Below are 121,834 nucleotides of genomic sequence, written 5' to 3'. Positions count from 1 at the left end.
AGCCTGGGAGAGTGGAAGGTATCCCTGCCCATGGATGGGCTTTGAGTCCCTTCCTGCCCAATCTGATTTGTGATCCATGAGTCTATGAACTGCCATTCACCAGCCACATCATGTCTAACAGGCCAAGTGCCAGCTTCTGCACCTGGGATAGATCAGCCCTGGATGTCTGGACAGGTTCTGGAATGACACTGGCAAAGGACCAGGGGGGTCCTGGCTGGTGGCAAATTGAATATGAGGCAGCAGCACCCCTAGAACACAGCACAGTTGGCTTTCCTTACTCAAGGACATCCTGGACATAACAAGCTTTAAGGATGTAGTAAATCAAGATGTTGATATATTACTTTGCTAATGTGGCAAAAAAACTGGAGGTTGGTGTATCCCACAGCTGAACTATCTTTACCTCAGGTGAAAGCAGCTCAGGTGTTGCCTCAGAGCCTTTTGCCATCAGTCCTAGCAGCAAATGAGAATTTCTCCAAATGATGTTTAACCAGTTTTACCAGGAAGTTACTTCTTTTCTAAGCAGATATTAAATTTATACTGAAAAACTCTGTGTTTTCTGAAATAGCAACACAGATATTTTTTTTTCCTTGCTTAAAGCAGTGATATCTCTAATTATGGAAATAATTTGAACTCTGCTGCTGCCTGTAAATGCATCTTTGTTTCAAGCTGGCATGTAACAACCCTACTTCACAGCGAGACAAAAGCTGTAATCAGAGCACAACAATAAAAGCTGAAGTCAGCCGCAAACAATGCTGCACCATCCCCATGGCAACTTTTCCCTATCAAACCCCGGGGAGGTCACACACTCTGCAGCTGCACCAGCCAGAAGCTGTCCAGTTTGGACTTCATTCACGATTATTCCTACATTTTTTGGGTCATTTTTCACTTAACAGTGTTTTACTGGAGTTAATACAAGACAATTAGCAGTGGGCAGCACTACGCCTCTCCCCCACTGAAGTTCCGAAATGACATTTCTCATCCTGACAGAGCTTTAGTAGCTATTAAATGACTGCAGGATGTGTCCCGCCATCACACTGCACATGGAAGAGCCTTTAACAAAATTGTACACAGTTTGTGCACTCAAAAATCCATGCAATCAAAAGCCATTCCACACCACATGGAGACTACAGCAGCCTGCAGTCTGGTATGCCTTAACTTGCAAATATTTTCTCCAGCCTCCCACACAAGGTTTGAATAACCATGGATTCTGACAGGAGGACTCAGGAAAGGCTAAAAAGATGGTTACATTTAAAAGAAGGAGTGTATTTTATTGGAATTTGGTAGCAAACCTCATGTTGTACCTTACCATAGTTTCTATCATGGAACGCTGCTGCAACCTGGCTTTTAGGGTGGCCTAATTCTCCCAATTTAGTGAGGAGACAATCAGGTATATAAGGAACTATTTTTACTTAATCTGAGACACAAACACTTTAAAATAGCCACATTCTGTCAGCTGTGCTGTTCACAAAAGTATTTTCCTGAAATTCGCATGTGGAGAACCAAAGGATGAAGAGTTGTGAATCTTTGATGTCCAAGACATAAATACAGTTATCCCCAATGCCCCAACTTAAAGCAAAACTTGCTTTCAGTAGAAAGCTTCTCTTATTCTGGTCTTATGAACTGTAGTGGTGCAGAGGCCACTTAAAGCTCAGCTGAGCTCCCTGGCTTTGAAACAACTCAGTAATTTCAGTATTCCTCTCTGTGGAATGTGCAAATGCAACAGTTGAAAGTGATTGTGATGACAAACAGGTAAACTTTGGGTGTGAAGTGAGTGAGTGGCCCAGGGACTCTCCTGTTCTGCACTACAAAGTAGGCACACAGAGATTACAAAGGACAGAATCTATATTTTACCCCCGTCTAAAAATATTCAAGCACAAGGTCTGCACTGGCTTCTTCTCCATGCAATGCCACTTGACTTCAGTGTAGAAATTGGTCCAGAGCCCAGGATATTCCAGCAGAACTATGAGACAGACACTTATTTCCTCTCCAGTTGTCTCTATTCATAGTTTTCAAATGCTGGCAGGTATCCCCACAAAAGTCTTCATGGCTGGCAAAAAAATGTTGGCAGAACCCTGCTGTGCCAGTCCTTTACTCAGAACCTGCTTGTGATTCTCCTCACTGAAACAGGTTTGGACATCAATTCCTGCTGAGATTTCAGTTACTCAGAATACAGATTATAATAAACAACATTTGGTGAGTGACCTGCAGCAATATGTACCATTAAGAACAAGTGTTTATTTCACAAGGTGTAGAAACTCCCAGAGGAACAGCATTACCTGAGGAGCAGCATGTATCTATCCATATAAATGCAAACACACAAATTGAAATATGCAAATCGCATACATATCTTGTAAATATAAATACACAACTTGCATGTCTTGGCAAAGAAGCAGAAATATCCAAAAATTCCAAAATACAACTTTCTAATTGTACTTTCATGATGGATAATTTTACCCAGCAGAGGAAGTTCAGCAACTTTATAGATATGCAGAAATAAAGAGCTATGAACAAAACCTCACTTCATGGCTCTAAAGAAATTAATTCGGTCTGGGACAAAAAGGTTTTGTGAAAACTAACAGTTATGTTGCCGTGGAAAACAGGAAAGAAAGCCTGGCCAGTGAATTACTGAGTGCAGAGCAAAATGCTGTCACTATACTCTGTTTTTATGGGTTCAATATTGCAAATTCCATCCACATGCAGTATGCCTCCTGTGCACTATTTTAAGAGGGGTGTTGCTGACCTCAATGGGGCTGCTTTTCATAGAGGCTGTGACCAGGCAAGGTCATTACTCTGCTGACACCTTCAGTGTTAGCATCCAAGGAAAGCTTTTCAGTCATTAAACTCCATCCCAGAGAATGAATGTCTGAGTTTACTGCAGTGGCATGGGGCTAATTAGGTAGTATTTATTACCTAATTAAATTATTTGCCATAATGGAGAGAGACACACCAAAAATTCTCCAAGGCTGCAGCCAGAGTGACCTGGGGAAGAACAACCCTTGCTCTTTCAGGGTTTCCAGTTCTGAGCAAGACAATCTCTGAGAAATGAGGTTGTCCTGTCCACCTCAGGAGTAAACCCTTGTGTATGGCCAGTTTCTGAATCTGGAGATGACACTGATTCCTGAGCCAGCCTAACAGGTAATGAAGGAAAAACATCCTCTCCAGGCCTGCAGGTAATCAGCTGAAGCACTGCAGAAGGTTTCCCTGCAGCCAGTGCCTTTCAGCAGAGCTCTGCATGTCGTGGGCACCTTGAGAGCAGCGCAGACAAAACCTCCCTGTGCCTCCCCCAGGAGCAAAGGAGCAGCAGCTTCAAAATCCCTGCACGTAGGAGCAGATAGTTTCATTCAAAAGCTGCTTTAAAGCACATTTCCAATATGCATTTTAAGGCTAAAACTTCATCTCTTCTGATGAAATGATGTTGACAGAGCTTGGGAATTTAATCTCACGTGGAGGTTGAATTCGTTCAGCTTCGGCTGGGTCTTGTTATTAATTTGATGTTGAAGTAGAAAAGCATCCTGATGTAGCTGCTGTGGATAAGCACTGGTACACAATGATGAAGTAATTTCCCAGCCTTTTAAGTACTCTGTTTTCCTGAAAGCCATATTTAAACACTTTGAGTTCGTTAGGAGTTTAATATTCTTATGTTGCAGTTGTTTTCCTCATTCCTATGTGCATAGCATTATACTAAAATACATATGGTGATTCCTCATTTTCCACCAAACAGTGAATTTTTATTTTGCTTCCATCATTCTAAATATAAAATTTATCAGCAAAAAAAGAAAAAAATGCCCTTTCCCCGTCTTTTGTCTATTTTTACCTAAAACCATGCCACATTACAAAAAAAAAAAGTGAATTGTCTTTAAAATACAGCGTCCCTGCAATAAAAGGATTGAAATGCTTTCATTTCGTTTCAAAGCTTAAAAGATGAGAGCTTAATCTTCTTCAGAAAAGGGCGTATTCTGCACTGCAATGTATGCAAAGTGCCCGGGGGGCTTTCAGCTCACCCTGCTGCTGCAGTCAGGTCAGGACAGTGCCTTGCTGCTGTCATGGGGCAGGATGGGAGGCAGAGGCTCGCTATTTTCTGTGTTTTATTTGTTTAATATTTCACTATGCACCGTGTTACAGAGGTAATTTACATTTATATTAGCCACTACAGTGCAGAGTAAAGCTGGGGGTTGAAGCTGCTCTCATTTGTGCTTTTACCAGGAGCTATAACATTAAACTTTGCTGCAAGTCCCAGTCCTCAAAGGGCTGGGGCTGGAGATAGTACTGGCTGTGCCTTTTAAATTGTTATAAGCCATGATTTGAGTTGTATTTCACAGGAACTACTACAGCAGGAACAACCTGAAGCAGGGGAAGAGAAGCAGTTGCAGGGCAGCAGTGGCCTGGCCTGAGCTGGCTTTGGGGCACAGGAGCTCCCTGCAGCCTCTCCTGTCCTCAGTGACCACCAGAAGGGATGGAGCCCCAAGTCCTGCCCTAAATCAATTCAACAGACATGTAAAAACATGGTTTTTTGGTCTGTTTTTACCCTTTGGATCCCCTCCCCTGTCTCTCTGATGGGGAGTGAGCTGTGTGGGGCTTGGTTGGTGGCTGGGGTTAAACCACGACAGAGTGAAAGGAAGAAAAGTTTTACTCAGTTATAGCAAGACTCCAAATATCCCAAAGATTCTTGCACACCCTTCTGGCTTAGCTGTGGCTGGTATTGCCCACGCTGGGGAATCCCTTGGTGATGGCACTCTGGGTTTCCCCCCCGGTCACAGCAGTGTCCCATATGGTGACAGTGCCGCTGCTGGTGCCACCAGCCCTCAACCCCTCCCTGGTACCCCCCTGTGGATGTTCCCCATGGGGATGCCCACACAGGTGGCCTGTTTTTCAGGGTTTTTCACAGGAGGAACAGCTCTGCAGGTGGAGATCCAAGCAGAAATGAGCTGTTTTACATCAGAGGAGGAATTACAGGGACTCTCAGTGCAAGGTAAAAACTGCCACAGGTCTGTAACACACAGGACAGCACCAGCACAACCTCAGCTGGTAATTTCAGATGGGGTTAACATTTTTCCCAGCCCACTCTTGCCCTGGCAGGTGCTGTGCCAGTTCAGGTATCACCTGGAACTCTGAGCTGGCACAGAGGCAGCGTTCAAACCCAAAACTGGCACAAGCTCCAGAGAAAACACCTTGGCTCATCCACTGGCATGTGGTTGTGTCACCCAGACAGCCATTAAAAAAATCTTCAAGAGCTGGAGTGTATGGAGGCTCTGGTTAACAGCTAGCATTGTAACTTTTAAGTTCATAAAACAAAGTAAGCTGTTAATAAAGGTTTATTTAAAAATAAGGATATCTCTATAAAATCCACCATATTACATTATACAACTTGAAGGAGATAGCAAAAAAAAAAAAAAACACCCAAACTCAAAACCCAACTCTGTGCCTACATTTAAAAAGGAAAATATAAATACTTGTAATAATTTCAGAGTATGTAGGGAATGTAGAAGGAATACAAAAACCTTTGAATATTTAGGTTTAGGAAATATGTGAAACAATGAGACTCTGGAGACATTCCCAAATGGCTTTTTAGCCTATTGGTGTCCCCTTCCCAGGTTGTTCCTTGAGTGCTGCTCTACATGTCCTTCAGAAAAATTATTTTGTGATCTCTTAGAGTGGTTTCTGAGCAGAAAAACTGAGCTCCCTTCAGCCCTAATAGTTCCTGTTTCTTGGGTGAAATGCCTGTCACCCTTTTTGGGCAATCACCATTTTTCCTATCTCGTGGTTTCTGAAGAGCTCCCAGGAACTCCCAGCATGATTTTCTTTTTCTACCTCCCTTTGTGCCATCCCAAAACCTCTGCTGCCTTCAGTAATGTTCCTTTTAATTTACATTGGAGGAAAGATTACAACTGATCATTGCAATTAAAACAGCTCAAATTTGATCCCACACTTGACCAAATTTTGGTGTTTGTATCTTCCAACTGCTCTGATTTGTAGTGTGGGAAGCCACAGCCTTTGCACATGGTGCTCATTGCACAGTGGGTTACTGCTTGTAAATCCATTGAGAATATTCTGTCATCAAAAGCTACCCAAATTGGGTCTTACCAATTCACAAACTTTTGTCTTTATTACATTCTCTCTTGTATTTGTACATTTTTAGTCAGTGTACGAATAAGGCTCTTTTGGTATGTTCTTAATAGATGCAGTAATGACATGATCTATAAAATCCTCTTCTGCCAACAGTTCCTATCCATAATCCACCCTGGATTTATCACTGATGGGGACAAACCTGGGGCCAGAACCAGGAAATTCCCAGGAAAATACAGAACCAGCTCCAGGCCTGCTGAGGTGGGGAGCAGGATTTTACATGGAGATAGCAGCCCCTGTGCCTGGGGCACAGTCAGGGCCTGCCCCAGGGCATGAAGGCAATCCTGGCCTCTCCTTTTGGTCCCCAAGGATGCTTTGGGAGACAAGAAGTTTCCTCTGGACCCCTTTCTCCAAGCCCTGTTGCCATCGAGGACTCAGAGCTGCCCATGGCTGAAATTGAACTGCTGCTGAAAATTATTTCACTGACAATGCACTGCAGATACTGCTCCAGCTTGTCTGGCTTTTCAGCATTTCCTTGCTCTCCACAGAGTTTCCACTCCTGCTAAAACCAGCTCCACAGGTTGTGGCAGCAGCTTGGAGGGGTTGTGTAAACAGCAGCCCTGCCAGGTCAGCTGCACCTCTGCTCAGCCGGTGACAGCGCTGGCTCTGCTCCCTGCCACCTGGCATCCCCAGGGACACAGATGTTGGCAGCTGTTCTCCTGCCAAATGCTGCCTTTGCCATCCAGCTACTGTGCCCATCCAGCCATAAAATTTATCTGTGTTAGCCTGGTGGCTTTATATTTCAAAGGGAGAGATATATATTATATCCATATGTTTACACAGTAAGGGGGTTGGATTTTTGTTTCTCCTGATATCTGGAATGACAACATTTCTGGAAGGTGCATTGGGTTTTTCTGTGGCATTTCGGGGTTATTACTATTCTGTAGATAGCTAAGTTATGAAATGCATAATTTTTCTTTTTTAGTGCAATTCTGATATTAATGATGAAAAGATTACTGCTTCTGTCAATCCTGCTTTGTCTTGGGAAAAAAACCCACAGAACTGACTTTTCTTTTAGATCATTCTGTAGGTTCATCACACCTTAGAAACCTTTACAAGTGCCTATAGTGGCATGAGGCATGTGCCTGACTGGGAATGACTTCACTTCTAGGAAAAATACCTCTGCAGATGTTAAATAATGTCTTATGGACCACTAACACAAGGATTAATTAAGTTTAGAAATAATAGACATAGAGCTGATGCAGTGTGAAAAAAATGAAATAAATATTTGATGCCAATTAAGAGGCATAGCTTCCTTTTTACAGGGATTAATTGAGCTACAGTTTTGTTAAAAGCATCCTTCAGTTTTGTTAAAAGCAATACAAACTCAATAGAAGTATCTCATGGTCCTGTTTTAATTAATTATTAAGGAGCAAGAGTAGTCAAAATCATCAAATAAATTAATCTCTCTCCATTAAAAGCATATCAGGGTGGTTTGCAGTGGCAAACCACAGCCAGATCTGACATTTCTAAGGGAAAAAAAGAGTGGCCAAAGAAGGACAAAAAAGAGCAGCTGTTTTTGTGGCTGGGAGAGAACAGAGGAGAACCTTTGCTGGGGAAAGCCCCAAGCTGTACTGGGCACAAAGCTGCCCTTTAGTGTAACAGTGGTCACAGGGGTTTTCAGGATGAGGGAAGAGATGTTGATCTGACTCCATATTTCAGAAGGCTTGATTTATTATTTTATGATATATATTACACTATAACAATACTAAAGAATAGAAGGGAAAATTTCATCTCAAAAGCCTAGGTAAGAATAGAATAGAACAGAATGATAACAAAAGGAGCTGTCTTGGACTCTGTCCGAGATAGCTCAGCTTTGATTGGCCATTAATTATAAACATCTAAGATGAGCCAATCAAAAATCTACCTGATGCATTCCACAGCAGCAGATAACCATTGCTTATATTTTGTTCCTGGAGCTTCTCAGCTTCTCAGGAAGAAAAAATCCTAAGAAAGGATTTTCATAAAAAGATGTCTGCGACATTTAGGGAAGAGCCCTGCAGGGTTCCCTCATGTAGTTGCAAGTTTATCTCTGGGTGCATACAGCTATTTTTTACAGCTTTAGGGATATATTTTGTTTTATTTGTAGCATACAGGTTTTGGATTAAAAAAACATCCCAAAATCTTAAAGCAAACGGTTCCCTTGGTTGGAGTTTGGAGTTAAACTATATATATATTTTTTTTCCCTTTTGCACCTTTTTCCTTTGAGAAGTCAGGAACTGTATTTTCTGGAATTTCAGCATTGCTTCTCCTGGGTGAGGGCTGGGAGCAGGAGGTGGCTCCTGGATCTGCAGGAGTGGTGGAACCCACAGTGAGGGGAACCCCCAGGAGCACTGCCTGTCTGCTGGGGAAGCATCTTCCTCCTGTAGGGTTAGGGAGCCAAGCAGCTCCTGACTCCTGTGTCCTTAATTTGAGTTCTTTAAATGAAGAGGCTCCTGTGAATGCTATAAAATTGCAGTTTGAGAAATCAAGGACCAGTGGGCCATGAGAGAAAGCCAATTCAGTCCACAAAATATGAGAGCCACGATAAGGAAGAACAAAGGACAAAAGGAAAAAAAAAGGCAGAAATCATGGCTAGCAATTCTATGAGTAACCCACTCACTCCTCTGCAATGATTAAACATTAAACTCCCACAAGCTAAGCAAACAAAAAAAAAAAATCTTCTGAATTCCCCCAAGGCTTTTGTCTTTGTAGCAAGGTTTGAACTTGAGGGTAAGTGCAGCTGCATCCTGAGATGAGTTGAGCTGTCTCTGCCCTGGAGGTGCTCTCTGGGTGAGGTGTCTGCACAGGGGTGTCTGCTCAGGGGTGTCTGCACAGGGGTGTCTGTTTTGGGGTGTCCCTGGCCAGGCTGGCCTCAGGTTGGGGTGATGAGCACTTGTTTCATAAAGCTCCTACACCATCCCTACAGATGCAGCAGTGTCAGACTTCCTGTCCCCCTGCTCCACCTTTCCTGTGTGAGTTCCACTCCAAGGAGGCAGAATTGCACCTCTTGACTTTCCCTACAGAGGAATAATCTGTGTTTGCCTCTCCTTTGCTGTTATAGCCCCAGCAGCTTGTCCTCCTTTAGCTTCACTTCATTCACCAGGCAGATCCAGGCACATGCAGACTGCCTGTAGCCCCAAATTTGCCTTTTGCTACTTATCGCCTCTCTGCAACTTTAATTGTCCCAACTAACTTCAAAAAGCAGAAGGAGATTTTAAAATCATCCCCGCTGACAAAGCAGGGAACTCAATTGACTTTTGCAGAGCCGCCTTGCCAAAACAAAGACTGCAAAAGCTGCGCTCTCCTAGGTGGACTCAACCACTCAACCACTCGACTTTATCAAAGACAGGAACGGAGCAGCAGCTTCCCACACGGCTCCCTGGAGCCCAGCTTCCCTGGGGAATGCAGCACAAGCCTGCACAGGCACGCCAGGGCGAGCAGCACACAAACAAATCTTCCTTTGCAGGGTCCCACAGCGCTCTTGCCCAACGCAAAGCTTGGCTTTCCACCTCCACTCTGCTGGAGGTAAACAGGGTCAGCAGAACCTGCTGAGGTGGGAATCAGGGGGATTTTTAGCCTGTGGATAGCACAGGATGGTAGGGGGTGAATTTGAGGTGGTGTTGTCCCAGGGGGCAGCTGGAGAAATGGGATTGAAATCCCCAGTTGCTGACAATGGGACTTTCCCACTGGAGCATCTCCCCCACTGCCTGGGCAGCAGTGAATGCCAGGAGGGTCTGTGAAGGAGCTATGATATGATTCCAAGAGCTACAACATGATTTTGGGTATGTAAAGTAGGCAAACAGAGGTGCCCTGGCTGCACACTTGCTCGCAAACACACCAGCTTTGTGAAAACACCAGGATTCATCCAGACACACCAAAGGTCAGAGGTGCAAAAAGGATCCCTGTTTGCTAAATTTGAAAACAGCCCTCTCCTGCAGCTCAACCCTGTACACCATCTCTTGGAAGGGAGTGAGGCATCTGAAATCCAAATTGGAAGTATGCTATCCTGGATGATTATTTATTCAAAGCTCTGGCCAAAACAATGAGACACTCACAGTCTATGCCTGGCTGAAATAAATGGGGCTGTATCCTGGTGGGGCTGTTCCTCAGCAGAACCAAAGGTAGGGCTGGGAAATTTCATCTGGTTTTGTTATCATGTCTAATAAGTTAATTCAGCCATGTGAGAGGCTGAAAGACTTAAAATGTTAGGGGATTTTTTGATCTTTGCAATAGGCTATGTTTGTAGCTGGGGAATATGATACAGTGAATGAGAGGTGACATATTAAACTCAGCTGCTTCAACAAATGCACGTGTAAATAACACTGGTGGATTAAAGACTTTGTTTTAAGGAGTACAGATGTAGAGCTCTAAGGGAGTTAAAGAGTTTAACAGAGAAAAACTAAATGAAAATGGTAAAATTGGAGAGGAAAGAAGGCGAAAGGAGAAGGAAAAACAAAAACAAAAAAAAAAAAGAAAGGAAATGATGGAGTAGACATAAAAACAGAGGAGATCACTAGGAAGAAAACAAAAACAGAGACTGGCCTGTCCCCTTTCAGATGGTGATTGTGAAATGAAAAAGCTTCACTGGAACCCAAAGCGGTCACTTGGGTTCATCTCCCCTGGAGAAGGCTGCAAAGGCAGCGCGGCGTACCCAGAGATAGGAAAATGGTGAGTGCTGCTGCTGCTGCTGGGTGACCTGTTTTCTTTCATCTGATGAAGGTCATGACTTTGATATTTTCCACCAGACTGGCCCGATTTGGGTGTCGGGCTGTTTGTTTGTTTACAGATGGAGAAATGTTTCCGACATCTGTCTGCATTCTCCCAGCAGCTACCTCATGTTTCTTGCAACTTCCCAGCCTTGCCCACGGCCTGTTCTTGGAAGGTTAGTTTAGTTTGTGTTGGTTAAAACACTTTTTAGCTGAACTCATTTAACACAACACCACACTGAGGACTGTCTTAGCCTTTATGTAATGTTTTGCTAATTTTAACAAACAGGCTGAGTGGTTGGAGCCGCTGGGGTTGCTGAAGAGCCATGAAGAGATTACTCAGTCAGATATTTCTGGAAACGTCTAGATTTCTAGAAATACAGATGAAATCATGCCGAGATCAGAGCACAGCTGTGCAGAGAAGAGGCAGCTCATTTATCACCCCCATTGTCAAGCCCAAATTAGTCCAGCACTGGTTGGAGAAGTGATGTGATCACTTGGTTTTACAGCAGCTTGAGCAGAGAGCTGTGAAATGGGCAAAAGCTGAAATCCCCTGGAGCTGGGGGTTAACGAGTCCCCTGAGCCCTTGGAGCAGCTCCTGTCTCATCCCTGTGTGCATCACACAGCAGGGTCAACCTGCATCTCATTTCCTGGGACATCCCTTGGGCTTACCTGGTGCAGGAAACCAAAACAGTTTGGGAAATACACAGAAACCACAAAGTCAAAGCCTCGAGTGGAAATCTTGTGAAAAGCCAAGCTGTTCTCGGCGTAGCCAAGTAATCAGGCTTACAGAGTTGTGTCTGGCCCTTATTCCCACCCCCTGTGGGGCTCCCAGCTCCTTCCCACGTCCTCCTGGCCATCCCCTGGGGTGAGCCAGGGCTGGGGTCAGCTGCCCAGTGGGCAGGACGGCAGCCAAGGGACCACGTGTCCTCTCCACCAGTGTCCCCACACACGTCCTTCCTTCCCTACCCCCGCTGATTTTTATCATATGGGCAGCCACATCCTTGGGTTTCTTAGGCTCTTTCAGATTTGATTTTAATGAGCCAGCAGGCTCTGAGTTCTGACAAAAAGTACTTTAGCCTTAACTCTGCTTTAAAATTGACTTCTGTGTAAGAAGATGTGACAAGCAATGTTTGTGAACTTGGAGCTTATTACCTGTGCAGTTTATCTACTAATGGCTATCCCTAAATGTTTTACACTTCCTACAGTATATCAATGTTATAATTGTGCAACTAATTGAACAGGGCTTTCATTGAATTATCCCTAGGAACAGTTTACAATTAAACACTCAACCAACCATTACCTAAAGCTTTTACAGAAACGATTACCATAAATTTCCCTTCAAAATGGTGATTTAGTGCAAGCATACTGCCATTTTTTTTAGCAAGAAGAAAAAATAAACTTTATGCTGTAGAAATGCGCACATGGTAGTTGGCAGACTGGCTCCTGACCTCAGAATTACTACGAAATATGTATTTTAAATACTGAGAAACTAGAGAGTAAATGTATGTACAGGAATGAAAGGCTGACCAGAATGATAAATGAATCAGGCTTAATCAGAAACAAACAGTGACCTATTCATAGCTCTTTCAAAAAGGCAAGAATTTTGCAGATGTTGTTGGGTCAAGTTATATAAAAAGACAGTTTATAACAAGCAGAATGTGTGTGCTGAAGTCAAGGGAAGTCTTCACAGACACATGTTTTTCCCATAGCTACGTGACTTTATTCCCCAGCGGCGTGGTTTCATTTTGATACATGCTCCTTTTCATCTCTGACCAGGGCTCCATCCCCATGGTAGAGGGATTGCTGGAGAGTGCACTGAGAGCTTGGAGAGACATGGGAAGCTGGAGTTTTAGGCTTAACTCCCTTGAGACATCCCAATCCATGTTGGTGGGAGCCGTGCCCAGTGCCCATCAAAACCTGTGCCGTGGGCAGCACGGGGGTGGTGCTGCAGTGCCCAGGTCTTGAGCAAGGTCAAACATTGCTGGGACGTATCCATCAGTGCCCCTGGAGTGCTCACAAGTGTGTGGGAAACGCTTTCTTGGACAGCAGCTCGGGCTCCCATGGGCAAGGCTTGTCCTGGCTGCGAGTGAGGTTTTGAGAGCCTTGTGTTTAGAGTCCAGCAGGGCTAAGGAGCTCATCAAGAGCTGGAGACCATTTTTCTCCTGTCTCAAGTGGTGGGAGAGTCAGGCAAAGGGCTGCAATCCAGCCGGCAGAGGAGCTGGGGAAGAGCCAAGATGAGCTTTTAAAGGGCTCATGAGTTGACACTGATTTGCCTTTGAAAACCCTGAGCATCTGCACTGAAGCCCAGAAGACCAGAACCCATTCACTGGCCTGGAGCCCAACACACGCTCCATTAAACCATATTTCATTTCTTCTAAATAAATAATCAGCCTCCTTTATGGCACCATAATATATCTGAGGTAGTGTCTCTGCTGCTATTGAAGTAGAAGAAGAGGGGAAGGAGATTGATAGCCAACGTTTCATGTGATGAAAGGCAGAATTAATCATAACCCAAGTACAGGATGGCACTGCTGCATCAGTTCTGGCCTGAGCCTGCCTCTCTGTGTATCACCTTGTTGCACAATGTTTCATAAAACACAGAAATGTTGAAATAGAGTCATCCTGGAGAGAACTGTTTATTCCCAAATTGTGGATCTGATGGCATTAAACAAGATCCCTTGCCTTGAATCAGGCTGTGTTTTGTCCACTGTGTGGCTGCAGAAGAAGTCAGACCCGCAGGGTCCAGAGGCTGCCAAGAGCTGTGCACTGAAATTTAAAGTGCAGGAGTGGGGTAGGACAAAGGAACATAGGCTGGAGGGTCAGAAAGGGCCCAGAGTAGTCTGTAAACCCAGAAGGATTTAAAAAAACATTTGCACAACTGATCTAAAATAAGCTCATTCATGGTTCATGTAAAATTAGAATCCTCTTGGAAAATATTATTCAATTGAACAGAAATTAGAAAACATGTGTGGATCTGCAGGAAATTTGAGAGGTGAACACCCCCAAACTTTCTCTTCCTGTAATCTAGAGCCAGGTTTTGCCATCTAAGCCCATGCCTTAATACAGTGGAAATTGCCAATTTTCAGCAAGAACCTGCAGGTAATGGAAACGAGCTGCTGATTGAATTTACCCTTCCAATGAGCATGACAGGAGGAGAGGCTGCAGTTGCTTATTTTCATTCTGTGACAAACATGATTAATGGGCTAAATGCATAAGTCCTGGTCCAGTTTCACCACCTCCACAAGGTGCTAAAGTCATTTCATTGAGAGAGGAAACACCAGGACTGACGCAAGGAAGAAGAAGAGCATGTGTGGCATAGCTTGGAAGGAGTGCAAGCCATGTTTCACCACCTACACCCAGACCTGAACCAGGATCCATATTGGAGGAGACAATCTGATTTTCAGTAATTTAAGATTCTCAGATGACTTCTGGCTGAGCATTTGGCTTGGAGAAACATCTGCAATTTCATGGCTGTGAACTTTTAGCAAAAAGGACATTTTCTTTTTAAATGAGGAAGGGGTAGCTCTAAGCACTTTGTTTTCCTGCTATGAAGCAGACAGTTTTTATCTCTACCTGCAATCTAAGCTTTGCAGACGGGGTGAAAAGAGACTCCTGTGTAACTATTCAAAAGTCCCAGACGCACAGAGAACCACAGACATCGTCTCTTAAATAACTTCTTGCAAAAGCTGTGCAGGCGATTCGCAGGTCTTCACAGGAACTCGGTGTTTTGCTGGGGAGCATAATCTTTTCTAATACTGTTAATTTTAATAAGCCCTTTCTTGTCTGGTGGTTAAACCACAGGCCTACAAGTCACAACAGAGGCATGTCGTTCCTGCTCTTCCTTGGCCTCGTGTCTCACCTCCAGCAAGACACAATTGCATTGTTACATTTTTCTGAATCTTGAGCCCTAAAACTGCGAGATATTTGCCCATCCGTGTTGCTTCGCTGAAATAACATTTGCAGAGCACTTTGGGTTGTCAGAGGACAGACATTATTTATTAATGTAATTTCTGATTTGGGCTACGCCCACGCAACCTGCTCGTTCATGTGGAACGGCGTCATTTCTCTGACTTCCTTTCTATGCAAAGGCTCGGTGTTATCTGCGTTAGGAAGTGTGATTAAGGAGAGAACTATGCTTCTTTTTAAAGGGTTTTTTTTTTAGATAGATCAACTTAACATGTGCTTTTCCCTTCACAGAAGTGATTTTAGTTTTTGTTCTCTGAGCTGAAAACCCTGCGACAGTGAGCTACAATCCTGAGATAACAATGAGAATTTTCTATGATGGCTTGAGTCCACGTGCCACTAACATTTTCCTTGAGGTGCTAAGCCTCTCCTTTCAACACCAGCATCAGTAAAATTCAAGGGAACTCCAGTAGTTCAGAACGAACCTTGGCTGGAACAATTCTTGTGGAGGCTATGCATGCTCGGGCATCACTTATAGGAAGGACTGGCACTGACGTACGAATATTTTATTTACAGAATCTGTGCTAATGAACTCTCTAGCTAGCTGTGACCCAGGAAACACTCTGCAGCTTCTAGAAAGTGCAAACCGAATTAATGCTCATGTGTGGACGTGAAGGTCAATGGGTAAAGGCTGAAGAAATCTAGCAAAACCCCATGTCAGCAGCCTGTTGAATCAGCTCTTTAAACAAGCTGCTGGATGTGGATGTAGGGTTTTGAAGTCTTATGTGCTGACAGGCCCTTGTATTTGCCTACTGATGGCAAAGGCATTATATTTCTCATCAGCTGCACAGCAATAATTGGAGACAGCATTTTTATCACAGGCTCAATAGATGTTGCAACAAGCCTGGTGTGTTGCCTCTGTGTCTGTCGCCACATTTTAAAATTCACGGACTATGCCTAATTTTTTTTCCTGATATGTCATATCAGAGTCCAAGCTGTTTTATGAGCAGTAAGCATTTACTTACCAGAAATACCACATCAGCATCCAGACATAGCAGGAATAACTGTGGTTGAGCTCATCCTTTCCTAAATGCCCATTGCAGGAGGACTGTGTCACTCCAGATTTTGGGTGAGCTGGTCAGCACCCATCTGTGTGTCTGATTCTCTGAAGAGATAAGTAACCAAATTCAGGCAAAAACCTGTGATGTGTGTGGGAAAACCAATGGCCAGATATTGCTTGTGTCAACTGGTAATTGCAATTAATCTTGGGAGTCTGTAGCCTCTGGTTATGTGCATCCTTTTTCGAGTATAAACAGAGATAAAGTTCTCTGAGATTTTCAGGAGGAGTGAAAATATTGAATCTCATGTCAAGGTTTGCACAAAACATTTGATTTCCCTCCCATTTTTGCTGTTAGTTCAAATGAATGGGATGCTCTGGAGTTTTGACCCAGAATCATGGAGTTCTGTGAAATTGCTTGATGCAGGTTAAAGCAGGATGTGTTTCTGTGAAAAGTAAAGGGATCCCATGTAGGGGTGGCCATCCCCATACCAGCAGTAGAACAAAGGCTGGAGAGGACCAGGCAAACACTTTCTCTGACATCCCAAATGAGAGATGCCCACTCCAAAGCTGGACCTGGTGGTTCCAGTGCTCACACCCCACCCAGGCTTGGTCCTGCAAATGCAAATTATTAAATGTTTGGATGAGAAGAAAGATCAATTCTGCTTCAAAATCTCCTCCACACTGCCTTGGTGTTCAGTTCTGAGGGCAACTTTCCAAGCTGCTCCTGGGCCAGCCCAGCCCTGGAAGCTCAGCTTTTGTCTGAGTGAGAGCTGAGGCTGAGCCTGGTGAAGCACCAGCAGTTCTGGAAACCCCCAAGCAGCAGCAGCAGCAGCAGCAGCTAGGCAGCACAACCTGTATGCTGCAAAAAAACCCCTATTCACCACCATCCCAAATATTATTAATCAGCCCACAGTTTGTTCAGACAGGAAATTGTTACCGACCACTTTAATTTTACTAAACAAATGAAACCACCCCATTACTCATTCAAATCTAATAAACCGCAGCACACAGAGGAGGAAGTGAGCACTTCAGAATGGCTTGGAGAAAAGTTCTCACTTTGTTTTGCCATTTAATTAAAGCCAGGCTCTTTACAGGAAAGGGCATAATTAAATGGCAGCATGTGTACCATGATAATCTCCTCCATTGGCATCTCAACATGCAGCTGGCTACTGAAGGCAGGCAGACTCTTTGTGCTGCTCTCTACACTCCCAGAGCCTCACCTGCTCCTCAGGAAGAAAATGCACTGGGTACCAGCACAGCTCTCCTCTTCACACCATGCTGGATGATGCAGGGCTTCATTAGCAAGGTGCCAATGAAATAAATTTCCTTATTGCTTAATGCCTGCAGATGTTCAGAAAGCAACTTCCTGAAGATGGGCCCTGCAAGTCACCTGGCAGCCGTCGATTTTATCAATGCCTTGGCATTTCCCGATCATCAGGTCTTTAAAACATAAACAAAATAGTCCAGCTTTAATATTTGCAGTCCTAGCATTAGTTCAATATGTGATGTGATTTGTGTGCATATGTAAATATTGTCTTTGCAGGCAGAATGCAGACAAAGCATGAATGTACTTGTACCACAGAGAGGGATTGCTGTAATTGTTTGCCTTTCTTCTCAACATCAAATTACTGCTTTAAATGAAGGGAATTTCTCAAACAGGCAGAAATGCCATTTTTGCTATGGGAATTCTACTTACTCCAGCTGCATGATGAAGTTTCACCTGAGAGAAGAGCTCATAAAGTGGAATTATCCTTTGTGGTGTTTTGGCTCCCAAAAGATGATTAAAGACAAAAAACACAGATAATCTCAATGAAGGGCAAATATCACAAAGAAACTTAACAGCCAACGTGTTTTTGTAGCACTGGAAAGGCCATGAAGGCGTTTTCAAGCACACACGAGTTTGTTCCTGTCTGTACAACACCCCCTCCTTGGGACTGTTTGCGTTTGGCACCTTTGCACTCAGGGGATGGACAGTGTTTGCTGGAAGGTCCTTGCCAATTCCTTTGGTGTCTCACCTGCTTTGCCCTAGACAATCCTTAATCCAATGCAAACAGGACTAAAGTCAACAGGAAGATGTATTAAAGAAGCCTGCATAGTTAATAAATCCCCTATTAGTCACCATCAGAATGAACTGGTGTGTGATAAATCCTTTTTGTTACCGTGCTCCAGTCCCATGCATGGACCATGTTATCCACATGAAACCAGCCCCTCTTCCCTTCCCCATCACAGATGTGCTGCAAAATCTGCAGCACTCAATCTGCTCTCCTTCCCATTCTTCAAAATGTTGTCCCTACCACTCTCATTAGTCTTACTTAATTTGTTTTGCTCTGTGGAAGGAATTACAGATTTGCCATCCTAGAGAACAGCTGACATTTTTACAGGAAAAGAAGTACGTGATTCATAATTTTCCAGAAATCTGCACATTACATACGAAGCACATTAGGACCTTCTGAGAAGCAGGAAAAATCCTGAAACTTGTATTGTTCCTGTTTGTCTGCTTTATGTACCTGTGCAAACAGCACAACAAATCTCACAGGCAGCAAGGAAAAATTGCTGTGCCCTCTTGTGCATCATCACTCAGCTGAAAGGAGAGTGGCTGCACTTTGAGGAGAAAATGATTTTAAACAGTGCCATTTTGCAATGGCATTTTCCAGTGGTGCAGAGGACTGTGGAAGATCCAAGGAGGTGGAATTTTGGGAGCTGTAGGATAGACCTTTTTTCTAAGCCAGAACATGCATGAGAAATTTATAATGCAGTTCTGATTCAGTGTTCGATTTCAGTCATCCCTTTCTGCTTGTTGGTTTGCTTTTGTGGGATTTTTTTTCTCTTTCCTTTTTAAAAGCAGCATCCTCAGCTTCTCTTATCAGGAGCCATGGGGGGAAATGCTGTGATGAAACCAGACTGTCACAACAAGGGTCCTGAGGAAAGCTGGCAAGAAATACTATGGAAAGGTGCCATGGTCAAGGGGACATTCAACTTCATCTTCTTGTCATTTTGAGAGGTGAACTTGAACATGATGTACAGAGCTCTGAGGTACTGGAAAAAATATTAATAATTCAATCTAGTGAGTGTTTTATGTCAGTGAACACAGTCTCAGGAGGAAGAGCTGGATGTTTTTAATAATGTACTCCTCAGAAATCCTCAGAAACTCAAGAAATTATTTATGAAGTGCATGTGAGGACAACAGTGGTCTATCCACTAAACTAAAAATGCCTTTCTTTCTGTCCTCTACTTTTTAGGATCACTCACAGGTACCTTATATCCCAAAAGATGCACCACAAAAACTATTTTATATGTGCAACAGGGAAGCAGAAGCTTTGCAGAGCAGAGATTGTTTCTCAATCCCTCTGGCCTTAATCAGAGCAGGACTTCAAGGCACTTTTTAGGATGCAATACCCTGCCTGGAGTGCTGCATCCAGCTCTGGGCCCTCACCACAGGCAGGTCCTGGACCTGTTGGGGCCAGTCCAGGAGAGGCCATGGAGGTGATCAGAGGGATGGAGCAGCTCTGCTGGGAGGAAAGGCTGAGAGAATTGGGATTGTTCAGCCTGGAGAAGAGGAGGCTCCAGGGAGATCTTAGAGCCTAAAGTGCTGAGAGGTGCTCCAAGAGAGCCTGAGAGGGACTTTGGACAAGGGCATAGAGCGACAGGACAAGGGAGAATGGCTTCCCACTGCCAGAGGGCAGGGTTGGATGGGATATTGGGAAGGAATTGTTCCCTGTGAGGGTGGGCAGGCCCTGGCACAGGTGCCCAGAGCCGCTGGGGCTGCCCCTGGATCCCTGGCAGTGCCCAAGGCCAGGCTGGATGGAGCCTGGAGCCACCTGGGACAGTGGAAGTTGTCCCTGCCTTGGCAGGGGGTGGTACTTTAATTAAAGTCCCTTCCAACCCAAACCATTTTGTGATTCCACGATTACAAAAAGCAGCAATCTGAGGTTCAAGGAACAGGCTCCCACATTTTCTGTGTCTGTTTTGGAAGTGATCCCTCCAGCCCCTGCAGGCTGAGGCACTGGCAGGATCCATCCTTCAGGCCCCTCCAGCTGCAGGAGCTCCTCCAGAGCCGCCGCTCCCGCCCGATGCCACCCTCAGCCCTGTCCCTACCCACAGCACTGCTGGGACGGTGGCATTTCCTGCTCTGGAGCTGCACATTCCCTTTGCTTCCTCTGGAAGAACAATCCAGAGTGAGCAAACAGCAGCCTTGGGAGGGAGGCTGCTCTGCAGGGCCCTCTCCCTTGGCTCGCCCCAGCTCTGGAAGTCCCCGGCCCGCGGTGTCACCGGGGCAGCTCCTCCCTGGTTTTTCCCTACAGATCCCGCTCCAGAGAGGTGGGACAGGGCCAGCCCTCCTCTCCAGGGCTAGTTTCCCTCCATGCAGGCTTTTGTGACATCCCTGGGCTGCAGGAGGCTTTGGAATCACAAATTCCCCGCAGGAGCTCCCCAGCAGCACAGGTAGCCACTTGCCAGTAAAGAATCCCTCTCATACAAGGGCTGAGGTTCCGCCTTCTCCCCCAGCACCTTCCCAGAAGTTATATAAAATGATGGTATAGCTTTGTTAAACAAAACAAAAAAAAACCCCAAAACACCGAGCCCTAACTTTCAGAGCATTTTTAGAATCCTTTCCAGTGTACCTCATCCTTCATGTTTGCTCCAGCCACTGTTTAAACAGTTTGTGTTTGCTCAGGCAAGGAGATTTATATCCCGGATCAGTAAATAAACCTGTCACTGTGTGCTTTCCTACAGATACTCCTACCTGATGATTGCAAAACACAGCAGGCAGGAGAAGATGACATGTGCAGAAAGAAAACCGGTGTCTTTAAGGAAAAAGAGCAGGAATTACAGCTCTGCTTTGGTGTGTGGAAGCAGACACACAGGCAGTCGTGGCTGCTTAGCCCCAGGATTTAGGTTTAGAAGTGTCTCTCTGAGCAAAAATGATGTCCAAGCTGGATGATAAAATATGAATCCAGAAAGTCTGTGGGTTAGATTTCACTGAGCTTTGGCTGGAGTTGCTGGATTGAGGAGCTCTGTCTCCTCTGGCTTAGACATTACATAGCAAAGCTTGTAATTTTTCATCTCCTCTGGAATGCAATTTTGCAAGAAATAACAATTCTAACTACTAGGTGCAAAGGAATTTTTTTTAAATAAACTTTTACCTTGTCCACCTGTGTTCAGAGTAGGTCAGAGAATGGAAGGAAGGTGCCCCCCTATTCAGGAGAGAGGAACTGAGGGGAGCTGGGCTGCACACAGACTTGGCTGTGGCATTTCAAATCCTTCCATCTGAAAACAGGGGCTGGTAAGGTTTAAATCACAAACACACAATAAAACCCACTTGAAATGAGTCCATGTAAACGAAGGGATTGAAAAACAGCTCTGTATCTCTGTCCTATTTCCCTTTCCAGGAAGGAACATCTCTTGGGTAACCTAAAAACAAAACAAAGTAGCAGAAAACTTTACTTAACCTCCAGCTAATTTCCTATCCTGACTAAATTTAGCAGGTTGGATTTTGTTTGGGGGATGTGCCTCCAGCACAGTAAATTCAGAGGGATGTTGCCATTCCCCTAAAGCAACTCTTGTAGTGCTCTGGTTAAAACTGGCTGAGTTAATTCCACATCACAGCATAAATTTTTAACATGAAATGTCACTTTTGGTTTAAACAGGGCAGCACAGGGGTCTGGTGGAGCTGTGGCTGAATTCTGCTCCCTGGAAAAGCCCAGCAGCAAACACACAGCAGCAAACCCACACAGCAAACAGCTGCTGGAGCTGCCTCGCAGCCACCTCTGCCTCTCAGAGAGCACGGGAGGACAAAAACTTTGTCATGAAAGCTCCTCCACGCGTGTTTTGAAACAGACAGTCCTTAATTGAAGGAAGATCAAGTCAGGGACCAGCCCAAAACACTTGGATTATTTTTCCATGAGTCAAGGGTTATACTCAAAACAAAAATTAGCCTACAAATACCATGGCCAGGCTGGTGCACTGAGCATTTCCCAGCACAGGTCACTGCTGCCAGCCTCCTGCTACAGAGAAAAAACCATCTGACAAACGACTTGGAAAGTTTCTGAAACTTTATTCACTCTGTCTGTCTTTGCCTTGCTAAAACCTTTCATTTCAGGGCCTGCAATTATTTGCACTGCTGTCAGCTTGAGGTGTAGAAATTGTGGAAGGAGCATAAAAGGACAACAAATACATTTAGAAACTCTCTGAAACTGGCAGCAAGAGTTTCTGCTGTGTGTGTGGGGAAGCTGGAGACCAGGACGAGGTGCTTCTCTTACCTAACTGAGAATTGCATCTTCTTTGCGGGGAGAATCTTTCCAGGGTATGGAGATACCAGGTTACCAAACTGTCACAAAAACCATGACTAAGAAGTGCCTGCTGCTCACCTCAATCCTGAGATACTGGAGGAAGAAGAGGAAAGGAATAAATAATTTTTAAGTAAGTGAATTAAAAAAAAAATCATAAGAACTTGTACAAATAAAAAGCAACACCTTTATTAAAGTAGTGCTTGAAGTTAATGTTTGAGCAGACAGTGTCTTTGATCCCATCAAAGTGAAATAATTGAAAGGGAATGACAAATGCACTGTCATGCTGGCTGGAAAAGGTGATTTCAGGACACTTCCCTGCACCACATCCCCCCAAGACCCACCAGAGCCCCTGTTCCAGCCCCTGCCCAGACTCAGCCCTGTGCATGCAGAGCTCCAGGGGCTGATTGGTTTTCCAGCCTGGCATCCAAGGTCCCTGTTTTGCTACAAGGCAGAATCTGAACGCTTGAAATGACATAAAAAACCTTTTTGTGCTCATAAATGCAGGGGCAGAGGCTGCAGCTGAGTTTTCCTGCTGTGCTGGGAGCAGCAGCACCTGGCACAGCTCTGGGAAGGGGCATCTTGCTCTTGACAGATCTGTGGTTTTTTATTTTCTTTTTTTTTTTCCTTGTTTCTGAGCAGAAAATAAAATTAAACTGCATAAACCACCCTTGTTAAACTGGACCCTTATTTTCTCCATGAACTAAAAGGTGCATTTGAGATTTTACTACTCACATTAATGAACTGGATGTAAATGAAAAGAAAGCTGTCTTACACATAATTTAGCATTCTGTAATCATTAACACTCTTTCCTAAGTCTATGGTTGATTCACTTTGACATTTTTTGTGGGATTTACAAACCCATTTAGCCTCTGTTGGACAAATGAGACCGTGCCAGATGCAAGCCAGGGCTGAAGATGATTTAAGATTGTTTCCACTCTTACAGCAGCAGTTTCTCCTTCTGTCTCTAGCATTAACAAATAAACACAATTACAGACAGAGGAAGAACAAAAAGTTGCTTGCTAGCATGAAAGAAAGCAGCAAACTTTTAGGAAGAAGAAAGGAAAAAATAGTTTTGCAGTAAGGGTTGTATTTTTCATCTGGTGACAGCTCTGGCAGGGATCTGTGAAAGCTGATTCAGGGCTGGTTTGCAGAGCCCAGTGCAGGTGGTGTCAATGCCTTTAACAAAAAAAAAAGCTATGAATAATGAATAATACATAACCAAGCTTTTGTTGAGTAATTATTAATAGGAAACATACCATTTGAGATAAAGGAGATTCGTAGCTGGCAGAAGGTGGTAGGGATCACCATAACACTGGAGCTGGCCATCCATGGGGTTTACTTGGCACTCAGCAGAAAAGGAAATGTATTTTCCCTGCTATCTCCCTGAATAGTTGAGAGTGGAGCAAATCACCATCAGCAGAAGGCAGGAGAAAAAAAAATCTGTTTCTGATGCAATTTCCCATGTTTTCAATCAACATTTTCCATAAGCTGCCTTTTGGTGATGCATTTAAAAGTGATGTAAATGCTGTGATTGCAAAGAGTATACATATATTAAACGAGCACAATAATAACATAAATAATAACAAACATAAAAATATATACATATATAGACACGTATATACATATACATATATATATATATTTATATATAAATGTATATATATATTTATGGGTTGGCTGAAGAGAGCCACTGCCATGGTTTCTGGAGGAAATGGGAGAGAAAAACAAATTATTTGCTTCTTCAAGCAGCTGTGCATTTGTGGGCCCTGGAAACACAGGTACTGTTTTGCAAAGGGGTCATTGCAAATGAGAAATGAGCTCCAGCTCCATCATATCTCCTCCCCCATGCTGTGAAAGGTCACAGTTGGCTGAGCTCCATTGTAGCTCCCCTCAGAAAGTGGGGAGGGAGTTCAGAAGTTGTTTTTCCCACCAGAAATAAAAAAGAAAAAAGAAAAAGAAAGAAAAGAACAATTGTACACCATTTCCATTTTCTGAAGAGGAAATGGTGATTTGTCTCAGCCATGCCATTGCCTGGGAATTCAGCAGCCTTTGGTACTAAAGGAGTTAAGCAGCAGGTTTGCCTTAAATCTTGAGGAAAACATGTTTGAATTGCTTTTTTTCCATGGTAAATAAGCATGAGTCCTTCCTAGCACCTTCTGTGTTTGAGGTGCACCCTGCCCCTGGCTTGGCTGCTTTTTGCTGAATCCCACCTCAGCTCTCACCCAAATCTCACCTGAAAGGTGCACCCACGCTGGAAAATCTCAGCTTAAGGAAAACAAGTAAGAAATGCACTGAAATGCTCTGAAATTCCATCTCCTGAGCAGACACGAGTTCCAAAGCACCAATTTATTGTGTTCTGTGGGCTCCCTCATCCTGTGGGTCAGGGTGGAAAACCAGATGAGGATCCAGCAAATGGATTTTTCACTGTGACCTTTTAAATCATCCCAACAGCATGGGTGCCACTGGAAAAGCCCCAGATCCTCTTTTGTTGTGAACCAAACCCTACTGCAAAATTTCTCTCTGGGTCTCGCGTCCAAACACAAACCTTTTCTGTCTCCTCAGCATGAAATTCTGTGTTCCAGCTGTGCTTTGGGTGAATCCTTCCCATATTTTCTATGTTTTCCTATGTGAAACTTGCTGGTTTCCCTCCCTGCAGAGGATAGAGCTTGTCTGGGCATGACCCAGGCAGATTAGGGAATGAGTCTGGGCTGCCTGTGCCACTTGGATGGTTTGAGATAATCAATTCCTCACACAGGCACCAGCTATTAATGGGCTGCTTTCTGGAGGCTTCTGATTCAGAGCTCCAGAGTTGTCAGTAACTCATTCTGATCATTTATTTTCATGTCAAATAAACAAAATGCTGCCTGCCTCTAATCCTCTGAAGGAACCCCAAGTGGAGGCAGCATCTGAGCAGAACAGGGGGGCACTTTTGAACTTTTGATGTTCATTTCCCTCTGTCCTTCTTCCCCTGTCTTCTGAGTAATTCAGAGGAGCTGAATCTTCACACCTCGAATTCATATAAAATCAGATTATTAATAAATTATGCTCACTGGGTGAGAGTGAGATGAGAATCATGGCAAACCCGATGGTGACATTTAGTATCATAACTTTAAAAAGCTGTTTTCAACAGCACATTGCAGGGTGCAGTTGCCAACAAGAAGACAGAACATGCAGACACCTCATTTTTGCAGGGTTTTCCACTCTGCATCAGCCATGTGATGACAGAAGTGGTTCTTATAACTATTTATTTAAGGCTTTATTATAATGCTCATGCCAGAGGGCCCTGGATTAAGATGAATTGCGAGTTTTAATCATGTCATTTCATTGTTTTTGTGGACCTGCCTTGGCGCTCGCTTGTGGGCAACTGCTGGCTTTGCAAAGAAAACTGTGTGAAAAGTCTGTCTTGTTCACTGCCCTAACAATGGACAAACCCCCAGCCCGCAGGAGCAGTGCACATCCACTGTTCTGCACATTGTTCATGCTCTGAAAAGGAAGAGGAACGGGGCTGGGCTCCTCCAGAAATGAGACAGAAATGCCATTGAGGTCTCATTTCCTGCGCGGGGCTGGCGAGAGCTGGGCTAGAGCTGTGTCGTGGTTTGTAGGAGCTGCTGCATCCTCCTGAAATCACTCACCCAGGGTGAAAAGGGCTGAGAAAGGGTCTGCTTTTAATCAGTTTAACATTCTGAGCTGGGGACAGTCCCTGTGAGGGGGGAGCAGAGATCCCCTCAGCTCCACCCAGTGAGGAGTGGGAGCGAAGCCCCAGGAACATCTCAGCATCCAGAGCAGCCCCAACGTGTCTGGGCATCCAGAGACCATCCCTGACCTGTCCAGTGATGGTCAGCAGGGCCCTGGCCACCAGCAGCCCCACATAATGCCCAGCTGGGCTTCAAACCCGCTGAAGTAATTGTTTAAAGTAGTCCCAGCCAAGCAGAGTGGAAAATGTTAGAGCTGTTTTAGGTGCTGCTTGTACACACTGCCACTCACATTCATTAATCAGACTCCAAAAATGATGGATGCCTTCAAATGTTGTTGCTTGTAAGTGAAAGTTTAGGGGCTCTGGTTGTTTGACACTGGTTTTGTGCCATTTGAGGGTTTTTTGGGTGGTACATGATGATCCAGCTGCTTCCAGGGTGTGGGGCTTTCAAACCCATTCTTCCTCCCTGCTAAAAATCATGGATTTGTGAAAAAAAATTGCAGTTTAGCAACACTGGGCATGTATTGGGTGGATTTTAAGGGACAAGAAATCATTGGTAGCTTCTCCTTTCCCCTGTGTGCTTGGATGGAGCATGGAGAGGCAGCTTCATCTCTTCATGGCTGCAAGAATATTCAATGAAATTGGCAACACTGCACTGCAAAACCCCTCTTCACTTCCAGGAGCTATCCTGGGAGAACAACATAATGTTCATTTCAACCAAAAGGAAACATTCTGAGCAATATTTTCGTTTATATGTGTATTTTAAATATATATTGTGTTTTTTTCTGGGAAATTAATTTCCTCATCTCATCTTCCTCCTCATTCTGTTTCACCTGAAGTGATGGACACCATGAAAGACATTTCTTGATCCCAGATGTGTTCCATTTCCTGCAGCTGAAATTGAAATCATTGCCTTCTTCATAAATACCTGCCAGGGATGGAGATGCACTACTTAAGAACTTTCTGCAACTGCTTTGGTTTGAAACAAATCAATCAGAAGGATTTGAGGAGGTAGCCAGCATTTTCTAATTTGTTTCTACTGGCAGAAGTGCTGCAGTGAGGTTACATCCAAACAAATTTGGTGGCAGCATCTGCTTTAACATGACCTAAACGTCTAAATCTAACTTTAGAAAGTGACTTGCAGCAGGTTCAAGCAAGGCTTTCAGAGTTTTTATTTCCACTGCTTTAAGTGAAGAGCTGGGCCATGGGGTTTGTGATTTTGGGATCTCTGGAGAGATCCTAAGCCCAGCAGAGTCCCCAGCATGTCCAGAGGAGCCCATCAGTGCTGTTTGTGCTGTTCCACAAAGGGTTGGACTCACCAAGGGATGGCTCTGGAGGCAGAGAGGGTCTGTTTCAATACCCCACCTGACAGCACTGGACTAAAATGGGCAAATGTGGGTGTTTAACAGAAAAATTTCAGCTGTTTTATGGTCCAGATCACGTCTCTGGACAGTGCTTTAGTGCACAGGACTCCTCTGTGTTTTATTTCTTTATACATATATATATATATATATATACATATATATATATATGTATATGATTTTTGCATCCAGGCTAAATAGACGTTGAAAAAAAAAAGCTTTATTATGTTGTATCAAACACACATTAAAAAATATAAATGTATAATGTATAAACAATGCCACATTTCTGAGCTGCATGAGAAAATAGGCTCTTTAGGGGTATTTTAAATATTTAAGATGCTATTCTGGAATGAAATTAGTCACATTAATAATCCTATTAAAATGTAAGATCAGTGTCCAGAGATGTAAGGGATTATTACTGTACATGATGTGAAGAAACAATTAAGTTGCATGTAAATGCCTCATGTCCTGTGTAGCTTTGGTCTTTAGGTATTTTATTGCAGGATTTTCTTTTCTCTAAAAGTTAGTGGTAAAAACACATCTCAGGTCAAAATAGTAAATAGTGAATCACCCACAAATTCAGCTCATTTCCTATCTCTCACTGAAAAAATGTTGATTCCAGGCATGGGAGCAGAGCTGTGAGCCAAACAGTAATTTCTTTATGGTGTGGATGACTCAGAGGAAAGAATGCCTCATGGGGATAGCAGGAGAAAAAAAACTAAAGAACAAGGAAAAAAGTAAACTTTCTTTAAAGAAACAGGCAATCAAGTAAAGGGCAAAAGGTCAGAAAAAGCCCTCAGCTGTTTCTGTGATGCTCCTGTGATCCTCTCAGTGCCCTGCAGCTGCTGCTCTGCCCTGGAACGCCAGGTTTGTCCCCAAGGTAGGGGACAGCCAGGGGCCAGCCCAGGGCCATGCTGAGCCCAGCCCCATCTCTGGGTTCAGAGCCCCAAATCCAATCCAAACCAAGACTGGGAACTCATTTCACACCATCCTGCCAGGCACTGGAACAGGAGTTTTCTTCCCAGCACTGCTCCTGGTGTGAAGCCCTGGGAGCTGATCCTGCACTGGATCTCTGCTGGGAGAATGATGCAGAGCCAGCACCTCTGTTTTGGGGAGGGGAATTTAATGTTTTTAATGTTTTTAATGTCCAATCCCTCTTCAGTAACTCTACTTAATATTTAGAGTTAGAGTTATTAACTCTACTCAAGGATTTTGGGACCTCCAGCAGCTCTTTTGTTTGTTACTGTTTCCTTGTTCACAAATGTGAATAAAAGCAGTTTAACCTCCTCCATAAGTTGCTTTGTGATCTCTTGATGGGCCTTTAATGATTACAAATATTCCTTGCCCTCCCTGGGAAATGTCTCCTCCCCCAGGCAGATTTATCCAGTGGGGTGAATTGATATTCATCAAGCACACTTCATGAAGGCTGATTGAGAAATGGAACAGAATTTCAGCTCAGCTTTCAGCAGCAATATCTCATCTCATTGCCATTCCTTTTTTTTTTTTCCACAGTGATAATGAATTATTAATTTCAACAAGCATTGCTATCTACATTTACATAATTATTTATGTGCAATTAAAACATCTTGCCTGCTGTTCCAGAGTCAATATCACGTGGCCAGGAGCACAAAACGAGATAAGGAGGCAACATTAAAATGTAGGGTAGCTCGTCCCTGTGGGGTAACCATGTGCTGCTTTAATGTCACATATTTAAAGCCATGCTCAGGACCAATTAATTTCAGTCTGTGAAGACTAAGAAAATTATTTGTGTTATCTCAGTACAGATCATTACCCTCTCCCACGCATTTTAGGAGCATTCCAAAAAATGTGATTCAGGTTCCAGCACGATATAATTTGAGGCCTGAGGCAAATTTCCTCTTCAGCACCTTCCCTTCACAGGGATGCTGCAGCAAATGGCCTGATCTTTATGTACAGTGATTGCTATAAGAAATAAAACAGATTTCTCTGATTTTCCATGAACACTTAAAATATGAAATAGAAACGTGCCTTTTGGAAGAATTCTTTAAGAGCTAATTCCTGGCGGTGTACGGAAAAGCATTGAAAAATTAAAGTTTCTATTTTTAAAAAAAGCTTGAATTGGAATTGACTTAACTTCTTTCCACTCAAATTCACTTCCTCACCTGCTAAAATATAGTAGAACTGTTTCAGGAGTTGGATTTATCCCTAGGAGTTGTTTCCAGAAGGTGAAATTCACAGAGTGTAAATAATCCGCAGGAAGAAAAGACTTGTTAACAACAGATTGGCATAAATTATTTATTCCCTGCCACCAGGCCAGGCAGAGCTGGGCCCTGTGACAGTTTCCAACCACAGCAGGTTGGGAAGCACTGGGTGGGGAGTCAGAGCTTCCACAAACATTGGGGAATAATGAGACTGTAAATCCGGAGTGACCTTTGCTGCTGGGGTGGGATGGAGATCAAAGGGCTGAGATTTCCCTCTGCTGCTCCCTGCTCAGGGCTGGGACATCTGAGCTCCACCTGGCCCTGAGCAGCTTCTGACAGAGCACAGGGGAGAGCCAAGTGCCTTCCCTGGCTCTGGGCTGTCCTGTTTTCATTTGGGTTTGGGGTGGTGATGGCCCACAAGGAGCAGGGTAGCAAAGCTGTCACTTCAGAGGGCACTGCAGCCGTGCCACTTGTGCCACCCCTTGGTGCCCCAGCAGCTCTGGCAGCTCACTGCCCCTCACTGTGCTGCATCAGAGCTTGCTGGAATGCTTGAGTTGAGTCCAGCAGGCTGCTTATCAAATGTCCTTATCAAAAGGATAAATGCAGTAGGTCCATGCTGGGCCTTCCTAACTGGAAACACACTGACCTCACTCACTTTTTGTGAGAAATAATTTCTCTTTGGTACAGATCTGCTTGATTAACAGGGAGAGAAATGGCAGGTTATTTACTCATTGGAAGGCAAACAGCTGGAGTAGGGATACCCACACCATGATTTCCCATGGGCTGTGAGGATTTTGGGGCCTCCAGCAGCTGGAGGATGAGTGCAGGCCTCGGCTCCTCCATTTGGGCATGGTAGGATGGAGGGAATTGTGGAACAGAGGTTCTGAAACAAGCTCAGGCTGCAGGAGATGGAGCACCAGGAGCCCTGTGCTCCACACCCAGCAGAGGCAGAGCCCAGGATCGCCCCTGAACCCCAACAGGTTCTCCCAGCCAGAGGGTGGAAATTGTCCCTGGCTGTCCATAGGGAAAAGCCCTGCCAGGGACAAGGTACACGTGGAGGAGGCTGCTCTGAAGGGGATCAAACATGTGGAGGGATCCACTGCCAGGGGCGTTTGTGATGACAGCTGGGGGAAGGAAAAGCTCCAGGTTTTCCAGTGGAAAAGGCGACGTCAGGCGGAGCGGCCTCAGGAGCTGGGAAAGCCCAGCAGGAACAGCTGAGATCTCCTGGTTCCACTCAACACTTGACATGGAAATTGGAAAACTTGGTTTGGGAAGGACAAGACGCTCAGTGTCAGTGGTAACCAACACATCAGGAGTCTGAGAGAAAGGGGAGCCCCTGCAGAGGAAGAGCAGGAGGTGCCCAGCAGGCTGAGGGTGATGGTGCAGATGTGTCCTGCTGAATTAAACATCTGCTCTGGGTTTGTCCGTGATTCCAGCAGCCCACACTCGGTGCCTTCAGCACAGCAGGGGATGGTGGGACACCCATAGCCCCAAAAACAGCAGGACAACAGCAAGGAGAGAGGGGATGAGTGAAGGAGCCAACTCTGCCTCAGCATCAGCCCTCGCTGAGGCACCACTGAGAGATCCATGAGCAGCTCCATTACAGTTAAAGTTTTGCAGGCTACTCTTTCATTTGGAGTTAATTAACAGTAATGAGAATATTACATGGATTAGGGGGTGGCTCTTGTTTAGCAGAGCATGGACTTTGTTTGTCTATCAGGACTATTCTCATTTTACTGACTCTCAGATCCTCATTAGATATTAAAACCAGGAACCTGCAGGGGAAAAGCCCTTCATCACATTTCTACTAAGTCAGTGTTTGTGTTGTGTAGGCTATGGTACTCTCTAATTATTTCTAACTTTCATTAAATTTGAGGTTTCTTTCTTATTAAAACATAATTAACTGGATGGGATTGGAGAGAAACTATGCTTAATATCAAGAAATTGAATGTGGCAGAGCTTAGGAACAAAAGCAGGGAGGTGAGACTGTCAATATTTTGAACCTTCTGACAAATCCCCAGACTGTTTCATTTTAAAAGGGCAGCAACAACAAACCTTCCAGAAAATCTGCTTTCATGTTTTCGTGCCCATGGTCATTTCTTTGCTGTTTGTTTGTTTTAAAATGCTCCACTCCACTGGTGGCCATGGTATGCTGGGTTACAACACAGTGTTTCCAGACATGGAAGAATGTTTATATATCTGTGGGGAAACATTTAGCTATCTTTTAAAAATAAGCTATTTATGTATCTGGGTGTAAAAGACTGATGTTCAGTTCAGAGCCTGGTCCCATCAGCCTTCCCTCTGCTCTGGGTCACTGTGGTCAGATTTACAGGCAAGATCTGCAGTTATTTTTTTATGGTTGTCCCTGTAGCTGGAAGACACCATCATGAACTTCAGAGCCTTCATAACAAGTAAACTCTTAACATAGAATATTTGCAGGAGTTTGAAATATATCTGGACAAAATAGCTAAACAAGAAGAGGCTTTAATATTTTTTTAGATTATTTTATTACAGTCTGTGTTCAGTGTTGGAGTTCTTACTCAGAGCACAATGCATTACACCAGTCTTACATATTGATTTTTATTTTTTGGCCATTTCACAGTGCATTTGCCTGGTTCTGCTTTCTGCACTGGCATAAAGGTGCAGCCATTCTGTGTGAGTGAAAAGCTGGAGCATAACTAGTCCAGACACCAGCCTGGTGTCTCTGCAGGAAGCAGAAATTCCAAAAGGGAGCGGGACAAAGCTCACAAGTCTGAACTCATCCCACGGGAAAGGCTGGTGTGTGCTCACAGGGCTGCTCCTGAGTGCATCCCAGGGAAACTCTGTCCTGCCTGTCCTGGGGCAGGGAATGGCAGAGCCAGGGTTTGCACACAGGGACAGCTGGCAGGGGAGCAGCTTCTACCTCTGCAGACACTGACAGGACAAGGGGGGATAATTTCAAACCAAAAGAGGAGAGGTTTAGGTTGGATGTTAGGAAGGAATTGTTCCCTGTGAGGGTGGGCAGGCCCTGGCACAGGTGCCCAGAGCAGCTGGGGCTGCCCCTGGATCCCTGGCAGTGCCCAAGGCCAGGTTTGGCTTGGAGCCACCTGGGACAGTGGGAGGTGTCCCTGCCCTTGTCAGGGGGCTGGAAAAAGACAATATTAATGTTCCTTCCAGCCCAAACTATTCTCTGATTCTATGAATAAAAACAAACCTGCGAGCCCATGGTTTGGGAGACAGATTTTTGGTTTAACTATTACAGGGGTGCTTTACAGGTAAGGTGACCCAAGGACAAGTTTGGCTGCTTTGTGATGTTATTTTCATTGCTAGTGTTATCACCACCCTCCTAAAGAGCATGAACCCCTACAAATGTATTTTAGGGTTTATTTTGTGTAGAAATGCAGCGTGCACGAGGCTTTATCTCCCTAATTCAGGGTTTGAAGTGGAGATTTTTCCCACAGGAACGGCCGGAGCTGATGGATGCAGCGGGAAGCACCTTTGGGAGGGCAGTAAAATAATGTCACCCCCAAAGAAGGGGACCTGCCATCCCGTCCCACCTGGGCACGGAGGCTCTGGGGAACGCGGGTGGGATGGAGGCGCCTTTGGAAGGGGCTGTTTGCTGCTGGAACACGGAGCGGAGCTGTTCCTAAATGCCGGGTACCATCTGCTGGCCAGCGGGAGCAGTGCGGGATGGAGCGGGGACAGGGATGGGAGAAGGGACAGGGACAGGGATGGAGCAGGGACAGGGATGGAGCGGGGACAGGGATAGGATGGAGCAGGGACAGGGATGGGAGACGGGACAGGGACAGGATGGAGCTGGGATAGGGATGGAGCGGGGACAGGGACAGGGATGGGGCGGGGACAGGGACAGGATGGAGCGGGGACAGGGATGGAGCGGGGACAGGGACAGGGATGGAGCGGGGACAGGGATGGAGCAAGGACAAGGATGAAACAGGGATGGAGAGAGGACAGGGATGGAACAGGGATGGAGAGGGGACAGGGATGAAAAAGGGACAGGGATGAAAAAGGGACAGAAATGGGAGCAGGGACAGGGAGCATCATCTGGGGCTGGGGACATTCTCAGAGCCTCTGAGGATGGAGGAGCATCACCCAGGTCTCAGGGCATTGCCCAGTGGGAGTTTAAGAGACAGAATCCTGGTTAGGATTAACAAACAGGCTGGGTTCAGCACATCATTCATGCCATACAATTCAAACCCCACAGAGAGTAAATTAATTGTCTGAAAAATTCTACAAGAGAGCTGGAGGACTTTTTGTAAGGGCGTGGAGTGACAGGACAAAAAGAAAGGCTTTAAAGTGCCAGAGGGCAGGGATGGATGGGATTTTGGGAAGGAATTGTTCCCTGGGAGGGTGGGCAGGCCCTGGCACAGGGTGCCCAGAGCAGCTGGGGCTGCCCCTGGATCCCTGGCAGTGCCCAAGGCCAGGCTGGACAGGGCTTGGGGCAGCCTGGGACAACGGGAGGTGTCCCTGGGGCTGGAATGAGATGAGTGTCAGGTCCCTTCCAACCCAAACCATTCTATCAGCTCATAAATTGACCTCAATCAATGGGCAAATTAATCAGCATCTCAGTTTTGTGTAGGTGCCAGAGTTCACCAATTTCAAGCCCAGTTTTTATCACCTAACACAATAAAAGCCAGGTACAGAGATGCTTTACTCAGCTCAATGCCTGCAGATGTTTTTTCTCAGAGCTCTGGGGTGTCCACCAGCAGTTTGGAAGTTCCTGAACCAGTGCTCAGCTCAGTCACTTTGAGACCTCCTACCCCTCTCCCCAGACCTCAGAGCTGCCTCCACCTCTGGCCAGCAGCTGCAGATGCAGCTTGGCAAACTCCAGATTTGTTGAAACCTGTGATGCAGAGAAAAAAATATATATATTTATAAATATAATATTTTTAAGCATATTGAAAGAAATATCTCGATATGGTAACCAGAAGTCAAAAGAATTGAGTCTAAAAGGCCATTTTAAAGGTTAAACTGGAGTGGGGGGAGGACTCTGGTTGCTAACAGCTGTTTGCCAACAGAACATTCTCTGGCATTTTCTTTGAGGAAAGCTCAAAAGATCTTTTCACATTAGCAGTCCCCAGAATGGGTGTTAAGTTTCCTATTATTGTAAGAACGGCCTGGGAATCTCGGTGCCCTGCGTGGGAGCCAAGCACAGGCAGCAGCTGGGGAACAGTGGAGAAGTGCCCAAGAACTGCTGCCAGTTGGGAGAAAGGAAAAATTCCCAAGGAAAAAGGAGTTTGCAGAAGGAGCTTGAAGTTGAGTTGGGGTGAGGAAACATGAATAAGTGATTATTTTAGTATATGGAGGGAGAAAAAAAAGGGGGAAAAATATGTTTTAGTGATTCTGAAGAGATCAGAGTGACCAGGGATACCAAGGAGGAGCTGGGGAGAGGGAAGAGCTACAGAGCTCCAGGACAGGACAGCTGCTCCTGCCCTCCATAATCCCTGGGAAAACAGGAGCTCTGAGCTGGGAGAGAGTCTGGATGGATTCCACACCCTCAGAGGAAAGGGACATTTGTTTTTGTATAGCCTTGTCTCTAAAATCACACTGATTTTGGTATCATCAGTGGTTACTGCCTCCATTCCATTTTTCTCAGCAAGAAGAGGCAGCACTCTCCAGGCCTGCTGCAGTTGGGTGGAATCAGTTTGGAGAACATCAGGCAGCTGTGGAGGAAATGAATGAGCCAAAAAAGGGACTCTGGTCCCCTGATCAGACAGTTCCCTATTGCTGTTTGAGATCTTGCTCCATCACAGGAACAAATCACAGGCACAAATTAAATGCAATTTAAGGACACTTAAATATTAACAGAAGGGGGCTGCAGATGAAATTGCAGTGGCTCTGAATCTTCATTTTCAGCATTCCTGTCAATCACTGTCATTGCTATCTTTACTTTGGATTTTAAACACAAATGATGAATAAATTGTACACAAACACAGGCGTAATCCTGTCTGTGAGAGAAGTTTGGTTGCTGCATGCCAAGAGGTTTTTGTGCTCTGAGAATTCAAGAGAAACGAAAAAGTTTAAATATTTCTACATTGCTTCAGTTTAAATTGCCAACCAAGAGGACTTTTATATTATTTATATCAAATATATTATAGATATATTCTATTTTTACTTTAATATGACTTATTTATAATATTTGCAGCAAGATAATAGAGACAATGTTTTGCTGTTCTCTCACTCTGGAGATGCTGTGGGTGAGAAAAGGAAAGGAAAAGGAAAGGAAAGGAAAGGAAAGGAAAGGAAAGGAAAGGAAAGGAAAGGAAAGGAAAGGAAAGGAAAGGAAAGGAAAGGAAAGGAAAGGAAAGGAAAGGAAAGGAAAGGAAAGGAAAGGAAAGGAAAGGAAAGGAAAGGAAAGGAAAGGAAAGGAAAGGAAAGGAAAGGAAAGGAAAGGAAAGGAAAGGAAAGGAAAGGAAAGGAAAGGAAAGGAAAGCCTATGGAGGGTCATGAGTGTGATGGTGACCAATTTGCAGCCTCCTGGCTGTATTTCAGTTGGAGGAGCTGTGACAACTCCAAAATCAGATAAATTCTGATCACACTCACTTGGATTTACGTGGTTATGATGAAAAGCACCTCCCCACTCCTGGGCCAGATTCCTCCCTCGATGGCCCTGCTGTTCCTCAGCCCAGCAAGGAGTTCTGCAGATGCTCTCATGATAAGCTATGCAAAAATAGGCTCAGTCTCAAACTAATTCAGGCATTAAGATAAGCTGAGAGTCAAAAGCTTTATCTGAATCTGCTCACTGGATTCAGAGTGCACAGGAGCAGTTTCCACTGATACCTGCACATTACAGATCAGCTCATCCCCTGCCCTGTGCTTGACATAATTACCTTAAATCAAATTACTGACAAGATGTAGATTCTCCTCCTAGTCCTGCCACTTATTATCAATTTTAAATTGTAATTACTTTTTTTTTTTTTTTAAATTCAGAAGGTCCCCAGCTTTCAGAAACAAGTTATTTCATCCCTACAATTCAGGAAATGATGTGCTGAGAGGAGCAGACACTGTGGCAGGGGTTTCTCTTCCTGCCTGTGATGTAGTTCTGTCACTGCTCCCATTCCTGGGATAGCTTAAACCACCCAGCAGAGCTGGGCTTTATCATGGTGTGTACAGAATTATCTGCTCCAGCTGTGTGCAGAGAGCAGCTTGGGTGCAGGACTCAGGCATTGCTGAGGAGCTGGGCCAGCCAAGGGCACTTCAGGGATGCTGAGCAGCACAGGAATGGCCTGCACAGCTCCTGCTGCCTGCCAGCCCCAGCACGGTGCAGGGAAAGTGAAAATTGCTTTATGCTGCCATCAGTGTCCCTCTGTGGCAGCTCTGGGGGTGTGTGTGCTGTTCCTGGCCTCCAGTGGGGTGATCTGACTTTTCCAGGGTTAACACCTGGCTTTGTGCAGGCTGCTGGCCTTGGAGGCAGTGAAAAAGCTGAGAGGTTGCCCAGCACTCTGCTGATCAAGGTGGTCACCCCCAGCTACCTGTGCCTGTTTTGGTTCCACTGAGAGAGGCAATTCCAGTTCAAGTGGGGGTGTTTGAACTATATTTTAGGGTAAAAAAAAAGCCACAAAACAAACAGCTGCTCCTGAGAACTCCCTGAGTGCACCAGAGCCAGTGTGGCTGAAAGTTGAATTCATTTTGTCCTGTCTGGAAGCCCTGGCCGTGTTCTGTGAGAGCTGCAGATTCTGAATCACTCCCTCCTTCCTGGGGGGGCTCACCTCGACAGGAGAAGGCTCCAGGGAGAGCTCAGAGCCCCTGGCAGGGCCTGAAAGGGCTCCAGGAGAGCTGGAGAGGGACTGGGGACAGGGGAGGGAGGGACAGGACACAGGGAATGGCTCCCAGTGCCAGAGGGCAGGGATGGATGGGATATTGGGAATTGGGAATTGTTCCCTGGCAGGGTGGGCAGGCCCTGGCACAGGTGCCCAGAGCAGCTGGGGCTGCCCCTGGATCCCTGGCAGTGCCCAAGGCCAGGCTGGACAGGGCTTGGGGCAGCCTGGGATGGTGGAAGGTGAAATTAGCAGCAAAGAAATGAAGGTGATTTTTCTGCAGAAGCAATAAAGAACAAGAGCCCCGATGCTCAATGCTCAACCTTAAATGAGCCCTGATTTGGCTCTGCAGCCTCTTCAGGCTTTTCATGCAGAACCAGGGGAGCCTAATCTGATTTAAAATGAATCCAAAAAATTCCCAGCATCAACCACAGGGAGTGGGACAGAGCTGACATCCAGACAGGCGGCCCTGGGAGGGAACCTGGAGCTGGGACAGGCTGGGACACCTGAGGGTCAGTGTCTGTCTCTCTGTCTGTCTGTCTGTCTGCAGGCACCTCACTCCAGCCAGGGCAGCCTTCCAGGGCCACCAGCATCACTGAACATTGTCCCACTTGCAGCCACTGGCCCCAATCCCAGCTCCTCTGCCTGACTGGGGCTCGTGGCCACCTTGATCTCAGGTATGGAAATTACAGGAATGGAAATGCTTCTGCAGGAGCTGGGCAAATCTAGAGCAAAAGCGGTTTAGACAAGAAAATAAAATTTAAAAAGAGAGCTATTTTAAGCCTGTGAGTGACTGTATTTCTTGGGACCAGTGCAGCCCACAGGCCATCTGTCTCCTGGAGAGCTGCTCTGTGAGACTGGGCACAGAGAGATCCTCCAGCACACCATGCCTTAGGAATCAGCCCCAAGACAGGCAGCAGTGTTTTATCTGCTGGCTCAGGACGCCCATCCATGGGCAGTAATCCCCTCCTCATCCTCCTGAGGAAGCAGCTGAAGGAGAGGTCACCAGGATTTGCCCCGAATAGCCTGGGCTCACAGTGCAGCCCAGAGCCAAGGCTTGGATCAGCATAAAAAGCTTTGGATAAGCCATATTAAAGCAAAGGTCAGATGAGATCACTCCACTCCTGATCACTCATGAGCAAAGTATTGTTCTCAGTTTCCACAAGGGAGCCTGGCTTTTGAGGAGCTGGGTTTTCCAGGGACTGCTTCGCTCTGATGTTAACAGGAGGTGTCAAATCAAAGCAGGATTTTTTTCTCTCCCCATGCTTGTCATCTTCCTCAGAAGAGTTCCATTGAGGCCAGCTCTGAAAAACTTTCTGGCTGGCACAGACCCTCATTTCTCCCTAATTTCTCTCTAATTTATTATTTATTTATGAAATCACTAGCAACTGATGAAACTCTGCAAACCCCTCCTCATTTAAAGAGCACCAGACATCCATGTGCTGGCATTCAGAAGAAAAATCTCCTAAATCTGGAAAAAAAAAATGGCTTGGAAGGTGTTGGGAAGATGCTTTAGGAGAAGCTCCTCCTGTCCTAAGCCTTGGGGTGAGTGAAACAAAGCAAACCAGGGACAAACCTCTCCTTTTCAGCTGCTGCACAAAGCACTGCAGAGGGGCCTGGTGGATCTCTCCTGCTCACAGCCCTGATTCCAGGAATGCTGATAAACCTCTGCCAGTGCCCCCAGGCACAGCCCAGCTCGGATGATTTCCCCAGGAACATTTTTCCCCGGCCCAGTTCACTGCCCCCACTCCTGGATTTGCTTCATCTCAGTCACTGATTTGCTCTTTGCAGAGCCCTAATCACTGCAACAGAATATTTAACAAAACCAGACGTGTTTATCCAATATGAGGAGTCATAGCTGGCTGGGAGAATGTGGAAACAAGAGATGGAGACTGCCAAGTGCTCATGAGCACTGTTCATGGTACAGTGCAAAAAGACAGCTCCAAAAAGTGAAACTTAACCCTTAAGGACTAAAGGAGAGGAGGGCAGAGCTTGTTCCTTGCTGCTCTGTCCCAGCCACACCTGTGGTGGTGTTCACAGAGGTCTCAGGATGAGGGAAGAGATGAGAATGTTGACTCCATGTTTCAGAAGGCTGATTTATTATTTTATGATATATATGATATTAAAACTATACTAAAAGAATAAAAGAAAGGATTTCATCAGAAGGCTGGCTAAGAATAGAAAAAGAATGATAATAAAATCTTGTGACTGACCAAGACAGTCCAGACAGCTGGGCTGTGATTGGCCATTAATGAGAAACAACCACATGAGACCAATCCCAGATTGCATGACCAATCACCTGTTGCATTCCACAGCAGCAGATAACCATTGCTTACATTTTGTTCCTGAGGCCTCTCAGCTTCTCAGGAGGAAAAATCCTAAGGAAAGGATTTTTCAGAAAATACCATGGCTACACACAGCCAGCTCTCAGGGATGCAGAGCATCAGAAGTGAGGCTCAAATCATCACTGGACACTGCAGGGTGCTCATTTCCCTTCTGTGACTGCAGATCTCTCCACAAGTGTGCCCTGACCCCAGCTCTGCAGCCCCAGCTGTGGTTTGATGGATCCTGTGCTACTCTCAGCTCCTGGCTGGCACCAGGGGGGCAGAACTTTGCTCTGGAGCTGCCTCATATGAGTTTTGGCCATTGGAACTTCAAATGCCCACAGAACAGCAAAATTAGAGCACAACTTACCCTGCTGATTAAGGCTGGTAATCAGCAGAGTGTGAGGAGGAAATTCAGAGGTTATCCTCCTATTAGAAATGTCATTCCAGTGACACATAAAGATGAGAGCTTGAATTTAATAACTGCACACTTGTGGAGATTTTGCTTGCATTGGAAAGCCCTCAAAAATTGTAAAAGGGTTAAAGAAAAGTTGCTAAAAGGAGATGAACACCCTCAGGATCTCAAGGATATGTTGCAAAAGCTCTCTTTAGGTTGGGAGAGCACAGGACCAAATCCACAAATCAAAAGTTTCTTAGGGAAAATCAGGCTGTGACCTGGCTGAAGAGAGAGCAGCCAGTCCCTCTGAGCTCCAGACACTGATTGTTTTTTCACTGAAAATCAGAAACTGAGAATGGCTGACATTAAAACATGACATTGAATGTCTCCAGTGAAGGCAGCAGCAATCAGTGATTTGGACACCAGTCTTATTTTTTGGCTGAGTCTCTGCCAGTATTCAAATACCTTCTCCCCTTGGGCATTTAAAGGAAAAAATTAAAACTATTTTGGTGAGGATGAAAGGCAGGAAGTCCTGAGAGAAGGGAAATTGCTTCAAGAGAGAAATTCCTCCTCACCTGTCAAACATTATCTCATACTTGCAAGTCTTTTGGGCTTGCAGCTAAGAGGGTTTTAAGAGGAGTATTGCCTGTGGGGCTAAGTCAGGCTGCTGTACAAGTTGCAAGGAATTTTAAGGAAAAGTGCACTCCTTAAGGGATTACTAGTGCTAAACATGGAAGAAAGGAAGGTTGGGTGGCTAAAGAAGAGGGCAGGGTTAGATGGAATTTGGGAATTGGGAATTCCTCCCTGTGAGGGTGGGCAGGCCCTGGCACAGGTGCCCAGAGCAGCTGTGGCTGCCCCTGGATCCCTGGCAGTGCCCAAGGCCAGGCTGGACACGGGCTGGGAGCACCTGGGACAGTGGAAGGTGTCCCTGCCATGGCAGGGGTGGCACTGGGTGGGATTTAAGGTCCCTCCCAACCCAAACCATCCTGTGATTCTGTGATAAAATGCTCAGCCCCATCCTCCCACCCTCATCCCTCTGCTTTAGTTTTGTTCCAGAAAAGTGCATCACCTGTCTCCCTTGGAAACCCATCCCTATGGCAACATGCAGGAATGTCTCCATGCAGACATGGCACAGCTTTGACAGCCCCTTCTTTTTGTCACACTTCTCATGGCACCGTCCCGAGGCTGTCGGGAGATGATGGGAGCTCGCCTCTCTCAAGACACCACTTGGAAGATTTTCCACTAAGAACTTGCTTTTTGCAGTCTTTCACTCTCCTGGCTCTTGAACTCTCAGTCTGTGTATCACAACTGTGATTTTGTATGAAAAGTGTTGCAAAAAACCCATGTATTTGCCTTTATCAGCAAAAAGCCCTAACCCCAAATGTGATGTTTTTGACAAGACCTACTTTCCACGGAGCCACCCTGCCAAGCACGAGCTGCTTCTGTGCTTTTTCCCAACTCAATCCCACACTGGCTTTTCACTTGTGGGGTTTTTTATTTTTTCTCAGATGCTAAGAAAGTTCACCTGCACCTACACTGCCAACACTGTGAATTTCTTGCTACACTCTTCATGGGATTAACATTGTTATAATTTTCCCCACTCTGTTGTGAGTAAATATGCCACCTCTGAGTATATCACAAATTTTCCAATTAAAAACACCCCCTGCACTGCTGGCTGTGGGTGATAAGAGGGCTCCAGGAATTGCACTCAGGAATTCTGATTGAGAAGCATGAAATCCTCCCCAAGGGTATGTTACCAACCACAGCCAGCAGCTCTGGGCTGTGTCCTGAACATCTGCAGGTCCAGAAAGGTTGAGACCCTTTGGAGTGATGCTCTCAGTGAAATCTGCCACAGTTGGGCTTTCTTTGCACACAAAAACATGCTAACACAGGCTGCAAGGGTGGTTTTTGTTTAATCCCTACTGCACAGAAATGCATGACTGAAATTTCACATGAGGAAAAAAGGTCAAAAAATAAACTGTGGTTTGTGACAAGCAAGATGTACTTGAAACTTTCATCAAATTGCACAGTCAGAATTGAGCTGATCTTGTCTGATCTAGATTTTCAAGGCCACAAGGATTGCTTAGAATTGCACCAAGAACAAGGGACAGCTTGGTACCTTGTGCTCACTGTGGAAAAGGCAGGTGTGGAGGAACAGACACAAATTAAATGGCAAATTCTCACTCTTATAGAGAGCTCAAGGCTCTCTGCTCAGCTGCCCCCTCCTGAGAAGTCCCAGAGGCAATGGATGCCCTTGACAAGACCAGGAAAACAAAGGAATGCTGTTTGTACAGCCAAAAACAAGAGGATAGAAAGAAATAGTGGAAGTAATGATTTGGGGCTGTAGTTACAACTGGGATTTTCTCTCACTTAGAAAGGAATTTTTTTGGAGATCCTTCCTGGAGGTGAAAGGGCAGAGTGACACTCACACCCAGCTCTTACCCAACTGAGCCATTACATAAATCCAGCTGATACAAGAGATGAAAAGGAAGTGCTGTCATTCTAAGTTGCAGCAGAAAGCATTTCAGCATCAGCCTCTCTGCTGCTGACATTAAAGGAGAAGGAGCCTGTGGCTGCAGCAGGAATTAACCTCAGAACAGCCAACTTTCTATTGCACCTGTGACTGGGAATAGCTTTGCACAGTCACGGCAACAAAAACATTAAAATATTTTCTGCAATTTAATGGAGTTTAAAAAAGATCCCTTCTATTTTGTTTTTGTTTCTTTTGCTTGTCTTCCTGTCAATTCTTGCCAAAAACCATCACGAAACCACTCTGAGAACACCAATCCACAAAAGTTGCTCATCCTTCCTAGAAATCCACATGCAGACACTTCAGGGTCATAATTGGGCAGGAAAAAATGTCTTTTCTTTTGCTGTAAAAAGCAAAGCAGGGCCCGTGATGAGCAGGGAGGCAGGAGTGGCTGGAGGCGTTGGGAGCTGCCTGAAGATCCCAGTCCTGGCTGCTGTCAGGAATGACAGATGGTGTTTGTCAAGAGGATAGAGATTTACCTTCTTACTTTACCATGGAAATATAGCAGCAAGAACACTACCAACATCCACTATTTTATCCAACAGATTTAAGAAATATATCCCACATTAAAAAAAAACAACAAAAAACAACAAAGCCCAACAGGATTCCTGCAGGGAAACAAAGCACCAGATGCAGCTGGAAATCCCAATTAAAAGAAGCAGTTGTGTTTACCAAGAGACAATGTCAGCCATTGCATGTAATTTATTTTCTCATTAAGGAAATGCACTGAGCACATACAGAGATTACATTCAATACAGATTTATCATCACAGAACCATACGAAGATAAAGATACAATCAATACCTGCTTCCTGTAGCAGAAGAGATTGAAGGAACTGCTTCAAGCTGAGAATGAAATGAAAAATACTTACACCAATTTAAATGATTTTTTATACAAATGAGACACTGGAGTCCAAATTAACATTCTCAGCCAAGATCTGCTGCATTGTTGCAATCTTCATATTTAACAGCTTTATCAGAGTGGTGCCTAGAGACTAAAAATAGACCAAGCTGCCTTGTCTGAGCCCACCTGAACAAAACCCAGGAGAATCCAGCCAGTCTGAAGCCACAACCTACATGAGATGATGGAAGGATCCACACTGGGAAAGAGCACAGAAAAACAAGGAGACAGCTCAGCCCCTGTGACAGCTACAAGGCAGGCAAGGGTTACACTCGGCAGGGAGGGCTCACTCATTGACCTTTGCAGCAGCTCTAGAGTTTGCAACCTGAATAAAATTTTGGTCAATGTGAAGAATTCTACTACACACTGCCCAGAACTGATTTTTCAAAGAATTGTACTGAAAAAAAGTCACAGCACAAAGCTAGAGGAAAAACTACTTTGCCACGTATTTTGTGAGTTCCATGAATTTCATTACCTAACCTTTTTCCTACTAGGCAACTAAAACTAGAACTGGAAGGACCACCTCTACTTCAGTTACACCAGCTGGACTTTCAGCCAGTCCTGTGCATGTTGTGTGCCAGGGGTTGGACCAGATCATCACAGCTGGACATTAAAATCTACAAATTTCACTCATCTGCTTGCCTGGTGCTCTGAGTTTTGGATCAAAGGAGGTTGTGATGCACAATGCCTTCTACTATGTGACCCCTTCTGGATCATTTACTTGGTAAAACTGCCATGAATGGGTTTATTAAAAATACTGATTTAGTCCCTCTTTACACCTCTAAAGACCTCCAAGTAATTTCATTCACTTTGTAAAATGAAAAGATAGATAAACCACCTCAACTCCACCACATCACTGAAGGAGGAGACCTGTACAGATATATACACTCTTACTCTCAAAGACTGCAGTTTAGGGCAGTGGAGAATTATTTACATAACTGAAACCTCAAGAATTATAAACTTAAGTTATAATTTGCCTACAAGACAGGGATTAATCACTTGTTTTTAAAACCAGCAGGGGAGATAGATTGAGCCAATCTTTGGATGGAGTACCAGTTCAAAAACAACTTCCAAACTCTTTTTTTCTTCTTCTTCTGAAGCTGTGGCAAAATTCTCAAAGGATCAGAAAAGAGAAGACTGGAAGGTGTTTTTTCCAAGGAAATACACACACAAGCATAGAACCATTGAATGGTTTGGGTTGGAAGGGACCTTAAAGACCATCCAGTCCCAGCCCCCCTGTCAGGAACATATCATATACAACAGAATATACCTCCATGCATTATTCTCTTAATCACCTTCTCTTACCAATTTGTATTAATACTAAATCATCTGTATTTCAAGTTTCCTTTTGTCCAGCATGCCAATATGCTCTGAAAGATTAACTAGCTTGCTAGAATTCTCAGTCACTTTGTGCTTGAAAATTTTAGCTTGCTTTTGAATATATGCCAACAGCAAAAAGCATTTGGCAGCCATTTGCCCTTGACCTTACTACCAGGTTGCCTGCAGCCAAGATTTCTCCTTATCCAAATTGCAGGAAAATAAGCAACAGGGCAGCATTCCTTACACAGAGATCAAGACCTATTTAGCAGATGAAACAATTTTTATCTAAACATCTGTCAGGTCTTCCTACAGCTTTTTGCCTAGTGAGATAAATGGTACATGGAGCAACATGATTAGCAAATATTATCACCCCTTGCTAAGAAGGCAGAGCTGTTGCTTGAGGATACTTTTTGTTTTCATTTTGCCCCTCATGTCAGCTTCAACAAGGGGTGCCAGAGCAGAGTGAGGATGAGGAGGGGGAGGCTGCAGGAGCTGGTGACCCTGGGAGCCAGGCTCCTGGCGTTGCAGTTGTTGGAGTAGCAGCAGTGCACGCTCACCCCGGGCGCCCTCGATCCGTCGCGCCTCGCCCGCTCGCAGAAGGACCTGAACGAGCAGGACTTCATGATGCCACCTGGAACAGAGCCACAGTGAGCCCAGAGGGGCTGCAAACGGCCCCCTGCTCCCACCTGCACCCCCCAGCACCAGCCTGACCCCCCAGCACTGAGCAACAGCCTCGGGTTTGGCTGCTCATCACAGGAAAATGAGTACGACCTCAACAAGGCAGCGCACCAACAGCTCCCACTAAAATAACTCTGATTTATCTCAGAGGCAACGGGTGCAGCTAAAATACCTTGGGATGTGCCCAAGTGCAGGGGCTCATTAGCTTCTGTTCCATCCTAATTTCCAGCTAAGTCACTTAAGCAAAAAGTGGGCAATAGTTAAAATGCTTCTTTTTAGCTTTCCCACAGAGTGGGTGCAGCTCATTGTGGCACGCTGACAAATCATTCCCTGTGGGATTTTGTGACAACAAAACTAGGACTGAGAATCATTAATGGGGTTTATTTTAAGAGGAGACATCTAATTTTGGTTTTCTCCTTAACTTACTCAGCACTCTTCTCTTTCCAACACTGATTATTTCTTTCTTTCTTTTGACAAATGCAACAGGTCTGACACATTTGTGACACTTACTTGCTTGTCCTCTAATGACTGCACAGGCGTCTGCGTGGCCTGGGCACTGCTGACTTCCTTGTCTGTTGCAGTCATCATCACTAGAACCTACACAGGTGTAACACTGCAGTGCTTCACCTGGGTGGAGGGAGAAGAGACCATTTAGAATTTACAAGAAGTATTTAAAAATATCAATCTTTCTAGTATGGTTTCGAGCACACATTAAAAAATGAAAAAAAAGTTTTGGAAAATCCAAAGAGTCTGCAAATCTTATCAATGTTTATTTTTTTGGAAATGGGTCAAATATTTATTAAAAAAAAATAAAAAACATCAACCACAGATTACTTAGTTGTTATAATCTGCATTTAAAATAATACAAGAAACATTTGATGTTCTGTAACTGCATCCATATCTTCTTGTAATGTTTTCAGAGCAGAGCCCAAATGTTGTTTTTTTCCCCCTCCATCATGATCTTTGGTCCACAGTACCATGAGAAAGCCCATTGTATACAGATAAAATCTTACAATGATCCAATTTTCCTCTTCTCCTGAAGTACCAATTCAGCTGGAAAGCACAGCAATGTATCTTGAGTTTTGCTCTTGTTTAAACACCACAACTATACCTCAATCCTCTTTCTTGCCTCAAACTACATGGCATTTTCAAAGGAAGGCAAGCATGAGTTATGAAGATATTTCAAACACCACATTTGAAGCTTGCAGAGCAGAAATCCCACCCTTGCTATCAGTGGGGACATTTGAATCTGTTAGCAAACACATTTATCTTTACAGAGGTGCAATTCTGTGCTGCTAACCACACACACAAAACGACCTGAAACCAACCCAGCCCAGGAGAGGAGCCCAGAACAGCAGAGAGGCTCAGCCATGCTTGAGGTAGGGAATGCAAATGAAGTAAAAAAAGGAAAGAAAAAGGAGCTGACTTACTTTTGAGGATCAAAAGGGAGCTGACAAGAAGCAGGCTGAAGACTGTCCACATCATGGAGATCCAAGAGATGCACCATTAGGCAAAGAAAGCAGTTTGTTTGCTATTAGAGCCTTAATGCTTCTCCTCCATCCCTAATCCTGTGCAGAGGATAACTTACAGGATAAAGAGGTGTTCAAGAGTGCTACTTATGGAGCCTATTCTGGTTGCACCTCTGATCACACCAACCTCAGCTCCACCAGCCCTGCAGGCAAATTCTTCCAGGAGCAGGAAATTATTCACGTTTCAGTGCCAGACATGCTTAAAAACCATCCTGTCACCACATGGCACAGCCTCTGACTCCTCCAACAGCCTCATTACATTTGCCCATGGGATTTGCTGGATCAGGGTCAGAGCATTAAATATTTTGGAGGATTAAGCCTATGCTTGAGACTTGAGTGGTCCAAATCCAACACATAGACACATATATATATATATATATTTAGAGAGACATTAAGATATAGACCTAGATATGTGCATATAAGCAGCAGACTCTTGTGACCCACAAAGTGCTCCAAGCAGTGACCCATGAAGTGCTTTCTGTGGAGGAATTAATTCCCAAGAGCATCTGGTGCTGAAATAAGCAAGTAGCAAGTGAAGGACACAAAAGAGAAGAGAGCCATACTTATCTTCAACTTTCAACGAAAAAATTTATTTACAATAGAGAATTTCATTTGTGACATGCATTTTCCTTTTTTTTTTTTTTTTTAGATTTTATTTTACAAATCAGCAAATGCAGATAAAGTTTACATTCCTTAAGGCAAGAGTCCCCATGCAAGTAATACATGTTTATATTAAATCCAAAAGACATCCAACATGGGAACTCATGTACAAAGGGAAGGCTAGGATCAGCAATTTGTATTTTCTTAGAGAACTTGACAATCTCCCTGATACAGGAACTTTGAGATCAACTTGCTATGAATTATACTATGAAAATGCAAACAATAGCAAGAAATTCTGATAGTCATCTTAGTACTGCATACAATTAAATCAACTTTATTTAGAAAGAAAATACAGTAGTGCATACGAAAAAGTGAAAATATAACCTGTCCACATAAATGTATGGACATCAGTGTGCCAATGGTCATATTGCACTCAGTATCGAAGTCCAGAAATTTGGTTAAAAGTTAGCTTTTCCCCATTTTGGCAATCAGTTCATCACAAATCTTTGTTAATTCTTCTATCTCTTTATTCTGGAAAATAAAATATGAAGTATTATGAAAAGGATTGTTGCCTTAAGATGAGGAGGTTTTTTGAATTTTAATGTTATCTAACTAGTGAGAAAGGTGTGGGAAAATTAACTTTTCTCCAATGCTGAGAACAGGAGATCTATACATACAGATATATGTGCATATATAGTACAACTAAGTGTTCATATTCATAGTACAGCTACATGCATTCAAACAAATGCTTCCTTTCTTCCAAAAACAGCTCCTCCAGTTTGAATAAATCAAATTTAGCACCAAAGCAGACAGCTTCACAGCAGTCATTCCCAGCACTCCACAACAATACAGAGTGGAAATTTGTTTCTAGGCTGCACTTTTCTATTTTTTTTCATTATTTTCACCCTGCCTTGCAGAGCTGCAAGCAAGGACGAGCTGTTCTGTGCCAAAGCAAGCTCCCTTGGCTGAGCTAGAGATATAAATAGGCATTTCCTACAGACACTTTGGAATTAGCATTGGAATTACAGCTAGCACTAAAAAGGGAAACAGAACCTGAGAGAAAAACCTGAGAACTGAAGCAAGCCAAGGCCTGGGCTGCAGAGGTGCACCCTGAGCTCTGCCCAAGGCTGAGCCAGCCCCAAACACTTGGGCTCAGACCAAACCTGGGTCCAGCTGGGGCACACAGGGATTTTGCCTTAAAATTTGGGGAGTGCTGCTGTCCCCAAGGCCAGTGGGCTGCAGGACAATCCTCAGGCAGAGCTTGGCTCCTGGTTTATTTACCTTTTGTTCCAGTGTTCTCTCCAAGGCATCCACTTTGAGCTGCTCCTTGCGAAGGCTGGCCTGGTACGCTGCCTGCTCCTGCTGGGCCTTGCCTCTCACTTGTGCAATTTCAGCATTGGCTCTGCAAAACACACAGGGTTTGGTCACATCAGGATCTCCACAGGAAAGGGAAGAGGGTGCCCCAGGGTGGACAGCACCTGAACAAAAGGGGGGAGAGGGCAGGGCTGCCTTCCTCACAACATCCTGGGTATGTTGTGAGACCTGTCCCTAAACACTTTTCACAAATCCCTCTCTTGCTCAGCAGGGGCTGCAGAGCCTTTTCTTACTGTCTGTGTTCCTCCCTTTGTGCTTCTCTCAGACATCTCTGCTGAGGTCACAAATATGACTCAGGTGGAAGTGTTTTATGGCAGTTTCCAAACCTAATCTCCAGTTCAGGGGACTGTACTATGAGTCCTGAACATGATCCCTAGAAAGGCTTAATTGGTCATTACGTGGAGATCTAGAAAAAAGGAACTGGCTAATGGCTTCTTTCTTGATCCTCCCATGAAAATACATTAACAAGTATAAAGAAGACATTACCTAAATATAGAAATTTTAAGGGGCTCTGTAGGGTCAGGAGCTGGAAGAAACACAAGCACATTGCAGGAATTCTCATTATTGCATTTCTTTCCACCTCTATCACAGAGCAGCCTGTGCTTTGCATATTGCAGGATCAGTTTGGGATGTGAGGTCCAGCCATGGGAATCTTTCTGCAGCATGAACTCCTGAAAAATGTGTACAGTCCATGCACCAGCCCTGGAAGTGTCCAAGGCCAGGATGGACAGGGTTTGGAGCAACTTGGTCCAGTGGAAGGTGTCCCTGCCCATGGGAGGGGGTGAAACAAGATGGTTTTAGGATTCCTTCTAACCCAAATCATTCTGTGAATCCATGACTTGATTACCTGTCCAGTTTTTCCTCAGCATGAATTTTGAGTGCCTGGTACCTCTGCTCCTCCTTCTTCACTCGTGACAAATATTCCTGCGCACATTTCTTCAACACTTCTTCATTCTTAAAAGAGAAGATGACATCAAATTTAAACCAAGAGGTAAAAATGCAGGACAGGCACCTGTTTGTGGGAGTCACACACAGCTGTTTGAAGGGCTGCAGTCCAACACTGACACCCCCTGAAAGAGAATATTACACAATGTAAAGAGATTTACAATTTTTCTGTTTGCATTTGATAGCTGGCTGCAATCCTTCACCTGAGGACTATGGTTTGGCATGCAGAACATCAGCATCAGCTGGAAACACAAGTCCTGCCTTCTGCTCAGCAGCACAGCACGCTCTGGTCCACAGAATCTGCTCAGCTCTGTTCTTTAAAGGAGATGTTAAGGTGACTGACCTTCCGAAACCCCTCCAGGACTTCTTTCATCTTCTCATATCTCCTGAAAAGATCTGCCAGGGATTTCTCCACTGAGTTCAGATCGGCCAGAGCTTGCTCCTTCTCCACTATGAGCTGCTGAACAGTGTGGTGGGAGACAGATTTCTCTCTCTGCTCATCCTCTGAAAGAAGAGAGGAGTAGAGAAAAGAGAGGTTTTCAGCAGGGTAACAGGAGTAAGTCCACTGAGTTCACTACCATCTACAGTTTCTACTGTACTCTGCCCTATTTGTGTATTAGTAAGTTTACAGGATCCAGAAAAGTCAGATTTATATAAAGACACAAATCTGTTTTGGCAAACAGTTGCTAAATACAGTGATATTTAGATAATTTGATGTTGGGGGAAAATGTGAATGTATCTCTGTACTGATGATTTCTTCACTCTGAACTCAGCTGTTCCCATGAAAAGGCAGGTGTTGGATTTCCCCTGAAGATGCACTAGCTGAAGGAAAGGACATTTATGCACATTCCTAGCACTGGCCACAAGTTATCTGCCACTGTTGATAAATGCCTGTCACCTCCTGGCACCTTCTAATCCTGCACAAACAAGGCACTTTGGTCAGTGCAATTCAATTCTTCCCTTGGAAAAGCAGTGTTTTACCAGCTCTCAGGATTGCTGGAGCAAGTAGCAGAAAGGAAATCTAACATCAGTCAGACTTCCTAAGTGTAAAAAAACTGCAAAAAACATCTGCCAAGCTCCTCCTGTGTATAGTTAAATTTGAGCCAGGGGTGGTGGGAAGAACATAACAGGAATACAAATCCATATGGAGGAGGAATTTTCAAGGGAATTGACCTCATAATAAGTTGGAATATCCACGTAACACTGGAAGAAAAGGTCTGGCATTGTCTTCCAAAATGCTGCATTGTTTCCTTCACATCCTAAACTATGATTCTTGTGCCCATGTTTTAAGGGGTACTTTGCATGATACTGAAAGGAAAACCCACCCACAAAACACAACAGTTTTATATTACCATTTTCCTTTGTTTATGACAGAAATTAAAATAAGGCAAAAAGTTCTGTGGAAAAAGCATGGGGCATTTCACAATGTACAACTTTTCCTTTGGGCCTTTATATTTGGAAACATAAAGAACTAAACAAGTTTGGTGTTTTTATTTGAATAGAAGATTTCATCTGAATTATTTATAGTGCTGGTCAGCTCCAAAATGCCAAAGCTGATACTGTCAATTCCCAAACTGAGATTCATCTCTTCCTCTTGCATACTCCATCCAAAAAATAAACATTTTTGTTGGCCTGACCAAGGCTAGAGCAGAGATGATGCCACACTGTGCAGCAGCTCCTGGGCTCCTCTGCTCACCTCTGACAGCACCTGGCTGGGGCAGAGCCTGACCTGAGCTTTTTTTGCTCTGTGTGATACAGAAGATGAAGGTTCTCAGGACCCGCTTGTAACACCTGTATTTTACTGGTGAACAAATGCCTTTGACATGGCAGAGAAGCCCAGTTGTGTAACACAACATCACTTGGATATATTTAACACTTCATTAAAAAGAAACATTATTTTCTATTTTGCTTTCTTAGAGACACCCTCTATTACTCTGCAATGTCAAAATTAATGTGTTCTCAATTAAAACAAACAAAATTGTTGTCTTTTGTTTATTTTTCTAAAGCTCAGAGGCTGTCTCCTTGTGTTCCAGCAATAGATTTGTTTAATTGTGCTGGAGAATACACCCTGCCCAGATAATTCCAAACCCTTTCCTGGCAGGATCCTGTTCTCTGGCAACACTTCTGTCACTGTAACTCCATGGGCAAGAGATCCATTTGCATCCTCATCCAAAATATTTTAATGTACTTAATATCACATCCCTACTTTTTCTGAGACTTTTGTCTGAGGTATTTTAGCCACTTCCTTACTTGTTTCCAGGGTGATCAGGAAGTTAATCATTCATGTCACACTCCCTCACAGCTACTGAGCTCCTCCTCTTCCTCCCTCCCCATCGTGGTCCCTCCTCTCTCCTCAGCTGGATCAGCTCCTCCAACACTCAACCCCCAGCACCATTTAAACTCACTCACGGGAAACCAGGGCAAATGTTACAGAATCCCAGAATGGTTTGGGCTAGAAGGTCCCTTAAAGCTCATTTAGTTCCACTCCCCTGCCATGGGCAGGGACACCTCCCACTGCACCAGGCTGCTCCAAGGAACATCCAAGTGATGCTCCCAAACCAAAGCGGTTAAATACAACAAAAGGCAGAAACCTGGCTGGAGGGAGACTAGAGTTTTATGTGATGTTTTCATAAAATCACAGGATGGTTTGGGTTGGAAAGGACCTTCTATTTTCTAAGACTGTGATTTAGTTTCAATAGAATGTGCTGGTAATAGTCTGCCAGTCAAATCTTAGACAATTCGCTACACATCCTTAATTCTAAATATGTTTACGAGGTTATGGGATAAAAATATTTGAATTAAATGACTTCCACATCTGCAACACACCCTGCCCAGGGCTCACCAACAATCACAGCAGTATGCTCAGGACTAACACTATCCAAATTGACAGAATCAGAGCAGCACCACGGCAGATCCGCTTTCAGGCTCAGCTCACTACTACTCACACGACTTAATGGGAATGCAGCAAACAGAGAACAAAAGCAAAAGAAACTAAAGATGCAAAATGCTGGTGTGAAAGTTGGTGTAAAGCTTTACTTACCAGGCTTGCCTGTTTTGTTTTTGCAAGCAAATAGCAAGAAGCAACGAAAACGGAAGCAAAATAGAAAAATCGGGAATTGTTAGGAAAGCAGCAAATAAGTAATGCAACAACCTGTAATGCACAAAGCATAACAACTGTTTGTTTTTCACACGGAGAATCTCATCATCTATTCAAATGTAAAGTAATAAAAAAAATCTCATAATGTAAAATCTCATAATGTAAAATCTCATAAATCTCATCATGTATTCAAATGTAAAAATAAGGATACATTTTTAACAGGAAAAAAAAAGAACAACAAATCAACATTAGAAAGCTGTCAGTGAAAAGGAATTGGGGTGGGGATTTTGGCTGTGAGCCAGGTGTGTGGAGGGTGCAGGAACATTGGGGTCACCCAGGCTCTGCTCCCTGGCTGTCAGAGCAAACAGCACCAAGCACAAAGCAGCAGCACAGCCTGGAAAGCCTGGTCTGTCCTCTCCCCACTCCTCAGAGTAAACTAAAATGTGTTAGGAGTTGAGGCAAGTGTAAGGAAAAAAAGGGAAAAAAAAATAAAAGCACAAGTAAAAAGATACACCAAGCGACACTAAACAGGGATCTCCACACTGGCAGCTTGCACAGTGTGGCATGAAGTAATCACAGCAGCTAAGCTGGGTAATTTTGAGTTCCATGTATGTGTGACAGCAAATACTGAACCTTCCACAGCCCTTGGAATCAAAGGCAATTGCTGTTTGCAATGCACATTTTTCAGTGCCTTTAGAAGCAAACATGGGCAGTCATATATTGTTAATACGGGACATTTTCAGTATTCATTATGCACACACCAGCCTACAAAAAGCTCAGCAGGACCTATCAACCTCACTGAATATTCATCAAAGGGATTGGTGAAATTGGTTTATGTGCAGTGCCCTTCTAACAGGGCTGTATAAATAGTTCAGAAGGGTTAAATGATGAACAGAAACAGCACAGGCATTTCTTTTGTTAAGATGCATATTCTGCTTCAGCACTGAGGCATCACTAACAGGTCACTGAAGTACATGCAAATAACAAACACACATTTTTCCTCCACATGTGGCATTCGGATGAGTGAATTCCTTTATCGGAAGGCACAGCAATTTACAAGAAATGGCATGACAAAGTGGGACAATTAGATCAAAAATTTACATTAAATGCAGGGAGAAGCCTCACATTTAACGTATTACCATGCTGTAGGATTTGCATACTGCTCTAATGAACACAGAAAGGATGTTTTCTGTGTAGCTGTGGTTGGTTCAGTTCCTTTGCAAACGGACAGCAAATTAAATTACTTATAGCCTTAGCCCTTAAATACTCACCACAGAGCATCTGAGAGGCTCTGATACTCTGAATCTGAAGTTTAAAGATCTATTTACTCATAGTCAATGGCCCAATACTTACTGAACCTTCACTTCTTTGCAACAAGAGGAAGTGGCAATGGTGGAATGCACCAAGGCTGTGCCTCTGCCCCAGGATTCCTATTCTGTATCTTACTGTTGCACTGCAGTCTCAAAATCTGATTTTTAAAAAAATCTGTTTCTCAAAAATAGAATGCAAATTTATCTATTGTTTACTGTATGCGTAACTTGGGGAAGAAAGGACAGGTCTTTTGTGTGTCTGTAGGACTGGCCAGGTTCAGAGTGGACGCCACACCAGGGTATGTAAACCAAAATGAAATAAGTTCTTTGCATACTCTGGTCACTCCTGCTTGAACAGTTGCATGATGACAATGACACACACCATGTCAGAAGGCAGCACACTGGCTCAGTTGTGCATACAAAAGGCAATGGAGGCATAATACCAGAGAGAATGAAGCCTGGCCTCTTATTAGTGGGTTTTATTCCTTATTATATATATTTCATTAATTTATTTATTATAGTTGTCATTCTCACAAAATTTATTTGCAGGTCCATTTTACCCTTCACTTGAAATGAGGCTGGGATGCCTCCCAATGGCCAAGAAATCCAGGAAGGCAGCAAAAGCACCAGACACTGGTGCTCTTCTGAGCAACTCTGGCCTTGGAGATCCCAAAATTCCCCTCAGCCATTTGCCTTTCTGGGAAACAGCTGGAGCTGAAGCAGTACAAGGCAGCACAAGCCACTGGTGCTTGTGCCTGCTATAGCCAGACTAATAAAAAGAGCTTTGGAAATCTTAGAGGAGGCTTTAAAATCACATCCCAGGGGCAAGACCTCACGTGGTGAGGAACCACACAAGCCCTGCAACCTTAGGGTTTGAAGTGCTACTGAGGATAGAGGTTTTTATCTGTGAGACATGCTGTTAGCAAAGGTGTTTTTTAATTACTGAGAGGCAAAGCTTGTCACAATTTAGACTTGAAAGGAGACCCCTGTGTCAGTAAGTAACTGGGGGGGTGGAGGATTGGGCACTTGTAAAGTCCCAGCTGGGATTGGAGTTAATCTTGGTTTTCGTCTGATCGATGCACTTAGCACAGATAATCCCTGTTGCTGTGAAGAGCTAACTTTGGGATCTGCCTTTAAACAGCTGTGAGCTGATGCCTAAGGGGTTTTTAGGTCACTGAAAGTCTCTCCTGGAGAAACCCATGAATTTGAACCTGTTTCCTATGGGCTCTGCTGCAGAAGGGAAAGCCCTGAGCTTTCTGTGTTACCTGAACTGCCTGGGGGCTGCTGGCTGTGAGATGGGGCCCTGACTTTTCCTTTTCTGGTGTCCTCAGATGCATTCACAATTCCCTGCAGCATCAGCAGATGCAGCCAGCATCAAAATGAAGCCCACAGACTTCAACCAGGGAGCACCTTTCACAGCAGGAACACCTACCTATCATCTGAGCAATCGTCTTCTCATATTCCGAAACTATTTTTCTGTAAGAGGGAAAACAAAAAAAGAAAAACTTTTGTCAAACAACATCATTGCTCATGCTTACTTAGCAAATAACACTATCATAAACTGAACTGTGGTGCTTTTAAGAGATACAGAACCCCAACACATTTTTATATGTTCTTTATTGCCCAAATAACAAATAAAACTGAGAATTTTAACACTGCACCTGATTTTTAACTCTCCATGGGAATCAATAAAGGTGAGGGGAGGAAGAAGAGATTGCTTTGAAACAGATTCTGTTTTTTGAAACATCACCCATCATGATTATAAACATAATCACACTGGCCTAACTCAAGTATTACGAAGACCCTGGTTTTTCCATTGCTTTCTCCCCTCTTCTCCAAATTTGTGTTGGTTTCTTTTTAATATAAACTTCAAGTAAACTTATAATTGGCATCAAGTAAACCTAACAGTAGTGTTGGCTATCATCCAAACTGTATCTTATCTTCTAAATGAATCTTTTCATGATTAAATGATTCACTACCACTTAAAAGAACAAGATCAAATTATTCAACTATGTAGCACAAAATCCATCATGTCCCATTTCCCAAATCTGTTTTTGAAGCAGAGGTGGCAAAATTCTACTTTTAAGACCGTTTTATTCGTACACTCACGGCAGGCTTTGAATTTCCTTCTTGAAAAGAGGTTAGCCAAAATAAGCAGATTAAATGTGATTTAGAAAGATGATCCATCCCTTCCCAGAGCCAAATAAAGCTAATGAAATGAGACTAGCTTGATCTGTGCTTTGATTCATGAGCCACGCAGGACCGTCTACAAAAAACAAAATTACCCCACACTTCATCAGAAGTGGATATTCCAAACAGCTCACTGGAGTTGGAATACACCTCTTTTGAAACTCACTTTCACTTGCTCCATTTTCAGAGCTCTGCTGCAGTTGGTGAGGTTACAGAAAGGATGTGGGAATAAAAGTCAGTAAGGAAAGGAGAAACTTGCAGAGCTCCCAAAAAACTACTACAATAACTCCAGAACTGCCTCAAATCTGAATCACAGACAGAGCCCAGAGCCCTGAGAAGGCCACCTGGCCCTAAAGTCAGCAGCATCTCCCCTGCCCTGGTCCTGCAGAGCACTCAGAGAGCAGGGGCTCTAACCCCAGCACTGGGATTTTTCCTTTCAACCATAAACGAAGCTTTGGAGAGCAAAGATAACAGCAAGGATTTTGCCCTAAAAGGAAGGGTTTGGTATCATGTCCAAAGCAGATTACCTCAAAAGCCTGCTGTAAGCAAGGAGGATTCTAAAGCTTTGTCATGTCCTTGTGACAGAAGGCACCTTTGGGAAGTTTTATCATCCAAGAAGCGGAAGCCAAGGACTCAGGGTACTCAGGGTAAGGAACACAACATTACAACACTGCAGCACTTCCCAGGGAAGGATTTGCTCCAGATTCATGTCCAAGGCCTCTTTCAGTGCAGCAGCCTAACTAATGGTCATTACAGCTGGGGAACCAAAGGATGCTGCCACATCATCCCTCTTGGGGAGGGCACATCTTAACCCCAGGCTGACACATTACACAGGCTTAAATGCTGCTATTTGAGACACTCAGTCTATTCACTGACTGCACATTTGTAAGGCATAAAACCACCAGAATCTAAGGCTACAAAGGGCCTCAGAGGTCATCTGCTTGACTCCCCTTACAGAGTCATAATCAATCAGACCTCCAAAAAACCATAATTAAGTATTTCTTGCCTGCCTCCAGTTAGACTCTTGGATCATGGTATAGCCCACTGTGGTTCAGCTCTTTGATAGCTACTGCATTATTAAACCTCTCATTCTGGCTTCTGTTCTCTGGAGTGGAATTTCCTCCAAATGATCTTTTCCTGGTAATTTAGATGAATTCAGGATGTTCCAGCTACACTATGCAGGACATGGGTACAGGAGCATTGCTTCTCCTTCTCTGCGAAGTGATGCTTTTGTGCTTGCAGCTCTAAATAATCCCTTCACTCCCTGCTTATCATTATGTCATATCTCATTGCTGCATCTCTAATTTACCACACATGGACTGCTTGAACATTTCAACTTCCAAGAGAAATCTTATCTTGGTGCACATATGTGTATTTATCATTTTGTGACAATATTAGCCAGATTTTTTTCCTTTCATCCACACGTTCCAGGCATGTGCCTGTGGGAAATCTGGCTTGGTTATTGTGGTTTTTTTTTTTTTTTTAAATCAGATTTTCTGGAGGGTGGAGACACACACAAGCAAATTACTGTGTGGAAGATGAAGGTGCAGAACTACAGCGTGCCAGCTGCTCTGTGTCACCCCTGGCTCTCCCTCCATCAGGGAAAAGGCTGGCAGTGCCCACTGGCAGCCAGCAGACACGTGCACCCCGACACAGAACAGACCAAGCACCACACTTGAGTGTGAGCTGCACACTGAGACATTCCTCACAATCCCTCATTTTGTTCCCTCCTTGTTTGGCTCCCTGGGTTTGACTGCTCACAGCCACTCTGTTCTGTTGCTCCTCATTAAGCATTTCAGGGCTATGCCAGGGCTTTGTTCCCCATCCCAGCAGAGCACAAGGGAGGTGAGAGAACTCAGCTGGGCACTGGGAGGTGGCAAAAAAGAAATAAAGAGGCTGCCCTTGCCTTTTGCAGATGCTTCTCTTAAGATGCTTTGGCTCAGAGCCCCGTGCTGCTGCTATTCCAATCTGCCATGTGCAATTCCTGGCATCCATGCAAGTGTTTGTGGAGCTCTGCACTGCAGCTCCCTTCTACTCTCCCTCCCTAAGCACAGTTTTCCTGGATATAAGTGATTGCTTATGTAGGTCATCACTAGATAGAGAGTTTAGCTTTAAATCACCGAAACTCTTCATTTTGGGAAGAAGCTGGTGCTAGAACAGAGGGAATTTTAAAGAAAATACAGTCTCAGAAGCTATTTGTATAAATTATTACTTAAAGGAGGGATGCTAAAATAACGTGACAGTCTCCTTTTCTTTATGAGTTAAGAGGGGGGACCATTTTTTCTGGTTTTTGAAGGTAGAAAATAATAAGCTTTAAAGACTCCATGAAGTATTTTATACACTCTCTTTTGCAATTGATGGCTTTCTCAGATTCAGATCAATGAGCAAGCCAAGCTCATTGTTTTGTCCTCCTTATGGTCCTACCAACTGAAAAAAAAAAAAAAAAAAGCTGAAAGCTTGAAAGGTTTTTCAGCTGACTGAATGGAAGGCATCAGTGCTTCTTTGAGCAGCATTGCTCACATCATCCACTACAGGGAATTTGTTGTCATCCTCGCAAGAGGAAGGACCTGGGCCGGAAAGGGGGGTCAAACCATGTTCCAGTGTACAGATATTTAATGTACCAGAGGCAGGATGGAACAGAAATAGAACAGATACAACCAGAACAAACTGAAAACTCCGGGTCCTTCTGTCAGCTCTCAAAGGGAACAAGAGAGCAAAAGCCAAGAGAACTATTGCTTAACTAAAATCAACCTTAGTGTGTGCAGCAATTAAAAAATCATCTTAGTTCAAAGAAAAGGGTGTAGAATCTCCCTAAAAGCCAACATTGATAGTCCAGAGTGGTTCCTTTACAAGAAATGCTTTTCTACTGACACTGGCTTGATTTCTATTGTTGAACAACCTTACAGTGATGTCCTGGAGGCAGCCTGTACTACTGCAAACCTGCATGTTCTTCCCTACATCCCCTCCTTTTTCCAAGCAGAACTACTTATGGAGAGTGAATTTAATGTGCATTTAAGGTGCAACCCCCTGCCAGCTCTGCAGGTAACTCATCCTGTCTGCAACAAGAACCTCACCATGCAATCCTAGTGAGAATTCACACACCAACCAGAAGAAATCCTTCCATGGCACTAACCTGGAGTAAAACCTCCCTTATATCTCAGTATTCTGAGGGTGTGAATGAGATTAGTAACACAGAAGTTTTTAATGATTACCCTGAACAGTGGTGCCCACCATACAGAGAAAAGACAAAGGATCAGTTCAGGATCAGTGCAAAGCCTTAAGTTAAAAATAAAGCTAAGCAAAACAATTGTATGAGCATGGTACTCTGTTGTCAGGCTGAGATGAGGCTCTCTGACAGAGTAATCAAGTTAAAAACCCACCTCATTTCCATCACTTCCCTTCTGCTTTCTTCATATTTCTCTTTCCACTCAGATACTTCCCTTTCCTTGGCCACAATCTGAAACAGAAAACAAAGGGAATGAACCCCACTGGCTTATATCCATTTATTCATTGCTACTGTTAGCCACACTAATATGATACATAGCTTTGTAAAATACATCATTTTATTCCTGTTTTAAGCAGCTTACCCTTTTTATATAATTATATAGCAATGTCAAGATGCACAGTGTACACCTGAGGTTTAATACCACAAAGATTTATTTTCATATCATATCTGCTTTTCACATCTGTAAAACAAATAAAACTTGCAGTGTAGCACCTTTTGCTTTAGCGTGGCTGAGGATGGTTCCAAGAACAGAATGACATAAAACAGAACAACATAAACAAGAACAGAACAACATAAAGCATTTGGGAGAAAACAGGCAAGAAGGGAACAACAAGGGGCAGGTTTTTCCTTTCCCAAGTTGTGGAAACAGTTACCTCTGCTCTGGCCAGCCGTAGCGCAGAGTCCAGGTCCTGCTGGGGGTAGAGCAGAGCCGTGGTGCTTTCTGCATCTGAGGCGCCGATGCGGGAGTACAGAGCACTTTTGGAGATGGAAACATCTGCTGGGATAGCAGGCTCTCTCTGTGGGTTTGTTTTTTAAATACAAAGAAACAAACCATTAAACAGTTGTTTAGCTCATGGGTTTTCTGGGTGTGGTGCTAGGACTAGAGTTCTGTGCACCTTTAAATTACAACACAAACAAGGAGCTCTGAATTCAGCAATCATAAAATATACATTTGAGATCCATAAGAAGCACCAGGAGAGTCATATTACCTCTACAGAGGGAAAATAAAGACAGCACTTTGTTATCAATATTTTAAAGTCTTATCCTAGAAAATGTACTGCTTTTCACCACAACATCCACAAGAAATGCACATCAGCAGAAAGAATCAGATTTGAAGGCAGAAAGCTTGTTATGGTCCATAAAAATAAATCAAGAAACCAGAAGCAAGAGGACAGCTCACTTTCTTAGGTCTGGCCTGTCAATACATGGCATCTATCATAAAGAATACCACAGAAAAAGTGTGACTATGCAGGTGACACTGCTGTGCCACTGGTGTCCAGCATGCGATTAGTCAGTTAAATGAGGCTTTTTTTGCAGCTGTCAATTTTGCTCATATCAGCAGCCCAGATTAAATAAGGGAGAGCAGCATGTGAAATGAGGAGAGCAAAGAACAGGAACATGACACTGAGATGCAGGAGATGTTTCACAAACAACTCTCGATGCAAACAACCCAAGCTACAGCACATTAAAACTGAGGAGATTCCAAAGGATGGTCCACAGAACCCGGAATGGTTTGGGATGGAAGAGACCTTAAATCCCACCCAGTGCCACCCCTGCCACGGCAGGGACACCTTCCACCATCCCAGGCTGCTCCAAGCCCTGTCCAGCCTGGCCTTGGGCACTGCCAGGGATCCAGGGGCAGCCACAGCTGCTCTGGGCACTGCCAAGCCCCCACCACAAGGGCTGGACCATGAGTGGGGAGGAAAGTCAGGTTGATCAATGCCTTTTTCGATTCAGTGATGGAAATGGATATTCAAATCCTGTTTTCCTTGCTGCTGAAAAGGGGATAATGTATTTTCCCAGTTTACCTGTTAACTTTGTGCATAAAACAATGTATTCTGTTCATTCAGGTTCACTAATGCTGTAGCTAAGTCTTTAGGCTTTATCTGCAATAATTAAGACTAGTAATCAAGAGTATTTCAATTATTTTTTACATAAAAGAGAAAATAATTATTTTATTGTATTTTATTGTCAAAGAGAGTGATGTGGTTTTGTTTAAGTTGTTTTGTTTGTATTTTTTAGAAGAAAATAGCAGAGTCACGCTCTAGTGACTGAAGCACAGGGATGTGAAAGGAGTAGATAATGTCTGGATTAAGGTTCAGTCCTCTTTAATTTCAACATCACATATTCTTGTCTCAACATTGGTAAAGGAAACTGCCAGATGCTATTCCATAAAACAGTTATGCTATTCCTCACAGTTCTTCTCACACTGCCCAGCATCACAGAAAGCATCCAAACCCACTGCTCATGTTGTTGTAATCCCTTGTGAGTTCTTGTATCACACCTGACTGAAGAAGCTGTATTAAAAATTGTACACAATGCACACAGGATCAGATGTTCTGGATATCACATCTGTAAAGAACATGAAGAAACACTAACAACATTAAAAGACTAGGCAAGAAAATTTAATTAGAACAAGAATAACCTAAACAGTACTTACAGAACACCTCACTGCATCTTCATTTACAGGAGACTCTCACTAATTTACTTGGTATTTTTTGTTTTTACACCTAGGAGTCAATTGACTCTTCTGGGATTTATGGAGCAGGCTATCCCTTCTCTGTTTTTGCTACCTTTAACATGAACATCCAAAATAAGGATCAATTCTAGCAGAATTAGGAGGTGCAATCTCAAACTCGGTGGATTTTCCTACCAGAAGAAAAACCATTCCAAGATCTGTCAAAACTGCACAGTCTGTGCTCTTAAAAGTATCTTCCAATATAAAACAACTACATAGGAAAAAAATTCACCTGGAATACAAGCTCAGACGCCTCTGTAAATGCAGAAATACAAAAAAAAAAAAAGTACTTTACTCCCTCCTTAATCACAAAGTAGGAATAACTGAGAGATAAGAGAGAGCCATTAGTTCATCAAAGCTGTCCCCTAAAGAAAGGCCACCCCTCAGATTGATCTGCTGAACTGCATCTGTCACATTTCAAAAGCCTCCTGCAGCTTAATTTGCTGGATCTCATAAAGAGATTGCTGGAAAATATTCATTGTGCCAAGAAGAAACACAAACGTTTTTCAAGCTCATATAAAAACATGTCCAAGTAACTGCTGGGAGGATGACAATTTTTAAAGAAAAAGATGTTTAGAGCATTTAATATGTACTTACAGGTATTTTTATGTAGTGCACAACAGATCATTAATACAGTTATGTTTTCTCTAGCTCTCTTTGCATTTGATGAAATTGTACAAAACAATAGCAATAATGACATGCAGAATAGCTTGAAATGTCCAAAAAATGACCATAAAAACTCTTGGAATTTAACCACTGAGCAGAAATGCTTGTAGCAGTGGTCCAGCCAGTGTTGCCCTAACTCTGGAAACATCCTGCACAAGTCACAGCTGGGCTCTCTGGCAGGAGTAACCAGTAAAAGTCATCATGGTTTTACTGCAAAAGTCAATTTTACATAGCTCCTAACTGATGCATAACTCAGTAAATGTTATTTGCTGCCTGCAAAATATTCCTACCCTGAGATAATAACAGCACCTGACCAACAGGATGATGGTATTACCCAAAATAACCCAATAATAATGCTTTAACATCTAATTGCTGAGAAGGTAAGCAGTTAATTGGGGTAATAATCATCACAGGGATTTGTAAGTCACTAAACCTCGCACAGAAAGATTAGAGTCTTCAGGGGAATTACTACAAAATGTAGGTCACTGCAATCTCAGTGTAAATATTTGAGAGCTCAACACACTTCTCTTCCCAGCACCTTTCACAGAGACCAGATATCTGACCAGAAGGGAAACAAATGCACATCTATTAACCAGCTGCAGTTATCTCACTTCCAGGAGGTCAGAGAGGAAGAAAATAGAGAAATGGAAGGAAAATGAAAACTAGTTTTTATCACAGCAGTTAGAGAAATGTGTGTTTAGCCCTGCTGAAAATGAGGCTTTCCAAGCCCCTGAAATGCTGCCTGGGTGTGCATGGAATGATGGACTCTTCTGACTGATGTATGAGCAGACAGGTCAGTGCAGGCAAAGTGAGAGCTACTTGTGCTTGCAAATACATGGAAAGCCAAGGAAAACCCAAGCAGAAGTTTTCTGCCTGTAAAGTTTTGCTAAAATCAATGGCATTGCTGCTTGAAGGAAATAATCCTTCTCCACTACCATGAGAGGCCCACAAAGCTGTAATGCACTAATCCCATTTTTGCCCATGCCCTTCCTTTCAGTTTCTATTTTCCTCGGATCCTATCTCAGCACCCACAGGTGCTGGACTTAAAAAATTACCTCACAACATCCAAATGGAGACTGTTCAACAGAAAAGAGCTAATTCACCTCAACACTGGAAGACAGAAATACTTGGCAATGTAAAAGTAGATGACTGGTCCTGCTGTTGTTTAAGTCTGTGACAAGAAATTTGGGAGTGGCCAAATAACTCCCCTCTGCCTGAGAACAGCACATCCTTATTCTCACTCCTAGTGCTAGCACAAAGTGCTAATATTTAATCTTTATTTTAGGTGATTTAATTTGTCATAACAAGTGCTTCTGTCTTTATTTATCATCCTATTCTTGTTACCCATCCAGTCATCATTTAGCAAATGTTAAATGCAATTATATAGCATTCAAAAAATAACAGAGGCCAGCCATCCAGAAGGGAATTCTGCCAGGAGCATCCAAATTTAAGTCACTGCAGTCATCTGCTGGTTTCTGTTCTACTTAATCCAGGCCATCAGTCACTGTAGGTCACAAGGGGTGTCATCACAGGCTAATTTAACACTGAAATAGCAAAGCTACACAAGGACAAAAGTCCTTCCCAGCCTAACATGACACCCATGGTGTTGGGCTACAAGCATTGCTGGGCCTGGACCAACATGGGGCACTGTCATCTTCAAAAACTGCTGCCAGTTCTCTGTCAGAGGGGGGAGTTTTGCCTGTTTTTCTCTCCTCACCTCTGCTTATCATTTTGTTTTCTTTGTTACACACATTAATGACATCTTCTAAAAAGTCACATGAAGTCTGTTCCCCATTTCTAAGTTCTAAGGAGTTCAAAACTTGTCTCAACAAAACAAGGTGCTGTGATGACGCTGAACAGCATCTTTAAAATGTAACCCCACATTCTGTAAAACTTCTGCACAATCTCCCCTGGGTAACTCACAAGTATTCACAAACACACAAATGCATTCTCTTCAGTCTAAAATAGTACAATTTGTGAGTTTCTGAACAGCTGGCTGGTTGCAGAAATGCAGATTTTAAGCAGAAGTTTTCTGTAAAGCCCATGAAGAACATCTATGTAATATTATGTGTTTCATCTCAGGTGTTTCCTGATGCTGGAGGTCCTGAATCCTTCATGTTCCAGCAAAGTGTTGGGAGGACAAGGAATTTGAGAGAGAATAAGGAGGTAGAGAGCATCTAGAGAGGATCTCACCTCATTCTCTTCCAATACCTGACACTCAGGACAGTAAAGCAAGGGGACAAAGTCACATAGAGGAAAATTATTTTTGTTTTTCCTCCTTTGCTCTTTATATTCCTCATTACAGTTTCAGCTTGGTTAGTCCTTCTAATGAAGACAACAGCATGTTTTTCTTAATTAAATAGAAGATTGTAACAACATACTCTAAAATAGTTTTAAATCTGTGAGGAATGTGTTTACCTTAGTAAATATATGTGCACAGGAGAAACAAGGTGGCTCCTGGGCTATTTAAGGTATGTGAAATAAATCAAAAATGATCATTGTTTTTCCAGAGGAGCACAGTTAACCTGAAAAAAAAAAATCTTTACTTTTATGAAGTAGCTACTTAATAGCTGATCTTTAAAGCACCAAGAAATTCTACCCTGAAACCAGCCCAAATGCTCCAAATGCTGTTGTGATGCAATGAACTCCAGATCATTTAGGACTAGGCAAAGACTTTGGGCTGACCTATTAATGGACAGTACAAGAGGAAGGTTACTGGAGAAGGGCATGTCAGTAGCACATTCTCCTCAACTGGAATGAGATGTCTCACTGCAGCAGGACACTGCCATCCCATTCAGCTGATAGCCTTTTCCAAGAAAGCCACCAACATTTATGGAATGACTATTTTGGCTTTCCAAACACAGTGAGTTCCACGTGCATCCCTACAGCAGAGCAAAGCATCACTGTGAGGCACAACCAGCCAGCAGGACTTGGAAGTAGCAATGAAAAAAAATAAGATTTAGATCTTTATGAATAAAGACACATTGTGATGTGAGGCCTTTTTTCCTTGCGAGTTCTGCAGCCCTTCCAACCCTGCTGCAGTCCCTTTCTTCAGATGCCTGAGGGCAAGGTCGACTGATTTCTTCACTTCCAAACATTGAGGGTCAAAGGTGCCTGACTTCAAGCTGAAAATGCTATCAGAAGACAGAATGTCCTTATGGCCAAAGCAGGCCTGGTATTCTTCACCATCAAACATTTTAGGACAAATCTTGCTTCAGAGAAATGACAAACACCACCTGGGCCGCAGAATCCACCTCCTGCTGAAGGAACGCTGCTGCTTCTTGCCTGTTGTTAATTGGGGTGTGAGTGGGGTGACAGCATTTCTGTGTCAGCTCTGCTGCCAGCATGCTCCTGGTGTCCCCCCAGGACAAGCAGCACTCGGGCTGTGCACACTCACACACACAGGGCAGGCACAAAGCAGGTACCTTGGAGCGCAGGGAGGAGAGGGCAATCTGCCTGGCTAACTTCAGAGCTTCTATCCTCATGGCAGCAAACTCTAGCTCCTCCTGTCCAAGGGTTTGGTGGGGGAGTCCCCCACAGGGAAAAAAATGTGGTAAGAACATGGTAAGAAATGTCTGACACGCTCAAAAATGGGGTTGTTAAATTTTAACGTGTAACTCAGATAATTCCTGGGTGACAAACACCCCAAATTCCTCTCATGGTCAGGGCAGTGATGCAAAAATCCAGGGCTTGGTTAGTTTTGAGGTAGCTGTGCAGAAAAATATTATTTATTAGGTGATCAGTACAAACAACACTTCATGTAAAAGAAATGATTTCTGAAGCTAAATCTTTATCACAGATTTCTCTCCTTTCATTTCCATTTTATGTGAATTTATGCCACATGTCAATCTTAGTTCAACCTTTGCCTTTTTTACAATTTCACTGTAAATATTCCAGAAAATATGTCCTGACATACAGAACCGCTCTGCAGATCCATTTGCTTTTCCTAGAAGAAACCATGCCAAATTTTGCATTAGAGAAATTACAAGAAAAACAAAGCCTGATTTTCATTTCAGCAGAATTATGTCCTGAATCTCAAAAAATTAATCTATATACAGACTTACTAAGGCCAGATGACAAGACAACTCTCCACACATCAAGTCCTGTGCTCAAGCTTAAAAAAAATTTGCTTTGAAAAGACTTCTGGAAAATACATACATTAGAGGTACATAGGAAAGGTGTTGATGAAATTTAAGGTTATGGATGATATGAATTACATGAGTTAAAGTTCCTCAAGTCTTTGAAAGGGAAGAGTTACTTTGGAAAGAATTAAATAATTATTTTAATTCTTTTCCACATCCCCTCCAAGCCTCCTTCTACCCCTTTTAGATGAGGCAAAGCATTCCTTTGCCTGTGTATGGACAAACAGAAACAAAAGGACATTTATCTTTCTGCTACAAACCTGAAGTTTCTGAGCAAATACTGGGGGGTTCTTTTCTGCCAGGTCAGGATCTAGGTATTCAGGCTGATCACATATTGAGGCTTTCTTAGATATCCTATTGAGAAGAGCATCAGCAGAGACAAAGGAGTCTTCAGGAGAAGCCTGAAGGGTAAAGAGGAGGCTGAATAAGCAACAGAGATTTTGCCCAAGTTGTTCGGGACAAAAGCAAAATGCAAAATTTCTGGAGGAAAATGATCCCCAAACTCTTATATCATACAGGACTCACGATTTCAATGGCCTCTGGAGTTGTTCCCAGAGTCATGGGCTCCAGGTCCTTCTGCTTGGCCTTGTCAGGGGGCTGTAAATGTGCCTCTTGGCTGGCAGCGAGGACTCGGGAAGCTGGGTGTGGGATTTTCATGCCAGAGGACTGCTGGCCTTCAGGGTCTTCAAAACTTGACCTGGAAAAAGATTGTGCACATGTTTTCAGGCTTCACAATTCTGCTTCTGGTAACAGCTGAGCGAGTCCTCTTCATCACTTTCATGTGTATATATATTAAACATATATTTATACACACATTGTTCCAACTCAATTTTACATCATTATATCTCGTAACACTTTGCAATATCCTTTCAAAGCACTGCACTGGAGACATCAAAATAAAACCAGTTCCATCAGAAATGTCACATTTCTTCAGTATTTCTCACTTGCCTTTTTACCCCTTTCTCACTACCTCTCTCCCAAAACACAACTCTTACTCACAAGAACAGATGTCCTTGATAAGCAAAATTATTGGAAGTAAACACAACTCCCTTATCCTGGTCTTATGAACAAGAGCCCTTGTTCAGAAAGTGTATCCAGGGAAAACCAAGTGAAAAACTGCAATTAACAGATTTCTACATTAATGTGAAAATTACCTGAGTATTTGAGGAAAAAGCTTTAAGTAGGAGGCCACTGCCCAGTAAAACAATTGCTACACTGGCTATTTAGTTAAAATGTGAAGGAGAAATCCATGTCCTTATTCCCTCCTGAAACTTGTATCTCTTTGCCCTCTGTTCTCTATCATATGTGTACACAGATGGGGATCTATTTTTAAACAAATAACTTGGCAGCACAGAGGCACAGAGAGGAAGAAGTTCCTGTGTATGTGCTCTGAGGGTAACCCACTCCCCCGACAGGCTCTGCTCTGCTCACTGTGACCTACCCTGAGCAGGGAGTTGTGGAGTCAGACAATCTGATGGGAGGTGATTTCACTGGGCTCTCCTGCTGTGCATCAAACATTAGGTACAAGGACTGCTTCTTCTGGGTGCTGTCATCCTGCTGGCCACAGGGAAAGAGAAACTCATTAAGCAATTCAACCATTCTCCATTAAAGATAATTCAGGTCACTGAAGCCTTTAGTGAGCAAATGAGTTGACAGAAAACTAATAATACAGGGTTGTAATGCTGATACTGAGATGGATCCTCCCAGGAAGAAACTATTAAAGGACAGAACCTGAACAGTTCACTCTTTGTAGTGCCTCTTCTTCTCCCAATTTGGGGTTAATCAGATTTCTGGTTCTGTGAGGCAGGAGGCACCTCTTGGCTGAGGGTGTTGCTAAAATGTCCACTGAATATTCTCATTGCTTTAAGCACCACCTGAGTGATTTTCCTAATGTCCCCAGTGGATATCCCCTCATTGGATCCAGTCCAGCTATCACATCCATGATTAAAAAGAAGGTGAAAAAAGGGATAATGTACAGAGCAGCATTCCAGACCTCACACTCATTATGTTTCTCTCCTGATTCCCTCCAGCTTCTTCAAACTTTTACTCCCAGTTTCTAAAAGAGTTCTGCAGTTGGTGTAGACAGCTCTGCACTCTGCACTGCTGGAAATACTGATTGGCTTTGAATCTCCAGAGAGAACTACTGTGATGCTAGCTTAGAAATAAAATCATGAAATGGAACAAGCTTTACAGGACACAGGACAACAAAGCACAGGCAATTTACCCCAGTTATGCCAATTTCAAGGAACTGGTTTTGCAAATCTGCTGCAGGCACATTATAATTAATTTAAAGGGTGGTGAGGCTGAGGGCATTACCAGGATAGTATATTCTGACAGGGGAATGCAAATGAATGGAAATGGAGGTGAGAACTTACAGGCACAGAGGAGCCTATTTTCTCCATATATTCTATTTCATATGAGTTGCCATATTCCAATTCTGCAACAGAAATAAAAAAAGAGGTGTTAATACAAGCCATGACACGATTTTTTCAGAAGTAAATGAGAGCTCTTCTCATTGACAAGGGCCACTCCCACTCTGCTCAATACTTTCCAATGACATATTAAAAATAGATTATACAGAGAGAAAGTAAAAGGTGCTAATATTCACTCATTTTCAACAATGAACCTGACACTTTTCAGGCAAATCAGCTTGCCAGAAAAAAATTCAGCTTTTTAATTTGCCCCAGGGACCAGAATATTGAGAAGGTTTCAGAGTAGTTTCAGAGTACAGGCAACTTTCCCCTATCATGTTATCTTATCACAGAAAACACATTTTTTCAATAAATGGCAATGCTGATGCCAATTTCTTTTAAACGTATTTTAACAGCTGTTGAGAAAAAATAATTTCTATTTCTTCATGTTTATCACACTCCTAATTCAGAAAAACTACTGGGCTATCACTGAAGAAAAAGGTACCTAAAATGCTCATGAACCAGGAGTGAGGCACCAGCCCAGCTTATGGGGCTGTTCTCACATTTTGTTTTCAGAGAAAGAGTCTAAAGCAGGAATATTTACAAAGAACCCTAAGTCTAAAATGTAATAAAAATGCAAATCTTTACTGCTTCTCTGCTTCTAATCTCCCAGTTACACTGGGGGGAATAACCAGCATTTCTCCCCAGTCTTTGGTCACCCAGTAGTTGATACAGAAGCAGACAAATCTAACACAGGAAAAGAGATTATACCTTCCTGCACTCAAATAAAAGCCAACTCCCTACAATGACAACTTAATTTAAAATTAAAAGCGTAATTAATTTGTGCAAATGCTGTACTTTGTTCTGTTTCCATGACTTAATTCAATAAACCACTTGCATAATTTGATTCTGACTCTAAATAAATCCTAAGGAAATGCATGCTACCATTTGCATTATGATAAAATCATGTGCTAAAATCCTTCTAGATTTGGGCAGCTTTTGAAAAGTAGAGCTTGCATTAAGAAGATGATAACCACCATTAAAACTTTTTATGTTTAAAAACAAACAACCCTGAAGAGAATCTCTAGTCTGATTTGTTGATTTAGAAAGTTTTTGAGGGTTCAATGTGATTTTACAATGCTTGAATTTTTTTTTTTTTTTATTTAGTAATAAAAAGCACTGCACAAGGACTGTAATTCCACAAGCTATGTATTTTGTCAAACAACCACTGAAGAGGAGGAGCCACAAACCCTCAGTACTGGTTGGGGATATTCACAGTAAAACCTGTAAGTGAAGAGAAAGCTGTAATAGCAGGCTCCTCACGTTGAAATTCCTAGCACCATATGTTTTTAATGGTAATAGGGAGCCAGGCAAGATGGATAACCTCCTGGTGTCAGATACCAGCAACAGCCTTTTTCATTCACTTCTCTTCCCAGTGAAAGCAAAACCCAAATTGGAAGGGTGAATTCAAACCCTCTATGAGGGGCTGAACTTTAGGAGAAAGCCTGAAACCCCAGGTAACAGCAGCAAGTGCTTAGAAACTGCCTCTCTGTATCCCATTTATGCACAGACAGCCCAGTCAGGTGCATCAGGAGCATTTATGGAGCAGCTTTTTGCTCCAGAGAGCAAGCCCTGAGTGCCCAGGCAGCCTCAGGGGCAGCAGACGTTCCAGCACTGTCCTCTGCTGGCACAGCCACGGGGATCCTCCACCTGCCTGCAGCACTGCCAGCAGCTCTGCAATCCCAATCCAAACTGACTGCTGGGACAACACGCATTTAACTTCACTGCTGACAAAAAAAAAAAAAAAAACAAAACCAAAAACCAGGCAGGACACAGATGGAAATAGTCCAAGTAGAAACAAAAGGAGTAACGCGGCTGGCTAAACGCAGTTTGTTTCGTCTCACTGCTCTCAGGAGTCTCCAGCACAATTCCTCTCTCTCCTCTCCTCTCAGACATCATCTCCCCTCCAAAATCTTAGGCTCCAGTTATCTCTATGCATTCAAAATCAGAAAAGCCCAGGATATCCCACGAAGCAAGACAATTATCTTTTATAAACACGTACAACAGACTTACTAAGTGATGTCCTCCAACTCCTCCTACAAATAGCTGCAAGATTACATCAGAATTTTCTGCTAATAATTACAGCTTATTTCGGGTCTGTGCAACAGGAAAATGGCAGCAGCTACAGGCAGTGCCTGACACAGATAAGGGCTGGATGCAATGGCTGGCTCAGGAGCTGGGCTGTATCTGTACAGAAGCAGTGTTAGGTTACAGGGTAAAACAGGGGCGTCTGGGAGAGGTAAAAATATCTACACTGAGAAATGGCCCTCAAATTACTCAGAAATTTCTCAAAGCTGCAGGAGCAAGACTGACAAGGAGAAAAAATTATTATTTTTAAGAGATATGAAAAGCAGAAGCATTGTTGATTATAATGAGTGTGTAATCTGAAACCCCGACTGTACCATGCAGCACACATGACACAAGACAATTACCATTTAATTAGGAGCTTTGCTCACTTTCCTCTACCCACTTTGAAAGCTAAAATGATTGTTTCAGAGTGTCTCTTACTATTCCTTTGTTCCATTTTCTTCCATATAGTTTCCATCTTCCCAGATTTAGGGGGGCTTATTTTATAAAAAGTGTTTTTTAAGTTATTTTTAAAAATTCAAATACAGGGAAGTCAATGTCTAAAATTTATGATTTCACAATAAAGACAAATGAATTCTTCCAGACTGAAATGCTTACCTGTTTAGAATACTCAAAAGATTTCAGAAAAGCCCAGGGCACACAAGCATGTGAATATCAACAAAAGCACTGTGACTGTTGTTGCTTTTTGATGTCAAACACCTTGACCTAAAAGTTTTTAATCAGGCATAAATTTAGACCCAGCCTAAAATGGCAGAAAGTAGATTTAATGGTAGATTGGGACAGGGACTGAAAGGATGGGGGGAAAAAATGAATTCTAATCAAGAAGAAAAAGTTGAAGCCAAGTTAAACTCAAACATGCTTCCCACCCACAAAGCTGAACATCTGCCTTTGGAGCAGATGTTGCAAAGCAGAATTCCCTCTGGTAGCCCCAAGGAAGGCCACACACAAATTTTCTTAATTCTGTCCCTTCCAAATTTCACAGACCTGGAATGACAGCTCTCTAAACAGAAACTTCCAGCTTTAGCTCCCAGCTGCTCATAGGAAAGTATGGCAGGAAAAGACTTTTATAGTTGATCTAGTAGGGAATTTTATCTGGAAATATGAATGGTAACTCTCTTACAGAGGGAATATCCTGGACACTTTCATGCATGAAAATAATAAAAATATTTAGAGCCCAAGAAGCTGCAAGAGAGATGGCATGGTATGGGTGTTACTGCAATACAGAAAATCTGAGCAGAATTTTAACATGGGACCTTTCCCCATGCAGGTTAAGGAACAGGCTCAGGCAGAATCAGTAGTTCAGTGACTCTGGAGCAGTATCAGACCCCATTCTCCTGTGAAGGCACTGACAGAACACACTGCTCACAGAGAAGAACAATTAATCACACAAAGAAAGCAAAAGCCTTTTTCTGAAGGGCCCTCTCATTTCCCTTTAAGCACCTTTTCTTTCCTGAAAACTCAAGGCTGGACTGTTGGGGTCTTACATTCAGCTCCCCAGAATGGCCCAGAGAGCACCATTTTTAGGGTTCCCTAATAAGAGTCTGCATTCAGCAGAGCACAGACCAACACCCCTGGCCAAACCAAGCCCTGTCTCTCAGCAAAAGCCCCTGGCTGGAGCAGTACCCTCAGTGGGAGAGCTGAACTTGGTCTCATTGACAAAGGTGGACAGGTCAGAGGGCTGAGGGTAGTCCTGCTTGTCCGTGTTCAGGTCCACAGTCATGCAGGTCCACTTCTGCCCCGTCACGGAGGACGCCAGCTTCTCCTCATCCGTGGCGTGAACCACCGTGGAGATGACAGGAGGTGTTTCTGGAGTTGGCAGTGGAGTGGGATCCTGCAGCAAACAAGAGCCACTTAATTCCATTATCTTTCACTAACACATGGAGCAGCTCCATCTCTGAATTCCCCTGCACCAGCAGAGCCATCTCTTTAATTCCATAATCTCTGCTGCAGCGCTGTATGAAATACTTAATGGAAAATACTAACTCTACCAGCAGCAAGTTTTCCCAGTATAACTCAGCTCTTTGATGATAAACACTTGCATTGCAAAGCTGCTTTGATAACAGGGAAGAAAGAAGATCCAGAGCTGTTAAAATCTGTTATGCACTTGACACAAGTGGCACCCACCACTGAAGTCCCTGACTACCAAAACTGACTTTTCAGGCTTCCCTCATAGGAGCAAACCCTTGTAGGACCATGAGGTCATGAACCCTTTCCCCTTTCTTCACTTCTATGCTGTCAAGCAGCACAAATAAAAGGGCAGGATGGAGAACAGGAAGAGGAGCAGCAGCATGGAAGGAGCTGTGCCACATCAAAGCAGTCAGGCCTTTGTGGAAGAGCAGCTTTTGTCAACTTCTCTTCCAAGAAAACCACCTGCCAGCAGTTTACAACATGGAATCAAGCTATCCAAGCACATGCTCCTGGGAGATCAGCCCACTTGGTTTATTTCTATTTCCCTTCCAACCCACCAATTTGGCACATTTAGTTTCTTACTTCCTAATCTAAAAATTCCAGGGTGGATAGTGATAGTCTTGTTTTTCAGACTGAAGTTATTTACTCATATCCTTGTTTCATCTTAACACAGGGCTTTCCAAAGTACATTAGCTAATACTCTAGCTGGAATTCCCAGAGAAAATACAAGAACTGCTATATATTGTGTATACACTTTATAGGACAAAAGGTTAATGCTTTATGGTAAGACCCCAATGCATATAAAGAATATATTTTGTAAAGAATATATGCATACTTGGACTTATGCATATATTCTTTACAAAAATCTCCTTTATTATTGGAAGAACAAGTCGAAAACAAAAATATCTTGTGTTATTAAACATTCAATTCCAATTAAATTAATAAAATTTCCTTCTTTTTACCCCTTCAAGGACACAAATTACATGCATCAAAATAAGGCAGCACTTTACCTGAGAAGGAGGATCTGATAGTGGGGATCTTTTTGGTGATTTTTTCACCCTAAATGTATCACTGAAAATAAAGTTCAAACTGTTAATATGGTAACAGCAGCAAGAATCAGGTCATTTCACACTTAGCAAGAGACAGCCACAGACAATGCAACCTCTGTAAGCCCTTCTGCATTAAAATCCCATCCATTAGGAAGCAGCACCACAGAGAACCATGCCATGGGTACATATTTTGTCATGCACTTGGAACAGGCCTCCCTCCCTCCAAAGCTGAGAGCAGCAGGATTGCCATATTTTTCATGCGAGCTCCTGACACATTCACAGAGCAGAGTGCATTTCAAATTCAGCTGCAATTCACATCCCTGCTCCACCACAGGCTCCCTCCAGGGCCCTGTGGAAATGATTCAGCTTCTGTCTGCTTCAGTTTCACATCCCAAAATAGGTCTAACCCACACCTTCACCTGAGAATTCAAACTGTGATAAACTTAGGCTCCAATGACCCCAAAAACCAGGAAGAAAAAACCTGGTTTACTTTAGATGAACTATATAAAACCATCTGAGGCAGATGCTGCTCCCCAGATGCAAGAATGAGCTGTGTCATTACAAATGGGCAGAAGAGACCTTTTTAAAAACAAATAAAACAAGAAATATGGCAATTCTGCTTCCACTTCCCCTGACACCTCACAGTGCAGACTGGGAGCACGGACACTGTAGCCCTCCAAAATCCCACAGGTTTCAGTCAAGCAAAATGAATGAAGAATATAAATTGTGTCATGACAGTATATAATTATTACTGTTGCCTTTATTCACAATTGGCTAAAAATATTTTCTAACCAGGAATAAACTAATTATCTGTCTGCTCTCTTGATGCACATTGCCAGAGTTATTCAAAACCATTGATGTTACTAGCTACAAAAGGGAGAAAAATACTCTAGCAAACTCACTGATAAAGACTTTATGTTTGAACAGAGATGCAGCAGCAAAAATTACTGAGCCCACCAGCTCATCCCCGATCAACGAAGGCAAGGCTGACACCAGAAATTCTAATGGTGGGTTTCTAATTCTAATTAATGGTGGGCAGAGGTAAATCAATACCACATCTAGAGGGGAAAATAAATTGGGCAGTTGAATATTGGTGTGTTCAATGCCATTAATTATCCAGTTATGATGGCAGAATTAATTAGGATAACTTTTTCCTTCAAGAAAGACCAGCATTTTATGCAGTATTTACAAAGAATTGATTGTACAATGTTGTTCAGGGGTAGAAATAAAACTTCCATATTTTAGCTGAAGAATACAAAATTTCTATAGGTTTTAAAGGAGGATCTTCTTTGATAGGCAACAGATAATGAGGCAAACTCAATCACAGTCAGGCATCTTACTTAAAATAGCTTTCATGTGTGCAAGTGAAATGAAATCATTAACATAAAAGCTGCATGCTGAATAATAACTGATCATGCTGCAAAATAAATAAGTAAAATTAAAAAGCCCATAAATCAAAGAGGAAATTTGAATTGTTAGCTTAGAATTACTTACAACAGAGAACATACAGACATCACATCTTCTACCATCCTAAGACAAATAAGACAAAGAAAAGAGAGACAGACAGAAGGAACTGACAAAAAAGATTAACCTACAAATACTCTGTTAATGTTAATGTGTTAAGGCAATCTGATCATGCATATTTTCTACCTGTATAATCTTAACCCCTACTTTTTATTTTGATATACACAAGGAGAAAATAAAAATATTCATCAAGTCCTTCAATGTTTTCTAGTTCAATGTTACACTTTTAAAACGCTTTCATCTTACAAAACACATTTTTCAAAGCTGACACCTTCAAGTTAATTCCTCTCAGCACACTAACTGTCCTTGCCTGCCCTGATGGAGGCCACCTGCTTGCTTTTCAGAACACAGTATTTGTCATTATATGAGATGCAAAACTGTTCCTGAATGGCAGCTAAGCTTAAGGAGAGGGCACAGTTATTCCAGGTTTTGTCATGTTTGCTGATGTGTTGTGACAGCACAGAAAATGCTACTTGACCATTTCAAGCCATTTACCCAGGTCAGGATAGAAAATGACATTTCTTTAAATCTCAGCTGGTTTGGCTCTCTCCAAAACCTAACCTGGTGTTCCAACAGAGCAAACTGGTTACCCCCAAAGCAGAACCAAACCTTGCCAAACATCTTGAACTAAGAGAAATTTTCATTTACTTATAAGCTTGGCAGCTTCTGTTCATCTCTCCTCACGTGCAATGCCCGTGACAGCTGGCACCTTCCATTTCCAAACAGCCTCCAGCCATCCAAGGGCTTCCACAGCAATGCCTGCACAAGCAATATCTCTAGAAACCACTTATTTTTGCTCATCACTGTGAGCTGGCTCTGGGGAGGCATCAGCTGCTCTTTGCTCAGCATCACCTGAGCAGTGTGATTGTCTCCAAGCAGCTCAGCACTCAGGGAGATGAGCAGGGAGCGGTTTGTGTCGAGCTCACACCTCTTGTAAAATCATTTTTCACAGGGAGGTCAATGCTTAAATTCTTGCAGTTTCATTCAAGAACAAAAATGGCTTATTTTTATTGATTTAGCACATGTTAGACTGAGCACATGGCTCAGATTCAAGGTAGTACAAGCTCAGCACAGGCTTAAACTCATGCCTGGCTTCTTCACCTCTAATCTAGAACTCACTGCCTTTCCACATGAGGAACTCATTTCCAAACAGGGTTTGATTTCTGCACCCCTCAACAGCGCTAATAAAACCTGCTGCCACTGCCTACCCTGGCATCCCCTCTCAAGCCTGAAGGTGATTTTCTTCTAGAAAGTACCACAGCTGCAGGCTGCAATGGGTTATTAACATTCAGTCTCATCTTTGTAAAAAAAAAAAAAACAAAAAAACCCACTTGCAAAAGTAGGTTACAGGGCTGCAGTGAGCAACACACAACACAACCCAGGGAAAGCAATGGCAAGCATGGGCTGGGAATTCCTGCAGCCTTTCTGACCCAAGAACTTGTGAGCCCTGAGCTGGGGGAAGCTTCACCTCCCCACCCTGATAAACACCAGCACTGAACTTTGTGATTTCAAGACAGAATTTTCCTGTGATGGATTTTCTCAAGGACAAACATGGCTTTGTAAACTCTCTGTAAACTCATTTTCCCCCTAAATTAATAACTTTGGAATTCTTTCCAGTATTCAAAGCAGATGGAGAACCCAAGAGGCCCACTCTGGGGATCTGTCAACTCCAGCTACTGGAAGACACAAGGAGACTCTGGCTGGCTGCAAAAACTTAAAGATCTGGTGACATTAAAATTCTCCTCTGCACATCCCCAGTAAGATTCAAATTGTTCCTCTCTTGCTGTCAGACTTTTAAATCTTCTTGGTTTGGACCAAATCAGTTTGGACTGCAGGCTTGGAAAAATGTCATTTGCCACAAAGTTTCAGGTGAACCTCAAAAAGTAGCAACACCAGGAAAAAAAAAGGCTTCTCCCCCAAAGAAAACAACTCAACTACACAACTAAACTATCAGTAAGTCAGAAACGCCCCTAGAAAGAAAATAAAATAAAGTCACAAGCTTCCTCAAATCTGACAAGGGACTTGAATTAGAAGCTTAGAAGGTAGGAGGCTATTCAGAAAAATCTGAATAATCTCCATTTCACCCTGTACAGGAGATCAGCTTTTGTACTGCTTTACATTAACCATGTTATCTTCTTATCTTAAATTGGCATTTTAAAAATTTGCTCCCATTTTTGTTAGTCAGCTGGAACATTTAAACCATAAAGGAACCTGAACTGAGATACTTTCTTACAGATATACACAGGAGATAAATTTCAGATATATGGGACACTTAAACTTAGGGATCAACAACTCAAAATAACCATATCTAAGCAGATAAAGCAACATGCAAATCAGCAACCAGCTAGAGAGGTTTTTAACCAAATATCTAAGAGCAAATTTATCCTGGAATTTGTCACCCATGTCTAAAAGCTGGATATTTCCCTACCATATAGTAGTTTTGGATATTTTAAACTTTCTGCACAGTTGTAAGCTCTTTCATAAAAAGGAATTTTTTCTTAATTGTGTATATATATAAATATATATAAAAATGTATTTCCATACTGCACTCTTCTGTTCTAGGTTATTTTCTTTTAAAAACCATAAGTCACTGGATGAAACCATCTTCCTGCTGTTTGCAATATGAGATTTGTCACTGCCTTTCACTGTCACTATTTCACATCCCACACTCAAAACCAATGATTCATAAAATAGTTGTGCTGGTGGAATTACTTTGGTCATCTTAAACAGCATCAACTTCCCAGAACGAGGCCACAGAAAATTGGGTACATAACTGATAAAATTGGGTACGTAACCTATAAAATTGGGTATGTAACTGATAAAATTGGGTATGTAACTGATTAAATTTAACCAGGTTCAGAACTACGCTGAGCCCAAAGACTTGAAAAATGCAGTTGCCTAACGTGGCTTGGTAGTTCTGGAAATATCAAATTATTGAGGAAACAGGTTGAGAGCAGGAACAGGTCAGCATGACTCCAATTGTGGCCACCAACACCCAAAGTCACCTCCCTCTCCCTACTGAGCTATAAATCCTGTGTAACTGTGCTAAGGGATGTGCTGCTTCTATTCTAGAAACGTCTCTGCCCTTTAACTTACGTTTTTAGTGGCGTCTTCTTCTTCTTGGCAGGTTTGTTCAGGCTGTCTCCTTCCATCCCGTTTGTTTCGTTGGCACTGGCTGGTATCTCAAAGGAAGCTGGAGATTTGGAAGGCGAGCTGGCAATCTTAGAAGAAGACTTGAAAGGGTCAATGGAGTCCTCACACATGTCGGGCTCAAAGCTGTACGTTTGTTGAGGCAGTTTGGGCGATTCCTGCATTTTTGTACTGGATGAGAAGGGGTTAAAATTGGGATCGTCCCACTTGTCGATATCAAAAGTGTAAGAGCCTTTAGTGATGGGGATTTCGTTTGGATCAGTGGGCGACTTGGTCGGGGTGGTTGGAGCATTGTCAAGCTTCTCCACCGGCTTTTTAGTCTTTGGCCTCCGGAGCGGCATTTTAGCACCAGGCTTTTTCCCTGCTTTTTTGGGAGGAGGAGCGCTCTCCTGCTGCTCTTCGCTCCCCCCTTTCTCCTCAGAATAATCAAACTCCAGCCTCACCGCTTTGATGGGAGGGTCCTCCTGTCCCCCAGTGTCTGGTGGAGTCACCTCCACGGCCTCGGGGGCCGTGGTTAGAGGCAGCGTTTTCCTGCTGCCAGGGGGGGAGTTCTGCACCTTGCTGCCCCCGGAGCTAAATGCACTAATCCCTTCCAAACGGTCCGGATCCGAAGGCTCAGATCCCTCAGGCACAGATGGGGCCTCCTCTTTCTCAGCAGAGATTTTGGAAGGTTCAGTACATTCAGGCTTTGCTGAGTCAGCCTTCACCTCAGGTGCTTTGTCCTCACAAGCTGCTTGGCCAAGCTCAGGCGGTTCTTGTGGGGTTTCCTTCACCAGTGGAGCATCCAGAGGTTTTTTGGCTGACTGCTTCTTTTTTACGGAAGCTGGTCTGGGTTTTTTTGTTCTCTTGAGGGTACTGGAAGCGCTGCTGGAACCAGTACTGTAGGCATCTGCTGAGGGTGCTAATGTCTCACTGTTGCCAAGGTAAGATGCTCCATCAAAATCACTGGCCTGCAGGCTGAGAGACCGGGACAACGTGGATTTGGACACTGGGACCGAATCCGTGGATTTTCTCCGGACATTTGCTTTGGGGTCACGATTCTTGGGCTCTGCAGAGCTCGGTCCTAAGGCATGGAGAGAATCAACCAGCTCAATGTTATCAAAATCCAAGTTGTAGGTTCCACTGCTGGCTATGGGCTTGTCCTCGTCGAAGACAGCGGAGAAGGAATGGCAGGGGGGACGGAAGGGGCTCTCCTGAACTGGCTCGCTGTGTGACACATCGGTTACGGGGTCAGCTTCTGAACACAGCCCTGTGGGAGCAAACAGAGAACTCAGTGCACTTCAAACACCTTTCCTGAACTGGGGCTTACGAGGTTTTATTACAATCTAATATTGCTACAAGTAAAAGGTGTTAAAATCATACAAATTGACTAAGCAAACCAAAGTGACTTTTTCAATAGCTGAACCAGATTAGGAAAAAAACAGATCTGTTCTCCCCAGAACAGGATTCAAGGCAAGTTTCACAAAAAGACAAAATATGTACTTGCAGTACCTCTAAAGCACCTCTTCTAAACTATCACTTACAGAGATGGATATTACCATAATATGCTAAATATTGCCAATACCTGAAAAACTGCACATAAAGCACTTTCTTACTCCCATTTTCTACTACTATAAAGAATTCACACAATTGTGTCAGAGCTTTTATGAAGTAAATCTCCTGTAAATTGACTGGTGCTTCAGTAACTACATGTTGACCTTAAGTTTTGTTTCCCATGTGCTATTTTTACCAATTTACCCAGAGGAAAATGGTTTCCTCTCCACAACCCATCAAGGCTGCTCCTCTGTCTGCCCCAAGCAGTCAATAATTACAAGTTTATAAAAAGACATGAATAATTGAGAACTTAATATGAAATAAATTATGGTAAAGGTAAAAGAAACTAAACAAGGTCATTTAGAGAACTCCACAAATATTTTCAGTTGAAGAATCTTCTTTTAAAAAGCTAAAAGCTCCCTACTGATTATTTAAACCAGGTTTTTCCAAGTGTAGTTCTAACTTGTTGATGAAAAGAAAATTTTGTAGAGAGATTTATGTCAAAACTCTTAATCCAAGCAGCTTTCCGCTGCAATTAAAGGTTTTCTTATTGAATAGAATCCTAAAATGATTTATAGGAGTCTCTTCACTTGGGATAAAACAACTATTGGACAAAGTAGAAAAAGAGTGAATAACAAAAAATCAGAAAATAGAGAGGTAGAAAAGCAGGAAGTTGATGGTCCTTGCTGCCTTCCAGCTCATTAAGTTGATTATGCAAATGTTTTACAAATCCTGCATATGGTTTGCTCCTGCTGTGACTGTTCTACTCTGACCTGAATGAACCAGGGACGCCTCTGGCCCTGTGTGTCCCTATGGGGTACCCCAGACCTGGGACCGCTCTCTCCAGCCCCCAGCTCAGGCTGGGCTGAGCCAGCTGCTCACAGCTCTCACAGAGGAGCAAAATGCCCCCGTGTTTCCTGTTGGAGCAACACAGCCTTCTTCACACTGTCATATTTTTTTAATTATGCAATTATAAAGAAAAACAGTCAAACAAAAATGAGTCTTTTGCTCAGCCCTAAACGATTTTAGAGACATTTCTGCTCATCCTTTTCATTCCAATCCTGACATGTTTTGCAGAAAAACTCTCATTTTGCTCTGCTACATTCATTAACACTGTTCATAAAAGCCATACAGACAATCAATTATTATTTTAGTGAGAAGCTATGAATGGATTAAGAAAAGGGAAAAAAAAGATTTCCTTTGTTTCAGAAGAAATGGTGTGTCTGCAAGGATTATTATTTATGGGTGTAGAGCACAGAAAAGGATTTTTAAGGGAATTGGACACATTTCCCAAAGTGGCACCATGTACTTCCAGAGACTGTCAAAGGGATGACAGCTACGCAGTTTCTCTTTTAAGACTGTGGAAGTTCACTAGGATACATCAATTAAAATAATATTCTAATGTGGTTTTTTTTTTTGCTAAATGAATGCTAATAGCGTGGCAGTACTTCAGAACAGTTTATTTTTCTCCTTAATCCCCACTGGTTTGGGCTTGGTTTCAGCCTGGCTGAGGGGTCATTAATTAGGCTGGTGCCCACTTCACACACACATCACTTGGTGACACTGATGGGACTCCTTCAAAGGGCACTCAGAGAGTGACACAGACCTCCAGCATCAGCCTCATCTGTCCCTTTCACCCCGAAAGGAGACTGGAAGGCACTTCAGGGGAACACATCACAATAAACACTGGGATGCCAGTGGAGTACAAATGTAGGTCAGCATGAAATCAAAGTGGGATCTGAACGAGGAGTCATCTGCAGTTATGCACTGTTTGCATTCCTGCCTACGTCAAAGCCCTCAGCAGCATCGAGGCCCTTGCTCCAAGTAGTTATATACATGCACTAAAACAAAGTAAAATAAAATAAAATAAAATAAAATAAAATAAAATAAACCATTGCCCTGCAGGACTTGGACTGTAAATAAGAGGCTGAGGTTTGGGATGCATCATACAAAAGGAGTGCAAGGCTTTGCATCTACTCCCAACAAAGCAACATTTCAATTCTGTGGGCTCCACACAGTGCAAGGCTTTAATCTTCTTTAACTGCTTATTTCATGACTTCCTCCTCATCAAATCCTTTCTACTCAAGAGTACGGATTTCTGCAGAGCGCTGCTCGATATTTTTATTGTTTCTTTATGAAACAAGATGTGAAACTGTCTCAGCAAACAGCTCTTGGCAGTAGAGAAATGCTGCTGTCAGTCTCTTTTGGCTCGCTCCTGGTAGCAGCAGAATTGCTGGGGCAGGAGGCATAAATGGTACTCAAGGCTTTATTACTACAAAGTCATGAAGACCACACTTTCCTGACATTAACAGCCTATTCAGAGAGCAGAGACATTTGTCCTTTCACAACACAAAATCAAGCCAATCAGTATCACTACAGTATTTTATTAAAATGCAGTTTGAGCACAAAGGAACATACTACAACACCAGCTATGGGATTTAAGGCAGGATTTACCTGCCCTAGAGAGAGAGCAGCACAACATTTTAAACCAGGTTTACACCTTTTATTAGCACTGAGTCACCCACAATTTATACTGGTAGGAGCTGCCCACAAGAAGATATTAAATTTTATAAAGCTCTCCAAGAACCTGGAGGATAGCTGGGGAACTTACACTGCAATAAAAAAACCAGGCAAGTTCCTCAAACCCCCAATTTCATTAATTAAAAAAGAAGGTCCAAGTTCTGCTCCTTCCACTGGGAAATTCCTCTGATTCCAACCACATTTTCACTGGATCAACTATAAAAAAAATTCCCAAACCCAAACTCAACAATATAAATCTCAGATTTCTTGTATCCAGGTGATGAGACCTAAATATTAAGAGTTACCTGGCGTATTTAATACTTGGCATTTTCACCTGGCACCTGCTATGGAAGAACCAGAAGTTGCTAGAAAGTCACAGAATCACAGAATATCCTGAGTTGGAAGGAACCCACAAAGATCACTGAAGTCCAACTCCTGGCCCTGCACAGGACAGATCCAGGAATCCCACCCCGTGCCTGAGAACATGAATAAAATATTGTAACACTGTGTGCATTAATAAACAAAACAAATTCCTGTTGCTTTTTTACAGAAGTAGCCAAGGCAAGGGGCTACTTTGCTGAAGCATCTCTAAAGCAGAAATAAACTGGAAATAGGCCTCAAGACTGCTGATCTGGAAACAAAATGAAACACTCTTCTGACAGGCTTAGCAATAACGTTTAAACAGATGTAATAAGCAAATAGAGAAGAAATTGAATATCAGTTCTGTTTTCTAGAGAAAAAGCAAACAAAGGCAAACCTCTGGAAAATGCATACACCATGCATCCAGTTACTATGTTATGAGGAAAAAATGCCAAAAGCATATAGGAATTGGAATTGCCTTACACTAGAAATTTTGAAACATGGTTTACTTCAAGTTCCTTCTTCTTATGGAAACCCTTTGATGTCAGAAAATCAATTAGTACCACTTGTTTAAAGTTCTGTAAAAATACTTTTGTCATTTATTCTAAGATGTATTCTAACATTGTATAGAAAAGTTTCTTTTCAAATTTTCCATATCAGGCTTCAAGAAGAAAAACTCTGAAGAAGAATGCTGTCCATACCAAAAATTTAATTTGTTTTTGTCTGGACCATAATGTGTCTATTGGAAAGCCTGACCTTGAATTTCCCTGGCACCAGAAGGACTCAAAAATAGGTACCCCATATCCTGATTGTTGGGCTGTAAGGCACAGAGGGGACTCCAGATCTCACTTTCCCCTGAATAAAATCTGAATTCAGTAATCACCTGGGGAAGGCAGTGGGGGTGACAGAAAGTTCCTAGGCAGGAATTCCTGGCCAAAACCAGAGTACTTGGGAGAATGGGCTTGGGGGACATTCTGGTGCTCAGATGGATGAAACAAGGGACAAGAGGACACTGCTATGGGAAGCTGAGGAGACAAGTAACAATAATTTAAAATAATGGCAATAATAACTGCAACTTCAAACACTCCAATGTGAGATTATAACCCGTGTTTCCCAGAATTATTTAGGGAGGAATGGAAGGGCTCATTGGTGGCAAGTCCTGGGGCTCAGGGGTAGTTTCCATCCTTGCTCTGTTGCTCCTCTTCCCCTCCAGACTGGCCCTCAGACTGACTCCCCTCCTCTGCTCTGCTGCTGATGGACCAGAGCCATGCAGCAGGTTTTACCCCACCAGGAGCTGCCACAAGCCCAGCACCAGTCCAGCTTAGTTCACTTTCATCATATTTACTAAAGGACCACTGAAGTCAACCTAATTAAAACCTCTGCTCTTGCCTTTCCAGCAGTGGGGGGGTCCAGCTGCTGTGCTAATGATATCATGCAACACAACTGCAGCCATCTGCATAAGTAATTATTGTCAGCTAGAGATGAAAGAATCCTTTAAACACTTGCTGTGCTCCCTCCTTCCTCCCAAACACGCTCTGTCACCCATCCCAAGTGAAGACAAAGCCATGTGGCTGCTGGACCAGGAGCCCAGCAGGACACTGCTGCCTCTCCCTGTGCCAGGCTCTCCAGCTGCCCATATTCCTCACTCCTCCTCTAGTGAAACCTGGGTTTTAGCTGCATGGTGCCACCCAAGAACTCTGCTTTAATGCCCCTGAGCCCTGAGGAAGGGACCACAATTCTCTTTGTGTGCAGCCACATGCATAACTTATGAAATAAATAAACTAGAAGACACTCAAGGGGTTTATACAGTACAAAATGTTTAACTTTTCTCATTTCTAAACACCTAAACTATAGTCTTATTATTATTTACTTCTTCTAAAGATTTCCAAAACAAATGAATTGCTTTCTGCTGCCCTCCTACATTTGGATTTTTTCTGCATTATGCATCTTCTTCCCCTCCAATCAATTCCCCTGTTGTCTAATTGTATTTTGCATCATTTTGGATCACTGAACACATCTCTGTCATTTTGCTGTAACTTGCCTCCCATGGACAATCTGATTTGCAAATGAACTGGTTTCCCCTCTGCCATCCAATGGCCTCCAATAAAGTTCACACTGGCTGTGAATAGCTAAATTCAGTTTCCCACTTTTCTTCAGAAAAATCTGAAAAAAAAAAAAGGAGGGGGGAAACTGGGATGGAAGGAGACAAGAATCACATGTGCTAGGGAAGCACATGTGTAACCAGGGGCTTGAAGATAATCTACTGCAGTAATTAAAAGCACACTCCAACCCTGTTCAGCATGTGTGTTCTTTTGTTCTCTGAGTACTTATTTTGTAATCATTGGATTGCCAAAGATTTAAAAAAAGGAAAAAATATGCAAAATGAGTCACTTTTGCTACAATGATGAGGGAACTCTAACAGCAGAAAGGAAAAAGCATCAGGGTGCCTCAGTATTTACTTTTTATTTTGTGAAATCAGTTAGTAGAAAATCCTTGAAGCTTCTTAAAAACCTATCATAAATCAAGATCCTAAACAGCATTGCTTAATGAGTAACTCCCTTTGGTGGGATGCTACAACTCTTTCCAAACACAAGTGTTTAGCAGCTTTAGACTGCTGGGAAAAATATTATCTGCATACAATTTAGCCAGGTGATCAAGATGACTTGACTTTCAGATGGAAAAAAAGACAGCACAATGGGGAATTCAGTCTCAAGCTGTTGAGCTGTCATCTGACAGCCCAAACAAAGCTATTTTGGGCTAATAGCATGCTTTCTACTCCCTCATATTCCATTACTCAATCTGGAGAACAAAGAACACTTTTTGGGGGAAAGAATTTCTTTGGGTTTTAAACACAATTCTCCCTTTTTAAAGATTTTATTTTCCCAGTATGAACCAATTTTCACATATGTATACCATACATACATTCATATGTAGCTCCATGTTCCTCCTATAAAATCAGTAATTCTGTTTTTTGACTACCTCCTGTTCCAGTAACACATTTGCAAGTGGCATTTTGTTAATTGTCACAGTTAACAGTGCTCACACATGTATCTGCATCTGCAAACCACATCTCTTTTTTCTACTCAATGGACTCTGTAAAAATCCTAGAAAAAGAAGCCTGGTTCAAAAGGAAGAAAGTTTTTTTCTAGAGAGCACCTCTTTCTTTAATATTCTTCAAATGTTATGAACAGATTCTCCATTACTTTATTCCAGGAGGCAACAGGGTTTTTTCCCTCTCTGCATGGGTAATTAATTAATATTCCAGAAGCCAACTGATTAGCATTAATTCCTTGCCAGTGCTTAGAGAAACACCTCCCTGCACATTCACCTCCCCCAGTAACGTGTCCCACTCATTACCTGTATCTTCCACGGGCAGCTGAGGTTTTATTTCTTGCTCTGCTACGTCTGCAACAACTTCTGCTGCTGCTGCTGCTTCAGGGGGAGGTGGTGGAGGTGAAGGTGGTGCCTTGACAGGTGTAGTGGACTCCGGGGTCTCAAATGCTTCTTCGGAGTCAGAGCTCCTGGGGAGAATCAAAACAGAAACTGGTGAGCACAGTGAGAATTCATGTTTGCAGGTCAGGCTTGGCAGCACTGGGATTCCTGAGCTGGTGGCACAGACCTCAGCTCTCAGGCTACCTCTGTGCTTCCCAAAGGAGACCTGACATTCCAGGATGGCTTCCAGAGCAGGATGTCATGGCTGTGGTTTTCTCCCTAGACAAGGATTCATGTAATTTGAATTACAGAAGTGAACACACACTTGGAAATGAATCCATCCTGCAAATCCTGCTTTGCAGTGTGAGGGTGGCTCACCCACAAAGACCAATACCCCTGTGCTACTCCCTTGCATAAGCACACCTAAATTAACTAAAAAATACAAATAAAAAGACTCTTCTGAAGAGAATTTCCTAGCTTCATTTAAAAACCCCAAACATCTAAAACAACACCAAATTTCTTTGTGTGCCCTCAAGGGTGAGAGAGCAGACATGAAGGTGAGGTGCAGCCAACTCCTGTGCATCCTCCTCCCATGGCAATACTACATTCTATTTTCAGCAGAATTTTACCAGAGCCCTTTTCAAACAGACCTTGTGACACAAGGGAAGACAGCCTGTAAAATGCATGGAAACCTAGTATTAGAAATAATCCTTTTGTGGCACCATGTGCTCACAGGGACACAAAAACACAGAGACCACCATGGGTTGATGCCAGCCCAGGAACGAGACAGCAGCACTCAAAATGGAGTAATTCAAGTGAAACACAAGCTTGAAAGGGAGCAACTCTACAAAATGATGAGGAACACAAACATTAATTAAAGATATAAACCATTCAAGGACACACCACTTGCTCTTAGAGGTATATAGCCATAAGAAACTGTCCTTCTAGGTCTGGAAACTATAGATCATACTTAAACTGAGCCCAAATGATAAACATTTCATCCTTTGTTTGGGAGCAAGGAATGCAGTAACAATGGTGTCATATTCAATATGCACTGAACATATGTTCAGTATACATTCAGTAAGAGTTTCTGTTAGTCAGATGCAGTTTTGGACTGTTGGTCTGTAATGAAGTAAATTGAACACAGCAGTTTGCTGAAGGACAGGACAGATTTGCCTCTTCCCAGTGGTTCTGTGTTGCCATAAAATGAGAAGCCATTTCATCCAGAAGCACTCCACAGGCCAGCCCAAATCAAGGGCTCCTCTCATTTTGCTTGAGTGAGAAGGTAGCTCTGAGCTGCCAGACTGTTTGGTTTCCTGAGACCCCTGATTATTTTAAGCAGCCCCATGTCAGGAGAAATACAAACACAGGATTTACATTCGTTTGCCTAATTCTATCACAGTATAAAGCCTTGGGAGAGTTGGGGAAGAAGAGACCCCAGTGTCACCTCAAGGAGCACAGTGGTCCCAATTTTCCCTCTCCCTCTTCTCTGCAGAATCCCAGAGACAGCTCCCACCCCACTGGGATGCACACCATGACCCTGTGCCAACCAAATCCTGGCTCATCACCCCTGAAGCAAAAAGAGTTCTACTAGGTTATAACTTCAGGTGTTTGGAGATTTCTTTTTTTCTCCCCAAACCACACAGCTCAAAACCACTGTGTCTGGCTTTCCATTATATCTGCTCCTCAAAAACCCTTTGTGCCACTTCTTTAACCATCCTCATTCCTCAGGCCACAGAACAGTCAGACTGGAACAGGCACACTGCATCATTTCAAATCATAGCCCTCCAAAGATGCACCATGTTTTAAGTTCTACATATTTTAAGCTTAAAGAACATCTGCAAACAAAGGGCTTCTATAAATAAAGCTTCACAATAGGTATTCAACAACAACAACAAATAAGCTTTCTCCTCCCTCCATGGAGCTGGTTCAGGAAACTTTAAAGTTGAAGAATCAAAGAGAAACAGAGTTGTGTGATATTTTCCCAGTGTCATAAAAATAAACCCAGGAAGTTATCATCTAAACCAACAAAATGAGAAGTAATTCATATCTCTCAGGCTTTCATGTAGTTTTTCATTGTGCTGCACTTAATTAATGTTTCACCCTTTACAATTTGAACTCAAAGTCTAGCTCTGAAACACTCAAACAATAATGTTTAGACTCCTTTTTCCCAAACTGTCTGTACAGGACTCATAACATATACAGAAACTGGAATGGAAAAACCTCTATTTTCATATCCTACTCAAAGAATGATTTGTTAAACTGCCTTGATGGAGCAGTTCTGTGTCCTCCTTAGTTAAATTATGGAGAGAATCGGTGCCTGTTTATCTACCTTTTAAAGGAGGCCCCTCTGTTTATTTGGTCTCCTCCTTGGATGAATTGGGCAAAACCATTTGAAGTAAATAGAAATACTTGCTCTTTTTTGTTCACTGCATGAGTTTCCACTCTGGGAAACCTCTTGAGTCTGTGGACAGACAGTTGAGGTGCCTGAGGTCCAGAAAAAGGCTTTGTTTTGCCAATATTTAATAATTCCCAAAAGATTCTGATGCAACACTCCTGATTTTCAGCTAGTACAATCAAGTAAGAACTGTCTTAACCATAACTCAAATCCTTGTTATGAGAAGCAGTTGTGCTCACAAAGAAAATTCTATTTAACAAAGAAACATGAAGGGAAGCTTAATACCAGAAAAACCTTCTTTATCATGGCCTGGGATCTGGGCAAGGGCATAAAGCCTGGAAGCACATTCCAGTACTATGCTCCAAAGTCAACATGCATCCTGGAAATATTAAATCTTGTGTTCAGTTTTCCTTAGTGAAAATACAGATGATCTCTCTTACACGAGGTATTTTTTAAGACCACAGTCCTACGTTCAAATGGTAAGAAAAGATTTTCCCAGAAAAACAGGATTTTCTGTGAAAAGGAAATTATGTATTTCAGCCAGTTCAATTCACAATGCCTTTTCTCTGAGAAACTCAGGGAATACATGGGACAAAAAGAAATAATGCTGCTGCTGTACAGTTCTTGGTGCAAAGCAAGATTGCCAAATTGTGATACATCCTGAGAGCCGGCACCAACTCAAAGCTGCACAAGGAGCAGCCACCACAGGTCCAGCTGTGGGAAGGTTGTCAGCAAAGGAAGAGTTTTGTGCCTTCTAGAATATGATTCTGAAGCTCCAGCCAAGGATGAAGCAGAGTGTGAGGCTGCAGGACTTGTTTGTGGGGCAGTGATGAAGTGGGAACTACAGGAAGGAGCCTGGGACATTAGTGGGAGCTTACCCTCATAGCATGTCATACAACTCTTTCCACCTGTATCCTCTGGATTATATACATAACAACTGAAAAAATACAGATCACAGAAGTCACAAAACATTCTTTCAGTCTGTCTCTTTCATGTCCCTTCTTGAAAGACACCAGTAAACAGTAAATCTAGCACATACAGATAGGGTCCCACAGCAGGGGAGAACAGGGAAATCCAAGAATCAGACCAGACCAATGAAATCTGGCATCAACTTGAGGAGCCTGAGCACTCCCACTCTCATATGGGAAGTCTGAGCTCTTGCCCAGCCTGTTACATAAATCTCTGGAGGAAATACTGAAGGCAGAACCAGGATTGACCTCTTTTCCTCACCTCTGGCCATGTGGAAACCCAGCCTCATAAGTTACATTACCTTTTTTATAAACCACAGGTTCTTACAATTGAAATCCTCCCTGATTTCCATAAGGAAAAATTGCCTTTTTTCAGTGTAGCTGGAAAGTAAGAATGAGATTTCTTCATTCCCCAGCCTCTCCTCCCTGCCTGCCCTTGCCAGGCAGACACAGCTCTGAAGTGAGTGAGGTCACCCCAGTTGCCACCAGAAAACTCAATTCATTAAAAAGTGGCTTTCAACAGAGCTGTGGCCTTGGGCTGTGGTGGGAATGCTGCCATCTGCCTTGGGTTCCTCCAATATTGACACTGCAGCAGCACAGCCAGTGCCACCCTGCTCCCTGCTCTCGTTCCATAGCAGGGAAAGAGAATATAAAAGAAATTTAAAAGCAGGACTTTGACATGAGGACTGAGCTCAGGAGCATCACCTCCTACGGAGATGCTCAAGGGAGCAAAACTGGAACTGGGATGTGTCAAGGGAGCTCCACAGCTTTTGTAGGGTTACTTCATTTAATGCTAAATCGATATAGAATTTCTATTTAGCGTATAGCCTGCTTCAGGAAAAAAGACAAACATGCCTGACTACTTTATGGAGTACTGATCTATTGATGTGCAATATGAACAATCTGGAGAGGAAATAGGGGGTGATATTATGAATTTCTGAAGCCAGGAGTTGGAGCTGCATTACTGAGGAGTGCTGCCTGTGCTGGGAGTGAGGAGAGGGAGATGGAGCCAAAGGAGCTGCTCTCCATCAGCCAGGGTTGTGGATTCACAGCTAACAAGAAGACTGGCTTCAGGAGGATCTGCTCCACAAAAACAAAGGTGAACAGACTCTATTTCAATTTGCACATTTTCTTCCAAACTTTGCACTTAGGAAAAAGTATGGTTTATTTCCTTAATTAGTGGAATGTGACCTGGATTAATTGAGGTCTCTCCTACCTGTCAGCAATATCACTGATGCCCTTCCAGCACTCCACAAACTCAACCTTCTCCCTGCTACTCAAAAAACTCTGTTCACCAATTGTTTTTCCCCTATATTTTATTGTCATGACAATTTTGTTCTCAGGGTGTATTTAGAAATAGGACACATTGGGAGGAAATAAACCAGGCAATCTTACAACACACACACAACAAAACCAAACTGTGCTCCACTGCCACCCAAGAGTGCTCAGAGGGAGATGCAATGAAAGCAAGGACTGCAAAGGTTTATTTGGATGTTTGCAGATTGCCCTCTGATTGTAGTGTGAGTGACATTTGGAGGTGTACAGAGAGACTGAGGACTCAGAAGATGAGCAATTCCTCCCTGACCAGTTTTAGCTGGTAGTAACTCCTGCAGTCTTTTCCTGAGGTACAGCTGGACTCCTTGAGGGAGAGGAGACAGAAATGGGTATTTTGTCTTTTTTTTTCCCATCTCATCTTTAGATCCCCATGTTCTTTACAACTGGCTAGAGCTGCAGCTCAAGGGGAAAATGTCTGTCCAAGTACATCCATCGCCTCCAGGAAATGTAAACCTCACTAAAGCTCTCTGCAGACCTATTCCCTGAGCCTCAGGACTCAAACAAGGAATCTGACACCAGGGGATCCTCTCAGCTCTCAGCACCAGGTACTGGCAGGGACCTGAGGCAAACAGAGTCCAAGGCCATGGCATGAAGGACCCAGATGAGCAAAGACTGCAGTGCTAATGCAAAAGCACCATCTGTGGCAGGACCTGAAGGAAACAGATTCCATCAGGCCTGGCCCTGCAAAGCATTTGCAGCTGTTATATCATAAATTTAAGGTATAAATTTCACATGAATATTTACTGAACAATTTATCATGCACCATGAGAGGAAACTCAATCAGAGAGAAAAGGAGAAAAAAAAAAAAACCAACCAACTTTTTAGATTGTTCAATTTAGTATTGAAGATTAATTTTGGCTTTCATTCTGGGTATCTCCCACTGGGAGATGAGCTGGAAATAAAAAGGAAGAATGAGTTCTATAGTTTCACCTCCATCGATAATTTTCAGAGATGATCCTCATAAAGCCAGCATGAATAATTCAGGTGTGGTTTACTGATGAGCCCAGAACCAAGGGTGCAGGAGTGGCTGCATCCTTCTGAGGTCAATCTGGTTGTGTGTTACTTAAGCAGGCACTTTTACTGCAGTGGCAAGGCCCACACAGGCTGATAGATCTGGAAAGACACTCAGTAACTCCAAGCTTTAGAGTTTCTAAAGCCAGAGAGACAAGGCAGACAGAAATATGCATTCATTTCAGTCAAAGCTCATTCACTGCAAAAATCTGATAGAACTCTTTCAGATTTCCAGGTGTCATTTTCAATGGTTAAAATGATCTTCTCTTAAAAATCTCTCAAACCCAAGTAAGCTACAACACAAAAAGAACACCAAGGCAGGATGTTCCAGCAATACATCTCTCCAGATGAAGATCAGTCCTGCTCTCAGCTCTGCCTCTGAACTGCTGCACATACACAGAATCATAAAACAAGTTTGGGTTGGAAGGGACCTTTGAAATTCATCAAGTTCAGTGCTCTTGGGGAGCTCAGTTCAAGTCTGCCTTACCCAGCCAGGCTGGGGCCTTTAAACAGCATGGACAGATTCTTGTAAATGCATGCAGAGTCCAGAGGGGGAAAATGACTGCTCATTACATTTTATATTTGAGGGCTTTTCCCTTTTGTTTATATAAAATTAAATAACTGGCAATCTGTCATAATTCATCTTGTGGCATCATTTGTGGTTCAGTTACACAAACCCAATATAGAGACATACACTGTCTTTTAGTCTTTTTTTTTTTTAGACTGTAACAAACACAGCTCTGCATCATAATTCAAGAACATCAGGAGAGCCCAAATGGTAATTCCTTTCCTGGAGATCAAATTACCACTTCAGGTCAGCAGCCATTAGCTGACCCAAGGGCCTACTCAAGAGGACCAAGAAATGTTCTACAGCTACAACAAAAGGTCATTTTCTTAATCCCAGCACTAGGCTGGGATAATACCAAAGATGTGCCAACTTTCTATGTTGTGATTTTTACACAATCTTTGGCTATTCAGTGACTTCCAGCTAACATGACATTCCCCAATAATTAGCTTCTTTTAACATGATTGTTAGCTATTTCATGTTTTGAATATGAAACATCCCTACAGATTTAAATTTTGATATTAAATTTGTACAGCACCGCACAGAAAACAGAGATGCAATGGTGGAATTATCTGGTTATTTTAAGTATTAATATTTGGTGTCTACCAAATTGGAATTAGTCTACCTATCAAATCTAGCACCCACAGATCTGCTGAATACATGGTTTTAGAAAACAATGCAAATATATGTGGTGAGCGGCATAAACCTCACAAACTTTCTATTACGCTCTAGAGGCATAAACCTTACAAACTGTTTTCCCTTTCTCTAATAAAACATACCTTTGGAATTATAGGATGTCTCAAAAGAATTCAGGGCCCCCTCTGGGGTTTGGAGCAGATGATCTCCAGAGGTCCCTCCCAACTCCAACCACTCTGATTCTGTGAGAACCTTTGGCCCAGAGCAGAGCACAGCCTGCAACCTCAGCCCAGCCTGCTGGATGGGTGACACTTCATGGACCACGGAAAGCCATCTGTCCTGCTGCCTCTGCCCCCTGGGAATGCTCCCAGTGCTGGATCTGATGCTTGTATCAAATCAGGAGCTGGGGGAGGTACCAGCACGTCACTTAGTGTCACCATTTACAGGACAGCTCCCTCAGGGACACATCTCTGACCATTAACTACTAATGGACCTCTCTCACACTACTCCAGGGAAAAGTGACAAGATCACCCATCCTAGGATTGAATAAATTCACAACAAACCCATACTGTGAGGAGACCAGCCACAAAGGAAGATGATGTTGGGAAGGAAACAGATCACCAAGCTTTCCTTCAGCTCACATCCTGCTCCCACAGACACCATCATCCCACAGGAACATTATTACTGATGTGCACACACAGGATGAGGATAAAGCCTTGAGAATGTAATAAAATGATGTTTAGTACCTGCAAGGTGGACACAGGAAAACCACAGGGTACTGGTCTCTGAGGGTCTGCTCCAGTGATGTGCACAATGCCCCAGACCTCTGACCAGAAGTCAGTGGAAATTCAGATTTCTAGTGCTGAGAAAAGTGCATCACCTTACAGGGGAATCCTTCAGACTGCTGGCTGGTGTGTATGGCACACGTACAGAATCTATATATCATATAATATGTGCACAGAAAAGGCAATCACACCTTGTGCTACTCACCTGCAACACTCCTGCCACATTCTACAGATTCCTGACTTGCAAAGTCTGACCATCAAAACAAAGCCAGAATTTCACCACAGGATTATTTCAGTTTAAACAATAATGCTGGAAAATAATTCTAGTCCTACCTTACAGCAAGAAGTTCCCCATACTGCTTTAAATCATGTTAAATATTTCATTTTCATTTTATAACAGTCACCACTGCTGAGTTACCAGATCTCTTTTATTTTTACTTTAAAACAGGATATGGCTCAATGGAAAGTATGACTCCAGCTTCTTTTATCACAGCAATTTCAAATCATTTTATAGAAGAAATCCATGAACTGGGATGAGGTTCATTTTCTTGGTATCTTCATTGTTTATCCTGTTGTCTTTCTGATGCATTAAAACACTAATTAAAAACAATACTGTAGGACAGAGAAAGTGAGGGCCATTTTTTTAAAAAAAGCTTTTTGTAAAAGAATGCAATCAAAACTGGAAGGTTTAAACAGAAATCATGTTTTGCATTCAGAGTAATATTCCACAAAATCATCTGCAGTTCCTTCCTCAGCAGAGAATTTCTGCTCAACCCAAGAGCAGGATAACATCACGTGTTCATTTTATGGCCTGAGCTATGAAGCAGCAGAGAAGCATCCTTTGCAATTCTCACTGAAAATGAGAATCCAATTCTCACTTAAAATGTCAAATAAATTCCATTCCATCGAAATGACACAAGAGCTCATATTGACAGGGATGTGTGCAGAAAGCAGGGCAGCAGCTCCTCTCCAGAGGAAGATTTTAATATTATTTCAGCTTAAAATTCCTACAGAAAACACAGCTCCCCAGAAAAACAACCACTATTACAACAAAGATGACCCTTTTCAGCCCACAAGGATGTGTGGTGAGAGGCACAAGGCTGAATTTTGGGACACAAGCAGGAGGGTGATCCTGCAGCCAGAGCCAGGTGAGAGATGCAAGTTTGAATTTTGGGACACAAGGAGGAGGGTGATCCTGCAGCCAGAGCCAGGTGAGAGATGCAAGTTTGAATTTTGGGACACAAGGAGGAGGGTGATCCTGCAGCCAGAGCCAGGTGAGAGATGCAAAGCTGAATTTTGGGACACAAGCAGGAGGGTGATCCTGCAGCCAGAGCCAGGTGAGAGGCACAAGGCTGAATTTTGGGACACAAGCAGGAGGGTGATCCTGCAGCCAGAGGCATCCCCTGCCTTGAGCAGTTCTGTGCCTCTCCTCACCCTGAGCCCAGAGGGTGTCAAACCCTCTGAAGCTGCCCCAGAGGATCTCAGCTGAGGTGTCAGTGATGGACAGCAGGGTGGATTTGCTGTGAAGGGGTGAATATGGTCACACACTGCTGCTCTGATGCCACTGAGTCACTTCTCAGCTCTTCCAGGAAGGGGGGTTCCAAGCTGAAGTGCTGGGATAACTCAGTGTCTGAGCTCAGAGACAAGAATCTGCATTTTCTTTTCTAACATAGGGGAGATAACAGAAATAAAATGCTATGGCTTCCCCTTTCAGATCATTATGTGGGACTTCAGCAATGGAAAGGAGTACCTTGTGTGTTATCCAAGCCACACAGATCAGTTTGGAAATGTGTCTGCTGCAATAGATTGCAAAAAGAAAACTAGGAATACCTTAAACATTAATCACTTGCTATAAAAAGGCCCATTTTTCCTCACAGGATGGCTATATTTAGAGAACAGGATTAGAACTGCAGTGGAGGAGAACTAAAAGGGCATAAGCATCTTAAAAATAATGTTGAATTTTGGGTTTTAGCCTATTGTCTTATAAGCAGTCTTCCTACCATAACTGAAATGGGAAGAAGGAATTATTTTTTCCTGCTTTTTCTCCTTGTTTATTCAGCAATTTTGAGCACATTTTGTGCAGAAGCCAAATTCCCACTCCCCCAACAAAAGCCATTTCCTGCTTGCACACAGCAATGCTAGAGAAATGTCTCAAGCTGTGGGAAACCACATCTGAAGGAAAAAAGACTGCGGGATATAACATGGCACACTTACAGCAGCACTTCAATCTACTTAAATCATTTTTCTAACTGATTAGCAAGAAGTTCCCCACATTTTGCTTTAAATCATGTTACATTTTTCCTTTTTATTGCTTTTCCTGAGATCTGGCAGGGTATGTTTTTCAACACCACTGATATAAATGAATAATAAAACAATCCTCCATCCTTTCTGGCCAGCCTGCTTTCTCTTTTACTGGCTTCAGCCTGAATAATGAAAATATCTACGCCACAGAAACGGGACTCAGAATTGAAATTGTTTTTTAAATCCCCACGCTCTTCTCAGGCAGATGCTTTATTCTCTGAGGTACAACAGGAAAAAGCAATTTAATTAAAGGCACTCTTCTTCAGACATCACAACTGCAAATATACTAATGTGTCCCTAAATCACCAGAGGCTGCTGAATATTCGACCACAGAAATCTTTTAAGAAAGATGCAGGCTACCCCAATATCAAAGGTGGAAAATGCTTAAAACAAATATAACCAGTTAATACACAATAATCCCAGCCAGTGATGCACTTTGCTCACCCTAGTGGGTTAGGGCTTGGGGTTTCAATCAGTGGTTGATGTTGAAATATTTAATACCCCTGGCAGGTATCTTTCCTCTTCTTTTAGTCCCAAGGTCTAAAATTTTAATCCAGGAATCATCATCATGTGAACTGTGCCCCCATGAAGAAGCATCCTGTGCTCCTGCTACACAGCATCACCAATGGGAAACAGATCAATAATTCATCAGGAGCCAGAGCCACAGGTTGGGAATTGCTTTGTTTACTGCAGCCACCTTTTAAATGCAACAATGTGGCTTTGCAGAGCCACCTCTCAGCCCTGCCACGCAGCTCCAAACAGAACCAGGGGACAGAACAGCACGGGTGGATGTGTGACACCCGCCATTCCTGGGGTCTGGTTAATCCTGGGAGCACGGAGATGCTGAAAACAGCGGGGTGTGGAACGGGCTGTGCCCCTGCAGTGCCTGTGGACGGCCCTTCCTTTCAGAAAGGAGACAAGGATTACACGGGGGTGGAGAAGAGACACGTGGAGAACCTTTACTGAAAAGGAAACAGAGGAGGAGAGACCCTCTGCTCCATATTCCGCCTTTTTTGGCCCCTGCACAGCCTCCCTAAAGAACTCTGCAAGATCCTCTCTAACCCTTACTCCTCTATTTCAACACCTAAAGCAGCTGCATGGACAGACACGTGGCCAGCAAGCAGTAAGAAAAAAGAACAAAAAATATATATCTTGACCTCTTAACAACAACAACAAAATCTCTGCTTGGTCTCTGCTCATTCCATCTCCTGCCTCGGGTGGGTGAGACCCAGCTGCTGCTCCAGCCCAGTGCAGCTCTGGAGGGCTTCCCACTGCCTTCATTCACCTCTCCCATGGGCACACTCGGTGATGCTGCAACTCTCAGGGAAACATTCCCTTCCCTTCCCTTCCCTTCCCTTCCCTTCCCTTCCCTTCCCTTCCCTTCCCTTCCCTTCCCTTCCCTTCCCTTCCCTTCCCTTCCCTTCCCTTCCCTTCCCTTCCCTTCCCTTCCCTTCCCTTCCCTTCCCTTCCCTTCCCTTCCCTTCCCTAGCTCAGGAAGCACCAACTCAGCTCCACAGTGTGATGGAAAGAGCAAATCCCTGATCTCCAGAGGCATTTATTTCACCAGCTGGGCTGCCCTCAGCTCAGCCAGGTGAGGAGCAGCCTGAACCTTCCCTTCCCAGGCTCCCATTTTGCTCCTGCACTTGGCAACTTAAACAAAGGGATCTGAATTCCCTGCTCATCTTTCCTCTCCTTTAGCAACCAAACCCTTTTCCCAGCACAGTGCTGGACTCATTTCTAAGGAGAGCAATGGGCTGTTATTAACAAGACCAATAAATGCAGGTTTTTATGCTGAGGGGAAATCAAAGCTCTGAAGGAGCAGGAGCTTATGTGATTGTAATTGTACCCTGTGTCAGATACAACCTGGTTTACATTAAGCCCTACAAAAAAAGCTGCTTTTGTTTAGGAAAACTGTACCGTGTAAATATGGACATAACTCTAAGGATTCCGATTAATCAAAATCAAATAAGCTTAAAATGGAAAGACACAGATTTTCTCCAAGTTTACATATTTGCCCCAACAGAACCAACAGCCCCAGTTCTTCTTCTCAAAGAGGTTTCCCAAGCATCCATTCATCCCCTGAATCACTCCTTGCAGCAGAGGGAGAGGAGCTATAGCAAACAATACTGCAGGGCAGCAACAAGCAAGAAACAGAGCTCTACAGTTGTCCTGAGGTCTGTCTCAAACACATCCACAGTTGCTTCAACCAAAATCAGTTCACATGCAAACTCCAATTAGGTTTCCAGAGCCAAGGAAGGATCCCACTGTCTTATCTAGTGTCACCATCAATGAGGGCTCTCAGGCCAAAGCCTGCCTTACAAGAAAATTTAAGACTGTAGCGGAAAAAGGAAACTAATTCAATTTTTTCCCCATTAAACTGGTTCTAATGGGAATACAAAACATGATATCCATAGCCTGCTGCTAAATTCAGATGGTTGCTTAAGAGCATTTAAGGATCTGAAGAGAAATTACACTTTTCCTTTCTTTGCTTTTTCCAAAGTAAAAATACATTTGCTTGTTTGCTTCTTACAGCAAACCCGCCCACTTTCTCTAAGAGAATGCAAACTGCATTGAATTTCTAGCTGTAATTACAACTCTGCCTCTTGCCACTCAAAATCCTGTTTACCTGGGCTACATAAGAAGCTTGGTACATAGCTAAATCCTCACAAATCATCAGAGGTGGATAAGGAAACAGTACCCAAAAGACATGAGCAAATACAAAAATGATAGGTGTACGGTTTTAAAACAAAGGAAATGTGCTTGTAAGAGACAGAACTGCTTTTCTGGATGCTGTAATCATGTTAGAGAAACATTCAAAGCACCCAGACTATTACCTCTTGAAACACACAGTGCTGAAGAGCATCTTTGATTTAAATCTAACAATCAGTTCCTCTGAGTGCTGGGTCAAGGCAAGCAAAAAGCAAAAAAGCCTTTTGCAGCCAGGGAAGCAGCTCTGCTGGTAAATGACAGCCACAATGCATGTGCAGGAAATGCCTTTCCATTCATGTTTTTACCACCTCACATCAGTTTTTATTTTCCAATTTGCCTGCATGTCATAATCCATAATAGATGACAGCAGCTCCATTACACATGGCATAGGGCACCCCACTCCGTATGGAGAGCTTTAGAGCACACATGGGTTTGCCAGACGTGTGCTGTGCCTTGTTAACAGAGGGCTGAGGGAGGCTGGGGCCTTTTCATTTTATTTTCAAGGCTAAACGTGACCTGCCTACTTCCAGTGACAGAAGAAGTGGTTGATGTAACCACCTCTCATATCAAAGGGAGCGCTGTCATTGACTTCAGAGATGAGATCCTTTGGGCTCAAATAAGGGAGGCTGGAATGAAAGACAGGGAAGCTTGACAGAAGAATCTCCTTGTTACTCCTGGTACATCTTAAGTAAAACATCCCCATGGCTTCCAGCAATTCACCCTGTTTAGCAGACAAGCCCAGCAGATAGAGCATCCTCTAATTACTGATGGGGGATGCTCACTGAAGGCTGTCAGTAAGGGGAAGAAGAAAACAAATTTATGTTTCTACATAATAAGCTGACAATAGGCAGAACTGTCTGTCAAGGGATTAACTCAGACTAAATATCAATTCGGTAACATCAGCTTCCCTTCCTCCCAAGATCCAAATTCCTTCAATATTTTTAAATTTTATCTATATATATATATATATATCCCACTCTTCCATGTATATATATTTATTTGGACCATTTTCCTATGTATGAGCATAGAGTACTGTGCAAATATTTCACCAGACTGATTTCTTTCAAACTTTTAAGAGCCACACAATGGATTCTTCCATGTTTGGAAGACAGACAAGCAAGGGCTGTTTTTTTTACAAATATGGAGCGATAACTTTTATAAATACATGTGTATACAGACTCTTACACAAAGAACACTGCTCACATCTCCTGTGCAGAAGGCTGAGACAATCCAGTTTAATTTTTTCTGAGTCTCTCCTGTAACCAACAGACAAAAGACCACACAGCAGAAGAAATATTGAAAAACAACCCACTGGGACACCAGCATCTTGGCCTGCTACCAATGATCAGTGACATTCAATTTCTTTCTTGGAGCCTGCTCCAGCTCCCACTGAAGTCAGTGGGCATTTCACTATCAACTTCAGTGGGAGCTGGCCCAGGCTTCAGTCATTTTCCTCTTGGATTGGCAAGGGATGCAAACGTTAGAGACGCAGCACATAAAGCTCCTGATGGGAGGAAATAACACATCAGCACCCCTTTGGCTGATCAAGAAATGGGCACTGAATGTAAATCCTGCCAGTTGCTGCAAGGACAGCAACCATAATGCAACCAGAAAAGCAAGGTGTGGTTTGTGCTCAGGAGAAAGAAACCCTTTCCCCTTAAAAAAATACATTTCAGGGATGACAAATGCCTAAGGGCTCCCAGCATTTAAAACCCTAGCAACGTTTCCAGTTTGCTAATACTTAAAAACGTTGCCAAGAGATAGAAATACACTGCTCTTACAAATAAAAGCACTGAAGATGAAGGTGGCAGCACTTGGCAAGCTGATTTGTGCTCGCACCCTGAGCAGGGCAGCACTGGCATGTCAGACAGAGCACACAAGGATGACATCTCCAGCTGTGTGTGCACCCAACAGACCCGTGCACACTGAACATCATCTCACTGTCGCCAGCTCTTATTTCAGCAGAGCCCACTCCTATTATCTGATGGAAACGTGCCCCTGACTGAGCTCAATCTGTGACCACCAGGGTGCCTGCTGCGATTTGCAAAGCACACGACAGAGCTCATAGCGTCAGCAGCGAGGTCTGAGCCACCCCACTTTCATCTGCAGTTAACTTTTATTGTCAGGGGCTTCCCTTGGGCTCTCCCTTTTTTATCATTCCAAATTGACTTTTCTTTTTTCTTTAAATAAAAGGGCAATTGTCTGCTGCCAGCGAGTGCTAACAATCCACAATGAGCAACAGAACACCCCGGGCTGTCAGTAGCAATAGTGGGTTTATTGCAAATACTTTTATCCTGGCTGAAACAAATTTACATTAAAATTGGGAATTTGGCATATGCATGCAAAAAGGGCATATTTAATCATAGTTAAAATCTTAACCTAGACCCCTTTTCAGCATGGGTTCTAACACCAATTTATTTCTACAACTTTCCCTAGTGTTTAATCAAGAAGTCCATCATAGGATACTTTGGAGGAACTCAGCAGTTATTTAAGGAATTTGCCTCTGTAGTTTTTTTGATGCTATTCTAGTCCAGTAATGATTCCTGACTGACACCCCCCTACTCTAATGAACTCAGGGCAGGCAAAGCCAACCCTGCTCTCCCTTTGTGGAGCAGCTCTCCTCAGGGCAATCAGCCTCTGCTGATGGCAGAAGTGATGGCTTCAGGGATGCTGGAACTGCGTGGGCAGCTGCCCAACTTGCCTGGGACATGGCCAGATGTTTCTGCCTCTAAACCATCACTGCCATTAAGGAATTTGCTTATGTGTGCAAAGCAAGCCAAATGCAACCTCATTTAAAAAGCACTGGTAAAAGTTACAGTGATAAGGGAAGAAAGTTAAAACCTCCCACCAGAACTGATGACCATGACCTGCTACAAGGATGTTCTTGTTTCATAAAACAGGCCCATGATAAAGAAACACCACCATTCTTATCTCATTTTGAAGAGTATTTAGTTGAGGAAAGCAGCACGACCTCTTGGTGATTTTTTTAATACAAGATTAGCAATACCTTCCACAAACTCTTCCCAATGACATCAACAGTTACTGAATGATGCCTGTGCTAAAAGTGCATCTGTTGATTATGTCAGCCCTTAAAAGATCATCTTGAAACCCCACAGGAATGACTAAATGCAAAACATGAGTAGGTTTGTATACGAAAGGAGTCATTGAGAGAGATGACAATGTAATTTACTCAAGTACCCCTCAAAGGTACAAATATATATACCTTCATTTATATATATATAAGTATATATATACACACACCTTGATCTTGCTCATCCAACAGAATGCATTCTTAAAAGGCTGTGAAAATTGAAGACAAAAAGCCTGAACACTGTTTTAGCAACACGTCTTTTATTGCCCAGTCCTTGGACCGCTGTTAATAATCAACAGCAGTGTGTGCAGATGAAAATGTCATTTATAGTGCTTTAAAGACAATGAGGCATCCATTTATTCCACCATATTATTAAAATAGATGATTTTTATAGGAATGTCAGATGGAACTATAGGGGGGAAAAATGTTAATTGCTGAAGCTACGCATCAAAAGAACAAAGGATGCAGAAATGCTGTTAGGCCTCTATCTTACAAATATAACAAGACACTGTCAAGCAAAGCTATCTGCTGATATACTGGAATATGACAATAGGGAGCAGATACCCACTTGTAAGGCCTATTACAGAGGCAAAACTATCAGTTACTGCTCTATCATTCCCCAATGGCTCTGAAGCACTTACCTCAAACACACAAATGATGTTTCAACCATAATCAGAGCTACCTTAACAAGCATACATTAAATTGAAAAAAAAATTTAAAGAGACCTGTATGAGGTTCATTTGTAGACCAGCCCTAATGGATAAATACCTAAAACTTACCAAAATACATATTCAGTAATGGACACAGTAGTCAGACATGTTAAGATCAATGTGATTTATATAACTGTAATGACAAAAGGACACAAGGCAGTCCTTCTAAAACCTGTTCAGAGGTAAGGTCCATGCTCTGGCATTCCAGCTTACCAGCCTGGGGTGGAGGGTTAAGGAGAAAAGACTGTTGGCTAAGTAAACTGACAAACCCCCTAGCAATAAACTACAAAATCTATTTACAAATGGGAAACAATGCTGCTATTCCTGCATGCACATGCACATTTCTGCACTTTTATACGTGATTTAGCCACCCAGAAAAGTGCCAACTCTCTCTGAACAAGCACAAATTGTCTCCTTTTTCCACCCTCCCCCAGCAAATCTTTGCGAGCCGGCCTTCAGCGAGGAGAGACCTAAGGACACCTTGCTTATGCTTCACAGAGGATCTAACACCATGGCAGGGATGGATGTGACAAGGCTGAGGCTCAAGAAACACAGTATCCGTGCAGAGAGAAGCCCTGAAAAAAGCCCAGCGAAACGGAGCTCCACGCTGGGCGTTTTAAACCGAAAACACCGAGGTGGCGGTGGGCTCGGGAACGGGGAAGGGGCTGGGGTTTTGTTCTCTGGCAATGCTCATTGTGTTTGACTGACCAGGCACCCGAAACACGGACAGACAGAACGTACGGTGGCAGGCACACGCGGAGCGGGGTGCCCTGGCAGCGGCACGGAGCTCTCCCACACCCTGCCGAACAAAGGCCTCAGACACCCCCACGGCAGCGCCCAGCCCGGGCGCTGCACGGCACCCGCACTTACATGGCCTCAGACGGCTCCCGGACCAGGCCACCTGTCTGTGCCTGCTGCAGGGACTGCGAGCCTCCCATCCTCAGCGTGCCCTGGGCTCGGGGCTAGGCGACAGCAAGGCCGGCTTCCTGCGGAATCCCCCCGGCGAGCAGCCCCGGCAGCTCCGGCTCTGTGGAGGCTGCGGTGCTGCAGTGCAGATGGGAACAGCTGCTCGCATCAGTGGCAGCACAGGCACGAACACTTCGGCAGCTTCTCCTCTCTGAAGGGTTGCCAGTTTTGGCCGTGGGTTGTTGGTCGGTTTTGGGGTTTGTTTTGGTTTTTTGGGGTTTTTTTTTCTGTCCAGATGAACGGTGTTTATAAAATAAAACAAAATCCCGGCCGCCGTGACGGGGTAATCATCTGCTAAACAGCTCCGGTGCAGGCGCCTGGAACGGTACTATTGGCTATGGAAGCCGGCTTAAAAAAATAAAAAAATAAAATAAAAAAAAAAAAAAGAAGACGAAGAAAAGCAGACCCTCCCTTTAAGCACACATTGTCAGCTACTGTGGCTCTCTAAGGACCTGCAGGCAGGACCATTACATTGTGTTGACTCAGCCGATTTGAAATGCAAATGCCCGTGTGCGCTGGGCGCCGCGCACACATCTCCCCCCAGCCCCGACCAGCCGTGCTCACCGGGACCCCGGCACGGAGCATTAACGAGCAGAACGGCTGCTTTCTGCTCCTTTCACACACCAGCTCATCCCTCTTGCGGGAAAAAAAATGGAATCTTCCGTGAGGAACGTAGGGAGAATATCATGAGCAGCCAAGGTAAACAAGCCAAAGTGGGAGCAGCTCCATCCGACACTGGGGCGCTTTAACCATTGTGCTCCTGCCTGCACAGACCCCCTTGCTGGACAGGGATCACAGACCCCCTTGCTGGACAGGGATGCTTCATACGGGTGGGGAGGATCTTTAAGAGCACGGATTTCCAAACCCTACAAATCAGCTCGTCCTTTTGCCATCTAGGTGGTACCAGGGCACTGGGAATTCTAAGATGCTGAAAAGGATGGGCACCATCGCTCTCCACATCCCTGTTGTTGGCAAATAACAGATGATGCACATACAAGATGTGTTTCACATCATTAAAGGAGAAAAAAAAAATAAAAAATCAGTTGCACTGGTGCCTGTATCAGGGATGAAACTCTAGGGATACAAATGGCTTGAAGCTATGTAACAACTCTGGATACATCACAGGGTGGAGGGGTCAAAAGGATCAGATAAATTTAACAAAAATATTAAAACGTGCTGACTTCCAAGCACCGACCACAGCACAGCTTTTATGCTCTAGTGGAGGCCTCATTAGGCTCAAGCTTTCAACAGTTTTGGAATTTTTTTTCTCTGCTTGAATAAATCCAGTTGGGTTTTCTTGCTTGACAGGAGAATGACTACTGAATACATGTATAACATTCTGATTCTCTGGGTGCACCCACAATAAATTGTTCTTGTTTAGCAAAGATTAAGAACTTTTCATTTCCAGAGGCTGCCTAAAATTTAATTCTGTTTTATGAACAGCATCAAGATAAATTACATTTTTCTTTTCCCTTCTTTTTTTTTTTTAACTATAGGGGAAAGCCTGTGAGCCAGCACTTTGTTCAGCCACAAGCTTCCAAGCAAGTTATAATTTTGGGGTTGTTTTGTTTCTGATAAAAGCCAAACCCTCATTTCTAGCATCTCATTGCTCAAGACTCATCCCAAGTCCACCAGAGAAGCAGCAGCAGTGCCTCTCTCAGGGACTGAGCTCCAGAACCTTCTGGAGCAGGGCTGGGTGCCTGAGCCACAAGTGACCCCCAAAGTCTGCAGCATTGCCCAGCCCTGATCTTCCCTTGCCAAAGTGGTGGCAGCTCACTCCACCCTCTGTATTTGCCACTCACAAGTAAGGAACACACGGGAAGTGCACAAAATATATGAAAATGTCCTATATATTCTTTGGCAGCAGATTTGAAACAGTTAATAACTCCAGGATTCCCATCCAGTATGGGAAATCAATGGTGCTGGCCAACAGACTAAAATTCCATGTCTGGATCCAGAGTCCCTCACTCTAGTGTGTGGTAGCTCTACCTAGTTTTGAATATCATAATAGCTCCCTGCTGGATTTCATTTGTTACAGAGAAAAGGAAGACTCAGAGAAAAGAAAAATCCCTAGAAAGGCAAACAGCAAATTAAGTAAAGTCCTACCAGGTACCTGGAGGCCAAGAGGGAGAACACAGGCACTGTTTGTCCTGGCAGTGAGGAAAACAGGGACACTGTCCTGGCAGCCAGGAAAACAGGGATACTCCTAACAAGTGCAAAGAGTAACACTTAAAATGCCTGTGTCAACTCCTTCAAGTTTCACATGTACATTTATTAAATAAACAAAGCCCTAATAAAAGAAGGCAGGGATTGAATCCTATTCTGAGTCAACATGATCCTTTCAGGAGCTGTACAGTGCAGGTTTGCTTTTTTTCCATTCTCCAACTTTTCTATGCAACAAACATTTGAACTGCACTAGAAATGCAAACCTGCAGGACAGGAGGAAGGGCTTCAGCCTTTGGAGCCCAGCTGTGGCCCTGCTCACTCTGCCCCTTCTGTCTGGGTTACAGGGGGCTCAGGGTTATGGTGAGGGGTGTCACAGACAAGGCACTGCCTCCTTCTCCCCTCCCTCTCACCCCAGCTCCTGTGCACAGCTCAGAGATTCACGAGAGGACAGCTCAGCACCTCTGAGCTTCTCCTGCTCATGAGGAGGACAGGATTTCTCTCTTCCCTGTGAGAAATAACCATGCAAGCAGCTCAGCTGCAGCAATGTGAACTCCTGCTGGCCCATGGTCTTTCACAAAAAAGTGTGCTGTAACTGAGCCTTGGACTGGAGAGAATTTGTTGCCTATGGGATGCAGTAACAAACACTAAACTGATGTTTCTGGCCAACCTGTGCAAGAAGCCCAAAATGCAGATTTACTTCTGATTTGGCCATAAAATCTGTTACACTACAAAGCTGCAGCCCATCCTGACTGGTAAGAAATACCTCAGATGAGAGGAGCTCCACCTCTCCTGCCTGGCCCCAGCTCACCCTTTAGGCCTGCCAAGAAGCATCAACTTAGCACTAAATTTAGTGTGGGCTTTTAAAAATACAAGAACTGTGTTGACACTCTGAGTACATTTGGTAAGAACTTCTCTGGAACCTTAAAAACACACAGATATAGCTCAGAAAGAAAAAAATCCCACTGTAGCTTCAAAGGATTTAAAAATGCCCTAGGCACTTCAGCCTAGGGTTTAAAAGCCATGTAACAACTTATTGTGATCCCACTGCTGAAAATCCTATTTAAGTATTCAGTACCATCCTTTAAAATTAATCATTTTCTCTTTCTGCCTCTTTCACCCATTTAAGTAAGAGCCATATTTTGGCCTCTACTAAATTAATGTTTTATTGAAACTGGATGTCCACTGATTAGTTGTTTAAAACACTCTACAGATTCCTAAATATTTGGTCTGATTCCATTTCATGTTTATATATCAATTCAAACTTCGGTCACTTGCACCCAATTTGAAATTTTTGGCTTCCATCAAAAAACAATGCTGAGCAGGACATGATAAGGTTTGAGATACTGAAATTTATGTTCTGTTCCTTTGCTCCTGGCTTCAGTGTCCATCGTGCCAGGCATTTACACAAGTTATAAACATGACCACACATACACACACACACAGAGAGAACATCAAAGAGCCTGCTGAAAGAAAAGCCTTCCTCACACATCTATTCCCCAGGGAAGGAGGGGTGAATATTAAGCTGCACCTCCTAGCTGCAATGCATTATTGAGGTACTGTGCAGAAACAAGCACCACATAAAAGAAAATGCAAAGACAGAGCAAAACCAAACATCCCAAGATCCCAAGCAAAAAAGGGATTTCTCTGGTATATGAATGCTGCTGCCACAGCTCTAAGGAACAGTACTTCCTACAAAAAAAACAAAAAAAACCCCAAAACAAAACAAAAGATGGGGTAATGTTTTAAAAAACAGATTATTGTTTAAACATAATTGTCCCCCTCAATAGTTTTTATGTATATATATGTGTGTACATATATTTATCTAAATTATATATATATATATAATTATTTATTTATTTAAATTATACTGCCTTTGGACCCCAAAGCCTTGAATGCAGCTTTCACCCCAAAGCCTCTCTTATTTGTAAGCTGCCTGGAATCAAAGGGCTCATGGCAAGGGCTGTCCACAATATCAGACTGCCAAGGAACAGCAACACCCCTCCAAAAGCACTGAGAGGACCAAACTGCTTGCAAAATCTGACTCTGTATGGACAGAGTGGCAAAGCAAACCGTGCCTGGGGAGGCTGGCTGTGTTAGAGAGCACATTAGCACATTAAAGCACTGCCACCTTTTGAAGTGCAGTGGTGAGAACCCTTTTAGGACACCCAAGGCTGGGGACTGCCCTGGAAGCCCTGCAGGACACCAGCCCTCCCTGGGCTCTGCTGCTGTGACCCTGCCCTGCCAAGCCCTTCCAGCAGTGCAGGGCCCCAGGAGCAGAGCTGCTCCTTGTGCTCCAGGAAGGCTGAGCAGGCTCTCTGCAGCCATGGGGGCACTCAGGGTTGGGCTTCATCTTCCCAAGGGTTATACAGCAGCCACCTGACAGGCTTTTAAAGAATTCAAGCATTCTTCACTACAGGCTACACAAAAATATGTAAATCTAGACATGTTGTGCATATTTCTGTGCTTCTTTGCTCACCATGCATTTTGTCAGTCCTGGGACACCTTTATTTCCTTTAGCTTTGCTTTTATTCTGCACATCAGACTTTATTATTCCTGTAGCCAGATTTTTGCTCCTTAGTCTCATCTCCCTCTCTCAGAGAGCAAGAGAGGATGTATCTTATAATTTCCATTTCCCTAGAGGACAGTAATTTAAATTTCCTTCTCAAGGGGCTGAAGTTGCTGCTGGAACACCACAAGGCATTTACTCCCCTGCCTTTGGTTCTTCCCATTTTCCTGTTGACTTCAATCTCATGTCATGCCCTGAGATGTGCCACAAGGAATCTGTGCGAGACCACATTCATAATGTGCTTTTTTTTATTCCAGCCAGGTCCCTCCATGCTCCAGCTCACCACCTGCACTGCGGTGGGACAGGGACAACATTTAACACTGCTGCTGTCATTACCTCCTTCAGAAAGTCACAGCTAAGCACAGAAACCTAACCAAACCCATTTTCAATCTTTGTCTCCAGAGGTGTGATTCAATTTTTTTTTTTTTCTTCTTCAGGGAATAGAAGAAAATTAACTCTATTCCAGCCAAAACCAGGACAGCACAGTACTATATGTGAGCAGACCATAATTTAGAATTAAAAATCTTTATTATTTTGAAAGATGATAACCCAAACCACCTCCTGGAGGGCCAAGCTGTGACCTCTTGCTGCTATCAGGTAGCAAGAGCAGTGAAAAAAAAGCAAATTTTTTTCTTTCTCTCCCATAACTTTATGAGGACCTTTGTGCTACAAATAAAAGAACAAATACAAAAGTTAGCTGAAACATGTGACAAATTTATCCCATTTTGGTATACTGGCAAAAGCCAATGAAAGGTTAACACAAATGGGAACATCTGTGCTTTAGCAGTGCCTAATAAATAGACAGGTACTGCAGTTTATGGCCATGGTATAGTTATTATTATAGTCTATAATTAGCCATTTAAAGATGCATTTATTGCCATCCTTCTAAAATCCAGTTATCCTTAGCTTAATTCCATTCTAGTACAGATAAATCAGAAATTTCTACACAGAGTGACAGACCTTCAGATTGAAATCATGGGTTTATTGGTTTGGTGTTTTTTTTTGTTAGCTGTAGGTTTTGGATTAGTTTTTGCTCAGCATTTATCTTTTAATGGTCTAAGAGTGGGGCACTGATTCACAACTGGAGAGAGTAAATGAAATCTGAGCAGTAAAACAATTGCAGAGTGTTAAATCAGTGGGATATTTTTCAATACAGTTTTCAAGGAAAACAGATGCAATTTGTTCAATTGCCTCTGTACATCACCTGGCACAACTCAGCCTTATCCACGTCACCGTGGTACAAAATTATACAGCACCAAACACCACCAGGAGATCCTGGGTGTAAAGCTTAACAGACTTAACTTGTTCTTACAGATCAAATACTTTGATAGACACACTGTCTGCTCCACCACTTATCTAGATTAACATAGTGTGAGTGCTTTATTTGCATTGATACACTCCTCATGAAAACACACAATGTCCCAGAGTTTTAAGCCTGAGCCCACTGACATCTGCTAATTCCAAGGAAACAGGAGAGATCTGTGATGATGCAGCCAGGTTGGACACTGAAGCTGACAAGAAACAAACATTAGAGTGAGTTTCAAATAAAAATAAAAATAAAACCAAGACAAAACATAAATAATTGCACCCCCTCCCCACTGATCCCTGCTTGGTTGCTAAGGTCACTGCTTAATCTAAATTGCAAGTGAGATTAATGGCATTAAGAGTTATGAATAACCAAGATGCCTGCTTAGTTATTGAAATGTCCAGCACGGGAAAGGCAGAGGAAGGATAACAAAAGGGGCCCTGCACGGTGCTGCTGGGGGGCTCCAGGCTTTCAGGGGCCAGCAGTGAATCACCATCAGCGACGTGAGAACTGCACACCCCGCAGGATTCCACGTTCCAAAGCCTCCCTCGGAACTGAGGAGCCACACCAAGCGGGAGAGGAGGCTCCCAGGAGCTGAGCACGGCCCTGGGTGTGGGTGCTGCCCTGAAGGAGCAGGGCTCTGCCCCACACAGACCCTCAGGGGAGGCAGAGTTTGGGGTCAGGGCAGGCAAACCCCTCACACCTCACTCTGCAGCCTCTGCTCTCCTGTTTGCTGCTTTGCTTTCCTCTCCTGCCAAGGCACAGACACTCCTGTTTCAGATTTTGCTAGTGCTCTAAGAGCCAGGCCTGAATTCCTCAGGTCACAAATAAAAACTTTAAACTCCTATTTACCAAATTTCTGGCCTGGGCTTCAGACTGGGACCACAAGCATCCCCACACCAAAGGAGGGATTTTGTTTTCCTGCTCAATGTGCCTCTGCAGACCGTGTCCACAAGCCAAATGCCCAAATTCTGTTGACATTTCCAAACAACAGAACTGCAAAAACACCATCACAGAACACAGGAGCTCATCCTGCTTCCATGCTTCTTTTTAAGTCTCTGAACATCCTGAGGTGTAAGATCCCTAGGGCAGCTGGAGCCAGGCTTGTCAGGAAAGGAGCTGCCTCATGCCAGGGCATGAGGAGGACTGACATTTTTAAGGGTTTTATGCACCTGCCCTCAGCTGACAAGATCAGTGCTGATAATGCTCTCTGGGAGCACCTTGTTGCAGGAGATCTCAGCAAGCAGAATCCAAAGGCCTGCTGGCCTCAGGGCCCGAGTAAAGAATTAGATGATGAAAATACAGGATGAAGAAAGCAGACAAGAACAGTATTGCCCCTGGTGCAATGCTCTGCTGTGGCTGCTAAGGATGGGTGGCCAAATGACTGCCTTAAAGAAGTCAGCTTGCAGCTTCAATTTCATTTCATGAGAGTTAACACAAAATTGGTCTGAAGTATGTTCAGTGTGTCTCAATGGCTTCTTTAAGCTTTTGCTTTCAGAAGATTTAGCATTAGAGCATCCCAAAAGCACAGGCCATATTTTAGCAAAACAGTGACTATTGAGAAATACAAAACACACCTGACAACAGTTTTAGCCCATTTATTACCTGATCTAGGACAAGAGGTGATCCCATACAAGTCCTTCACCCTCCTGGCAGTGTCAGGAGCTGTCACTGCGTGTGCCACAGTGCCAAGGAACAGCATCCCAAGCCAGGAGTGTAATTTCTGAATATGTACTGCCATGGTTTTTGTAGGATGCAGGATGATCAATGCTGTTCTAAGACTCCTTGTGGATGGATTAATTAGCGGAACGACATTTTCATTTTCATGCTGCTGAACCTGTTCTAGCAGCAAGGAAATTACCATAAATTGCCTGAGGGAACCTGTAAAATACACAGGAATAACAGGCAAACAGAGGGCTACCATCACCCTTTTGTCCATGCCCTCAGACTGAGAGCAGCTTTACAAGACACACAAATAATTGCTCTCTTTGAGCAAACCTGCAGGCAGAACACCCCAGAGAGCACAAATTCCCAACCAGCAAGTGGTTAGAAAACAGGTGACATTTCCCACTTGTGTCAAGCACCCACTAATGCTTTGCCTTTTAAAAATGGAGCTGCTGGCAGCTATTTGTTGACTGTCCCCCCTCATCATGGGTTCACCCACATAACCCCCACCATGCCAGTCCCACACCCAGCTACAAGAAAATACACAACATTTTGGGCTTGAAACACAACAGACAACCCAGAGTTTGATGCTATTAATAATAAATTGAAGATGTCAACACAAAAAATCCTCCTGCTTAAGGCTGAGCAGTACTAAACACACACTCAGGAGACAATCTCCTTAAACACCTGGAATTCTGGAAAGGGATGAAGAGCAGCACTGTGGCTCATTCCTGTCCATTTTTTACAGGCCAGTTATGTGGAAGGGATCTATTTTTTATGCTGTTTTTCAGGTAAATGCTTTTCATGGTGTCAGCCACAAAACCTCAACAAAAATCCTTAGGTTTGGTTTATAAGAATTTAACAACTTCATTTCAATGCCTTCTATCTGTTGCTATCCTGAAAAAAGCATCACTTCACTCGTGCACCAGACAGTCCAGACAAGCACCTACTATCCAGATCACACGAGAAACATAAAACCCACAAAATTACACCTTCCTTCTGCCCCAGAAAACCCCAAACCCAAAGCCCTGCAAACTCCCACATTTTGGAAGGAAAGAGGCATTTGTATCCCACACTTGCACTTCTCATCTCTTCCTCGCTCACTGCACTTGTCAACGTAAATGTTGTAACACATTCCTTTCAAAAGGGTTAAATTCACTCAAGAGGAAAAACCCTGAGTTTCTGAATCCCATTTAAATCTCTTCTTGGTTTTAAATACATCATTAAAAGCAACTCGGTCTAGAATTATCAGTGTTGGTCCAAAATGAAGGCAATACATTGATTTTTTTATTTCCTCAGTTTCATACCAAGCCTCTCTGAAGGTGGGCAAAAGGAGAAAACTTGTTTTCAACACACAATCAAGCAAATAAAACCCAGAAGTCATAAAGCTTATCCTGTTTTTCTGCCTGACACCAATTCTTCAGCTTTGCTTCCTCCCAGGGAAGCATTATGAAACATTTTGGAAACCAACAGCACAGAAAGTAGAGCTTTGTGTGTAAACACTGTTGTGACTTTCTGCTTTCAGAGAGATTTGTTGCTGTGCTTCCAATTGGTTCCAGGCTCATTTCAGGAAAATTAGGTAAGACAGAAATGTGTATTTGATTTCAGAGATCAACAGACATTCCCTGTCCATCCAAAGTCTCTCAAATGTTCAGGCTCCAGTCTGCTGTAGCTTTTGGAAGAAAACTGACCTGGTATCTGACAACAGGGAGGGCCCAGCTCTGCATTCCCATCAGCCACACAGAACATCACAGGTGCAATTTTCAAAGCAAGCACTGAGGCCACAGCAGAGGACAAGCTCAAAACCAGCTCTTGGTTTTTGTTCTCCAGAACAAACCACGTCCATCTCTGTTCCCCACAGCACAAAGGGATGGAGCAGCTCCCCAGAGACTTTCCAGCTCTTCCATGGGGCTTCCATAAAGAATCAGCTACTCTCTAGCAGTATTTCAGCACTTCTCTCAAATTATGAAGTGTCTCTGACACGGTTCATAATGTGACCATCATAATCACAGAGGAGACTGAAATGCCTCAAGGATCCATTTTACAGAAAATCACAGAGTGGCCCAGCAGCTGCACCAGTTCAGCACCTTACCAGACACTTCCCATCAATGTGACAAAGTGAAACAGAACCCAATTTGCAGGCTATTATTTTCCATGGCTGATTTGACTCGATACACAGGAACCACATAAAAATACAAGGTAGTCTGAGAAGTATTCACATAAGGGGCTGATTACAACAGCAAACAGCTATTTGGACAGTAATAATTTTGCTTTTCAAGAGGGTGCAAGAATGATCTTTTGTCCCACAGACAACTCTAATTCTCACCTCTGTGTGCATCTTAACTTCCATGAAGGTACAAACACACCAGTTCAGCTTTGAGAAAGAAGCTGTGGGTGACAGGATCACTATTCTCAAGGCATAATGATGTGGGAAGTAAAAAGATTTCTAGAAAGCTGTAAAAGCAGGCTCCAAACACATAATGAGGGTGCTGGGAGTGCACATTTGGGCTGCTGACATCCTAGGCTGCATTTGGATTCTGCTTTAAGTTGTTCTACTAATACAACATGTTGCCCAAAGAGGAAATGGACTTCCCACCTCTGGAAGTGTCCAAGGCCAAGAGTTTCTTATGCACACACAGACATTTACATTATTAAACATACTACATCAATATCAAAACAAAACAGAAACTTCAGAGGCACAAGCCAATCTAAATATGTAAGCACAGCAGCTCTGCTTGCCTGCAGAGTTGTAAAGTTACTTCTCCTGTCGTTGAAGCTGAATTCTAGTGAAAAGGAAAAGAAAATCCCTGTGTTTTAGTGGTTCAATTTGGATTTGTAAACAACAGTCATTTGTGACTGCACTACAGCAGTGAAATTGTGAAATCCAGGTAAAGCTCAAACAATTTTGGATGATTCTCTGGAAGGAGCCAACATCTTGGGGTGAGCATTTTCCAACTTAAAATCTCATATGCCCATTTTTCTCCATTTTTTTGAGGATAACCAATGTATCTACCCTTCAATACAGAAAATCCTCTCCCAATGACAGAAAGTGCCTACTGGTGCAAAACACTTCTGTTCTCAGTGATACATAGGTTTGTGCTCTGCACTGTCATGGAGGAAAACTACAAAGGCCTGGCCTAACTGTGCCTCAGCAGCCCCTACACTAAAGGTGAAGACACCATTTTTCTGATCAAAACAATCAGGAGTTTAGAAGAAATAATTAATCAACATTTCCTAGATATTACAGTCGATAGTTTTTTCAGCAGCATTTGCTAATAGCTCTTTGTGCACTGTTCACAGCAGAACACGTCTATTGTGTACATTTTAATTCATAATTCAGAGTACCATCCTGCTGACAGCAGCATCTTTTGACATTTCTGAACAGAGCTGTAGTGGCATAACTGGATTTCCTGTGGTGTCTCCTGTCTTGTATCCCACTTGTCACAAGCTGCCAGTGGGTATGTGTGGGGTGGAGAATGCTGCTCTCCAGGGAGTGCCCATCTCATCTTCTCAGCTGTGCTGTGACCTTTTCCATTAATAGATGTCACAATAAGGGCAGGCCTTGATTGCTGAGCCCCAAGAGCAGACTGGTTAATCACCTCAGACAGGAATATCCAAGCACATGTCTCATCTATATTTGAGATGGGATGGTTGGGACATGATCTTTATGGTTCCTTCCAACCCCAATCGTTCTATGGGTCTGACTCAATTTAGGGGTTCTCAAAGCAAAAAATGTGCTGGAGCACCTATCAAACACTACAGCAACAGTCAGTTGAGATCTGAGGCAGTGAAACATTTAACTTTGAAAAAAAGGTAATATTTACTCAGCAAGAGTGAAACCAGATGAAAAACTTCTTCCTTCACTACTGACAGTGACAATGCAAATCAGGTGTGGGGTGGGGAAGTTGCTGGCAACATCTGAAGGGGAATGAGCACAACAGTCCTCTTAAATAGGACCTGATCTTGTACAGTTTCACACCCAGAAACAAAAAAAGCCCAACAAAATTTAATTCAATAAAGGAAAATATTGGGGAAAAATCTAAAAAAAAAATAATAGTTTAAAAACAGAAGGAAAGATCAGCATAGTAATAACCAGTGTAACCTAAGCTCCCTCTTCTGGTATTTTGGAGTACATACACTGGATTAGCCAGGTCTTGATGAGTCTAATTTTAGATTCAAAATCCAGCAGCAAAGTGTTCATATAACACAGACAAAACACCTGTCAAACTTACTCAGCCTCTTTCACACTAGAAACATTTCTTAAGCAAAAGATGTAAAGACATGGCAAAGTCTTGTAACAATTGAAATCACACAATACCTTTTTTTTTCCCTTGTGAAACCTTTGGTTTCTCCAGCAGGCGGCTCTACACCATCACCAGGGGCCACAGCCAAAGGTACATCCTCAGAAACGTGGTTATCAACTCCCTCACAGCTATCAGGCTTGGAAGTGCTGCAAAACAGGTATTAAACAGAAGCTGACAAATTTCAGTAATGCCCATGAAGCTTTAATAGTCTCTTTATAGGATGAACTTTGGCTGGATCTGCAAGGAGCTGTAAGGAGCACATCATCCCCTCCCAAATTCCCTCTCTCTCCCAATTCCCAAAAATTACTTCTTCCTCCAAACATTATTTCACTTTATTTCTCAGCTGACCACAGCATCAGCCTCTATAGACCATAATTAGGTGCTAGAGAATTTAACTGTATATGAAATCAGTATAATAAATAAATAAATCACTAATGACTGCTTTGCTGTTCTCACACAGCCTTTTCTCCTCACTGTACAATATAAATATTCGATGAAGCAATTTGTGTTTTAGCAAAAACCCCTAAAATCTGGGACTAAAACATTTTACTTTAAAAGCTCTCCCTAGGCTGCAAAGGTAAACACAGTAATCCCAGAACTCATCACATGGATGTGAGGTCCCTCTGCTCAGCAAAGCCCCAGGCTCAGGAGCAGGGCAGCAGCCACACAACTCCCCCTGCTTTCAGCCACACTCATTAGCAGGAAAGGAACGAATAACCAATGACTTCATGTCTCAAAAGCAGGAGCAGTTCAAGGTCTTGTCATGCCACACTGTCCCTTCCAGGACAGAGGGACACAAATATCCTGGGGTAGCAGCCACACACAACAGCCTCCCCTCCTGCTGGTGCTGCTTGCTGCCAGAGAAACAGACACAAATGCTGATGGAAATGTTGATGGAAACAGGACGTGGCTTCTTACAGGTTTCCTGAATTAAATATAAACAGCTATCTTAGTCATTCCTTTCAAACTTTTCTCTCCTCTTCCCCCAGTAATTACACTGGAATTGTAGGCAGCAGATGGAATTGTGTTACTGATGAAGAGTTAGTGAGGTCCAGGGACAGGCTGTTCCCTTCTTTGGTGCACAAACAGAGGACAAGCCTAAACCACATCCCTGACTTTAGTCACAACACACAGGAGCACGAGAACAGCCACCTCCCAAAGTGCTTGTGCACTCAGGCACTAAGATCACCAAAGCTCTTTGTGAGTGTAGTTTACCTTGATTAGCTTATATCCACAAAGCTGCTTTGTGCCATGTGGGACAACTACCCAGCTATCTCTTCTAAGAAATTATCCCTGCTTTCCTCACTCCTTCCTTCCTTTCCTTCCTTCTGTTTGTCCAAACTGGCCTGATGCTGACACAGACACCCGAAATTTTCAGCCCCATCAAGAGAATACAAATAAATAAATAATGATTAAGAAGCAGACTGTTTCCTTTTTCATGCAAAGGCCTTTGTCCTTGGCTAAAAATGCCTCTGTACTAATATAGTAACAGCATCCTCTCTATACCAAGGCTGTGACTATATAGGGGCACAGGGAGAGCAGTGAAAGTAAGATTTTTAAAGGAGAAAAAAAGTGAACTGCTAAAAATAAGTGAATGCTGAACATCTGTTGGGAGAGCAAACAAAGAGCTGCAAAACCCAAACAATTCACAAGAGGGCTCAGCCAAACAAGAGCACCAAAGGCACACAAATTATGGCCCTGGTGTTATGGACACACAAAGCTGCCCCAGTCTTACACTAGCACCTGTTTCACCCACACTCTTCCCTCAGGTCCTAATGAGCATCTGCAGCTCTTCAGCTTCCCCCTCCAAGCCTTTCCACATCGAATCAAACCCTTTTCAGAGATATTCTGACTAATGAGTGTCATTCCCAACACTAAAGCAAAGCTTGCCATCAACACATCAGGATTTCTGGAAAAGCTGTGCTCCCCATCCTTCCCAAAGCCCTGTGTCCACCCCTCCTCCTGCTCTGACGGACTGCACAAATCGAGGCAGGGGAGCACAGAACAGAAACCCTGCCAAAACACAGACTTTCTGTCCACTCTGAGCTCTCCAGCCTAACCCTGCATCAACTGGGGTCCATCTGTCAACTCATGGGACTTTTACCACCTCAGACATGAAGTGGCTACATTAAAATCTCTCCACAGCTCTTATTAAAACAAGATTTTCCATCAAACTTTTTTCTCAACTGGTAATATTTTAATGGTTGCAAGAAGAACATTACCAAGAGGCCCAATACTTCTCAGTGCACAATAAACTATACATTGACCAGTATTTATCCTGTGGAGATGAGCTGATTAGAAAACAAGCATTTTCAAGCACTATCTCTTATAAGTAAAACCTCAAAAATAATTTTCTGACTATCTGTGTGCACAGATAGTGCATACTCTCTGTTTGTGCTGCCAACATTGAGAAGTACAGCCCTAAACACATGCAGCAAGTGCCTTCTAAGCTGTCATCTTTTTCCTGAGCATTTGCAGGTTTGGGGTTTTTTGCCCACAAGCCAGGAAGGAAGTTGCAGGGAACAGACAGACACTGCTCAGAAGTGTTTCACACCTCTAACCCGGAGCCCAGCTAAGCTGTGGTCTTGGACAGACAGGGCTCTTATTTGCCTTCTCCACCTTTCCAAGCCAAACATTCCTCCTCCAACACAGAAGTCCTGTTGCAGAGCTCTGCACCTGCAGAGTAAAGAGAAAGCTGTGCCTGGCCAAAACTTCTCCTAGAGCAACATGTACTGGCAAATCAGAGTGAACTTGGCCTTTCATTGCTGAACAAAAATGCTTGGCAGAACCACCAGTGAACTCTCTACCTAATTCTTTTCAGGGCACTTCTCTGTAGATAAATAAAATCTTACTGAGCAGATGCTAGCATGTTGTCCACGATCAATATGGCAGCAGCAGGAGAGAGGCAGTCAGTCACCCTCAAGAAGCCAAACAAAGATAGAGTTTCCTGACTGGACAGATGGAGGGACAACCTGATCTCTTACTCTGCCCTGCCATCTGGAAGCCATTTAGCACAAACTGACCCCCATCGTGCATGCACCATTATTTTTCCCTGTCAAAGTGCACACCATCTGCATTATGTGACACCCCTGATAGGGAAATGCACAGAAACAAAAGCAAATTTAGTAAATAACTAAATATTTTGGGGGAAAACACTTTATGATTGTGCCTTACTGCAGACAGACTGGAATAACACCATGGCATTCAGAGCCCCTGTAACATTTCCATTTTGCAGAGGTACCCAGTAGGCAGCACAGAGACATCACATTGTGCATTAGGGAATTGTATCCACTCACACCGAAATGTACTGGTGCAGTGCTTCAACATAAAATGCCAAAAAAGCAGAGACTTTAATAAGATTATTTTACTTGTATCAGCAATAATCTGCTCCATGACACAGGTGAATCACTGATGACAGATAAGACAATGACATGAATTAAAAAAAAAACATTACTGAGGCTCCTCCTGTGGGTGAGAGAAGCCCAGTCCTGCTATGTGAGCATAATCCCAGTGTTTTAACACTTTCATATGCTACCAACTTTATATTGTTGGCAAAGCCCAGGGAAGTCAGCAGAGCTGCTGCTGCAGGAGGAGCTGCTCCGGGACTGAACACACAGGAGTTAAATGCAGGCACTGATTTAACCCCTCCTCTGCCAACCAGCTGCCACCTGGGGGTGGGCACAGTGACAGCCTTTGGGTTGGGGACAGCAGGAAACCCCTCTTGCAAGGCTCACAGAGAAACCAGCAAGTGGCAACAACCTGGACAGGAAAGACAGGTGAAGGAGAATGGGCAGGCTCTTATATCCAAAGCTGCACACGGATGCAAAATGAAGGAGCAAGGAAAACCAACAACACTGACAAGAGTTGACTTGTGCAGAACTTTACAAAACAAACAAAAGAGTTAAAGGCAACAAACACAGAAGAAGCACTCACAGCCAGCTTCACTCCAGTAGGCCACAGTGCATTTCTCTGTCAGTTTCCTCTGTTTCAGGAATTGGAAAATTACCTACACCCAACGTGAAAAACCCCTGGTTTGCTACTTTTTAGTGCTGAACCCTTGCAAAAATCCTTGCAGCTCCCTCAAGGCCAGGATTTGGAAACCACCAGATCCTGTGGTTGCTGCACAGTCCCTGTGCCCTCACCCCTACTGGGCTCAGCCACCCTGGATGGGGCAACCACAGCCCAGCCTGTGCCACTGGGGTGGAGCAAGGAACCCCGAGACACCCTTCAGACATCAACAATAAAACATTTAAAAGGCACAAGTTATGGAGGAGATCAAAAAGGAGAGGTATAATATAATTAACTTGAAATTCCAGATTGATGTGAGAATGCAAACAGAGTGAATTCATGAGGTTTACAAGCAACAGTGAATTAAAGCACTCTGAGACTGCTCTCCCTAAATGTTTAATTATAGACAGCTTGTGTGCCTTTTTCCCTGCAAACAGCAAATTATCACCCCCAGGGCACACAATCTTCTGTTCCACACTGTAGTCCAAAGACCATATACAAATCTTTCTGGCACTTTTGGTGCCTTTTCCATGCTTCCACATTCAGAAAGTAGTTCACAGCTCCACCTCAATTAATGCTCACTCTTTTCTAACTGCCTCACTACTACAGCCAACAATCCATTAGCAAGAAAAGCAGAATCCACAAAAAAAAACTTCAGTAACCCAATTACATTTGTTAAAAACAAAAGAAACAGAACTTTTTGAGTACAAACTTACAAGAACTAAAAGAAATCCGCATCATTAGCTTCCCACTGAAAGCTTCTCTAGATCATCTTACAGTGACTGTAGGAAAAAGTTTGTTTCTCACAGTCTCTCCCAGCCAGCGTTGGTGACTAACCAGCTTGGGGACTGGTGGCAGAGCAGGATGGGCCAAACAGCAAAGTCACCCAGCTTTTAAGGTGGATTGAGCAAAACACAAGGTCCCTCCAGCCTCTGATGGTGCATTATTGTGACTTCAGCTAACAAATGTAATGCTAGCTTAAATATACTGTGTGTGTTTACACTTCACTGAACTCCTGGTGATTGAAGGGTACACACACCCTACAAGGCTTCCTCTATTGTTCAGATAAATTTATATGCCCCAAGATCCTGACAACCCCACCACCAACAGCACAAAGAAAGCAAGTTTCCCTTCTCAGTGCAAGCAAAGGCAGACAAAAAGGCCAGAGTCCAACAGAGATACCTGAATGCTTTATAATCAACATTATGCTGCTTAAAAACTTCCCAAAGAAAATGCTCCAAGGATTATTTACCTTGCACTAATAATAATTAAAAAAAAGTATAAGCACCTAAAAAAATACAGGGCATATATCCACCTTCACATGTCACAACCCTCCTGTGTGCTGAAGTGATAGAATCTCAGGGAAGGGTAAACAGAATTTTCTTTTGAAGGCTTTGACAAGGGGGGATTTAAACTCTGGTACAGATCCCTGCTGAAAGACAGAGGCAGACCCAGCAAACCCATCAGCAACGGCTCCAGCAGACAATTATCCATGCAAGGAGGGCAGCAGC

General features: G+C 43.4%; 2 protein-coding genes across 5 annotated transcripts; both read right to left on the bottom strand.

Moving 5' to 3' along the window:
- Nucleotides 1–42,988: 42,988 nt before the first annotated feature.
- Nucleotides 42,989–47,294, bottom strand: LYPD5 (LY6/PLAUR domain containing 5). The gene is made up of 3 exons (XM_066554153.1): nucleotides 46,632–47,294; nucleotides 45,712–45,828; nucleotides 42,989–45,154 (listed from the first exon to the last, which is right to left on the bottom strand). Exons 1-3 carry the CDS (start codon nucleotides 46,684–46,686, stop codon nucleotides 44,952–44,954), a joined length of 375 nt encoding a protein of 124 aa, XP_066410250.1. The 5' UTR covers nucleotides 46,687–47,294; the 3' UTR covers nucleotides 42,989–44,951.
- Nucleotides 47,295–47,354: 60 nt separating this feature from the next.
- On the bottom strand, nucleotides 47,355–104,654 carry TACC2 (transforming acidic coiled-coil containing protein 2). 4 transcript variants are annotated; one of them, XM_066554148.1, is made up of 17 exons: nucleotides 104,213–104,654; nucleotides 86,759–86,922; nucleotides 78,935–80,237; nucleotides 75,809–75,844; nucleotides 74,276–74,336; nucleotides 72,981–73,188; nucleotides 69,174–69,235; nucleotides 68,240–68,355; nucleotides 67,324–67,495; nucleotides 67,059–67,199; nucleotides 60,126–60,269; nucleotides 59,627–59,703; nucleotides 55,489–55,532; nucleotides 49,993–50,153; nucleotides 49,552–49,658; nucleotides 48,612–48,732; nucleotides 47,355–47,861 (listed from the first exon to the last, which is right to left on the bottom strand). In XM_066554148.1, the coding sequence occupies exons 1-17, from the start codon at nucleotides 104,278–104,280 to the stop codon at nucleotides 47,796–47,798; spliced, it is 3,051 nt and encodes a 1,016-aa protein (XP_066410245.1). In that variant the 5' UTR covers nucleotides 104,281–104,654; the 3' UTR covers nucleotides 47,355–47,795. The 4 variants fall into 4 exon arrangements, with proteins under 4 accessions (XP_066410245.1, XP_066410246.1, XP_066410247.1 ...); XM_066554149.1 differs by having other exon boundaries at nucleotides 68,240–68,352; nucleotides 104,213–104,653; XM_066554150.1 differs by lacking the exon at nucleotides 75,809–75,844 and having other exon boundaries at nucleotides 104,213–104,653.
- Between the last annotated feature and the right edge of the window lie 17,180 nt (nucleotides 104,655–121,834).

This window comes from Molothrus aeneus, chromosome 8 (genome assembly GCF_037042795.1).
Source record: "Molothrus aeneus isolate 106 chromosome 8, BPBGC_Maene_1.0, whole genome shotgun sequence".
Lineage (NCBI taxonomy): Eukaryota > Metazoa > Chordata > Aves > Passeriformes > Icteridae > Molothrus > Molothrus aeneus.
Note: the sequence above shows the minus strand (reverse complement) of the source record. Positions and strands in the feature narration are given on the sequence as shown.

Bases quoted from the DNA above. Each gene is read 5' to 3' on its own strand.
- LYPD5 (XM_066554153.1), bottom strand. From the start codon at position 46,686: ATGATGTGGACAGTCTTCAGCCTGCTTCTTGTCAGCTCCCTTTTGATC. The intron at 45,829-46,631 runs GTAAGTCAGCTC...CCCTCCACCCAG, and splicing joins CTCCCTTTTGATCCTCAAAA to GTGAAGCACTGCAGTGTTAC. The intron at 45,155-45,711 runs GTAAGTGTCACA...GCTCTGTTCCAG, and splicing joins AGTCATTAGAGGACAAGCAA to GTGGCATCATGAAGTCCTGC.
- TACC2 (XM_066554148.1), bottom strand. From the start codon at position 104,280: ATGGGAGGCTCGCAGTCCCTGCAGCAGGCACAGACAGGTGGCCTGGTC. The intron at 59,704-60,125 runs GTAACTGTTTCC...TTTCTGTTTCAG, and splicing joins TACGGCTGGCCAGAGCAGAG to ATTGTGGCCAAGGAAAGGGA. The intron at 48,733-49,551 runs GTAATCAAGTCA...TGTGTTTTGCAG, and splicing joins GCTGAGGAAAAACTGGACAG to AGCCAATGCTGAAATTGCAC.